This window comes from Zosterops lateralis, assembly GCF_965231275.1.
Source record: "Zosterops lateralis genome assembly, chromosome: W".
Classification (NCBI taxonomy): domain Eukaryota; kingdom Metazoa; phylum Chordata; class Aves; order Passeriformes; family Zosteropidae; genus Zosterops; species Zosterops lateralis.
The window spans coordinates 18,003,063-18,135,926 of NC_139801.1; the positions used below are offsets into that span (position 1 = coordinate 18,003,063).

A 132,864-nucleotide genomic window follows, 5' to 3' on the forward strand; every position below is an offset into this window, starting at 1 on the left:
TTATAAATGTATATTATAAAGTTGGCTTTTCACAAGATGTCTGCTATATGATTAATAATGTTGTGGTAAGGGTATAAGTTTTTTATTTCTGCTTTTAGTAAAGAAAATTAGGCATAGGGGTAGTAACTGATGTAGTATGCTTAAACTGTCTGTTTGGTTGGGATAACATCCAGTGAACATGTAAAGAAGACCCTGCTATTGATATACCAACTATCAGCATCTACCACCTGAAGAAAGTATGTGTTAAAAATGGGCAGAGATAATATTTTTCTCCTTAAAATGCCTTTATTAATCAGCTCTTACAAGGGTGGCTCGAGGGAGGTTTCAGCCCTTCCGGGTTCACCTTGAGGAGGAGGGTCTTGTTCGGCTTTGCAGTCTTAGGTTGCTGCAGAGTTGGGAGCTCAGCCCTCATTGAGGGTTGTAGGAGTTAATCTTTCATTGGATTGGTCTGGGGTCTGCTTCTTCTTGGGTACTTTTTAGGTTACAGCGAGTTACAAAAAATTGTTTATTAATACTGTAGGGTATACACGGTTTAGTACTGTCTTTTGTGGGTTCAAATTTTACATTGGTTTGTTTTGGTAGGGGGTTTTTGGTTTTAAAAACATCCTAGGGTACACCGGGGTTCTTAATTTGCATGTTGGTGGCCGGGGTCGCCTGGGGGGGTTGTGTAAGTGCCGCAGCGGCAGCCTCATGGCAGTGGCCGGGAGTTGGAGCGGCCTGCTCTGGAAGCCGCGAGGCGGGCTTTTGATGGCGCAGGCACCAGCGGAGTTTCATGGCGGGACATGAGGCCGGGCCATGCCACGGCGGCCGTGCAGGCTTACTCCGGCACACCGCGACTTCAGGAGCGGCGGCGGGTGGCCGCGGCGATGGTGGCGCTGCGGCGGCCGGGGTTTTGCCGTGCCGCGCCGTCTCGGCAGCTCCACGGCGGTGGCGGCGGAGGCGGGGTGGCCGCGGCGGCGGGACTTGCAGGCGGCTGCTTTCGCTTTCGGTTCTTCTGGTGGCTTGAGGGAGGGTCCGGCACGCTGGCAGCCGCGAGGGCTCCCCCTCTCTTCCGGCTGGGGGGGTGTGGCACACTGGCAGCCGCGGGGGCTCTTTCATGGCCCCGGTGGTGGGGCGCAGGCTCCCCCCCAGCCCCGATGGCGGGCGGGCCCGCTCCGGCGTTGGTGGCGGGGGGCTGTCGGCCTCCAGCGACCAAATAGGCCCCCCTGCTTTTTCAGGGGGACTATGGAGGTGGCTCTCTACTGCTACATTACAATTTAAAACATTTAAAACATTAATACACTTATTATACAATAACCAAGGGTTTTAACACTAAATTTTCAACATATACTTAGGAGTTTTCTAATTTTTATTTCTCTCAGTATGGACCAAGGGCCAAGCTAGAGGTGATAATGAAGACACAGCCACAAAACATGCATGCTCTAAAAAGGCGGACCCAAGGAGGGACCATGCAAAACAGTTCCTGGAATATGGAAACTAGTTTATGGAAAAATATGAATATTTATCAAACTGATGCAATAGAACGGGTATTTAACGAATGTCTCTGATATAGCAGGGAGTGGACTTGGCTGAATGCCAAGTCACCTGGCCAGCCGTACTTTGCTTTTTATCACCTAATTGTCTTAATTTTTTATTAAATCTATCTCTTAAAATTTACTGAGAAAGTGAACCTCGTTTTTCACAGAGTGTGTACCAGGAAAGTTTGTCCTTCAGGAAATAAAAATCAGATGAGAAAATGGAGGAGCAAAGTCACAGGTAGCTAATGTTGACAGAGAATTTATGCTTTAAATATATAATTGTTCAGGCTGGATTACTTTATTTTTGTTGTGGTAGGAGTGTATGAACATGGAGCTTTTACAGCAATTAAGTGACAGGAGATGAAGGGACAACATTGCAGGCTGTTGGTGCACACAGCCATGAAGCATTGATTTAGAAGAATTAAAGACTTTAGTTAAAATAGATATTGCTGAGTTAAGGTAGCTAAGCTTCCCTTTCGTTAACAGAAGCCGAATTGAAGGAACTGATAAATCATGGGAGCTGTCAAACTAGGCTTTTACATCCTGAATAATCAATAGACTCCATGAATACAATACAATCATAAATCAAACAGTCCTGGAAAAACAGGATTCAGCTGTCACATAACACTAAAGGTTAAAAAGTCAAAGAGAGGAAGACCCATCTTACTTCATCATTTTGGGACCCCACCCCATAAAAAAGACCACAGACCCATTTCAAAGAACAAACTACGCATGCTTAATGGCTTTTTGGGCTAATTACCATACAAAGCGGGGAATGGGATGTACCAGAGTTATGAATATGCATTTGTGTTTTAGGTATTCAATACTCCTGTACATAAAAAGACCCTGTGATCATCTGTAAATTGCGCGTGTGTATTTGGGAGTGATCCCGCACGCTGCCCAGCGTAGTAATAAACATACACTTTCTAACTTTAAACTGTTAGAGAGTCTTTGTCCGTCATAGTTGGATATTTGTATTAGATCAATATCCATAGTTTTTTAATAATTCAGCCATATCCCAGTGCCTCTACTGGTGACACTGGCGTGGCCAGATTTTCTGTGAGATTAAATCTGTACATACTTCATCATTGCCATCATACGCTTAATTTAAATATAAAGGAAATCAAGTGAGAAGTGATTTTTGAAAGTTCTTGAAGCGCTCAACAAGAACTTGTGTCTAAAACTCCTGTGGCAGATGCTGTTTTCCTGCATCTGACTTCTCCCATTGCTCCAAACAATAACAGGCTGCAAACAAGTGTTCTGCATCCCCAGGGATTTGAGAAATTCAGAGGAAAGCAAAAATTAAAGGAGTTAGGATTGTTATTTGTGTCAAAGGCTAGAAAAGGGAAATTATTATGTATGTAGCTATAAGAAAAAGGAAATTCAGAATTTCTGTTACTTTAGGTCTCACAACCAAACAAGCAAAAGGTATTCAATAAAAAGGCAACAATATGTCGCTGAAGTGTAAAAATTAGCAAGATCCCCTTTGTTATAAATGAGACAGCTGGATTTGAAAAATAAAAAATAGAATTTATTTTTTGCGTAACATCGAACACGTAAAGCCACAACAAAAGGACAGCCCTGATCCCGAGATCGACACTGGGTGAACGCTTGAACAGGCCTCTATCGCACCAGTCCTCCCCCGTTCACAAATCCCGCCACCAAGGGTCCAGTTTTTATACAGTTAATTTTCCCCGAGGCAGGGTTCCTTTGTCCACCTTTGCTCAGATTGTATATTCATGTGTCCTCTTTTGAGACTCCAGTCCTCCTAAATAAGTTTCCAGGTGGAAGAATTGATGAGATTTCTGAGAAGGCAATATTGGTTCAATCAGTCTTGACTAGCGGATGCGCCCAGTCATTAAGGCATATCTGATTTGGCAAATCCTTGATTAATCACCATTGATGGCCCATCTCCTTGGTTGGACTCCCCTTTCTGTTGCTGATTTCTTTTCTCTCTGCTGGAGCCGCCATCCCCTCACAGATGCAAATCAACTTTCCCGGAATCGGCTTCTGTATTCTCATTTTTATATTACTTTATTTTTAGCACGAATTATTTTACACAGACATCCCCATAACACCCCTCCCCCTTTTACATGGACACATTAATTCGTACTTTTGGTCAATATATCATTTGGATTTCCTCTGAGCAAGATGTTTCAAGTGGACTACTTATCTTTATTTTTCAGATGCCCTGACCTCATCCCATCTCACACCAATAGTGCTCCCCACATCCCATAGTGAAAGAACCTTGAACTGAACATAAAACAATAAATTTAGACTTGTTAATTCCCTTAATCATCCTCCCACCTATCTGAATTGTCCCAATCTTCTTGGGAAGTTTCACAATACTCCTTGTAGGTTATTTTTTTATCCTTTACTTTTTCTTCAAATTTTGCATAAGCCTCAGCTGCTTTGTTATTTTCCCCTTTTTCTCCCAGAGCTAAAATCTTTGAGGCTTTAGACTAACCACCCTTTTCTAATGCCAATTCTGGGTCCGTGGGCAAGGTAGCAATTTGCATTCCCTGTACTACAGAGTGGATTAATCGGATGAAACAGGATATCAAACAAGGTAAAAATACAATTCCTGCAATGGAACTTAAGATGAAGAATATCACTTTTTTTCCACCAAGCCCCTTCTCCTAATAGCTGATCCCACCATGAAGCTTTTAGTATGGAATTCCATTTCTGCACCAGTACATGAGCTACCTTTTTTATCTCGGCTGCCAAATCCCTAATTGTTTCTCCATAGTCATCAATCTCTATACTGCATTCTGATTCATTGAATTTTCCACATACACCCCCTTCCTCAGCCAATAGATAACCTAAAGCAATGCGATTTTGATATACATAAGCTTGCATTTGAGAGTGCTGTCTAGCCAGTAATTCTAGGGCATCCAAAGTGTGATTAGATACTATCTCTACCACAGCTTGAAGTCTTATTAACCTATTCAGTAAGTAGATGGGGGTTCTGTATCCCCAACTCCCATCATGGGCCCAAGTATCTGGTCCATAATATTCTATTATCCTCTCCACTGGCCATTCTTTCTCTCCCCATTTCTGGCTTCCCCCTGCTATAGGGAGCTCTTTTTTCAAACTCCTTTTCCTTCTACTCAATGTCTCATAGAGAGGGGCCCCCAGCAAACCACTTTCTGATCTGGGTAATGTGAAAAAGAAAGGCCTGATCATTCCCAAAGTGCATGAACCTTTCCACCTCCATGGTAACTCGCTATAAGCCTTTTTACCACATATCCAATATAACCCATCACGAGCCTTCCATCTTACATTCACATTCCCAGGGTCCTTCCAGTAACCTTTCAGATTTTCCAAAGATTGGTAAGAGTTGGCTCCAGAGCTTTTGTGCCAGCATAATTCAATTGTGTCCATCCACTCGCACCCTTCCATTTTTATTTTACTCCAATACCCCGTCGGGGGTTCAGGTTGCCAGATTTTAGTTTTATTATTTGAATTCACTGCCAGAGTGGATATGCAGGGAGTATACCTGACTACTTCCATATACTCTCTCCCTTTTCTGCTTATACAAATCATACCAATTATTTGTTGGTCAAGGATCCACCCCTCAGGCCTCTGCATTATTTTAGAAATCTGATTACTATCCCATTTTAACAGCTGCTCTGGAGACAAACTCTCACCTTTCCAAGGCCATTTCTCAGCTGACTTCAGACCACTGCATATCCAGCAATTGGATAAACCTAATTCGGTTGCTATTTCCTGCATCAAATCTATAAATAGGTTTTGATTTGAGGATGGCAGGCCTCAATCCCCATATTGTTTCTCTAACTGTTCATAATGCTCGCTGAGTGTTCTCAATCTCTCCTGTTCCATCCTCTTTTTCCTGGCTTCAGATTCCTTTTTTTTCAATTCCTGAGATACCTGTTTTATTTTATTTTCAGGGTCCAACCCTTCTTTATCTCTTGAAAAACAAAATGTTTTATCATATAGCCAACAAATTCAATCATCATTACTTTCGAGGAGGTTGAGCATTATAGGTTCATTACTAATTGTGGATTCACCATTATGTCTTAAATTCTTTCCTACCCAATAGGTCCTTCCACCCATTCTGCACATTTCTAATTGGTTGTTATCATAACATAAATTATTCACCTGAAAGTACCCTACAAAAGTGGATTTGGTCTTTCCCTTTATCCATACTGTTCAATTGCACTGCTGACAAATGGGGATAGTAGTTATCTCTTCCACATTCTTTTTATTCAACAGAGAAGCAAGCTTCTAATTTCTTGGGTTTAGATTCTGCTTTTAGACTTTGGCAAATTATTTCCCCTCTCAATTTGCAAGTTCGGTTTTGAGTGCTGTTGTAGGTGCAGTATCCTTTTGCCATATCATCCTGGCAGTCAAACTGGGCTCCTCTAGGGGCTCCCTGCCCCTTCCAGATAGCTTGCAGGCACTGTCGACATTTGTCCTCCTGCCTTTCAGTGTTGAGCGGATCTTTGGTGTGCCCTTCAGTTACTTTGCACACAACTAGGCTCAGGACTAGCAGGACTCTTCACAGGCATATCCCTCTGCCTCTGCCTTTGCCCGTTAGGGTGCCACCAACAGCGAGGTAAACCATCTTCGTGGCAGCAAGGATACTCTTCAGGGGTACCACAGCTAGTCCAAACCTCAAACCTCCTTTTGAAAATGTTCCACCTAGAAAGTTTGACTGGGTCTGCCCTACAAGGTACCTTATTGGTCCTCTGACACTCAACCTCAAGGACATTTGCCTTTTCATCCAATCTACCCCTCACTCCCTTTTGGAATAGAAAATACCACTCCAGGGAGTCTAGTTCTAATATAGCTGAATTTGTAGTGAGCACTAAAATCTGATCAGTCAGTCTCAGCTCCTCCTCAAGACACAAACCTCTTGGCCAATCCCCACCCTGGCAGTGAGCAACCCAAATCTCCTTACAGCATACACACTTAAAATGTACAAAAGGAAAGCATTCACATCCAGGCACTCGACAACTTATCTGATCCCAGTTGCTCATTTACTATTGTGCTGCAGTTTTATCTTCAAGTCCCCTGGGGAGGAGGTCACCTTCCACTCGAGAGACTCTGTTCAGTGTTCTACCTTCTTTACCCGGGATGCGTGAGTCCACCCTTTTTCGGCGGTCCGAATAGCTGTATCTGTGGTGAGAAGGACAAGAAAGGGACCTTCCCAGTGAGGTGCCAGTGGAATTTCTTTCCAGGTTTTGATCAACACTTCGTCACCAGGCCGGATCTTGTGGATCGGAAACCCCAAGGAGGTACTTTGAGTCACCATTCTTTGCTTTTGCAGTTCCTGCAAATGCTGGTTTATAGCTACTAAATATGGTTGGACTTGACCATCTTCCATGAGGGGGTGCCCCACAGGCATCCCATGTTCATATGGCATTCCATATAACATCTCAAACAGTGAAATTCCAGTCTCAGAGTGAGGCATAGTTCTTATGCTTAAAAGTGCCAATGGGAGACATTTTACCCAGGACATTTTAGTTTCTAGAATTAATTTAGATAATTAGGCCTTCAAAGTTTGATTCATTCTTTCCACTTGTCTTGAGCTCTGGGGATGCCAAGGAGTGTGGAATTTCCACCGGATCCCCGGGGCATCTACTAATTGTTTAATGATCTTTGAGGTAAAGTGTGCCCCCTGGTCAGAGTCTATATGGTTTATTACCCAATATCGAGGTATAATTTCTTCCAACAGAACTTTTGACACAGTCTGGGCTGTGGCCCGGGCACTTGGGAAGGCTTCTACCCAATGAGTCAATTTATCCACCAAAACCAACAAATATTTTTATCTCCCTACTTTAGGCAATTCAGTGAAATCTATCTGAACTCTTTTGAACGGACGATATGCCAATGGTCATCCCCCCAAAAGTGCTTGTCTTGATCTGGCTCGGTTCACCTTTTGGCAAGTCATACATCCCTGTACTTCTTGTTTGGCTAGTTCATAAATTCCTTTACACCCAAAAAATCTTAAAAATTGTTCCACGAGAGCCTGTGCACCCCAATGAGTCTGCTGATGGAGTCTCTTCAGAATTTTCCTAGTGTATTCTTTAGACAACAACTGTCTCCCATCTGGAAGTTTCAATCTGCCTTCCTCTAATTTTCCACCTATTTTCTCGTACCCTTCTATTTCTTTGGGGGAGGGTCGAGGAGGATATTCCTGAACCTCACCCCCCTCTATTTCCTGAGTACTTATCACCAATAAAGCAGTATTTTTGGCTTCTTGGTCTGCCAGATTATTTCCCCGAGTTCTGAACTGCGTCCCAACCTGATGACTCCTGACATGCACAATTGAAATGGCCTCTGGTTCCCTGATAGCTTCCAAAATCTGTTTTATGATTTCTCCATGTACCAATCCTCTCCCACGGGTACTAACCAAGCCCCTCTCTTCCCAAATTTTCCCAAAAGTGTGAACCACACCAAAAGCATACTTAGCATTTGTAAAAATTGTTCCTTTCTTTTCTTTCAGCTCCTTGAGTGCCTGCAGAACTGCATACAACTCACACATCTGAGCAGACTAGCTAGCACTAAGAGGTCCAGATTCCACTACCTTTTTTGTTTTACCATTCACTATTGCATATCTAGATTTTCTTTTCCCTTCCACCACCCTTGCTGTGCTATCCACAAACCATTTTTCTCTTTCCTCTCGCTCTTCTTCCTCCAAATCAGGCCTTATTTTTGTTTGCAATTCCACCACTTCTGCACAATTATGAGTAATTCCTTCCAGTGCTTCACCAAATAAAAACTGGGCCGAATTCTGAGCTGAAGTTGTCCGTAATTCCAACTCCTGCGAGTGTATCAATATAGCCTCATATTTAAGAAGTCTAGCATCTGTAAGCCACTTATCTGCCTTCTGTTGCAAGATACCCCTCACATTGTGAGGAGTATATACTATCAATGGAGCTTCGAAGGTCGCCTTCTTTGCCTCCTCCACCAACAAAGCAACTGCCACAACCGCTTGCAAGCAAGTCGGCCACCCTCTGCTTACCGGATCCAAAGGCTTTGATACATATCCCACAGGCTTCCTAGTCCCTGCCCAGTCCTGGCTTAGGACTCCATGAGCAGTATGATTACTGACATCCACAAACAACTGGAATTGCCTTTTCGCATCTGGGAGACTTAGCACTGGTGCTGCTATTAAAGTCTCTTTAAGTTCCTTGAATCATTCTTCATTCTGCTCAGTCCATTTCAACCTATCTATAGTAGGTTTTTCATAAAGAAATTTTACCTTTTCACTATATCCTTGAATCCATATTCTGCAATATCCCAAAAGCCCCAATAATTGTCTGATTTCCCTTTTTGTCCGTGGGGATGGCAATGCAATAATACCCGCCACCCTTTCAGGGTCCAATTTCTTTTTACCTTTTGTTATCCAATGTCCCAGATATCTTACCTCTGGCTCTGTGAACTGTAGTTTAGATTTTGAGACTTTTAGTCCTTTATTTCCCAAGAAATTTAGTAAAGCAGTTGTACTTGTCCTCACATCTTCTTCCTTTGGACTTGTCACTAGCAAATCATCCACATATTATAACAATTTAGTTCCTTCTACAGGCACAAATTGACTTAACATTTGTTCCAAGGCTTGCCCAAACAGATTCGGTGTGTCCACAAAACCCTGAGGTAGAGACGTCCACCTAAATTGTTGGTTTTTGTTTATCTCAGGGTCTTCCAATTGGAAAGCAAAATAATCTCGGCTTTCCTCAGCTCAGGGGCAGGTCCAAAAGGCATCTTTTAAATCTATCACACTATACCAGGTGTCCTTGGGGGAAACTCGATTTAGGAGGGTATAGGGGTTCACCACGACAGGAAATTTGGTCCTAGTCCTTTCGTTCACAGTGTGAAGGTCCTGCACCAAACTGTAGTTCCTGTCTGTCTTTCTTATGGCTAGGATAAGGGTGTTATGTCTAGACATACAAGGTTCCAAAGTCCCTCTTTTCACCAAATCGTCTATCACAGGCTTCAAACCCCTCCTCCCTTCCATCGAGATAGGATATTGCTTAATTCTATTTGGTTCCTCCGTTTTTTTCTATTTCAATGTGTATAGGCTCTATTTCCAACCTTCCTGCTTCCCCTGGGGCATATCATACCATAGAATCTATCTTACCTTCGTCTTCGGTGGTTAACTTATATAAGCTCATCACCAACTGGGATTCTTTTACTATCAAGTTTATCCCAAAAGCCACACTCAGATCCCTTCCCAAGAAGTTATAGTCTGCTTCTTCTACCAGCAACATGTCTCCCAAACAAATTTTAGTCTCTGACTCAATTTCCACATCTTTTATCACTGGCACTTTAAATGGCTCACCTTTTGCGCCGATTACTAGCATAGTTTCCTTACTTTTAATGCATTCAGGTGGTAACCTCTGCAACGTGGATTTCTCTGCACCGGTATCAACCAAAAATGAAACTTGTTTCTTTTGGGGACCTATCTTTAATGTTATCAAGGGCTCCTTAGGTGTCTTGATCACCAAAATGAAGAGCTCCCGACACCCCTAATCATCCTGAAAGATCTGCTCATCTTTCATCCTTTTCCTACAATCCCTTTTGAGATGTCCCTTCTTTTTACAATAGTAGTATTCTGGAACCTCCCTCTTATTTTCTGAATCCTTCCCTGAGGGTGCTGATTGCTTCCCCTGAGCCCCGTGGTTTTGGGTTGGTTTTACCGGATCCCGGACCCATTCTTGTTTCTGGACTTCTCTGACTGCTGCCACCAACACTTTTGCCTGTGTTTTCTGCTTCTCCTCATCTCTCCTCATGTAAACCTTTTGAGCTTCCCTTACCAATTCTTGCAAGCCTTTCTCTTGCCAATTTTCCAATTTCTCAAGCTTCCTCCGAATGTCTTCCCACAATTTTGCCACAAACCGGGTTTTTAGTAACATCTCCTCAATTGAGGAGTTCGGATCTCTGCCGGAATACACCTGTAAACTTTTCCACAAACGATCCAGCCATTCACTCGGGGTTTCATCCCTCCCTTGACATTCCCCAAACACTTTGATGATGTTTTGACCCCTAGGCATGGTCTCCCGTATGCCCTGGATCACAATATTCCTTAAATCCACCATGTTACGCCTACCTTCTTCAGACTGAGCATTTCATCTTGGGTCCTGGCTTGGCCATTTCTGTTCCCCAGTTACCCCTTGGGGGTTCCAACGCTCCCAATCCCAAATCCCTGCTTGTCTGATCATTTCCCTTTCTTCAGTGTTAAACAATGACCTTAGTATCGAGCTTATATCCTCAAAGCTGTAAATACTAGTGCCTAAAAATTCATCCAATCTCTCAGCAACCCCAAAAGGATCATCCATCAGTCTCCCCATTTCCTTCTTTAATGCCCTTACATCCCCCATATTGATAAGTACGTTTATGTAGCCTATGATCCCTGGTGCCGTTGGTACTTCTCTCAATGGAAGAAGGTGGTGGCCTTCTTCCTCACTCTCACTCTCCTCCTCATTGAGCTTTTAGCACTACGCCGTGTTCTCGGGGGAGAATAAGTTACTCCGGTGCTTGCTTTTTAGTTCTAGTTGGAGGGGGAGCAGGAGTGGACTGGGGCTGTGCTCCGGACGGTGTGGGCTGGGGTGCTGGGGTTGGTGCCAGCAGGGGCGGGGTTTCGATGGGCTGGGAGGGTAACAGGAGCGGGGGCTGGAAACGTACCTGGCGGTAAGGAGGTCCTAGAACCTGTGGCGTCTGTGGGGCAGACACTGCAAGGGGCTGGAGGTCTATGAGAGGTGGTGATGGGGGAGATGGCAACAATGGGACCTCTGACATAGCCAACGGTGGAAGTGCTGCAGCCACTTGTGCTGGCAAAGGTGCCAAAGCCTCCAAGGGAGGGGCCTGGGCCTGCACAGGCTGCAACATAAGGTCTGGGGGAGCGGGTGGGGGAGCCTGGGCTTGGGCAGGCACAGATACCAAGTATGGGAGTGGGAGGTTGTCTAGGGGTTCCCATTTTTCACTCTGGACATTGACTCCCTTTTTGGTTTTCACCGGGAATAACCCCATCCGAGGTTCTTCCCAGATTCTTACATACTGCCTTTCCTCCCAATCCTCAGGCCTTTTATTATCCACAAATTTATTCAGTGCTCGACAGGCCCACATTTCGAATGTTCTGAACGTGGGCCAAATCAGATGTTCCCTTATTTCCTTACCTCCCCACACTTCCACACAATAATATATCATCTTTTCCTTAGACAGCTTCCTTTTCCTGGGACAGTCATCCCAATTTTCCAACAGCCAACCTAACGAGTTCTCCCTTGGGATTTCGAGAGCACCATTCTCTTTTTCTGATTTTTGTTTCTCCGGGGTCTTTTTCTGAGTCTTACTATTTTTCTGTCCCATTTCTCTCAAACTATAATTCTTATCTACCAACGATCCTTCCGAACGGTCCAAAGTCAATTTCACACACAAAAACCTTTTTATTTCTTTATTCAACACCAAAAAACACTTACCTGTTGATCAGTTTCCCCAAACTACACACCCTGCAGTGAACTGCTCTGCAGGCTTTCGATTGGAGAGGTACCCCTGATTGCCTGGCCTGTGTTCCTTGGGCTTACCAAGCCCTGAACTAAAAGATTTACCAATTCTCTAACTCAGAGGACGTGTCCTTCCCTTTTAGTTTTCTCATGACCAATCCCCAAGAACCTTCCCTAGTTTTGGGGTTAACACATGAAAGGAGTATTTTATCCGTTATGTTCACTTCCCTTTTGGCTGACCACTTCCCTCACAGGAGAGTGGAACTGCGACCGCGAAGACCGCTCTCACTTTGTGATAATATCACATCTCAGACACACACTCAGTCACACTCACTCAACCATGCAATACTTACAGTTCCTTTTCTTGCGTGGGCTCTTTGTGCACGTAGAATTTTACAAGTGGAAAAAATTACCGCGGCTCAGGGAGACCCTTCTCCTGGGTTCCCTTCGAGTTCTCAAACCAACTTCTGAACTCAAGTCACTTTTTTCGTGGCTGTGGCCTAAATTTGTTTGCAATCAATTGGTTCCACAGGGTTTCCCACACTGTCAGGCTGCTGGAAATCAGCGAGGTGCCTCCTGAGCAAAGCGGGGTGCCCGTGAACCCCAAAATTGTATTCAGAGACGACAATGTTGGGGTCACCAATCTGTTATAAATGAGACAGTTGGATTTGAAAAATAAAAAATAGAATTTAGTTTTCGCGTAACATCGAACATGTAAAGCCACGACAAAAGGACAGTCCTGATCCTGGGATCGACACTGGGTGAACGCTTGGACAGGCCTCTATCGCACCAGTCCTCCCCCATTCACAAATCCCACCACCATGTGTCCAGTTTTTATACTGTTTATTTTCCCCGAGGTAGAGTTCTTTTGTCCACCTTTGCTCAGATTGTATATTCATGTGTCCTCTTTTGAGACTCCAGTCCTCCTGAATAAGTTTCCGGGCAGAGCTGAAGAATTGATGAGATTTCTGAGAAGGCAATATTGGTTCAATCAGTCTTGACTAGCAGATGCGCCCAGTCGTTAAGGCATATCTGATTTGGTGAATCCTTGATTAATCACCGTTGATGGCCCATCTCCGTGGTTGCGACTCCCCTTTCTGTTGCTGATTTTTCTGTCTGCTGGAGCCGCCTGTCCCCTCACGGATGCAAAACAGCTTTTCTCGGAATCGGCTTCTGTTTTCTTATTTTTATATTACTTTATATTTTTTTATTTTACACAGGCATCCCCATAACACCCCTCAAATGCTCTTTTACGGAGAAATAAACCATCAAAAATACACTAGCAAATCACTGATTTAGGAGGACCAGGGCCTCGTGTCTTGGGTTTCAAATGAATATTTAGATATTATACACCTGGATATTATATGCCCCTATTTCTAGAGCATCTAATCTTCCTGTAGGGGTATCAGATCTCATTTGGTGCCCAGATTTCAGTTGGGGGTATCACATCCCTGCTGTGCAATTTGCAGCTGAATATTTCTGACATTTCAGCACCTTCATCTCTTCAGCAGGTTCTGCTCATTCCACCCCTCAGCAGGTCCTTGTAGTGTCCTGGGTTGTAGTATAGGATGTGCACAAAGTATTCTATCACCATCTTCATTAACTGTTGAATCCAGTTGTTGGAGCAGTGTTTTCCCAGGCCCCCTCCCTCTGGGCTATCTTCTGTTAATGGCCTATCAAATGCCTTGCCCATGACTCATAGATAACTCCCTCCGGGAGCTATCTTACTTTAATAGGCCATCAAGGACCTACTTCATGACTCATCATCCCATTGTGACATGCTCTGCCCAGGGGGAGGAGCCAAGCATTCTCACCTGGATAAAAGCTGGGATTTGGGACAGTACAAGCAGCCCTTACCTACTGGATTCCCAGAGGACCAGAGCTACCAGACCTTTCAATGGGATCACTGCTTCAGGAAAGCCACCTCATCTGGACTGCTTCCATCACCCTGCTCAGGTTGTATTCTGACTCTGTCAGTGGTCTTTTATATTATTGCATTTATTTTATTTTATTTTATTTTATTTTATTTTACTATTTTACTTTTTTCCTTTCTTCTTATTAAATTGTATTTCTGACTTGGAGCCCCTCACTTGTTTTGCTTTCAAACCACGACATGTAGGAGCAGGATGAGAACCTCTGAGGGACTTTGATTAGATGAAGGGTTCAAAATAATTAGTCTCTTAATATAGATTCACTCCAAAATTAATTCTACAGCATGATAAAGTTGCTGAGAGTAGTATTTTACTGAGCCTAATAGGAAAGGAATAAAAATAATAAAAATAAAAGTAATAATAATACAGTAATAAATGGGATCTGCAGCCAAAATTCAGCTTGTTAAGTATCAGTAACATGAAATCCAAGCACTCAGTTGTCCCTTTTATGCACCTGCAGCCACCTGACAGCATCCTTACTTACTTTTGTTAAAAATGACCCAGGAACAGCCCAGCGCTGGACATTGTCCTTTTTTATTCCCTTATTAAACTTTTGGAAATATTCTAAGAGTGAACTTCCATTTTTTCACAATTTACTTATTCAATTTCCCTGAAAATCACCAAGCACATGCTTGAACATAGGAACAACAGCTTATTTATGAATTTAAAAAATTCCTGCACATTTCCAGCAGGACATTTCTCAGAGAGGCCAATTACAGACTGGTGTTCCCTCTCCAGTTTTCTGGTAATTCATAGCTACCCTAAACAAGATTATTTCAGAAGAATCCTGAAAACTTTGTGTTCATTCAACCAGCAAGGTTTCCAGGAAATGAAAAAATAAGAATATCATCATCAGGCTAGTGTCTTTTGTTCTCCTCCTTTCCCAGCTTAGTGACACTGAACCTGAACCACGGCAAGGACAGCAGAGCTTTCCCCTGGAAAGCCAAGCAGTGGGAATAGAGGAATATGTGGAGAGTGACTTGTTTAGCAAGAGCTCAGGAAAGAAACTGCAAAAAGCAAAGTATGAGTAAGCTGCCCTTGCTTGTTTCATTCTGCTTTTATGACTTCTAATGCCCCTGGAAGAGAACAGGTACAAATTTGGCTTTGGGAATTCAGTTCAAGGCAAGCTGAACTCTAGGATTGATTGTGAAGCTGGTTTGGGGAGATACAGTTAATTCCTCAGGGCGAGTTTATTCAAGTTCATCATCATTTCAACTTTAATCTGTTGTACAATATGATTTCAGCACATTTTCAGAGTCAGAGCAGCACAACCCTTTCCCTGTTGTGTAGATGAATGCTGGTGGATATAAAGCATGTCCTGTTCGTGCCACTTGCTCTCCTAGGAGGAGGAGAAACAACTGTCCTGATGCAACAAAAATGTGTCCTTGTATCCTTGAGTCCCTGCCAAAACTGCTCCAGAGGAGGGACTGCTTCACACAGAGCCAGAGGAGCTCCCATGTGGGCTCAGCAGGACAGCTGTTGATGAAAATTAGAAATGTTGAAGATTTGAAGAGTTGAAACCCTTGATTGTCATCGAATAAGTGTATTAATATTTTAAATGTAATAATTTTAATGTAACAGTAAAGAACCACCTCCGTGGTCCCCCTGGAGGGGGCAGTGAGGGAGGGCTGCTTGGTCGCTGGAGGCCGCCCGCAGGCCCCCCCCCCCCCCCCGGGAAAGCCTGCACAGACACTGAAGCGGGCTGTCCTGGCCCCAACTGCCACCGTGGCACCACCGATGAGGGCAGCCCGCCGCCGCCGCCACTGCTGCCCGTCCCGGCGTGGCCTGCCGACAGGGCAGCCCGCAGCTCCTAGCCCGCGCAGTCGCTGCCGCCGCTGCCGGCATGGCTCTGCCAAGGGGCGGCCCCCGTCCCGGCCCGGCCCGCACGGATCCCACACCACTCCCGCCACGGAGCGGCCAAAAGCATACACACGCGCCCCCCCCATCGAAACCGCGGGACCTCCGAGACGCCCGCTCCCCGTGTAGCGCGGCCATCTCGCTGATGCTAGTTGCGAAATGCCATGAGGCTGCTCCAGCCCCTGCCCCCCGGGGCAGCCCCGTAAAACATGTAAATTAGAAATCCCAATACATTCTGGGACCCTTTTTAACACCAAAAACTCCCTATAAAGATAAATCTAAGTAAGATTTAAACCCACAAAAACCACTACTAAGCTGTATATACCCTAAAGTATCAATAGAGCTAATTAATACAATTTTTGTAACTCGCTGTAACCTAAAAATACCAAAAAAAAGGTGAGACCCCGAGGCAAACAAACAGAAATCAGAACTCCTTGGAGACTCCCGGCGAGGGAAGAGTTCTCCAGCTCTGCAGGAACGTCCGGGTGCAAAGCTGACCAGCACCCTCCTCCTCAAGGGCGAACCCGGATGCTGGCCCCTCGAGACACCCTTGTAAGAGCTGATTAATAAAGGCATTTTAAGGAGAAAAATATTATCTCCGCCCATTTTTAACAACTTGAGGAGCTCGTCCGGGATTGGCCATGCCCAGAAGAGGACCAAGACGGGAAGGCACTGCCCACCTTGGACCTCCTGGACAGTTGGCCTCCTGGACCAAAGAGGACAACGCACGTCAGCCTCGAGGGACACACGGCAGCCTCAAGGGGCGCCATTGAGGAGCACCGGGTAAATATAAACTCGGTGGTGGGAGCAGGAGACGTGCGGATGTATGTGTGAGTGAGACGGGGGCCGGCAGCTTGGACCCCAGAAGCGAGTGAGGACTCCTCAGTACTGCATTTCCACATCTTTGCGAGAAGCGTGGTCAGGAACAGGAGGAAGTGAAAGGAAATAGAGTGAGAGAGGCGTCTCCAGGGGTGTAGAGGACCCCCCTCCAGACGTGCGGAGGCTGAATAGAGTGTGAGTGGCACGTCATAGAGTAAGTGGTACTGTAGGTTTCCCCTAGACCTGTAGGGGCAAACCACCCAGGTCACCTCAAGTGTGCGGGGACGCCAGGGACGAGTGTGTGAGGCACGCACCACACCGACGCAGGAGAGGGGTGGCTAGGAGGCTGCTCCCAGGGACCTGCAGGGGTGTGGGGAGAGCAAGAGGTACTGGCCGAGGTTACCAGGGGCTGCTCCCAGGGGAGGGGTGGCCAGGCTGAGGTAACTGACGGGGTACAGGACGGTCACACTGGACGGGGGTGCCCAAAGGGGTGCACGCTACCGGGTGTGAAGAGTGCATTGGGCGGGGGTCGATTTAGATACGCTACCGGGCTTGAGTGTGTCATGCTGGGCGGGGGTAGCCAGGAGCGCTATGCAACCAGGCACGGAGAGTTAAAACTGGGCGGGGGTATTTAAAACCGATGCTACCGGGTGCAGTGAGTGAAAGTTAGGGAAGTTCCAACGTGCGAGGAACTTGACGATAGGGCGAGTGAGTGAGTCGCATGCTGTGTGTGTGTATCCTGGCAGAAGTAGTGACTGGAACCCTGGGCCCAGGTTGACCGGCTGCTTACGGGGATACACCGGACGCGCAGGAGTGAAAGAGGGTACCGGCTGGGGTGGCGGCTGAAGCACCAGGAGTGCTCAGGCCATTGACGGGTACCAGGGGCTGTCTGTAGCAGGGGTCAGGACCCTAAGGGTGGGTCATACGAACTGCTTCCAGAGCCCACGAGTGAGTGTGAATTGAGTGAGTTTGAGTGAAAGTGCTTTAAAGAAATTTTAATAAAGTTACCAAGTAAAAAAGGGTGCTTGGATAAGTAAGCCAGGAGAGGCTGAAAAGCAGAAAGAAAGAATACCACATATTCCTCCAGGGAGCCCACTAGGAAAGATGTTAGAACAGTGGGACAAGGAGGAGAGTACTAGAAATTTGAATAAAATCAAGATGATTCATTATTGTGTAGAGGTATGGCCTACTCTGAGTTTACCTGGAGAATGGCCATGGCATGGAACAACAGACCCTTGGATGTGTTCTCAGTTAAATCAGCATCTGAGAGCCCAAGGTGACATAAAAGCAGAACAAGTACAGTATGCTACTTGTTGGGAAGAACAGAGCAGAAACAGAGAGAATATAAAAATTTGTAAATTACAGGGGAAAAAAGAAAAGAGTGATAAATATAAAGAAGAGAATGGCCCTACTTGGGATCCACTTAGTTACTTACCTCCCCCTCCAGCATATCCAGATATGCCCCAGGTTCCCCCTGGAAACCCCTTTCGACTTCCCCAAACTGTAACCCCTGTTTCTCCCATACCTTCAGCCCCAAGCCTCCCTCAACTCCCTCAAACTAATTCCCCTATTCCTCCCTCTAATCCTCAAACCGTACCTACCAATACCCTTGCCCCCTCCCTAACCAGCCCTCCAGTGAGTCTCCCTCTATCAAGTACTAACCCCTTCTATCTAACAGAAATACCCCCAGTTTCCCCTAACAGTAGCTATATTGTTTTCTCCCTTGCCATCCATGGTTCCAGCCCCACATGCCAATTGGGAACCGAATTTGCCCACCCCAAGCATAGAGCCTCCCTCTGAAAATAATCCAGAGGGACATTCCTATAACACCAGATCTAAAGCTAAGCTTTTTCCTTTGAGGGAAGTTCCCATGGGCGGAGTTGCCGGAGGGGTGGGATTTGTAAATGCCCCCCTGACAGCCTCAAAGGTCAGGAACTTCAAGAAGGAATTAAGAAACTTAGTAGAAGATCCAGTGGGGGTGGCTGAACAAGTAGATCAGTTCCTGGGTCCCAATATTTTCACGTGGATGGAAATAAATTCTATATTTAGAATTTTATTTAGCCCCGAGGAGATAAGGATGATTCGAACAGCGGGGATACGGATTTGGGAAAGGGAGAATAGAATGGGGCCCCCAGGTGAACATAAACTGCCAGTGAGTGACCCAAAGTGGAACCCAAATAGGGAAGAGGACAGGAGGAATATGGATGATTATCGAAATTTGATAATCAAAGGAATTAAAGAGTCAGTCCCCCGAAGCAATAACTCAAAACTTGCATTTGATAGTATGCAAAGAAAGGATGAGACCCCAACCACTTGGCTGAGCAGAATAAAGCAAAATTTCCGAGTATATTCTAATATTGTCCCAGAAAGCTCTGAAGGCCAAGTGTTACTTAAAACACAGTTTGTTACCAAATCCTGGCCAGATATTAGAAGAAAATTAGAAAAGATAGAAGACTGGCAAGATAGAAAAATAAATGACTTGTTAAGAGAAGCCTTAAAAGTCTATTTAAGAAGGGAAGAAGAAAAAACCATAACAAAGGGAAAAATCATGGTAGCTGTGGCTAGGGAAAGTGTACCCAACCAGAGTTCACCCCACCGAGAGAATGGGAAGCCAGTAAGAGGGCAAAGAAATAATCTACTACCCTGGGTGACCCCTAAAAGACAAGGAGAAACTCGAAAGTGTTTCGACTGTGAAGGAATAGGGCACCTAAAAAGGGATTGCCAAAAGATATCTTTTGATGAGGCAATCAAGAGAGAAAAAGATGCATTAGAAAGTATATTAAAGGGGGAAGATGATGAAAATTAAAAAGTCATAAACTCTATGACTTTCAAAATTATGTTAACCAAATTAATAGAGGAAACACAGCTAAATTGGCTCAGCTGTTTGCCTCTTGCTCTTTTGTGAATCAGAACCTGGCCCCAATCTAACATAAGAGCTTCCCCTTATGAAATAATATTCAAAATTCCATTCTTGTTAACCCCCTATAGCACTGGAGGTTACCAAGAAAGAAAAACCAGAACCCAAAAATCCCCAAAACTTCTCCCCTTAATTCAAATATTGACCAAATTAACCCTGAAAGTTGAGTATTAATCATATCCTGGAGTAGTACTCCATTGACCCCAAAATATACAAGTCCTTTCCAGGTGCTGCTAAAGAAAGTTGGACCCATGTTACTGGAGTAAAAGGACCAGTACTACCTCCAAACAACCTGTCCAGCCCAGACCTTCCAAAACATCATCCCCATTAGACTGTTGTTTCACATTCAAACTCTTTAAAAATAACCTTCAAGAAGAAACCAAAAACTCAGTGACAAAGAACTACATAAGCTAAGTATTACATACAAGAAGTTTTTTTTACTGTTTGTATTAATAGTTGTAATATTATTGTTAAGAGTTTATTGTTGTTATTGTTGAAAATGTGATGTTGTTACTGAGAGCGCATATCAATCAGAAGTTGTGGGATTGTTTGTTGTATTAAATTAGTATAAATTATTAGAAAAATTACTACAAAAATTTAGAAATCTCTCATAGAGCACACCCCAAGAAAGCTACCTAAAGCTAACAGCCAAGTGTGATGGTGCAAGAGAAAAACTCTGGAAGCTGAACCTAGAAAGCTCCTAAACCCAAGGGACAAGGCCAGGTGAGACCTAAAGATGGGAAAGGTTCATACTGGACTCTTGGGAGGACTAATCATAGTCTGGGTGATGAGTAGACCCATAAAAGGAGCTGGTTCAAAAGGACATTCCCCCATCAATGATGGGAAGAACTCACAGTCCTCAATGAGAGTTTATACCAACGCAAACCCCACTTGCTTTGCTGACCTCCAACTCTCAACCTGTCAGGAAGAGAGAAAACAATTAGTCACAAGAAATACTGCCACCCTTGAGCAAGGCCCAATTGGAGAGTGCTCTAAAAGAAAATGGTTTTGGCTAAAAGAAATAAGTATTTTAAGAAAAGTTATAAACCTCATAAAAGGAAAACCACAAACAATAACTGAAATAGGCAAACCCCTCAGTAAAAACTTGTTTATTAGTTTGATAAAAAGAATTTGCTACAGAAAGTCCCTAGTAGTCAAAAATGTGGCCCAAATTTGGACTCCTTTCAACACCAAAAGCACCTCAGAGAAAGCCCCAAAAATTGGGCAAGAAATGACAAAACAAAACCAAGCTGTGATTGATATGAGCAAGCTCCAAACTTGGACAGGTAAAGTTTGGATCCCAGAAAGAATCAGAAAAACATGTAAGTCAACCACCTGGGCACAAGATGAGTCTTGGAAGTACAAAACCCTCATGTATATGTTAAACCAGACTATTCAATCGCAGGCGATATTCAAAATAACAGTAAATAAAACAGTCTTAGCCCTAAATCATATGAGCCATCAAATAGCCCAAACAAAAGCAGAAATAGACCAAATAAAATTAGTCGTAGACTATTTGCTAGTTAATGAAGGTAACCTCTGTGAAAAGTTTAATACATCAAAATGCTGCTCTAAAACAAAAACCAAAAAGGTTTCCAAAAGAAAAAGAGTCAATACCAATTGGTGGAACAATTTTAAACCCCTGAAAGAAGCCTGGTGGAAAAAGACTGAATTTATAATCTTGAGTGTAGTTATAATTTTCTTCTTTATTCGAATCATAACCTCCACCGTACAGGCAAGTCTTCAAATTTTAAAACTCAGCCCCAAAAAGCCTGCAAGTGTACTAGAACTAACCTCTAGTACAAAAACACTTGATAAGGCAGAACAAATTTATAATCAGCATCAAAGGTCACAAGAAATATATTACCAAAAATAAAGTGATGCAGGTTAAAAACCTGATCAAAAGATGAGAGGAGGGATTGATAAAAATGAAAATTAGAAATGTTGAAGATTTGAAGAGTTGAAACCCTTGATTGTAATGGAATAAGTGTATCAATATTTTAAATGTAATAATTTTAATGTAACAGTAAAGAACCACCTCCGTGGTCCCCCTGGAGGGGGCAGTGAGGGAGGGCTGCTTGGTCGCTGGAGGCCGCCCGCAGGCCTCCCCCCCCCCCCTCCCCCCGGGAAAGCCTGCACAGACACCGAAGCGGGCCGTCTTGGCCCCAACCCCCGCTGTGGCACCGCCGATGAGGGCAGCCCGCCGCAGCCGCCACCACTGCTGCCCGTCCCGGCGTGGCCTGCTGACGGGGCGGCCCCCGGCCCGGCCCGGCCCGCACGGATCCCACACCGCTCCTGCCGCGGAGCGGCCAAAAGCATACACACGCGCCCCCCCCATCGAAACCGCGGGACCTTCGAGACGCCCGCTCCCCGTGTAGCGCGGCCATCTCGCTGATGCTAGTTGTGAAATGCCATGAGGCTGCTCCAGCCCCTGCCTCCCCGGGGCAGCCCCGTAAAACATGTAAATTAGAAATCCCAATGTATTCTGGGACCCTTTTTAACACCAAAAACTCCCTATAAAGATAAATCTAAGTAAGATTTAAACCCACAAAAACCACTACTAAGCTGTATATACCCTAAAGTATCAATAGAGCTAATTAATACAATTTTTGTAACTCGCTGTAACCTAAAAATACCAAAAAAAAGGTGAGACCCCGAGGCAAACAAACAGAAATCAGAACTCCTTGGAGACCCCCGGCGAGGGAAGAGTTCTCCAGCTTTGCAGGAACATCCAGCTGCAAAGCTGACCAAGACCCTCCTCCTCAAGGGCGAACCCGGATGCTGGCCCCTCGAGACACCCTTGTAAGAGCTGATTAATAAAGGCATTTTAAGGAGAAAAATATTATTTAACAGCTGTGGCCATTAAATTGTGGAAATCTACACACAGAGGAAATTGCTCAGGTCCTAAGGTGGTAAATACAGCAAAATTTTCACAATTTTAGACACTGGTATCCCAATACCAAACATCTGTATACAGATTAAGTTATGGAACAGCATCATGACAAAATCTTCAGTCAATGGTATGTTAGTGTTGTTAAAAATGAAACAGCCAGATTTGAAAATACAATAAAAAAACAAAGTTTATTTTCACATAGCAATAAATTTGGAAAGCCACGATAAAAGGACAGCCCGACCCCGGGATCGGGACTGGGTGAACGTATGGACAGGCCTCTATCGCACCAGTCCTCCCCCATTCACAAATCCCACCACCATGAGTCCAATTTTTATACAGTTTATTTCCCCCAAGGCTAGATCCTTTGTCCACTATTCTGGGATGATGTATTCTTGAGATTTTCTTTTGAAGCTGTCCCCCTCCTGAACAGGTCTCTGTGCAGAGTCGGTGAGTCGACTATTTTTCTGGGAAGGCTGCATTTGGGAGGGTTGAGTCGTTGGGTCTTATCTGATTCCACTCCTCCTTGAATAATTGCCGTCAATGGCCCATCTCCAGGGCGAGGGGGGGGGGTCTCTTTCAGGTGCTGATTTCTATTATTCTCTTGCTGGAGACACCTGAAATGCAAGCCTAGTTTTCCCAGAACGGGTGCTTATTCATTTATTTATTAACATTTTATTTCAGCACGAATTATTAAATGCAGTATACTCCCTATAACATTGTGAATTTGAAACAGAAATTTGAGAATCCATATCCCACCCTGGATATTCTGATATTTAAAATGTGCACCGAAGCCAAGATCATTTATGTGTATTCACAGAGATGTGGTATCAAATACAAACAGAGTGAACTAGTTAAACAATTTATTGTGTGCTTTGCCCCACACTGTGAAGGCAAGAGGAGTCATTCACACGAGGGAACAGCCAGAACCACTCTTCCACTCTGTTGTGGTTATGTCAGAGTACGAGGTGCGAAGAAAGAGGCCTGTGGTGAATCCCTGCCTCAGCTTCATTATATCATTATATTTCCCCATCTCATCCTTGTGCTTCCGGAGCAAGGTTTTAAAAGCTCACTTAGGGATAAAAAAAGGAAGTCAATTGGGAGATGATACTCCCAGATCAACACCTTAAGAAAGATCTACTGTTTCGTTCTCACTGTCAAAGCAAACATATTTTGGGTGATATTTTGGAACCACAGGACAGACTTGGCAGCAAATTTTGCCACATTTGTCCAGAATGAGCTCAAGAAATATCTCAGTCATATGGAAAATACAATTAATTTAGCTCTGCTGATCACAGTGCTTTGGCAGTAAGGGATGAAAACTATAGATAGGCACAGTGAATGAAGATACTACTAGATTTTTTTTTTTTCTTGCATATACTTGTTTTCACTTAAAACCTTTTCGTTTTCCTTAATTTTGAAATCCATTTTGAAATCCATTTTGAAATCAAATGTCCGGTAGTTTATATTTTTCCCACAAAACTGAGTGAATGCTACAAACCAGCCAACTGACACATCTCAGTTCTTCTCTATCCTCAAAGAAATTAAAGATGCGGTATCCTGTCTCCACACTGGCCAGGAAAGCAGATGCCAGACAGAACCTACAAACAGGGTAAGCAATAGCTAAAAATACAGCTCCAGATTTGTGTTCAGGCTCAAGCAATTCGAGTTTCATAAACCAAAGGTGAGATCCTGCACAGAACAGTCTTGTGGCATATTTCTTCCATCACTTTGCCCAAGTTTTCTGAACTATCTACATTTACAGTGATCGTAACACCACTCTAATTCCACCCTTATCACCAAAGGCTCACTCTGAGCCTGCTGCTTGGTTGGATCTGGTGTTCCCTGGCTTTATATTGCAAGGGAGAGGGATTAATCCCCCTCTGCACATCTGGGATTTCACACAGGTGTATATCCCACCTCCACCATCCCACCGGGCACTGCTCCCTTCCCCAGGCTGGGGATTCCTGGGCTGGTCATTCACTCAGAGCTGAAGAGTGGGAAAATTCCCATTTCTCTGCACGCATTTTCACTGCTGATTTGGAATAAACATAAAACAGTTGTTGTTGTGGTTTGAAAGCAAAACGAATGAGAGGCTCCAAGTCAGAGATATAATTTAATAAGAAGAAAGGTAAAAAGGTAAAAGTAAAATAAAATAAATGCAATAACACGAAGGATCACTGACAGAGTCAGAATACAACCTGAGCAGGATGGTGGAAGCAGTCCAGGTGAGGTGCTCTTCCTGAAGCAGTGATCCTGTAGAAAGGTCTGGGAGCTCTGCTCCTCTGGGAATCCAGTGGATAAGTGCCCTTGCACTGTCCCACATACCAGCTTATATCCAGGTGAGAATGCTTGGCTCCTACCCCTGGGCAGAGCATCTCACAATAGCATGAGAAGTGTGAAATGGGTCCTTGATGGCCCATTAACAGAGATAACCCCTGGAGGGAGTTACCTGTGACTCATGGGCCATTAGCAGAAGACACCCCCAAAAGTCATTAGCAGAAGACACCTCAAATGCGTTAATGGGCCATTAGCAGAAGACACCCCAAAGGCCATTAGCAGAAGAGCCAGGGGGCTTGGGAAAACACTAGCCCACCTGGTTTCAACAGTTCATGAAGATGGTGATAGAATAAATACTTTGTGTACATCCTACACTGCAACCCAGGACAGTTGTCAATAATGTGCACAAATTACAAAGAGAAGGAAAGTAATGAGCAGTCATCAGCTCCCCGAGTCCTGTTGGAAATTCCAAGGGACTCAGAGCACATCACAGGCCCACCACGAGGGCACAGCAGGGATGGAGTAAGGAGGGGGGTGGCTTTACACCTATGAGTGACACTGCAGGGATGGATACTCGGGCTTTGTGGGCACTTTTGGAGAGTGAGCTTAGGAAAGCCCAGCAGATACCACAGGAATCCTGCAGCCTCCACATAATAACTCAGTGAAAACCCCAAGGCCCAGCTTTGTCCAAGCTCCTCCTAAGGACTCATCGACAATAATTTCTTTAGTAATTCATCTCTTTCCAAAAGCTACTGACAAAAACATGACCAACTGTATTTGTGATAGAAACTCCCAAGGTTAGCTGAGCCAAGTGCAGGCAGAAGACATAATTAAATACTGAAATAAGTCACTGCAGCAGTGTGCACACACCAACAGATGGCAAATCTACCACAAGCAATTGATCATTAAAAAAAAAAAAACAACTGAATCTCACCTACTTTTTTCTTTTTCCAGAACTTGCTTCATTACAGTTCTTCAAACCTGATTTATCCTTGAAGCTGAAACCAAGCCTGAAAAATCCAACTGGAATTCAGAGCGAACTTTGCCTCAGAGTGCAGAATAAACCACCATGATGTTCCAATATGCAAATGTATCAACAATGATGAATACTTAAGAGATTGATTGCATCCAAAATCATTGTGATCTCCATCTTCAGGGTAGTTCTTGTGACAGCAGAAGGTGTTACTTCTGCAGTGAGAGAGAGCCAAAGATGTTGCCAGTTCCTAACTTTAGCTAGGAGCCCACATACCATGCTTCAAACCAGTATCTTAATCATCCCAGGTGAAAATTCTTCCCATTTTGGAAGATTATAATTAACTTCCTACTGAGCCATGCTTAGAAAAATGCCTCAATCTCAAAGATTAAATAGGAACTTAGTATCTGTCAGAAATAATTCAGCAGTAGCTGATTGTCTTGCAATATAAAGATACTGATTTAAAATTATATATTTAGAAGTTGTTTTCTCCTTATTGTGTAACAAAAGGACTAGACCGGATGAGTAAGCTGCATTACTGGAACAGAGAGGAGGTTGTGAATGGCACTTCAGGGATATCAGTGTGGCTCTTCAGATAATTGCTGCAGCAGCAGTGAGGGCTGAAAGGGTCTCCACTGCTTGAGGAACAGAGATCCACATTCTTCCAGTCCCCTGCTGCTCTGGGGCTCCTGAGGGTCACCACAACTCCATTGCTATTTCTCCTCCACCACAATCAAGGTTATTTTCCAGCCACCTTGACTTGGCTCCTGTTCCAGTTGGGGCACAATTTGACTCATCAGTTCTTTATTTGGAACACACATCACATTTCTGCACTTAATCAGTTCTTCTCCCAGCAAGGTCACTCATTTGTGGCCATTCAATACTTCCTGCAAGTGCCCAGCTCTCAGTTTCACCTTTTCCCACTGCCCTGAGTCTGGAGCCAATCTTCAGCCAAGGATGCTCTTTGTAGACATGTAACTTTGGGTTTCAGCAGGACATAAGGTGAGCACATTCTGGAATACGTTTCAGAATCAGTCTCTTAAGCCCAACTTCTTTTCCCATTAACTCTGGTGACAACATTCATAATAATTTCAATGGGAGGATGATAATTCTGTAAGTAATTGCTATCAGGAATTTAATTTAAACCTCATTTGACTGACATTTCTTGTTTGCAAGATATCTATTTTAGGAACATCTTGCTAGTATATCTCTCTTCATCTTAGTCATGACTGATAACAGAATAATCATCTCAACCACTTCTTTTCCTGCATAATGGCTTTACTGCATTTTTACATACCAAACACAAGAATAGAAACAATTAGACAAATAACAGTATTATATGGAGATGAGCAGGTAAGTGACTAGAACTAACTTGAAACTCTTTACTAGGCTGAGAAGCCTCTTGAGCCACAACGGGGTTGTTGAAAAGACTAAGGAACTATGCAAGTTGCCTCTAATTCCTGTTTCCCTCAGCTGGGCTTACACAGGTGTGTTGGAGTCCAAGGCATCCCTCTGGGTGCCCTGGGAAGTCACAGACCTTGGTAGAGAGGCCTGGGACCTGAGATAGAGGGTCTGGGGTCTGTGCAGGGGGGTTTTGCCTGGCACAGAGCCCAGGAAGACACAGTTTTTGATTTTGGTCCATGTGAAAAACATCCAACACAGAGAAGAATTGCAAGTCACAAATGTGTAACAGATAGTAGTGTAGTTTACCACTGTGTGGAAGATTTTGTAGTTTTGGATTTTTTGAATGTAGATGCAAGGGGACAAGATGGTGGAATTAGGGTGGATCCCTGGGTTCTTCTTCTTCTCCCTTGGCATCCATCTTCTGCAGTGACGTGGACACAAGGTAGTTTCAGTGGATTGGGTCAAAGTAGAAATGACCCTTCTAGTATAGTTGATAGACATTGGCACAAAATGGTAAATAATAACCACGTAGTTATCTGAATAAAAGCAGAGTGACCTCCCATCATGGAGGGAGTCACCTCGTGTCTGAGCTGCTGTGAACATCTTGGCTGGACACAGAGAATTCTAAGATAAGAATTAATAAACAACGTGAGAAACCAAGAAAACCAAGACCTTGAGACTCCACATCATTCTTGTGCCAAGCCCCGTGTCAGATTTAAATCCTTCAGAGGTCGGAGAGGGAAAAACACTCCCTCAGACCCAGACGAACCACCAGCCTTGAAATCTCGGACAGAAAGAACCATAAACCCAAGACAGGTGTATTAAATACAGAATGTCAATATACCAGAACTCCAACCTGTTCCTGATTTCACTTCCAGAAAGACATTGAGGGGCTGGAGCAAGTCCAGGAAAGGGAATGGAGCTGGGGAAGGGGCTGGAGCACCAGGAGCAACTGAGGGAGCTGGGAAAAGGGCTCAGCCTGGAGAAAAGGAGGCTCAGGGGGAACCTTCTGGCTCTCCCTGACAGGAGGGGGCAGCCAGGGAGGGCTCGGGCTCTGCTCCCAGGGAGCAGGGACAGGATGAGAGGGAAAAACCTCAAGCTGCACCAGGATGAGTTCAGGTTGGACAGAAACAGGAATTTCTCCATGGAAAGGGTGGTCAGGCCTTGGAAGGGGCTGCCCAGGGAGGTTTGGAGTCCCCATCCCTGGAGGTGTCTAAGGAATGCCTGGATGTGGCACTCAGTGTTCCAGGCTGGGTGACAAGGTGGGGACCAGTCCCAGGTTGGACTCGATGACCCCAGAGGTCTTTCCCAGCCTCAGGGATTCTGGGATCCCGTGTTGCTCTGCAGGAGTTCACTGCCCATCCTCCAGCACTATCCAATAGCATGGCACCACCAGCAAAGTCATTCCAGTCACATGGTGCTTTTCCACGACAAATCTGAAGCAGCAATTTCCAGGCAACGAATCTTTAATCAGTGTCTTTCCTACAGGGAAATGCCACCAACCATTTTGCAGGTCATTACCTTGTTCTTAAAAAACAACAGCAGCCACGGGGCAGCCAAGTTCTGAGTATGGAAGGACAAGGCTCACCACCACTCCCAGTTCTTTGCCATATTTCCTCCTTTGCTGTAAATCTACAGGGACAAACGATTATGAAGAGTCTTCAACAAGTTGACTTTGACACTGAAGGAGCTGCTTCTCCTGTCACTGAGGAGCTGTCACAGGCATTGATGGAGCTGTGGCAGAACAGCTGAAAGTGGTAAAAAATTGACAGACAAGCAGACTTCCTGGAAAAAAGGAAAAAATCCAGTCCACGCCATGTGAGAGGCAGATTCTCACCGCCCTTAAGGGGAGGGTTTTTCAGTAGATGTTGTGAATTGGCTTCAGTGAGAAACAGGAGCACTCAGTGGAGGAAACATCTCACAGGATGAGGTCAGACTTGTAAAGAATGGCTCTCACCCACAGCCCAGCAGCAGAGCCACGGTGTGAGCAATAAATCACCTGTAAACAACAAGAATATATCTGGTGGGGTACCTCAACCTCCCTAATGAAGCTACAAAACCTCAGCTCAAGCCTAGTTTCAGTTTACATTTTGCCAGTTTGTGGTGTTCTGAAGCAAGTTTAAAGAATGTAATTCTGAGCATCAATATTTATCTTGTAAAAGGAGGATGAACAACCTTTGATTTTTCTTCCTGCAACAACCACAGTGTGGTACCACCTCTGGAAGGCCAGCAAAAAGCACCAGGGCAGGACTCTTCAAAAGAGGAGGATCTGCTTTTTGTAATACAAAAAAATTAATAAGCCTCACTTTTAAAATCTGCTAACAGTAAACTACAGGAAAAAAGAAATAATGCTGGATTTGTGTAGGAAGGAAGCAGATTTAATTCTCAAATGAATGATGTACCTTGTAACTCCAGGAACCATTGAAAGAGATAGTCAGAATTAAAATACTTCCAATATTCACTGCGAAATATTAATTTGAAAATTTTCAAGGATGGATAACTGAACATAAACAGAAGCAGATGATCAAGGGCTGAAGTTCAAATTAACTTAAAGAAAGAAGTCACCCTTGTTAAATGATATCTAAAATAGTCCCTGAGCTCAGCAGCGAGGGCTTGAGGCAGTGTGTGGCTGGGAGAGCAACTTGGATTTACTGTGAAATTGTGCCTTTGTGAGAGCCAAAACTGCCTTCCAACAATGCCTTTCAGAAGCACATGAACTCTGAGAGTGGTTCAAAATTTAAATTAAAACACCTTTCCAAATTTTCAGTCACCAAACAATGGGTGATTAAGCACAATCATTAAACTTGCAGCAACAGAATAGTTGCTGTTATAAAGTATTTTATGTTGCACCTTGCTATTAATATTGGTTATTTAGCACTCTAGGTGGAAGATGTTTTCACTCAGAGATGATTCCATCTGTATTAACACTACAAATAAAAATATGAACCCATTTTATATCAATTAATGGCATTTTTTTTGCACTCAATGGACTCAATCAATGGCATTTTTGAGTGAGGGAGATGATTACCTGAGCACAGAACCAGCAGGAGACCCTCAGACTCCTTAGATAAGATTTTAATGGGATAAACACATGGTATCAGTTTCCTGTACAGAACATTTTGCCATAAATATTTTCTCCACAAAGGATTTTTCCTCCATAAAATGCCACACTGATTGCTCAGCATTTCCGTCTGACTCCCTTTGTGTCACTCTGATGGATCTGCTGAACCCACTGAGAGCCGCGTAAAGCTCAGGGGAGCCCAAAATTGTCACTCCCTATTTGTCTGCTTGTTTGTTTAACTCCAACCCTGCGGTTCTGGCTTCCTCCAAATTCGATTGGAGACTCTGGGAGTGCTTTTTCAGAGCTGTTGGCTTGTCACAGTGACACCTCTGTTTCATTCTGCTCCGTACAGCTGGAGAACAGGGAGAGCTCCCCTGCAGACACCTTGGCTGCTGCTCCCATTCCTGGCACGGCCATGGAACGGGTGAGGAATTCATACAGGCTGGGGCCTCGTTGGGAAAAGCACCTGCCGGGAAAAGCACCTGCCAGGAAAACTGTGATGGCATTTGCAGCTCAACAGGACTGAAATATTACAGAGGAGGCACCAGGATGATCAGAGGGATGGAGCAGCTCTGCTGCAACAAAAGGCTGGGAGAGCTGGGATTGTTCAGCCTGGAGAAGAGACCTCATTGTGGCCTTCCAGTGTCTGAAGGAGGCCCACAGGGAAGATGGAGAGAGACTATTTCCAAGGGCCTGGAGTGCCAGGACAGGGAGGAATGGCTTCAAGATGCCAGAGAGTAGGGTTAGATGGGATATTAGCAAAAAATTCTTCCCTGTGAGGGTGGGGAGGCCCTGGTACAGGGGGGCCAGAGAAGCTGTGGCTGCCCCTGGATCCCTGGCAGTGTCCAAGGCCAGGCTGGATGGGGCTTGGAGCAACCTGGGATAGTGGATGGTGTCCCTGCCCATGGCAGGGGATGGGACTGGATGGGGTTTAAGGTCTCTCCCATCTCAACCCATTCTGTGTCCTATTGACACCTCCCAAGGACTTCTTCCCTCAGGATGTTTTTGAGCTGGAAATCATGGTCTGAACTTTTACAGGTGTCCTTAACCCCTCAAAGACCTGCAGGCTGATCAGCCCTAAACACATTTATAAGCCTCAATGGTTATATTTTAAATGAAAAAGCAGTTCAAGGAGTCACCCAAAAAGCATAAATTAAAGTTATCAAAGGTCAGATTGTGGCATGAGAAAACTGGAATGACTCAGTTTATCCAGAGCATGAGTGGGATCTGTTCAAGCTCTCATACATTGAACTAAGAAATTCTTCCAGCAAAAATACTCATCACTGCAAAAACTTTAGGATATGAAAAAAATAAATAACTCAACATTATTAGTAGATAATGGTAAAAACAGCTTTTAAAACCTCTTAAGCAGGGGATTTTCTAATGGATTGTATTTTAATTTTTGCTTATTACTACACTGCTTTTAATACAAACCATCCTTTTGCGCATGGATTTTCCTTTCCTTGCATGTCTTCCAGTCCTAAAACATCTCAGTGAAAAGTCCACAATATGAAGCTCATAGTGAGGCTTGAAGCAAACAAAAAAAGGTTGGTTGTTTTTTTTTTCCTTATTGAGCTAAAAACCACCCATCATCCCAGCTCATAGCTACTCCCACGGGCAGGGCCGTCAGCGCTCTCACATCCCGCCCCACGGCACTTCCCGGGAGCTGTTCCCACTGAGCCTGGGCCAAGCCCCGCCGGAGCAGCCCTGGGTGACACCGGGTGACACTGTCCTCTTCAGGTGACTGCTCTGAGCCATCTGAAGGGTCAGCCAGAGCCAGACCCTCACACCCCAGCACGTTGTTGTGTTCTGCTCCCATTCCCAGCTGCTCTTCCTCTTTCCCCCAGGACCTAGATGTCCATGGCTGGCACTCTGAACATTCCCAGCTTTTCTCCTTGTTTTACCAGTTTCCCTTTCTCCATGGTGCACAGACACTTTGTGTCTTAGTTTAACCTTTGTTACCGGTAGTTCCAAGCTGGACTGGTCCTGTTCCCTTCCTGCTGTGACGTCCTGAGGCTACACACACCCAAGGGATGGATGTAAGGAAGATTTCACAGAATCCTCTAGGCTGGAAAAGAGCTCTGAGGTCATCAAGTCCAGCCTTTGGCTGATGTGTGATCCTGGATCTTGGATCCCTCCTTTAAGTCCAAATCATGATGGTGGCAAAGGTGGTAGGCCACAAATCCAAGCCTTTGCTTTATCTCCATTCTTAGTGTATTTTACAGCTAGTTTTCAGCTAAAATTAGGAAAGCTCTGCATTGAGCCCAAGCTGGGCTCATGCCAGGCCTTGGGATTTGGGTGAGTGTTCCTCTTGCTGGAGAAGCCCAAAGCAGGAGTTTGGGAACTCTGCCTCTACAGGCACTTCCTGTCATTCCTGCTCAGAACTGCACCTGCAGAGCCACTCCAGGATGGGGTGACCTGCGTGTCCTGTCCCCATCCACCTCCCAGGCTATCTCTGCCTCTCCTGCCTGCTTCAGAGCTGTCCCCTCTTCTACGTACATGAGTTTTCTTTCCTAGCATTGAAACCCTGAGATCACAAGATGTGTGTGCAGCTCCAGGTCTCAGAAAACTCAACCAATTTAGCCAATATTTCCACTTTTTTTTTTTTTTTTTTTTTTTTTTTTTTTTTTTTTTTTTTTTTTTTTTTCTGGACCTCCAGAGTGAGATCACCGCAGCTTCCTCTCTTTTCTTTGGAAATTTCCTTTATCCAGGAAGCCAACATTCACTGCTGGAAAGGAGTGATCCCTGTGTGAGCCATGCCAGTGGTATGGAGGTGAGGAGGTGACAGTGAGGAATGACAGGAACAGCAAACGAAATGTCCCTCACCTGGCTGGACCAGTCACTGCCCCTGGGTGGGAAATCTGGAATCACTGTTGTGAGGGAAAATCTGAAATCAGTCTCTAATCACTGTTCATGGCCTGGCTGCTAATTGGAGCTGCACTGAACCCCAGCATGGTGGAGCCAACAGAACCTCTGATGCATTGACCCATGGTGAGATATTGATTTTGGGGTGATTCAGAGGGGCCTCCAGGCCCCTCAGAATTCCAGCCACACACACTTCCCTGCCCAGCCATTCCCAGAGCCCATCTGAGCGTAGCTATAAATACGCACCCGGATCATCCATCGACATTTAAATATAATACACTGTCAGGGAGAGGGGTTTTAAATATCTGAAGGATGTGGTATCTTGGAAACCGATTGCCTCAAGTTGCCCAAATCAATTACAGAGTGAATCAACACATGGCTCCAGCATGGGACCAGCAAGCAGCTAGCGCTGTCACTCGTCCCTGTCCCCATCCCTGTCCCCAGGCTGGGACCATGGCAGGGAATGGCTCCAGGAGCCCCAGCTGCTCCTGCTCCCCCAGGACAGGGCACATCAGGGCACAGAGCAGGGAGGGCACTGAATGGTTTCATATCTTATCTCAGCTTCTCCAGCTGAATTAAAGAGGGGAAAATCAATTGAAAATAATCCACAAAGGTGATAGGAGTCTTTCTCTGGGAATGTTTGCACAAATTAAGGGGGTTTTACTGCTAATTGCTGACATTATTTTGTTAATATTTTCTATCTGTCTTCAGGCCATCAGCAACACTTACTCTGAAAATTGTTAGTCCTGGTTCTTGCTGAGGACACAGATCATAGCAGCGTCAAGGCAGCTCACAGCCCCCCATGGCAGCAAGAAATGGCATGTTCAGCCCCACACTCTGGGGTTTTGTATTGAAAGAAAAATAGATTAATAAATATTTTAAAGAACAGAAACTCATAAAATCACATATTTCTGAAGTGTGGTTGTAGAACATGCAAAAATGTGTTCATCCTGTTCCCATGGCCCAGATTAGGCAAAAGACACATTCCAGTGGGATTTTTCCCCAAAAAAAGAGGGCTAAACCAGAGAGCCTGTGCCAGCATTACTGGGCTGGGCTCACACCCTGCTGCTTGATGTGCAGGTGTCTCATGAGGAGCCCACGACCTGATCCCCACACTGGAGCTGAACACCTTCAGCTGTTTCATTCCTCCCTGATCAGTACTGATTCCTTGGCCAGGCTCTGTAAAAAGCCTGAAATTTTAAATAATGATCCAAAAATGGGATGATGTAGCTGGGAGTGTGGGTTGCTGAGAGAAGGCTGAGCTAAATATTTAGCAGAATTAAGCAAACCAGGAAAGACATGTGGGCATAAAGAAATAATTCAATATTCAGTTTCTGGCAGAATTCATTAAATCTATTTATAGTTTGGATCACAGTGAACCATTTATTACCATCATGGGAATGAAGGCCTGAGGAGATTTGGTTGTAATGGGTTTGCAACTGTTAAATGATTGAGAGAACATTATATTGAGGTTAATTAACCCATGGTCTTTGACCTGATGGGGTGTCTCTTCCAAGGTGCCATTCCAAGGATTTGGCCTTCCCAAAATGGGCTCTCCTGGTGTGGCTGCTGCTCTCCTGCTCTGTCTATCCTTGAGGTGGTGGGACTTGCTGGGTGACTCCTTCAGATTCACTTCAAATTCCCCTGAATTCTGAATGAGCCCAAAACCATCAGAAGAAAGAGGTAAAGTGCTTTTAATTGAAAATTTCACATTTAACAGAAAAGAGGAGACTGCCAGGGAAGATTGAGGCTGGGGAGAATTTTCCTTCAAAAAAAGTCAAATGAGCTTTCTCTAATGAAAAAAATCTACACAGTCCAAGATTATTCCAGATTTCCAGCAAGAAATGACCAAAAAGCAAGATCAAATAGTAAAGTCTGAAAATTTTCATATTTCTTGCCCTTTCCTCCCCCTTCCCCACTAAAATAACAACTGCAAGTAAATAACCAGAAAATACCTTTTTTTCCTGTTTCTTTCTCCTCCCATGGTCTTTTCCCTTACTCCTACAGCAGGGACATGGAGTTGGAGTGGCCACTCTAGATGTCCCTGCTGGTCACAATACCTCATCCTATGGAGCATCTTTGATGTCCCCAAACCTAAATCCATGTGGGGAAATTAAACTGGAATATGTTCCTGGTTTATGGCTGCACCTTCAGTCTGATCTCAGTCTCCTCTTTACTAAATTCCAGATTTATTTTAATATTTGATTTTTCATTGAGACAAAAATAGTTGTTCATTCTGAAATATGAAGTATGCGAACAGTTCAAGGCATTTTTCTCCAATTCCTGGGGTTTTTGCCACCAGGTGGCAATGGAGCTGCAGCACCACCCGGCTCGGGTGGACTTTTCCCAAAACACCCGAGTTCAGGGTCTCGGGAACATTTGTTAATAGATCTTTCGGGTCAGAGAGACTTAACTCCTCTCCATCCATGTTCCCTCTTGTTTTACCCTCCCTCTCTGCAGCCATAATTCTAAAGCTGGCCGGAGGCTGAGCTCTGAGTTTGAGCGACTTTGGAGCGTCAAGAGTTTAATTCATCAGGATGATGCAAATCTGCAGTGCAGGAGGAGCCAGGTGAGCGAGCCCATAGCATCCGCAGGACGCGGCCACACTGCCACTGCCAGCCTCTGCCACCAAAGGCAGCTGGGAATTGCGGAACCGGGAATTGCGGCAATTTCGGGAATTGCGGGATGCGGCTGCACCTCGCTCCCGTATCCCAGCCCGACACCAGCCCGGGATGCACCCCGCACCAAAGCCCTTTTACGTGCGGTCTCTCCCGGCTCTCTTTCACCATTCCTGGGTTTGAATTAAATTGAAACCCTGTCCCTCGGCCGTGGGACCGCACTGGGAGCTCCCCGGCACACCCAGGATGTTCCTTTCAGCACCAGAATTGCTCCTAAAGCCAACAAGCATCAGCTCCAACAACTTTCCCTTGTTTCCATCCAGGTGGATTGGGGCGGTCAGAGGCCACGGGATTTAGCTCTGGAGATTTTTAACTTAGGAAATGCCAAGGTATGAGATGAAAACAGTACAAAGAGCTCACATTTAGTTTAAAAATAGCTTTTAAAAAGCCCCACGGCTCAACCCCACTCAGGTGAACTGAGCTGGGTAAGTGCTGGGTGTGCAGTGCCTCCATTGGACACAAATCCCGTTTTGGGAACGGACATTTCACTGTTCCTGGGACAGAGGGCTCCAAGTTCTGTATAAAATTCTAATTCTGAAAAGCCACTCCATAAATAATAAATTAATTTATATGGTGGGAACTGAAGAATTAGGGCTGAGCCCTAGCGTGGATTTAATTCTTGTTGCTCTGAACAGGACTGAACATTTACAAGGCCATAATAAAGACAGAAACGGAGAAGTTCATATAGGAAAAGGAGTTAGTTCACCTTTATTTCATTTCTCCATAGTCCCAAACTTGACAGATGTAGAAAAATATCCTTGAGTCAGTAGACAAATTTACCAATGTTAAATAGCCCTTTTCTCTGACCATCTGGGCCACCCTAAATACATTTGTACAAGCATCACTTCAAGGAGTTTCAATAAAAGGTTCTAAACTATAAACAATAAACTACAGAGGAAAAACTTGAGCTACCAAAGCATGCAGATGAAGGGATCTTCCAAAACTTAAAAAAAAAAAAAAAAAAAAAAAAAAAAAAAAGAAAGCAAACCAGCCTTGAGATGCATTTGGAGGAGAAAACAAATTAGGACAATTTGAGGAAAAAATAATTAATCAAGAGAAGTCAAAGCAAACTCTGTAAAGGATCGGTGGATAAGTTAAAATATCTATGGTGCAACTTTTCACCAAAAAAAATTAAGGCGAAGACCAACGTTTTATATAAAAATAGCTGAGCAGGCTTCTAGAGCAGGAAATCAGCATTTCCAATGATGACTGTTAATACAAGATTATAAATACCATTTATATACACAGAAAACCAACTCAATTGAAATGTCTGGACTGTTTCTCCAGGCATCTGGAACTCAAAATGCCCAGATCAGGTGTCCTGGACCATAATGGAGGTACTTCAGTTGAAGGTTTGTAGTAGTTTCTTTGCTACACGTACTGATACAAATCATAAAAATGCAATATAAATAGTGATTTTCACACAGAAACTCAGGAATATGCTCAGGTTACAAAGCTTAAGGAATTGGCCCAGAAGGAAATGATAAAATATTTAAAATCATCAATTATCCTGTTTTGTAGGTGAAGGAAAACATCCAAGTTATACAATAATATTTAAACTTTCAGGTTTTTTAAAAAAAATGAAACTGATTCCTACAGTGAAAATAAAGCAGGAATTATCATGGCAGAAGATTAATTATCTCTTCAGAAATACAGCAGTTTGTTTATTTGCCAAGATCACTTAGAAATATCATTATTATGGGCATTTTCATAAATTTCCAAGCCTAAAAGTTACCAGTAGCAAGGACATAAACAATAAACCATATTTGTATGGATGTATTTGACTAATTTTCAGAACTATGCAATTGATATGCAGCAAGACACAAAAATAAGAGCAAATGAAATATATTTGAGAAGAATTCCATTAACATTTCAAGTTAAAATACCTTTGTAGAGCTACTGTGATCAAGTTCAGTGTATCTGCACATTGTAAATCTGCATCTGTGTGTTCGCGCACACTCAGTAATTCCAGAAATAACTCCAGAAATGATAAAATTCCTACTGGAGAAGACAATTTTCCCACAGCACAACTCAGTGGATTTGCCAATGACTTTTCGAAGTGTATTTCACAAAATCTGCAGATAAAGCAGAAGCTCTTGTTTTCCACAGCACAGAAACCTTTTAGTTTATTGAAATTTCCTTGACTAAAACCCAGAACCTTCATTTCTGCCTCCTTGTGCCTCATTCCTTCAATCCCCCTCATGCATCCCACCACCCTTCCCCTGTACTCCAGGGAGAGAAATGCAGAGGAGGAAATTCAAGGAACTCTTTTCTGATGAAACTTGAATACAAATGTGGTCTAAATCTACATTTGACCACAGTTTGTTATTGACCCATTTTCATTTAACACTTCAAAATTCTTTCCACAAGGTCTCTATAAAGTTATGACAAAAAATAGGGAAACAACTAAAACAAAAATCTCCAGAGGTATTTCTGAACAGTGATGTCTCAGAAAGTGTAAAATCCTTTTCCTTGCAGTGCTGACATCACTGACTGCTCTCTCAGATTAAGTCATCTGATGCACTGAACAATGTTATAACAATCATTAATACTAGAATTAAGGATAATACCCATTTCTCACAGTAACTGCACCAAAAGCAGCACAGCCACCCCACCATCCTTCAGCTTTAACAGAAACATTTTCTCCCATTAACATATCCTAAGCTTTTCTCCCTAATATCCCATTATTTCCTTCTCCACGGATGGTGATGAAGACAAATACAGAAAAATAGCACTAAAATAAAAACAAAGTGATGGCTCACACTCAGCAAAAACCAAGCACAAACTGAAGGATGCGTGTTGGGAATGATTTATTGCCTATAAAAGGTTAAAAAAAATTCCTAAATTCACATTTTCTGTGTGGGTTTAAGGGGTATCACGTTTCAGAGGTAGTGTTGTGTAAAATGTAAAACAGAGCTGGAAAAGAGTTATTGACTTAGTTCAATAACATGGGAAACTGTTCCCAGAGCCAAACCACTGACCTGAACTGTTTTCCTTCCAGGAAGATCCTTGAACACCTCCTTCAGCCAAGAGGATTTGCTCCTTTGTGGGAAAAGAACCTCCACAAGGCCAAGTCTCTGCCCTGTTTCTATTGCCTTCTGACCAAAGCAGCTGCTGTTTTTCAGAGCAATAAATACTCAGACTAAACTCCTGTTCTTCCATGGAAAACACCCATTCTGTAGTGCTGCTTTGACTATTTTTTTTCCCCCAAAACTTTTCAGATTTCACATTTGGTCAATGTGGTAAAATGTTCTTGATTAAAGAAATCAACCACCCCAATCCAGCTTGAGTTCTCTGGCAGCCAGGTGGAGTTTCCTCACTGACCACCCCTAACTTTGCTCAGGCACCTCATTTGGGGCAGAAAAGGCAGTCTGGCCAAGTTCCAGCCCTTCAGCCCCTGGTCTGGGGGAGCTGGGCAGGGGTTGGAGGTTGGACATCAAGCTTTGGGCTGGAACAAGTTATTAATTGTTCCTGTGTCAGGAATTCTGTTCTATTCCCTTCATGCCCATTCCTGTCCCTCCTCACACCAGCAGCACCCTGAGACCAGAGACCAGCAGTGGGTCTGTCTGGAATGAGGAGGGGAAGGTCAGTGCTGTGCAGGAGTTTGTGTTCAGTGTCAGGGATACAGCAGTACGAGATAACCCAAAGGGGAGGGCAGACCCATTTGAAGCAGGGATTCCCATTCCCAAGCCAGGATATCCATGATGCTGCTGGTTTGTTCCATCACTTCACCTGTCTGAGCCCAGCAGCAGACAGAGCTTCTCCCCTTGGAGAACAGACTCTCTAAAGCTGCTGCCCAGTTCAAGGTGAGGACAGAACCAGGACATTCCTTTCCTCACTCACAGGGCTGCAAGGTCCCCAACTCCTCATTTCACACTTTTTATTGCCTAGGTGAAAAGAAATACTTGGAGAGATTAAAGTGGAGAGCTGCCTCCAGAGCCAGGCACTCCAGAAAACTCGTAAGGTTCACCTGCTCAGGTACCTGTAAACCTGCCCCAAATTCACCTCCTGGAGTATTTATTGTTTTATTGGAGTATTTCCTGTTACTGTTACTCCTGTCAGACCTGTGGATGTGACTGAAGCATCACCTGCAGGGAGAGGAAAGGAGGCAGAGCTCCAGGAAACAGGGTTTTAACCATGAGCAAACCTTCCAGCACCAAAAACAGCTCCCCAGGGAGAGCCCATCCTGCCTCTGGATAAAGTTTGTTCTGGGCTACTTTCCCACCTGGGTTTCTTCAGAAAGACATCACTGATGTTCCCATGGATGCTTTAGGAAAGAACAATGCCAGGGAAGTCAGCATTCATGGACAAAGTAAATGAGAGACTTTATAGAATGGTCAAATATTGATACATGGCCACAGAAAGGTGATAAAACCACCAACTCGTGGCCCTCCTGCTGCAGTGATAATTCACATTAGAGTCACTCACTGGAACAGAAAGAGGGCTGATTTCTGTCACCCTGAAAAGCACCGGATGAGCTTTATCTCCTATACAAGGTTATGAAATGATGAACCGTAACGCAGGTATTTGTTACCATCCTACAGACAAGGGAAACATCCTGAACCCAAACCCACCCCAGAGCCACCTCCACTGCTCTCCACCAACATTTAACCACCACCAATGATAACAGTCATTAGATTTTTGTTGGAAATACACACTGATACTGAAAAAAGCCCAGCCAAGGAGCTGTGGAGCATCTTCCTCCCCAGATTTTGTTATTCAGGGACAGAATTTATACTCTTTTTTCCTGACTATCCTGTAGTGTTGCCAAGTGTCCCAGGCTGTTTTGTCTCCCCATAGGAGAAAGGACCACAGAACATTCCCCAGGGATGGGGTGAGCCTTGACTGCAGCTCATCTCAGCTGCACATCCAAGAGGATTTCAGCTTCCTGGAGAACAGGGACTGACATAATTGCTTGTATCTAGCAAACAGTTCATTCAAAATTCACTCATTCAATTTGTTTGGATATGAAATATCAGCAAGACAGCAAAATAGGAATCATCAATGGAAGTTTTTCTTGCAGGAAAGCAGATGATTTAATTGACCATGAAATTGAGAACTCCTGTTAAGAGTATCTTGTCCTCTGTCATGGGAATTCAAGTGGAAGAAGTGAGAAAACAGGGTCCAAATAGTGGCAAATCCCAGCACTACTTTTTTTAATTTCACAGAAAACAAGAGCTTTCATTGTCAGTGGCACAAATTTCCTGTCTAAAGGGAATAGCAATAGAAACCATTGTTGGCCTGGCATAGAAAACTCTTTATAAATGAGTTTTTCAGAGCGAGCAGAATTCCAACTCAGCTCTATCCTCCCTGTGAAGGACAGTATTGTGAGCTCTGCTCACAAACCTCCATTTCCACTCCAAGTTTTAATGCCTCAACTCACACACAGGCCCAGCAGCTTGGATCTCTGGGCTTTGTCTGTGGAAGGATAGCTCTGTTGGGAACTTACAGAATTGTACAGGAGGAAAACTGTGAGGCTTTTGGTTTTTCAGAACACCTTTTTAAAACTGTTCCTGCCCTTTCTGCAGCTGGTATTTAACAGTATTGCTAAAAGCTCCTTGTGCCCAAGGAGAGGAGAGACTAAAATCCTGAAAGAACAGAGCTCACTACTGATACTAAACAAAAAGAACTGTACAAGTGATTAGGGAGGGACTGATCAGACTGAGAAAACCCTAAAACATGAGTTTAATCTCAGTATTAAAGAAAAAATAGGTGTTATTTCCCCAATGCTCTGGATTTTCTGAGCTACACCTTGGACCTCCCACTGAAATTAAGGGAATTACTGCATGAACCAGGATTCCCCAGAGCCAATTATTATTTGGCATAAAATGGGAAGGCTTTTTACCAGACTGAAGTATCTGTGTGAAAAATGTTTGCTGAGGGATATCTAGGTTGGAATTGGAGCATCAATGCCATGGGCAGGCACCTGCAGCATCCCACAGAGCCATCCTGGAGGAAAAGAGCTCCAGGACTGAGATCTGCCTTGGACTGGTCACCACCCTGTCAACTCAATCACGGCACCACTGCCAAGGCCAGGCATTCCCTGGACACAAACACACCCCACTGAATCCATCTGAACATCTCTGCACATCCATTTCACCACAGGAGTGGAGGGATTCGGTACCAACAGGTCTAGGAAAGAAGAAATTCAGTTCAGCCCCTGCCTGCAATTGAGATTGCAGTTTAGAAATGGCACTTGCCAAAAAATGCACCAGGCAGGGCTTCAAACCAGATCTGCAAAACTCACTTCCCAACACTGGAAAATCTTTCAGGATGCAATGACAGCTGTGGAATTCTGACTAGCTTGGTAAACTGGAGCAAGGTTTGTAGAAAAATATATAACCAAGACTTAAAATAATAAGCAGAACTTTAGCATTCAGGCTTTGACAAATAAAAACTGTGACTACAATCATTAAACTCTAAAGAGTGTAAACATCCAATCTCATTGCTACTGTATTAGGAAGTTGTGTCCTGCAGCTATCAGGGTTCCCATTTCCACCTCATTTCTTCCAACACTTATCACTGCTTCCTTGCATTAATAATTTATTGAGGATAATTCAATTTTTTCATTTAGCCTTTCAAGGCTTTTTCAGCTATTTTGGTGAGAAAAATGGAAGATCTAACAATCTCAAGTCAGAAAATGAAAAACATTTCAGTTTAATTTCAGGTTATCAAGCACAACTCAGAGAAAGCCAATTATTCTATTTGGATCCCCAATTTTTAGTCCACCTACCTGAGTAAAAATGGGGAAAAATATAATAAACAGGCTTGAGGAGCACGTGGAGCTGGAGAATTCATTGTGTGTCACACAACATTTGTTTCTGACTCTTGCATCCCTGCTCAGAAAGACTGCTACAGAGCCAGAGTTGTTCTGGAGAGTCAAAGTTAATCCTACCCAAGGCCAAGCTGCTACCAGTGAACCCTTCTCTCACCCAGTCCTTTGATTTTCCAAACCAAACATTCCCAGTTCCTGGGCAGTGCAAGGCTGTGAGGAGCCACAGCCACCCTCCAGCACAGGCTCCTCCTCCTCGGGCTGGCTCCCTTGGACTGAGAACACTGCAGAGTAAAAGCCTCTCTCTCTCCTGAACCCTGCACGTCCTGTGGGGTTTCTGTTCTGTCTCTTCCAAAAAAAAAGAAATCACAAACTGTCTGAGGCGTTTTTCTCTGACAGGGACGAGAGGCTGAATGAGGTATCATCGGGTTCTGGGGATGTGTGGTTGAAATCCATTTCTTCAAGTTCAGGAGGTAAGTCTGAAAGCAGAGCCTACAAGGGAAAAACATATCTAATATATAGTATATACACTATTAGGTATGTTTTTTATGTCAGCAGTGCTTTAAACAAAGAGTGAAAAAATTAATTGGGTTTTTCAATCATAATTTGAGCTTCTGGAATAAACCCAAGGGAGGGACACAACACAAAACAACAAACATCTTCTGATATTAAACACAGATATTAAACCTGCTCCAGGATTTACCTGCTGCTGTTCCTTATCATCTGATTTAACTGCAAGTATCAAACTCCGGGTAAATGTCTGCAGTTCGAAATATTTCTGTTTGTGGTTCTCCAGCTGACTCTCGATGAACCTGACTTCTTCATTCTGTGGGGAAACCAGAGAGTTCCGGAAATAATCTCAGAACCATGGAATCCTTTAGGTTGGAAAAGCCCTCTAAAATTGAGCCCAACCATTCCCCAACACTGCTAAGCCCACCACTGACCACATCCTCAAAGGTCACATCCACGTCTGTTAAATCCCTACAGGGATGGGGACAGGACAAAGCATTGGAATAAGCACACCCAAACACTCCTGGGTTAAAACTAAATTGTCACTAAAAACTATTTTTAGTGACAGTGACAACCAAAGCCCAGATCTCTTCCTAGAAGTGATCAGGGGGCTGTGAGAAGAGACAGCAAATAAATTCCATTATTGTAGCAGAAGGCTTGACACAAAAAAACGGAAAATGACTTGAAAATTCCTCCAAGCTACCACAAATTAAAAGATAACATCCTCCAGTGCAGCTGGGTTTGATGTGGATCAAGTGTCAGCTCACCAAGTGTAGAAATGCATTTCCCACACCGAGCAGGTGTTTCTATATAAGGGAAAATGTTTCAGCTAACCTAAACATATAAGGAAACCAAACTAGAAAGTTCTGTGCCCTTTTCATTTGTAGTGGCTCAGTGCCAGCACAGAGGCATTGATCGGGCTTTGGAAGTGTACTTCAAAGCCGGTTGCCAATTTCATTTGGCAGAGTGCCAAACAGCCCACCTAAACTATCGAGGACTAAAGAAACAGCACAAAGGAACTCAGACTTTTTAGGGTACCTTAGCAAGGTGTCAGAGGCTTCTCAGACACCTGTGCTCGGCTTTTTCTTTTGTTTCTGTAACGTTTATTATTTTTCATTTATTAAACCTTTTACTTTACAAAGCACATCTGAAGAGCAGTCTTGCTAATTATTTTAAGCCATTCTGAAAGTGCAGGACACCCTCAGAGATTTTATACATTTACACGGGGTTCATAACACTCTGGCCACATGTTAAACTGTATCAACCAAGCTCCTCAGGATCCCTCGGGTTACAGAATAAACAGGAATATCAGAGAGTAACAGAACAGTTTGGAAGGGACCTTAAAGATCATTTAGTTCCAACCTCCACAGAGTGGTTTATGGGGCTGGAATTGGATGCAATATATTACAAAATGAGGAAATATCAATAATTTGCATGCTTTGGCTAAAAAAGCATTTTCCCAATCTATACTTGCAAATCTCTTAATTAAAAATTCAGATTTGATAAGTATTTCCATTTATTCCAAGTATCTCTTCTCTTTCAAACTTATTGGATCAAAATGCTGAACCTGCTGATCAGTGCAGAGCTAAAATTCATTTTCTCTGGTTATTCACCTTTGGAAAAATCATGAAAATCAAACTGTTTATTTAGGTTACAAGATCAAAGGCATTGCTCATTTTTGCAGAAGGGCTCTGCTTAATAGCATCAACTCATGAGAGAATAATGAAAAAAAATGATATTCATGCTCATACTGGCTGGAATTCAGCTTTAGTTGACATGAAAAGCTGTGACTACATGATGTTCTAAAGGTTGGCAACAAACCTTTAAAAATGGTTGTATTTTTGTTGGGTTTTTTCCCAGAAAATCCACCTTTTTTCAGTGAAAGCACTGCTCACCACGCTGTTCCAGGTGATAACAGCTCTGGGAATGAGAGAGGAATATTTGGATTGCAATTCTGAGGCTTTCATTAAAAATCAGCTGAGTTCTTCCTGATGGATACTTAGCAGTTGCCTGTTTAGCTCTGGACTTTTCCCAGCCCAGGAAGAATTCAGATTTAGACAGAAAACTCAGGGAGTAATCAGTGCTGTCAAACAACAACCCTGGCTCTGATGGGCACTGTCACAACAAGCCTCTCACTGTGCTGACAGGTGACATTAAGAGGTCATTCCTTCTCCTGGTTCATTCTCCACTGCCCTTCCCAGGCAAACACTGCTGGAAGGAGGGTTTTTTCTGTTCTGAAGAGATGATCTGTTTATTATTTTGATAACTGATTATTGTCAGGAGAACAGACCTGGTTTCTAAGGGAAAAAATCAGCAATAGAGGTAAAAACTCAAGGAAACATGGAATTGTGGCAACTCCTGGGAGAGCAGCACACACAGCCCTCAGACTTCAGAGGAGACAGGAGCTGGATCCAACTGCTTCTCCTCCCTCCCACAACCACCACTTCCAGGCATGTCCTGGGAATGACTTCTCCTCAGATCCCCCCATTCCAGCAGAGGATTCCAGCTGTTCAGTCCCTTCCAGAGCTGGCAGCACCATGCTGCAGGAAAAGCACTGCAGCACTCCAAGGAACAATTCTGGTGGAGAAAAATCCCTTTATTGGGACACATGGCAGAAGCTGCAGCTCTGTAGAAATGGGGTTTTCCCGCCTCCATTTGAATTGAAACATGGATAAAGTGACTGGAGGTGGGATGAGGGCATGATGTGCACACCAGGAAAACAGCAGAGGAAACTCAGGATCCCAGAAGCCTTTGCTGAATTCCTGACAGATCCACCCCCTGAACTCCCTGGGGATTATCTCACTGTCCCTGACATGGCCCAATCACTCACCTTGTAATCCAAAAGAGAACTCATCTGATCCACTTCGGAATTGCTGATCAGATCACTCTCTTCATCATCTAAAATTTCTATTTTCTGAAATGGAAGCAAACAGTTCATTCCAACGCACAAAGGAGACAAACAAACGAGGATCTGCATCCCAAAGGGGCAGGAAGGGTGCAGGATGAAGGATAAAGAATGAAGGTAAGAGAGCTCTGTGCTGGCTCCTGAGGAGTTCTGAGCTGTGCAGCCCCCATTAGATGGCAATCATGCACCTCAGCCAGGAGATCCAGCAGGAATCCAGTGGAAGCTGCTGCCATGGAGACTCAGGCTGTTTACAGAGGAGAAGCTCCCTGGCCCAGCTTTTTGACTTTAAATTTATCCCCTCATAGCCCCTGCTCTGCTCTGTTGTTGCAAAGGAGGGTCTGGAAATTTGTCCCTCTGGATAAACCACCCATCACAGCAAGTCCTGAGTTACTCCTTGCCCAAAGAAATCAAGGAGTTCTCCTCTGACCTCCCCTGGCTACAGTGCAAGGGAAATGCCCTTAGCTGTAGGGGATGCTGATCCAAAGGACACTTCCAAATGCATAAATATGGTCATTTTCACTTAAATCACAAAAATTTGGGGAGCTTTTTATACTGGGTTTCTAAAGATACCTAAAGCACAGTGTTAAGGCCAAGCCTAACACTGACTAAGACTCAGAAATATGTCCCAAGTTTTTTTATTGTTTTTAATTGTTTTGACAGTTGTGAACATTTATGAACTTGTCCATAATAGGTTAAAGCAATTTTCTATTTTTTAGGATGGTGTTTAACCCAGTGTAGGGAAAGGCCCCCACTGACCCAATCCATGTCCATGGGTCATTCTTGAGGTGTTAATTCAGCTTTTTCCTGCAGCGTGTGGTCACTCCTGCCTGCACACCAGGAATTTCCCTGAAATCAAGGAGGAGAAATCCTTCCAGGGGCATTCCCAGCTCTCCCTGGCAGGACCCACCAAGCTCCCAAGCCTGTGCTGAAGGCAGGGAGGATAAAGCACATTTTGTGTGCTCCAGTGTCTGCCATCCTAGCTGAAGTGACAACAGCTCAGAAATGTCCTAGAGTTCTGCTGCTCCATCAGACCCTCAGTAAAGCTGGGACTCAAATATTATTGATTTCAGACTCAGCTTGAGGAAAGAGTCTCTAAATAACTGCCAAACATTCACATTCCCTTTCTTAGACACACTTTTTAAGATAGAAGGGGAAGGAACAGATTAGAATTTCAAATAGGAAAACCGTATCTCTTATACAAATACAAAGTATTTTAGTCCAATCTTAAGTGCATTTTTAAAAAATTTTGTTACAGTGTTTTCAGAACAAAGTATGAAGAAACTCTTCCCTGGTTTTGTTCTGTTGTTGCATCAAATGACAAAATCTGGGGTTCAGGCAGGTTGGGGAGCTGAGTCTCTTGGACACCATCTCTGAAAACCATTTCTACTGAAGGTTTTAGGGTTTTTTCCTGCCGCGTTTTAGTATTTTTAGCACAGTTTTAAAGTTCAAATAGGAAGGACTTTTAACACACACAACTGAAGTTGTCATCTAGTGAAAAAGACAGGTGCTGGACAACAACCTCAACATTAATTAAGGAGTTATTAATTGGTGGTAAAGGAAAGGTAAACATACCACATTATCAGTGGAAACTGGATTCTGGTCATCATCTTTGTGGCCAATTTCTTCATTTTGAAGAGCTTCATTTGTCTCTTCTGAAGAAATAAATTTGTTTTGTCAGATTTCATTCCAATTTTATGCTGAAGGTCCACTAATGGTGCCTACCACTAAATGTCACAGCTGCTAAATCCAACAGCAAAGTCATGGAATCAATGTCTAATCATAAACAGAATATCTGCCTTATTAAAAAGACATCTTGTCACAAGCATTTCAGGCCAACTTCAAACCAATTGCAACCTGAAACAACAACACAACTCTCAGTTATTCTCTGTATCAAAATCTTTCCATTTTTAGGTTCAGGCTGGAATATTCAAAGGTAATGAAGAGTTTCACAACAGAGGTGTGCAGAAGTTGGGGGTTTTTTAAATTAAAATAAATTCCTGCATGAAAAATCCTGCATTCCCTGAAATTTTGGGGTACATATCTAAATTCCACTTCCCCCTTGCAGACACTGATGGGGTTTGAACCAAAAACTGATCAGATTATGGCAAATGCTTATCCCCAGTGAACCTGAAGTGCTTTTTTATGTATCAACACTTGAAAACAGAGCAGATTTTACCCTGGTATTTCAACCACAAAGGATGAGATGATTCCATTGACCTTAAAGGCCAAGGAGAACACAAAATCCAAAGAAAGGTAAGTCTATTTACCCCTCAAATTGAAGTTTGTTTCTCATATTTACTTGATTTCTGCATATAAAAACATAAATCTATTATACATATTAAATATCAAGAGGAAAAGAGGGAAGGGGCACCAAGGTTCAGGTGATTCCAGGGTCTGTCACCTCCATACAGACACAGGGATAACAGGATTTCCCTGGGATTACCAAAGACAGGGTAATGTTCAGGTCAGACCATACAGAGCCAGCTAATGGTTTTAAACAACTTTTAAGTTAAATATTTCTAAACTGAGCAAATCTGATTGGAAATTGTTTCAAATAGACTTAATCTGCCACCAGACACAGCTCCATAGGACAATTTGTGCCAGGAGCACATGGGATCAAATGGGAGCGCTGGGGAGCAGGGAGCAAGGAAGGGTGAAGGGCACTGGGTGAAGATGCTCCTCAGGGACATTCCAAGGCACCAGGAACTCTGTAACCCTGACAGTCACCCCTTGGATTCAACAGCTGAAGGAAGCACCTCCCTACAGTATTCCCAACTCCTTAAATATTCATCCTCAGCTCATGGAACCCAGCACAGCCCTAATGGCCTCCACTGACACAGTGTGGATTCAATTAACACACAATTTAAAAAGGTGAGGCAATATGAGAGCTTTTATGATCTGTGGAATCTTCCCATTTTGAAGTAGCTGAAATCTGACCTTGCTCTCCTTAGGTTATCTCCTCCCTTGACCCAAACCCTAGACTCCTCCCCTGCAATACCCGATAAAACTCCACCACCCTGCGGCCTCTTTTCATCTTCTCCCTTCCCGGCTCGAGGAGGGGGAGGAATAAAATAGACTCTCGTGCTTAACAAAACAGAGACTTGTTTTGTCTGTTTCCCTGCCGGCAGCTGTACCTCCCTGGACATGATGATCACTGTAGCCATGCAGTGCTACAATGATCCATTTTGCATCACAGCACAGCTATTTTTTTTTTATAATGACACACTGCATTTTTAAAAGCAGAAGCCATCAACTGTCACTCTAATTAGGTGACCAAAAATTGCTTTTGTCTGTCTTTCAGAGTGTTTTTTTCCTGTTGTGGTTTTGGTTTTTTAATAAATTAGGACCAAAACTTACAGTTCTCAAACATTAGAACAATTCCCTATTTGTGATTGAACATTAATCACTAGTATTGGGGGAAATATTTTCCAGGAAGTTCAAAACTGGCTGAGCTGCAGCAGTGAAACCTCCTCCTTTGAACTGGAGAAATGAACATGAATAATTGTTGTGGGAGAACAAAGGAATGAAAAGTGGAATTCCTGGATGCTTTGGAAATCCTGTCCTTTCCTTGCACTTCCTTAGGCTTTGACACTAATAATGCACCCAAGTGTTCAGCCTCACCTTGCCTAATGAAAGCCTTGCTCAACAAACATGGAGTTATTCCTCACTTGAACTACAGACACTTCAGGCTCTTCCCTGTCACCATTTTCTCTCAAGCACATCTGACTTAAATCAGCTCCTTCCACACTTCAGGCAAATCAAGGACTCAGATCCCTCATCTCACTTGGCTTTCAGTCACTTGACCCATTTCTTTATCATCTTATTCCCTCTACAGTTGAAAATGACAAAGCTCTCCCAAACTCATTCCCAGCCGCTCTCCATTCTTCTGGCTCTTCCCTTTAAATTGTTCTGAGGAAATGACAGGATCAAGCCTGGCACACTGAGCTGCAGCAGCAGCAGGCCTGAGGTCAGACTTTTTTAGCTTGGAGAGCAAAGGCTCCATTGATCTCCTCTAAGCAGAAGCACTGGGAGCAATTAGTGAGTGGAGGATGTGCCAGGATCATGGACAGGAGGGGCAGGGAGACATTGATCCCATGTGCTCCTGGGAGGGAAAAGGGAATTAAGTTGAAGGCACTTCTCACTCCAGATGCTGCAGTTTACTGAAGACACCCCCCTGTGTGTGCAGTTCCGAGGCTTCTGAGCATGTCCCCTGCTCCTGGCTTTGATCTGCTGGTTGTGTTTGCCTGTCAGACAGAACAGCAGGAGGCCTGGGCAGCTCCTTGTTCCAGCCTGAGCTGAGGGGTTCCCTGCCAGGAGAACTGGGAATGCACAGTTCCAGCAGCTCTGCTCAGTCCCAGCAGCAGCTCCAGCCCCACCAGTGTCTGGCTGGTGGCTCAGGATCACAGGGATGGAACCACAGAATCACAGCATGGCTTGGGATGGGAGGGACCTTAAAGTTCATCCTGTTCCATCCCCTGCCATGGCAGGGACACCTTCCACTATCCCAGAGTGCTCCAAGCCCTGTCCAACCTGGCCTTGGACACTTCCAGGGATAGGGTGTCAAATGGAATGGCCATTCCAGCTGGCTGGGAAGAACTGAGCAGTTGGCAGAGAGCATTTTTAAAATCTGGCTTCCTTGGGAAGTGAGGCTTCCCCACCTGTACTGGCTGCCCAGCTCTCACTTGCACCAGAAAAACTGATTTCATTTCAGATGAATCTGGCAGAAACAGGGTTCTTGTGATCAAAGGTTTCTCCAATCTTTGTGTAACAAACCCAACAAAACTCAGAGACACAGAGGTAGAAGAAAGAGACCAAACAGTACCTTCAGCCCAGGCCGGGTGGAGCAGTTGTGACTGTCAGACATTTTTGAATGTGTACAATAGAATCCAAAGCATGCACACTGCACAAAATTGAAAATATAGGCACAGTAGTAACTGCATTCCAAATACCTTGTGAGCTTCCTTCAGATAAGCAGATCGATACTTCATCATTCCTATCATTATCATCCCCCACTTCAGTAGCAGTTTCCTCTCCTGGATTAAGTGCTGATTTAGAAATAAATTCAGATTGATCAGAGAAATCAGCAGGACCTCCTCTAGGGGGTGGGACCTCAATCCCCATTAAACGATATTTCCGTCTTCGATTCCCAATCCAAGTCTTGTAAGAGAAATAAACATGAATGATATCAGAAACTATAACAAAAGCAACAGGCCTCCAACTAAGTGACATCAGCACATCTGGGCTACAGGAGCAAGGGTGCAGCCAGCAGTTCAGGGAGCTGATTATTCCCCAGTATTTGACCCTCCTCAGGCTGTTTCCCAAAATCCTGTGTCCAGGTTCAGCCTTCCAAGGGAAACAGGAAGGTGCACAGCAAAAGAAAAAGAAGCAATAGGCACAAGTGGCAGCAAGAGAAGCTCTGATTAGAAGTGAGAATATAAAAGGAAAAATAATGCTTTACAGTGAGGCAGAGGGACAGTTTGTCCAGAGGAGCCTTGGTACCTCCAGCCTTGGAGGTACTCAACCTTTTACTAGACAACATCCTGAGAAACCTGACTTGATTCCAAAGTCAATCCTGCTCCAGATAAAGAGCAGGACTAGGTGACTTTGTAAGGTCTCTGCCCACCTAAATTATTCAACAAATTTAACATGAGATCTTTGATCCAGGTTCTCCTACTCTGCAACTTCTATAAGGGGACTGAAGCATCCAATGACCCAAACATTCCTCCTGTTTTAGGATTTCCTACAGCACAGAGGGAACTGGCCAAGGTGACAGATCTACAGCACTCCCCTTGGAGGACAGAAAGGAACTTGGAAGAATAAAGCTCAGAGCAGTTCATCCTTCAGTCCCCTTTGGCTGTAAGACAGAGCTTTAGGAAAAGTTGTTTGCAGTGAGTGCAGAGGAGCACACTGGGAACAGTCTGGGAGATGAAACCAGTCCAGGGAACCTGGAAACCCTGCCATGGTGGGATGGAGATGGATCCTTTAAGTTCATCTTACATCAATAAAATTGAATTTCAAAGGAGAAAAAAAAAAAAAAAAAAAGACCCACATTCTAAATTCCCCAAGTGGATCTGTACACCTGGTCATTAATTTGCCTTCTCTGATGAAGAAACATCTACACCAAAAATTATTAAAGATTCAGAGTTTAACATGATGTAACAAGAATTGTCTGCAACTCTTCACCTCCTAAGGCTCTCCCTTCCCTTGTGTCACTCAGGCTTTCAACTTCTCATCTCATCTCAACTCTGCTCAACAGTCCCTGTACCCTAGACTCTTCATTCCATCAAATCAGTTCTCCACTGGCAACCAAAAATCCTTCCCAGAGCCAGGAATCTTTCTTTACCAACTGCTATTCCCACTTTTTTTGGGCTGGCTCTTGTCCCCCTTCCACACCACCTACACCCCCAGAAATAGGAGCAGCAGTTCCTGGGTTTGAAAACATGATCAGACCATGGCAGAATGCGCATTCTTTCCATGAGGCCTCTGTTTCAAATGAGTTTCCTAAGACATTAAAATATTTTAGGATTTTCTTTAAAGACACACTAAACATCACTCTGGCCTTACTTCAGAAATGCCTGCCCTGTTCCTCTTCCTAGGGTTCTGAAAAAGTTGAGTAAAAAACTTTTTGCTTATAATACCTTGATTACCAAAGAGAAAAAAATAAAGGAATATTAACAGCAGTCCCAACTACTAAACATAGTTTCATGCTGTGCCAGCCTTGGAGAAAAAACCCTTTTAAAGCTGCATCTCTAACAAGCTAAAAGATAACATGCTGACAACTATTTTTAGCAAATCATTTTTGTTGGCTGGTATTTGCTTTCCCAGCTTGCTGATTTTCCTCTTTGAAGAATCCACAACAGGTATGCAGAGAACTACCTAGATCATTTTTTCTATTACCTACAGTTTTGGGAGAAAAGAAATTAAAGAAAAACCCCCACACAAGCAGCACTCTGAGATCTGAGTCTCTTTTTTTCCAAGCAGTGTATTGCCATTCTTTTAAATTTTCCCATCATCTTGTGATTTTAACAAACAACACTAACAAAATTTAAAATTGAATCTACCTATTTTTGAGTAAAAAAGGCACTTGGGAAAGGCAGATCTTTTTACAGACGCTTCAAAGCAGAAAATCTTTCATTCAGCATACTGAGAATGTCAGAGAAGATGAACATGTTTTGATAGTGTCTCAAATTAAATGGGAAAGAGAAGGTTCCACATCCTGTGTGCTCTGCTGAACAGAGAACATTCTGGAACAGCAAAATGGTGAGGGCAAGAGCAGACTGGGATTGCCATGTGGGAAATCAGCTTGAGAGCTCTATCTCTATCCCTAAAATACATTCTCCTTAAACACTTCCAGCAAGGTCTGTGAAGTGCATGGGATCATTTGTGAGTCTGTTCTGGTGCAGGTGATGCCAGAGCCTTCCCAGCCATCCCTGTCTCTGCCCTGAGAACAGAAACATTCCAGCAGGGGGAAAGGTTTGCACAGAACTCCACAGTGTCACCCCTTGTGTGCCAACGAGGATGTTCCCAAGGGAACAAGTCAAGGGAGCCTGGGTGTCACTGTGCTGTCCAGGAGGTGTGTCATGGCCAGGAGGTGCTGCCAGGGGGAACAGCTTCACCTTTCAGAGAGCAAAGTGAAGCCCTTGGAAAACAAGGAGCAGCTTTGCTCCCTACAGAGAAAAGAGTGATTCTCTTCAGCCTCCAAAAGTACAACTGTATTTTTTAGAATTCCTGTGTGCCCACAAAAACAAATAACCAGATTGCTGTTCAACCCTAAAAGCAGCTTTGGAACCATTTGGATTCACCAAGCCAGACGTCTCCACAACAGGAGAGTTTCACTAGGGGCTCTCAGCCCTGCTCCTGCAGCAGTGTCAGGAATTTAGGAAACAGCTGGAAAAAGAGGATGAAGCCTGAAAGGAATAATCCCAATTGTCATGCCTGTCATAAAGGAAAGGAAGGCTCCTATCTTTGACTGCAAACAGTGGGGCCATTTCCTGAGGCTGGGATGAGCAAAGGAGACCCCAGAGCTGCAGGGTGCTGTTGTATGTCTGCTCATCCAGGACACAGCAGCAACAACTTCCCAGCCTCTGAAAGAGATGATGTGCAGAGATTCTTGGGAACCAGGTTATCTCCAGCACACCTGTGCCACCTATAGGGACCATCAAACTGAACTGACCCAGAATTCCTTCATCACACCTCAACCTGTCCTCAAGACAGTCTTGTAAAAATTTTTTTTTTCCTATTTTGGAGGAATTTTCTTTCACACAATTTTCACTATAAGCATGAATAAGAAGTATTTTCCCTGTATCTTTAGAAAAGCCATATTTTGGTATCTTACTAGCAATAGAAATAGTACCTTTCAGCCTTCTAGGATCTCCTTCAAAAATGCAACACTTTTACTTAAAATCCTACTCAAGAGAATGTCAAACAGCTCGTAGTGCAGTTTCTGCTGCTGATCAATAAGACTCTTACCTGAGGGCTTTTACTAAATATAGACTGCAGAAAGAGCAGGAGAGCACTTCCCAACATGGTCATTCATTATGTAATACATGAAATCTATTTCAAGTTTCCTCATGAAATTTTTAAAGCCTTTCATCTGTCCTATTTATGCTCCTGCAACAAGATAAGGGAAGACTCTGGATTTCTTACCCGAACTATTTCACAGTCAACATTTAATTCTGCAGCCACAGCTTCAATTTTCTCTCTGCAGACTGAGCCCAGGCTGGTCATGCCATTGTCCCAGTATTTCTTTAGGGTAGCTAAGTCTTGGTCACTAAATTGTGTGCGGTCCTGTAACTGCAAGATAAAAAAATACTGTTAGATTGAAAAAAAATCTGCTTATCCTGAGCATTCATGTCCAGAGGTCTCCCACACAGTAACACACATTCTTCTGTCTCCATGGCTCTTTTCTTTTAAGTCTCCCTTAAGAATTTGGGGGGTTTTTTATTTCTTTTTTTTTTTTTTTTTTTTTTTTTTATCCAGGGCACTTCAGAGTTCCCTGGGATTCGCTGTAAAGGCAGTGTCAGCATTAACATAAGTTAAAGGCACTTCAGCTTTGTTTCAACTCCACCTGATTTTTTTGGTAATCTGTTTTATTTCATTCTATAAGGCCTTACTGAAAATAATCTTTTTCCCCCTTGTGCTGTTTTGTCGTCCCTGAATTTCTTGCCTTCAAGTGTTTGAGTCTTTGCAGCAGCTTTCTCACGCTGCTTCATGTAAACAATAAGTATTCTTAGAAATTATCTGTATGTTTTGCATTCTTGTTCTCTGAGAGAGAACTTGACTGATGGTCATATTGACCAATGGAGTCAGGAGGTTGTAACCTCTTTGGGCCAATCTTGGCCCTCTGTACAAAATGTATATAAGCCTATTGGAGTCAGATAATAAAGAGCTTTCCATGATTCACCAAGCTGCTGCCTGCCGTCCTCTGTGAGGCTCCACTCCCACGTCACAACGTGTTGCCCCTCTAAAGGGCAGGGGTAACATCTGGTGACCCCGGACGTGTGAGAAGAGGGTCTCCAGTGCATCTGGTGACCCCGAACGTGTGGGAAGAGGGTCTCCTGTCGCATCTGGTGACCCCTCCGTGTCTGGACTGCAGCTGGGTCACATCTGCTGACCCTTTGTGTCTAAACGGCACATCTGGACACTGTCCGTGTCTGAACGGACTCCTGACGTGGGAGAACAGGTCACACCGGTGACCTCCGACTGTGAGAGAACTGCACGTCGGTGGACCTGTCTGCCCAGTGAGCGACTGTACCTGCTCTGCCTGAGGTATCGTGGTAAGAGATAATGATCTCTAAACCCTCCTCAGATGAGGAAACCCTCATGGTGGACCTTTGCCTTGAGGTCCTGTGGAGAGAAGAAGTCTCCTTTCCTGGAGATGCTCTCCAGAAATTGTTCTATTATGCTAGAACTCATGGGTTTTTTTGCAGCCTTGAAGAAGTTTTTTCTACAGCAGAGTGGAAGTCTTTGGGCGACTATCTGCTCCAGGTTTTCTTTGCAGATCGCAGTGTGAAGCTTTTGAAACTGATAGCCACCTGGAGCAGGCTGGAGAAAGTGCTGCCTAAATTGCAGCCTTCCAGCTCTGAGGACAGCTCCAGCCCCATCAGGCTGAGTTCCAGGGAAGACGGTGGAGTCATTCCTCCTGTCCTTGCTCCGCGGAGGCGGGCGGGACAGCCGACCCCCCTTCCTCGGAAAGGTAGCAGCTTGGCGGGAAGCCTGCCTGCACTCAGTGCACCAGCTGAGGCGGGCATGGGGTCTTCTGTAGAGCAGAACCCGTCCCTACCCACGTCTCATCGGCGCTGGAGTGTGGAAAAACTCGGGGCTTCTGAAAGCCCCTTGGGATCGGCCCCCCCTCCCAGTCCCGAGCCGCAGCTGAAAAAGCGGCGGCAGAAGCGAAAAATCGCCTCCCCCACTTCCCTCCCCCACCGTGCTTTCCTGGCCTTGGAAGCGCCGGGAGCACTCTTAGATTGGGGGGGAGGGGTGGTTTTTGTGGATTGTCCGCACTGTGGAGCATCGGTGGAATGTTCTGTGCGGCGGGGCGGCGCGGGATCGCGCCGTCCCGGGGCGCCGGGCAGGGCGGCCGTTGTCCCCCGCGGCGGGGACTTGCACAGGGCACACAGGTCCATGCAATTTGGCGACAGGCCAAGTGCCCCGCCGGAGCGAGGGTGGGGCCTTGCCCAGCCTATGAGGGGCGGGGCGGCCCCGAAAAGCGGCGGGGCCAGCCCGGGGCGGGCAATGCAGCCTGCCCAGCCCCCGCGGGAGGGGGCGGCCCCAAGGAGTGAAGGGGCCAGCCCAGGGCCACCCCGCACGGCCCCGGGGCAGGAGAAAACCCCCCCGCACAGGCCGGTGCCGCCGGTCAGAAAGGGCGGGCCAGCCCCGCGCTGCGCGGGGCGGGCAGCAGCCGCCGGTCCGAAAGCAGCACCGAGGGACACGCCCCTCCCAGCGCTGCGATCTTCCCCCGCGCCGAGCAGGAGCAGCGCGGCGGAGGCAGCTGCAGCCGATCTGTCAATTTTAAAGGGACAGCGCAATCACAAGCGGGTGTTTTCCCGCTGCAGAGGATCCCGGGGTGCGGGATCCCCCCCAGTCTCGGGTGATGTCCCAGCGGAGGCTGATGCTGTGGGCGGCCGTGGGTAAGCACGTCGCCCCCTGCAGGGCAGGGATGGATTCCCCAGCTCTGTGGGTGCGGTGAGAAAAGCTCTCACCCCTGTCTCTGTGAAACACACGGGACAGGAATCAGAGGTGCATGATGCCTCATCTAATGCTCAGGCCGGCAAGACTAATGCTAAGGCCAACAAGAAACAAAGAAAGAGAGTGCAAAAAAGAGGAATCACTCCCTTGTTTCTTTGTGGAAGGTGTGGACGGCCAAATCACATGGCAGATGTTTGCAAGGCAAGCCATGTGAAAGGCCAGCCTCTGTCAAAAGGGCAGTGGGGTGCAAAGAGGAAGCGTGCTCGGACAGAAGAGTCTTCCCAGTCCCCACAGCCAATGGAGGTTTGTTGGGAAGGTTTAATCCCACACACACCTCTCTCTGTCAGTGTCCCTGAAGGGACCAGAGTTGTTTAATTTGTGTTTGAGTTTTCTGTTCACAGGACAAAGAGTCGGTGGTGAGAAGGCAGTTGCTCTGAAGTACTGAGCTGCCTGGATTTCACTGGACTGTTGCTCTGATCAGAGACTGTCCTGGAACAATTTGGAACGGACATTGCGATTTTTTCCTTTGCTGTTTGGCAGCTGGAATGGACTGTCTTTCAAGATCCATTCATCGCCCTTCGTGACTTGTTTGGGAGCTGATGGACCAGGATCATCTGGAAATTTCAACCAGTCCTGGGATGTTCCTGTGTTCTGCATCGAAACAGAACTCTGGGGACTGGAGGTTTTTTATAAGTCCTCCAAAAAAGCCAATCCTCGATTCTGAATCTGAATGATTGTTTTCTGTGATTCATTTGTACCCTGCAGGTATCACTGGCTGATGAATGTCCAATTCCTTGCATGTTCTGGAATGGGTCATTTTTGCCCCATCTGCCACAAGGCGGCAAAATATTGTTTGAAAAAACAAACAATGAAAATATTTTTTTTTTGTTTCAGCTAATTATTGCTCGATTTCAGCCACAAAAATGGCAATCAATCATTTTTGTATGAGCTCATTGCTCGATTGATAATGCAGGCAACAATGCTTGTGAATTTGATGGGTGCAGATTTTTGTAAAATTCATACTCTCAGTATTATGGGAGGAATTTGAATGGAGCTTTGCAAGCAGTGTTTTTCTGCCAAATGCTCTGGAGCCATGAGCTGTTGCGAGTGGCAAGAATCCTTTGGATTTCTTTTTGCAGCCCAAAAATATTCAGAAATTTAGTGCAAGGGCCCACTGTCTTTACAGACGATTTGGGAGGATGAAGTAGGCCAGTGTTCCCTGGAAGGATGATTTTGAGGGCAAGTTTTGGAAGCCCCTGAGGATGGGCAGCCCATTTGGTTGTTTGGGGCTGCTGTCATGGCATTTCCACAGTTTTCCCAGAAACTTTTTCATTTAGTCACGGATTTAACTTCTGTGGTCGACATGGCACACAGATGGGTTGTTCAATTTAAAGGGAGTCAGCAATGTTGTTTGTTCCATTTGCTGAAGAACCTTTTGTTGTGCCACAGAGGCCTGGTTCTTCAAAAACAAAAACGGGGAACGCAGGGTGAAACCCCGCAAATTCAATTGGCAAAGGCTTTGCATGCCATGGAGCACCTTACAGGTGCCACAGAATTTCACTAACCCTGCAATGTGAAAAGCAAGAAACCGTGACCGAATGAAGGTCAACAGAGGAGGAATCACTGGTCCTCCCATGGGAACAGAAATGGAACTGTAGTTAATTTTATTTTTTCCTTTTTTCTTTTTTAAAGGTAAAAAGGGTGAGATGTCGTCCCTGAATTTCTTGCCTTCAAGTGTTTGAGTCTTTGCAGCAGCTTTCTCACACTGCTTCATGTAAACAATAAGTATTCTTAGAAATTATCTGTATGTTTTGCATTCTTGTTCTCTGAGAGAGAACTTGACTGATGGTCATATTGACCAATGGAGTCAGGAGGTTGTAACCTCTTTGGGCCAATCTTGGCCCTCTGTACAAAATGTATATAAGCCTATTGGAGTCAGATAATAAAGAGCTTTCCATGATTCACCAAGCTGCTGCCTGCCGTCCTCTGTGAGGCTCCACTCCCACGTCACAACGTGTTGCCCCTCTAAAGGGCAGGGGTAACATTGTTTACTCTCTCCACCCAATTTATGCAAATTACTCGTTAAAGGCTTTTCAAGTTTCTCACCCTCCCCCCTTAAAGTTCTTTTATCTTACTGCAAACTACAACACATGCATAATTCAAAGGATTCTGACTTCCTAAAGGGAATACTTTAATGTTTATGTGGTGAGCTCGAGTTTAAATTGGTTCCACTGTTTATCTGTGAGTTCCCAAACTTTTTCTCTACATTTATCAAAACGTGAGAGTGGATCAGTGATAAAAGGAGTAACACTGAAAAAGAATTCCTGAACATCTTACCACTGTTTGAACTGGCGTGAGCACAGTGTATTTCTCTAGTAGAGCTTCCAAGCTTTATCAAAAGCTTTTCACACAGAATTTTATCTAAAATCGACAGTTTTGTTACATCAACCCATGTTTTTCACTTCTGCTATTCAGAGGATAGAAAATCAACCACAAAGTCTGCACAGGTAACTTGTAGCCCATGTGCCACATGTGTCACTATTTCAGTAGCTGAACTGTGTTCATGATTTCAATAGCTGAATTCTGTGTTTGCTCATTTAAAAACTGTAAAAGTTAAAAAGGAATAATTTTAAGTGGAATAAAAAGTAACTTTGCAGAACTAGGATAATTTGACAATCTTGTACAGTTCCCAGTTCTAGCTTTTGTTAATCTTCAGAATATTGTAATTGTTACAATTTTCTTCTCTTAAAAATTACTATTTCTTAAAATGTTAGAAGCACTTGAGTCTCCTCAATGTATGAACACAAAATGGGAGCATCAAACCTTTGTCTTCCTAAAGTAATCCCAGTAAAAAGATGCACCAGATAAATTCAAATATGGTCCAGTTGCACTTGATAACCTTAGAGGTATTTTCCAACTTAAATGAATCCACAATTAATTGAGTGCCTACCAGGCACTCTGAGTTTTTGCTGGCATTATTCCTGAGTTCCGTCATCCCAGTCTGGAATTAGGGGGGCTGTCCCCATCCTGCCCATTCCACAGCTGATGTTCTGGGTCAGAGTGGTGATGGTGAGGAGCACCCTGGACACCCCTGAGCTGCTGCGCTCTGCACAGCCCAGGGCAGCTCAGCACAGGAGATGCTCCCAGGCAGAATGCCCCAGGCCATGTTCATCCAAAAGGAATCCACTTGGCTAATTGAAGGTTGCTCTAGGCTGAGCAAAGTGCAGCTCCAGACCCGAGCAAAGCCAAATCCCTGGTGCCCGTTTGCCCGCAGCTGTCGCCGCTCATGCTGATAAAAATGAAAATTAGAAATGTTAAAGATTTGAAAAGTTGAAACCCTTGATTGTCATAGAATAAGTGTATTAATATTTTAAATGTAATAATCTTAAATTATAATATAACAGTAAAAAGCCACCTCCGTGGTCTCCCCCTCCCCTGGGAGGGGGCAGTGAAGGGGGGGCTGCCTGGTCGCTTGGAAGCCGCCCGCAGGCCCCCTCCCTCCGACCCCAGAGTGGACTGCCTGCTGCCTTGAGAGAGAGTCTGCACCCCCCCCAGACCCCGGACCACCTTAAGAAAAACCTGCACAGACCCCGGGAGCAGGCTCGCCCGTCGCTTCAGAGAGGCCCGGCCGCACGGCCCCGCGTCTCCTCCGCGCCCGGCCTGCCGTGCTCCGTCCCCACCTCACAGCCTCGTCCCGCAGCCGCGCCGATGGGACAGTGTCCCCGGGCTCCCGTGGGGAAAGCCGCGTCCCCCGGCAGCCCTGGGCTGCAGCGTTCCCGCCGCAGGGCCGGGCGCTCCCACCGCGCCACCGAACCACCACGTGGCGCGAGCGGCCAAACCGCTCCCGGGCGGCCGCCGGGCAGCCAGCCGCCGCCGCAGACCGACGGGCCAGCCGGCCCCGTCCCACCTGGGCCCGAGCCTGGCGCAGAAAACCCCAGAGCCCTCAAAACCACCACGTGGCGTGAGTGGCCAAACCAACCCGGGCGGCTGCCGGGCCGTCGGACCGCCGCCGCTGCCAGCATATCTCTACCCCGCCCCGTTCCAAAAAGAACCCGCTCCCACACCGCTCCCGCTGCGGAGCCGCCAGAAGCATACACACCCCCCCCGCCACCATCGAGCCCGCAAAAAACTCCTAGACGCCTGCTCCCTGAGCGCAGCCATGCCATGAGGCTGCTGGAGCCCCTGCAACCCCTGCGCCCCCGGAGCGACCCCGTACATGTAGATTAAAAATCCCAAGTGCATCTTGGGACCCTTTTTAACACCAAAAACCCCCTATAAAAATAAACCTAAGTAAGATTTATACCCACAAGAACCAATACTGGGCTGGGTATACCCTAGAGCATCAGTGGAACTGATTGGTCCAGTTTTTGTAACTCACTGTAACCTAAAAGTACCAAACCAGGAGTGAGACCCCGAGGCAAACAAACAGAATTCAGAACTCCGGGGAGACTCCCAGCGAGGGAAGAGTTCTCCAGCCCTGCTGAACTTCCTGCTGCAGAGCTGACCAGGACCCTCCTCCTCAAGGGCGAACCGGGCTGCAAAACCCCTCGAGCCACCATTGTAAGAGCTGATTAATAAAGGCATTTTAAGGAGAAAAATATTATCTCCGCCCATTTTTAACAACGCTGCACACCTAACCTGAGCTCCTCCTGACTCCAAGCCATGTTCAAGGAACAAAAGTGCAGCCATCTCCTGGATCACTGCAGCAATAACTCCTTTTATAGCTGCTGGCAAAAGAGATGGGTACTTGGGAAGACCTCTTCTCTGTGGCAGCCCAGCACTGAGGAGAGGGAAGGCAGAGAGCAATGCTCAGACTACACAGAGATACAAGGCACCCCGGCCAATCCACATTCCTGACTGCTCAGGGCAACCTCACCTCCTAAAGGACAGTGGGTGTTTTTAAAACATAAATAACTAACCTTGTCTGCTGGTTCTGCAGAGTTCACACTGCTGCAGGCCCTCACAGTGAACTCACAGAGCGTCCTGTGATCGGTGCTCAGCAGGGACAGAACACGCAGCAATCCCTCACATTTAAAATCCACAGCCTAAAACCCCCCTGGAACACCCAAATTTGCCCTCCCACTGCCTCATTTCAGCCCATTCACTTAAGTGATCCTTGTGGGGTCCCTTCCAGCTCAGAATTTTCTGTGAAATTCTGTGTAGCACCAGGAAATGTGCCTGGTGTTACAGCACAGGTAAGGGAGAAACCTTGCCCAGGCTGTCTTCTCCCACCCTGGTGGTTGTGTTGGCCAAATTAGAACAAAATCCAAAGAAAGTCCAGCTGCTGCTGGAGGAAGCTCAGGTTTCGTCTTGCCATGTGGTTTCCCAGTTATTCAGAAATGCTTCCTCTCCTCAAAGAATCCAGGGCAAGGACTCGGTAGCAGGGAAAGTGATCTGCAAGAGGATCCTGCCTTGGACAAAAGACACCTAGTGCCTGCCTCGAGTTCCCCAAGAGATGGTGCCCAGGAAGGTGCAGACCCTGCTCAGCTTTTACTTACTCAAAACAAGGAGTTTACATGGAAAAAGCAAAATTTAGCAAAAGCACCTGGCCTTCAAAATTTTTCCTTAAAAACCAGAGTCAGATCTTTTCCATTTTAGTGGATAGATGTTAATTCTGATGACTTACTACAGCTGTTTCAATAAAAATCTTATTAGATACATCACTACTCAATGGTTTTCACTTCACAACTGCTGTATAATTATGTTAATGTAACTTATCTTTTCTACTTTGGAGTCTGTCTCATTTTAGCCATTTTCTTCTGCCAAGACCAGCACTGAGGAGCCCCTGTGCTCTGCCAAGTCAGCAGCACTGTGGGATCTCAGAGATCTTGAAGGATCATCATTTACACACCCTGCTCTTAGTTGCTGCACCAGCATCATGGGATCAGTGTCACCCCTTAAGCTCAGTAGACCTAAATGACACTTGAGCATGTCCAAATCTCAGCTCCAGATTAACTGCCTTCATGTAACACACTGTGCCGTGGGCCTTATCAGCAATTTCTTAGGGAAATCACCAACTACCTTCAATTACAGGATCATCCCCTTGACAAAATCATATCCAAGTTTGACTCCTGCATTATAAACTGCTTAAAAATTACATAATGACTTTTGTCAGAAAATAAAGGTTAGAATTTCTACATTGTACATGTAACTAAGCTTCCATCAATTTAGTTAATAACCTTCTCATGCTTAATATCATCAGAGGAAATGAGGGACCAAGAGGAAAATCTCAGAGCCCTACAAATATCATAATATTCATTATAGGAAAAATATCAAAATATAATATTGTAAATCTTCATATTCATGACAATACTTATAGGTGAAGGCAAGTCAGTAATTCAGTTCTTATTTTTTATGTCATTAACTCAGCTCTGAATACAATTCTCATTTCCTCTCTCCAGATACCTGGCTTGCTGATTCAAGGCTTGACTTTACCCTCGGCAGTGCTGGCTCTTGGCTGAATCCTTTACATTTGTCACTTCTGTTGGCCACAGTTTAAAAAGCAGGAGAGGCTTTGTCGAGCAGAATCCAGCCTATCCATTCCCAAGGAAAAGCAAATTGAATCAGCAGTTGTGCCGTGCGCAGGGTTAAACCCGGCTTATCCCCGACCTCCCAAGTGTAACAACAACATCCTTGGAAGAGATGACCCAGTTTATTAGAGACATTCCTGGCTCTTTGCCCAGCCCCTCGTCCCCTCACTGTGCAGCAATAACTGGTGCAAATCTGGTGCCTATAATTGGGATGAATAATTGCATGGAGTGGAGTGTCCTTATCCTGCCTTTTCTAAGAGTCTGCATTTTTAGATACGGTTTTATGCATCAGTTGAAAATGTTTCAGGCCATGTGCACAAAAGCTATACACAATTTTCAGATTATTAATCAAAGACATGCTAAAAAATGGAACAACTAGAGGTTTTATACATAACTGTTACCCCTGCCCTTAGAGGGGTAACAAGTTGCGACGTGGGTGTGGACCCTCACAGAGGACAGCAGGCAGCAGCAGGGTCAAACATGGAAGGCTCTTTATTATCTAACTCCAATTCTACTTATATACACTTTTTACAAAGGGCTCAGATTGGCCCAAGAAGGTTACAACCTCCTGACTCCATTGGTCATTATGACCATCAGTCAAATTCTCTCTCAGAGAACAACTATGCAAAACATACAGATAAGTTCTAAGAATACATATTGTTTACATGAAGCAGCGTGAGAATCAGGCTGCAAAGGTTCAAACACTTGAAAGCAAGAAAGTCAGGGGCGACACATAACTTGCCTTTATGCTGCAGCTGAGCACTGTGTGTGGTGTTCATTTCAATTGCAGTGAAATCATATTAAATCAACATTCAGTTCTGATACTTGGTGATGAAATGAGCTGAGGTAATGGTTATTTTTAGCAAACAAACCTCTCACAAACAAATTTTCCATGCCTTTGATCCCTGTCTCTGCTTCTCTGTTATATTTTGGGAGGAATGGGAAGATCAGAAGCACTCAATGTATTCAAGGTATGAACAAATCCCAGATTCTTCTGTACAAGCACAGTGTCATTTTGCCTTATTCACCTTTCCCAGTGACACCAGCATGGAGCTCTCTGAACCCTGACACTAATTAATATCTGTTTTTTTCAGAGGATTATCAATTGCCACCTCAAGATCTTATTTGTATGTATTAACAGTGATTTCTGAATCATTCCACTACGTTTCTCCTTTCCCATCTGCACCATTTCATATCATTCTTGCTTTTCAGTTTATTATTTCTTGATTTCCCACATACAAATTCTGAAAGTCTGCATTTTCCCCTAACATACCAAGATATTTAACCTCATTAAAGCTGTCACAGATTACACATTCCTTCAGCCTGAGGTTTCAGCTTCAGGTTTCAGCAGTGCCACAAAGCTGCTCCCTGTCAGTAACACCCATCCTGAGTTTAGGCTGGACACTGCTGCTCACACACAGCTGCACAAACTCAGGCACAAAGATGTCTGAAGGCACCCTTCAACTTTTCCTGTTCACACACTGCTAGGTTTCTGCAGCAGAGACTTTTTGCATCTTTCCCAACTGGTTGGGTAAACTTGAAGTTTGCTCCGATAGAAGCAGAATTGATAAAAATTTCATAGCACTCCATTGTGAGAAGAGCTGTAACTGCTTCAGCACTCAGCCAAAATTACAGATATTCTGTTAATATCTGTTTCTAAATCAAACTCAACTACAAAGGTGAAAAAAAAAAGAGATATCAATGCAATGAACAGTCTAGCAAAGAAATTACACTCTGAGCCCATCATCTCACTCTAATTTCCAAACCGACCCTCAAACCACACAAACTGACAACTCATCCTTCTGGAGACTTTGAGCTGATTTCTGAAACAGTGAATGTTCAGCCTCAAAGTAAACTGATTTTTAGATAGTAATTATTATGATTCTTACTTGAGTTATTAATGTCTTCCTCACACTGGACCAGAAAGTTTTGCAGTTCCTGTTCAGACAGGATGCACTCCTTGCTTGCAGGTTCACAGCAGATAATAAGCCAAGGTGATTTGTGGCCCTGAGGTGCAGCACATCACATAAAAAGATGACCAGACTTGTCCCCCTTTGCATTCTTTCAGCATTGCTGTGGGACAAGGAGGTGCTGTTCCCAGCCAGAAGGCCATGCCATGCTATGGATGGCATTACCAATGGAGAAGTATCTTGAGATACATAGTAAAATATCTCACAGAAGGAGGAAACACTTTAGTCAGTATCCCAAATGCCACAAAATAGGAACAAGCACAGTGTTCCCAACCAGAGACCTTCAGCTTGACTCACCTCTCCCTGCAGACCCCAACTGTCTCACTCAGACATGCTCCCACTGACTTGACTAAACCACAGTCTTCTCTCCTCCTGGGAGAGCAGAGGAAGGTGGAGAGAACTCCCCAAGTTCCTCCTGGGATAGTTTTAAAACAAAAGGCAGAGCTGAGGTGCCCTCTGACTACAGGCAGCTTTAATCCCTGCCAGGGTTTCTCTGTGAAGAGACATTGGTTTTCCTGAGCCTTGCAGACCCCAGACCAAGGAGGAGCATTCTTTAGAGTTGTGCTGATGTGTCTCCTCCACAAAATTCAGCTATGTTCCCATGCTCAGAACAGCTAGGGGCAGGTGTCACACCTCAGCCCCTCCACCTGCCCAAAATGTGCCTGCACTCCTGTGACAGTTTTATTCAAATAGCCAATGCGCAAACAGTGATACAAAAATCAAAATCTAGCATTCTCCACACATTTCAGGTCTTTCCTGTCCCCAAATACATCATTCTGAGGGCCCAAACACCCCAAAATGAAGCTCAGGGCAGACAAGCCCCTTCTCTCTCCCGAAATAAAACTTCACCACTAAGGCACAGCTTACCCAGTTACCACCTGTGTGACAAATGTTCTCCAGAGCACACCAGCACTTTTAAATCTACCACAAACATAAATCATTCTGCTCAGACCACAGATTACACAGAACTGAAGCACAGTCAGTACACTCAAGACTTAAGAGCAGAAGTGAAGATATTTTCTCCCTTTTAACTCTCCTTAACCAGTATCTTCACTGCTATTTTTGAATCCTTGTTATCCTTCCACCACCCCGTGAAAAGCCAAAAATCAATGCATTCATAAAGGCCACTGCACATGCACCAGGACAGAACACAGAACTCTGTCATTTCCAAAGACACTCATGAGTTACTGAGAGGGTGATATTTCTAGACTAATATTCATTAACAATCAGGATTACATCATCCTACAGCAGAGCTGAGCAGACAAGAGAGAGTTTCTGCAGAATTGCACAGCTTTTATTTCTCTCCTAATACAGTTGAAGGACAGGGCAAAGGAAACAAAACATCACGGCAGAAAATTAAAAATTCAGAGCATCTAAAAGACAATCTTCTCCATTTTAACCAAAATACAGATTAGCCTTTTTCCTGTTTGAATGGCAGTAATTGCCATCATGGCACTTCTACAACTCTATCCATTCTATTTCTGTTCCCTCACACTCTTTATTCAAAAGAATTTCACAGTTGAAATCAAAGTTTCTAGGAAGCAGGAGCTTTTTCTCCTTTGCTTGTCTTACACCTGTATGTACACAGCAGTTTTAGAGTGCCAAGTCCTCAATTTGTCTCCTGAAGGAGGCTGATTCTGCACTCAGACTGGGAAAGTGCATCCACAAATCTGGACACAGATGTTGGCAAACAGATTGTATTAACCAATGGGTTTTATGCATTTTATTGATTAAAAAGACAAATGAGTAAAGGTCTAAGGAAAAAGTATTCCCTAATAACCATCCTTAATAGTCTCTCACTACAGGAAAGACATTGAGAGGCTAGAGACAGGGAAGGGAATGGAGCTGGGGAAGGGGCTGGAGCACCAGGAGCAACTGAGGGAGCTGGGAAAGGGGCTCAGCCTGCAGAAAAGGAGGCTCAGGGGGAACCTTCTGGCTCTGCACAACTCCCTGATGGGAGGGGGCAGCCAGGGGGGTTGGGCTCTGCTCCCAGGGAACAGAGACAGGATGAGAAGGAACAGCCTCAGGCTGTGCCAGGGGAGGCTCAGGTTGGATATCAGGAAATATTTTATCACTGAAAGGGTTATAAAACATTGGAACAGGTTGCCCAGGGCAGGGGTGGAATCATCATCCCTGGAAGTGTTCAAAAAACATGTGGATGTGGCCCTTGGGGACATGGTTTAGTGGTGACCATGCTGATGCTGGGCTGTATGGAGGTGGATGAGCCTACCAGGCCCTTGCCCTGGAGGGATGTCCCTAGAATGGAATGTGATAAGCTCATCTCAACCACTCCCTGGGAGAGAGAACTCTTAGATGAGGCAGTTCTCTCTCAGGTCAGAGCAAAGCACCCACAATGCTTTGATATACCTTTCCAACCCATTGGTTCTTGGTACCACCCCTGTTTTCCCCCATAAATACCCCAGAGTTTACCCTGTTTGGCAGGGAACTGCTGTCCCTGGCCATCCCTTTGTAGGACACTGAATAATAAAAGCTACCCTGTGGAATTGCTACACAGCACTTCTGTCTCTCTGTCCCTGAGTCAGCCTGGGATTACCTCGCAAGGCAGAGCTGAAATCACTACTAAGAGCTGAAACCACTGCTAAGAGCTGATCGCTTGCAGCCACAGGCTGCGCCTTGCTGAGGCTGCCTGGTGGCCAGAGACTGCCCAAGACCCCCGGAAGGCTGTCTCTAGCAAGACCTCTCTCTGGGAAGATTGCAGCATCCTGGGTTGGACCACAGACTCCACAGATGTTCACAGGGCTGACAGTTGTACTCAATGATCTTAAAGGTATTTTTAAACCTTAAGGACTCTAAGATTAATAAACAGGCACCTCCACATCCTTGAAAGTTTAAAATTCACTCCAGAAATGTCTTCTACAGCTGGGGTCAGGTATCCAGTATGACCACAATGCCCAACAACCCCCCCAGCGCTGCAGGCAGGGGCCAACATCACCCCATTCCCAGCCCAGTGCTCCCACTGCCAAATGTGAGTTGGCTCTGGCACTCACCTGACCCCCAGAACAGCACTGAACACTAAAAACAACCTCAGCAGCTGAATTTGTACCTGACAGGTCACACATTCGACCTGGATTACCTTACAACTGGATATTGGCTATGGATGGGGTGGCAGAGTACTGGGAGGGAGGGGGAAAACCTCCCCATTTAGCTGTGAAACTATCCAATGACACTTCCCAGCTCCTTGGTGAGATGCTCTAAAAGGTCTAAGTGATGCTCTAAGTGATAGAGGGGATGAGCCTTCCAGAAAAGAGCTGCATTTTAAAAAGCCTCCTCAAGAGAATTAGCACTTAGGAAAGAAAAAAGATGGATTGAGCACAACAGGGTTTGTATAAAAGTACCAGTTCCTCTGGGAGATGCTCTTATAAAGTGCTCTCTGTATAAAAAGAAGTGATTGTACCAAACTCGGCAGAAAGTGGAAGTGCTTCAGCTGAGACCTAGAAAAGGTCTGAGAGAAAACACCATTAATGTGATGGGCCTTAGATTCCTACTTATACAGGAAACACTGCCACACTCACACCTTTTGAAGACTAAAGAACAGAAAATAATCAAGAAAGGAAAACGTTGTGGTTACAGCAGGAGAAAGCAAGAAAAAGCTCTTCCATTGCCTAGACCTCGTTGCCAACACAGCAGCCACTGCCAGGGCACTGCCAGCTCCACAGACTGGGGAGTTTGGTTACCATGACAGACATTTCCCCAGTTGCTTCTGACAGAGCTGGAGTGATAGAGCAGCCCGTGGAGAGCCTGGCTGGATTTCTTGGTAAGGAGACAGAACTGACACCTCTTGAAAGACAAGCTGGAAATGCTGAGCAGGAACTAAACAAAAGAGTTGGGCAGAGGTTTTTTTCCCTGACAAAAGCTGTTTCATACCTTGTGTTATTGGTTTGGAGTTGTCTGTGAATTGAGAACACCAAACTGGATGATTCTGCTACTGTGAAATGACATTTATGTGGATAAAATTAGACTTGATCAAGTTCCTACAGCCAGCACTGACTAATTCTGTGCATGTGCAGAGAAGCTGCAGAGGGAGTTACTCTCTTAAGCATTCAGTTACCTCAATTAACAACCACTTCACTTTCAATATAAAAAACATATTCTGAGCTCCAAAGTCTCAGTCTTTATCAATTCAGATGTTGTATTTGAGCTAAGAGCACGATTCCTGCCTGGGCATCCCCTCACACTGGATTATGACCTGGACCTGCTTTTAAAGATAGACATCAACTTCACCTCAACTGAAACACTGCACCTGCAGATAATGTTTGTATGAAAGGAAAACAGGAAAAAAAACACCCAAGGTAAATAGAACTGACATTTTCAAAAATGCATTTTTATCAACTTTTCATTGCTTCACTTGATGCATCAGATACTTAAATGAAAATGTACTTACTGCTCTTTTTCTGGAACAACCTGTAATCCAAGGCACAGTAAGGTTTCCTGAAATCTGCAGAGGGGAAGGAGAAAACAGATCAGAAAACAAGAGCAGCTTAGGTTGCTGTGAGAGTCAATACTGAAACTTCAGCACTGTGCATTCAATTCTGACACCAATGTCTGTAAACAGGTTAAGATTTGAAACCAAAGCCACACTCACCTTTACTGCCAATAATAAAACACTGTTTCTTTGGGTGAGGGCAAGATAACAGTGACAACTTGGGTATTTCTGTACTTTTGGTACCCCAAAACTGTATTTCACAACAGCACTTTGCCTTTCCATCTGTCCCAAACTGGCAGGATGAGCAGATTGGAGTCAGACAAGGGCTGAGGACTGAGCTGCCCTCACATCTTTTTCAATTACATCACTTCAACTTCCAAAAAAAATGCTCTCATGTTTGTCACTGAGCTGTTCAATGTCTGATGTTAGATTTGAGTATCAGCAGAAAAATCAGGGATATCAGGATGGAGAAGGAAGGGGAAGAGGTGCGAAGGCAAAGGAGAGCTCTTTCCATTCTTATTGCTTCTCCATCATTCCCAGAGGTCAGACTTTATAAAACAAAAATCTCAGAGTGTTTTCCCTGACCATCTGAGGTATGTCATAGCCTGGAATATTTTAGGCTTATCTAAGATTCCATGTTCATCTTCTGCTGCAGACAAGCAATGCCTGAGAGACTAAACAGCTCTGGAGAGATCAATCACCCCAAGTCATTACACACACGTATGTGAGGAAAAAACCTGTGCACTTCTGCTGACTGAACCAAACTGCACTGAGAGTTTTTGCATTTACAAAGTGCTTCACTGATGGCTCTTGCAGGATAGCACAACAAGCACAGCAGCCCTGGTACAGATGTCTGGTGCACAAGCACGTAAAACACTTTTATTCTTCAAGCTTTTAGCTGGAAGCACTTGGAGTTCACCCAAGGTCAGACACTTTCTCACTACAGCACAAAGAGGGTTGAGGGGGGCTGGAAAGGAGCACCTCCCCTCCCAAGGGCCAGCCTGCATCAGGTTTTGAGCCTAAAATATTGATTTCTTCACTGCACACACACATTTTGGAAATTCTGTATAGAAAAGTTACATCTATTACAACCCTATATCCCACACAACAGCTTCACACCACAGAATCCACTGTAAAGGCACCCTGAGGAACCACCCAGGTGGCTCCTCTTCACTAATTTAAAGGGGGCTACAAAAAAAAAAGTGCTTTGTTGGAGAGGATGAAAGTTTAACAGGAGAGTTTTACAGAAATGAATGCTTAGCAGAAGGCTCTTTAGAAATGAAAGCAAGTTTTGATATAGAAGAATAAAAGAAGCTTCAAGCTAGAAACTGCTGAAGTAACAGTTACTGGATAACCTAAGGAAGCAAAGGTTAAGTCGAGCTGAAAGGAGGTTTTTTGACTAGAGCAAAGGTATGTTTGACCACAAAGAAAGAAAGATGTTTTTACCAAGTAAAGACAATTCTCAAGAAAAGCAGGGGATACCATAGGTAAACAGACATGCCGATGTAGCAAGTAGAGAAAAGATTTAGGAATTTTCCACTGCAAGAAAACAGAAAAACAACTTTAAGCTTAAACTGTAACATACTAACTTTTGTGATTGGGTAGTACTAACTATTGTATTGTAATGATAATAGCTAGCATAGGTTAGAAGGTATCGTGAAGGTATCGTAAAGGTATTGCGTATGATGCTGATTGGTTGTATGCATTAAGATGCTCTGTAAAGAAAAATATATAATGCATTGTAACGAGAACTAAGGTGGCTTCAGGTGTCACCTATAAGCTGATGCTGACAGCTATAGGCTTGGCTCTGGCACCCACGACTGCTGTTACACCATCTATGCAATAAACAGCATTTGAAAGAGCTGTCTGTTGTCCCAACATCCTTCTGAGACCACGTCGTCTTCTACAGTGCTTTTTTTATGGGAATAAAGCAAAATCTACCTGGCAGAGCATTAAGGGTTGCTGGGAAGACAAATGCACACAGTTCTGAAAGGGATGAGGCCAAAACCAGCCTAGCTCATCTCAAGAGAAGTCCCTGAAAGACAACATGTATGGCACTGTTCTGAGCTGCCTTTGTCAAACAGGCACAAGGGCTGGGCTTGGAAACAAAGTAAATAAAAATACACACATTCTCAACAGTGTTCTTGTCCCTTAGGGTCGGGGAAAGGAACCAAGACTAAATCCCAATTCAGTCTGGAGGACAGCACAGATAACCTCTCTACTTCAACATACTCAAAGTCAAACTAAGACAAGCAAGTAGGCTGAAGAATTTGTTTACTGAAACTGCTCAGGCATTAAAATTGATCACTTAAATAAATTTAGTCTTAAGTTACACTAACATGAATTTGATTAACTGAACCAGTAAGGAAGCTAAAACTAATTGCTAATTAGATACCCCACCAACATATGATAGTAATTACTTCATCAAAACATGAATCACACAGTCCTGACTTTGAAGAAGCATCTACTTGAATGTTCAACTACTCCAATAATCATTTAGCTCAGGTTTAATCTATTTTTAAATTCAAGAAGATTTCCCCAAGTTTAAGGATTTTCATCTCTGTGCTGATGGATAAATTAGCTAAACATAGGCAATAAAATTAACATAAACTGACTACAAAACAATGAAGTGTCATCCTGTACAAGCCTAAAAGGATTCAAGACAGCACCTTAGAAAGTCTCCAATACCCAGAAGTGTCACCTCAGGGGTTCACAGGGTGCATGCTCACAGCAATAAGGGAATTAACAGCATCCTGTTTAGCTTTTCCAAAGTTTTAAACTCTGGAATGTCAAAGGATATGACAGGAAACAGAAGCTCCCTCCATTCACATTCCAAATCCAAAGAACAGGGTGTCTGAGACAGGCATGGAGGTCAGCTGCGATACAGATGAATTCCTCACTTATCAAAAAAACAGGTACGTTGTTACAATAGGGGGAAGTAAAAAAAAAAAAAAAAAACCACCCAAAAAACCCCAAAAAAACAAACAAAAAAAACCAACCCAACAACAACAACAAAACCGAAAACAAAGTTCCAGAGATCTTATTGTGATCCATAAAACACCACATGGAGAGATAAAATATCATCTACCATGAACTGTTCTAGCTCTTCAAAGACTCAATTCCTACCCCATCTAACCCCAAAACAAAGTTATTCTGAATTTCATTTTAAAAAAATTAAAAATAGAAGAAATCAATCTCTCTGATGCTTTTTCAAGAGTGAAATAAAGCACCATGAGCACACAGCTGATGGAGGCATCAGTAATGGATTTCCCTTCATGAAACTTAAAAAAAAGTCCTTAACTCAATAGTAAGCACTTTTACCAACCCTTTATTGGACTGATCTGCACATTTACAGCTTTTCTTCTCCCGTGAAACTGGGATGACAAAAGTAAACAGCATTTCAGGAATTCTATAACCAAGTAAGAAAAGTAACAGCAAACACTGAGAGACTGTGTGAGAATAAAGGAGAGAACAGCTCATCTGATGTGCCATCTACTCCTCAGAATTTACTCTCCGTTCATCAAACCTCTGGTTTACCCAGAAAAGTAATAATTCAGGTGAAAAGTGGCTCTGACTTGGACTCTGAAGCTTTCTTTCAAATGGCCACATGAGATAGGAACAAGTCAGGAAAAAAAGAAGAGAAAAACTAAAAAAAACTACAAAAACATGACTCACCAAGTCTTTTTCTCTATCCTGGTGAGCAAAGCACAGGAAAAGCCGATACGCTGTCAACATGGTTTATTTTCAGGATAAAATAAAAAGGCAATAACAGGCAAATGCATGCAGGTGACACACAGAAAATCACATCCTGACAGCCTTAAAAGACTTTTACCTCAGTGTCTCCAGGCTATGTCATACCAGATGGTGTAAAAATCCATGAAAAATACCAGTTTGGATGTTTCCTGCACAAGTATCTCTCCCCTTGTAATACCAAAAACTAAAAAAATGTGTCAAGTGTTGCAGTTTCTCCTAAACATCTTTTAGTTCTTCAATGATCTGCATTTAATTTCCCCTCAGTATCACTAAAGAGATTTTAGTACAGGAAGAGGAATAAAGGGATTGAATGTAAAACTGATTATTTGAATTAGATGTGGTGGGAAAGTAAGCTAACTCCCTGACAGGGGATCCTAATCCCTGAGAGAACACAGGTCCAGAGACTGCCACCTGCACAGGGGGTACAGGATTCCAAGCTAACATCAATGGGGTGAGCAAATGCACAAATGTCAGCATGAAACCATGTCTTGTGCCACGTGTGATGTGTGTCTGCAGGGGAACACTCAGGGAATGGCTATGGCATGTGATGGAAAGCCAGGGCAGGACAACACAGGCTTGAGCAACCACCAGCTTGTAAGTATGACCCTCCTGCAGCCAAAATTTAGCCAATCCTCATGGATCTTCAATATATGGCTATCAGGGGCTCAGTTGCACAGGTAGAAGTGTTACCACACTGCAGTGCTGCCTGCACTGAGTTTGAGAAGGAATTGTCTCCACTGAAAGGCATAAAAGGAGCATAGTCTGCAGAAAGGTGAACCTATTGCTTAATAACTACCAACTTTGAAAGGAAACAGCATTTAGCTACAACCTTGGCTTTGAGGTTTGAAGACAGAGATAAACTGATGGATTACCTGGTAATTATTTTGGTTTTGTGACAGCCTCACTTGACTTGAAGATGTGAAATGAGGAGAAAAGGTACTTCTGGCTGCGCTCGCAGTGTTATAAATCGTGCTGGATGTGGTGTGCAATGAGGTCTGTGCAGGCAGGTGGAACTCTCTGCTGTGGTAGAGGAGATTGTCAGGCACATCCCTGGCACTGCCCAGCTGTACCCCACAGCCCCCACTGTGGCCCGGCCCGGCCACGGCCGCGCTTTGGTTGTACCCGTGGCTGGAGCTGCTGCTCTCACAGTATCTGGAGTAGCTCTGGATCTGTGCTCCCATGGAGGCCAGCTCCTCCTCCCGGGCGTACTCGTCATCCACGTTACCCGTCTCCATTGCGATGGACAGGCAGCCGCCCTCCAGGGAGGGATGTTTCTGCGTTGTGCTCCCCGCCACGAGCCGCTGGGGCTGGTCTGTGACAGCCAGCGAGAACACCTCGCGTATCTCCAGGTTCTGGGTGCCGCAGGTGGGGTCCCTGGGGTAAGCCCTGGGCCCGGGGGGCACATGTGACACCAGGGCTGTGTGCTCAGGTTTCTGCAAGCGCTGGCACCCCAAGGGCTCGGCCTTGCAGGGCCTGTGGCAAATCATGGGTTTCTGAGGTAACACCAGCTCTGCTGTCTGCACCGAGGAGCTGCCGTAGCTTTTCTTCGTGTGACTGTAGATGGAGTTTGCGGAATTGAGCATGCTCGTTTGCCTGGACAGAATAATGGTCTTTTCCCCCACTAAGAGGGAAGCGTTTTTACAGTGGGGTACTTGCTGTCCCAGAGGGATGTGCTGCTGCTGGAAGTCTGCATCACTCTTGCCCGGGAGCCGTGAGATGGAGGTTTTGCGTAGCTCTGCCACGGAGGCGTTCGTGTGCTTGGTGGCTCCAGGCCGGCCCGACGAGCTGGCAGGGCTGTAGATACCAGTCACTATCACGTCATTGTTAGAAGAGGTCCAAGAGGATTGCTGGCTTTGGGTTCGAGCAATATTTACCACATTTCTCACTGCTGCTTCTGGGGGCATGGAGGTAGTGGCAGGGGCAGTCCCTGGGGGGATGCCCCCAGATTCCATGGCACTCTTGCTGCTCATCTTCCGCCGCTTGTTGCCAACCCACGTCTGCAAACAATGGCAGCAACAACAGCAAATACAAAATGAGGCGTCAAAGAGGCAGAAAAAAATTAGCAATTCCATTTTTAAGCAGATATGATGACATGTTAAGTGTTTGAGTTGAGATCTAAGTTTACAAATATGTAAATCATGTACTGATTATGCTGTGAACATGACAGGGTGAAATACAGACCTGAACAATACAGGGTAGAAATCCAGGCCTCTCCTCCTTGGGATCCACAACTCATACACAGGACAACCCCAGCCTTAATTCTGAAGCCCCAGCTTCTCAAAAATTCTGAGACTCTCATGCCTCCTGTCTTGAACTTACCCTCAAGATTTATTTAATTAATATCACCATGACTGATTTCCTACAGGAAAACAAACATCCCTGCCATACACAATTCCACTCTACTAATTTTTTTGTCAGATTTTACAAAATGTCTAATTTGAGGCACAATTTGTAACATGCAGTAAAATGTCAGTTACTGGTCAGCTTTGTCTCTGATGAGAGTCCCATTCTCCTGACCAATTGTATTTAGGGAATTCATGTGCCTATTATAATCCTATCCACAAGTGCCAGCTTCAACTCAAGTATCATTTTGCAGAGAACTAATCACCAACCAAGAGTTTTATAGGAAAAAAAGAAAAAAAGGAAAAAAGGGGGCATTAGGAGAAGCAGAAATGAGGGGTGTAAGGAAGAGAAAGTTAAGATCATGCCAAAATATGACAAATGCAGGACAAACACTGGTTCTGTTTCCATTGCACTTCCTAAGTAAGAAAAAGTTTAAGTGCTGCAAATCAGGGCTCAGAAAGGGAACACAAGGAATGATACTTGATTGCAGGAAGGAAAATGAAGAGGGAAAGGAAACATGAAGATGGAGAGAACTGCAAGGAGAGGGGAGCTGGGCTGCCTCCTCTAGGACATTCAATCAGCACAAAAATAGCAAACCAGCCCTGGCTCCACCATCAGCATCCAGATTCCTGTTACAACTGCCTGCCTGCCCCAGGAGCCTGAATCCCTGGCTGACTTTCACAGCTTCTATCACCTCGAGCTGAGAAAGTAACTTCTAATGTTTCCAGAGTGTTCTGAGGGAAGGGAATACAGGTAAGAATTTGGGAGCAGGGTTGTTATTGTCAATGTGTCACTGTTAAACCAATTAAAAACCAACCTAGACTGGTCCCACTTGCTCCTCCTCAGTGTCCAGTGTCACAGCAGCTCCTGGGAGCTCCACTACCCTTTGTTATTTTTCCATCTAATGCCTCAGGATTTCTATTTCTGCCCTCAGACAACAGCCATTTTTTGCCTAGTGTTTCACAAAGGGATTATTATTTCCCCTCCCATGGAATTCATAGACTCTGGAAGAGCTCCTGTTAGCACTGGGACATTCTTGTTTTACAGGAAAATAATGTCCTCACTGTAAATAAACACAAGGGATCACAATATTTATGATTGTGATGTGGAATACAAGTGTGACAGAGTGCATCAAAAGAAATAGTTTCACAATTGTTTCCCCCAAATATATTAATTTATAGAAACTTATTTAGCTTAAAAATAGTTTTTGATAACATGACCTTGCTTTGATACAATACATCATACAAAGTTTCTATAGGGGAAACCAACTTATAATTTTATGAATAATAATTTTAAAAATCCCAACAAAAGACAAAGAACAAAAATTACTTCTTGTGCAACCCAAGCCCCTGCTAAGTTCAACAGTCATGTAAAGATATTTCAGTGAAAACAAACTCTAAATAGGCTCACTGGGTAAAAATGAATGTCACACACACACACTGAAGTCTGATTTAAGACAAGGATAAGGTTAGAGACTCCAGACCTCTCTATATTTTATGTAAAGCAATGAATGTGTATGCTTAATGAATTTGGAAGGCTCCAGTACTTACCCTGACCACACTGAAATCCAGTTTAGTTTCTTGTGCACACTGTAAAATGAGCTGAAAGCAATTTTTACTTTGATTTGTCATTCCATTTTCATAGTAACGCTGTAATATCCTTTGTTGCTCTACAGTAAATACAGAACGCAGATTCATCTGAAAGGAAAAGGAGATACTATGAAAGCTGGAATGGAAACTGTAACACTTTCAGGATGCACAGGCTCTCATTTGTGCCTGTGATAATGCAGAGGATTGACATGCTTTCTCTACAGAATCTTTTACCAACATGCTTCCTGACTTTCCAAGGAACCCTCTTGCAATCAGCATTGTGACAGACTCAGGCTGAACAGGTGAAATGGACATTTGGAACAACAGTGACTGCTTTTTATAAATAAATAAATATTCCATGATATTGCTAAGTCCAGGAGGCTCTACTTTGAAAGAAAAAGTTTCTCCTCTAAAAATATAAATGAATTAAAGGCATTAGGTGAAACAGAGAAACATCAGCAGCTCCAATATTGGCAGGTCTGTTTCCCATCTCTAAGAACAAAATAGACGCAATCTGGTATAAAATCAAGGTAACTATTTGACATGAGTAAAGTTTCCACTGTCTCCAACTTCAGCAATTCCTGCACTCCACAAGAGCCGGTCCTTTTGCTGTGTCAGTGTTAGCGTTGAAACACATAATCACAGAATGATTATATGCAAGTGCTTTTATTGAAGAGCTCTGGGAATCAGGGGTACACCCCAAATCTGACTCCAACATGGATTCAAGATGGACATGTTTTTATACCCTTTCGTTATATAACTATATATTAATTATTAAACCCATATTGTTCTATTGTATACATTGATCTTATCCAAGCATGAATTCTTGTAGTTTTCATCAGGCTCCCCAAACATCATTTCTCATGATTCTTATTACGATTAAACAATAATCATATTCAATTACCAAACAATCATTACATTTAACAATCATATCATTTATCATATGATGATTATGCAGGTGCAGTTTCACATGATCTAGTAAAGACAAAGCCTAACCTTTGTTCCCAGGGCCTACCCAGCCCTTGTTCCCTTTCCCAGGCCTACCCAGGCCCAATCTTTCTTTCCACACCCCCTTGAATCTATTGTATACAATTCCCATGATTTTAGAAATATTTTAACCCTATGCTATCATTTCCCCCCTTTGAAAGTATTTTCACTTCACTATAATAAGTGTAAATGCTTTGACTTGATACAGTCCTTTTGGCTTCTGAGTCTATATTTGATGTTCGTCTTCAAATCCATGGTTGTTATAACCGTTGTCGTGGGTGTTGTCACGAACCGGGGAACCTGAAAATGATGGGTGTGCATTCCTGTCCCATGTCAGTGCTTTCATTATCTTCTGTTTCCAGGATGTCTTTTTCTGTATTTCTCTTTTTAGGATGCTGTAGACTAACCAAATCACTAAGAACATGATTAGCAAGATTATCAAACTCTTAATGATAGACTTAATCCATGAACTCACATTCCATCCTAACCCTTTGAAGATTTTGTCCAACCAGCTGGTAGTCAAGTCTTTTCGTTCTTCTTGTGCCTCATGCTCTATTTGTTTCAACTGATTGATATCATATTCTACATCTGCAGTTATGTTTGGGATGTGGATGCAGCAATGATCAATTTGTCCTTTTAAAAATCCACACACTCCATGGCCTTTCAGGAGTATCATATATAAGGCCAGTCGATTTTGTAAAGTAATTTTCGTGGTGGCTTGTAATTGCACGTCTAGTTCCTAAATCCTTCTTGGGTGACTCTTGCTAGTCTATCTACTTGACCTGTAAGTTTATACAACATTTCTTTATTTCAGTAGTTTGCTATAGGACCGAATAAAGACTCTAGGGCCCACCCAAACTCCACTTCACTAGAAAGTTCTCGCCAAGTTTCATCTTGATTTCCATTGTCTGGAACTTCTTGTCTTGTTCTTATCTGCAGAAGTTCGTGTTTTCCATTAAATGGGGACTTTTTCCAAATTGGACATAAAGTAGGGAGGCCCAGAGTAATTTCTTTTACTTTCCCGTCTACAGGCAGATGTGTCGTCCAGGTACCATCACTTGTTGCCCATACAAATTGTCCTGGACTTTGGATTGTACTCTTACCACATCCCACTATTATCTTATAATCTACTTTACCTTATTTGTGTTTGATCCCTCAGCAGGCACAACCAATTTGCAAGGCTACTGCCAATGGTGGCATTTGTTTTATCTCTATGTCGTCAGAAGCGCGATCATAAGTTTTATTACATGCCCACCAACTTACTTTATCTGCCTTCATTCTACTACTAGTGGCAGTGTTCATTACTGCTGGATCTGTTTTATTCTCAGGGCCTTCCCATTTAATGCACCAAGGGGTGTTTGCCATATATTGAAATTTCTGAAGTATACTCATGGACCACGTACTGTCCCAGGGTTACATTTGACCTTTCCAATCTTTTTCCTCACACTTCCATACAAGAGTGGTCTCTGTGATATTCTCTTTAATCTTTTCATAGTGTGGCAAGAAGCATTACCAGTTTGCAAGGTTTTGGTCTTTAACCCACCACTCTATGATTTGTCCTACCTTTCCATGACTTAAAATACAGTCCTGTTTCCTCAGAGGCCTTATCCATTCCCCTATTACTTTCCAGGTCTCTTTGACTACTTGCCTCGATTCTGATACTTGTTTACATGCAATTGTTTTGTGTTTTTTGTATTTCAGGTAATTTTGACATTATGATTCCTCAGCTAATTGGGTCTCCCGCTGCCTTCGGTATTGTCAGACAGGCTGTTATTCTCCTGGTGTTTTGCATTTTGGCAAAGTCTTTGACTAATCCAATCATTACATTCTCAGCCCGAATTGCATTGGAAACCTTTATCACCTGCCTGTACCTCCCTCTTCATTCTAGAATGAAGAGTGGTCAGTTGATCTTTTTGCATTCCATATCCCAAGGCAACATCAATTCCAGCTGGTGACATTAATAACCATAAAATGAGCATTGGCACAATTACTGATATCATTTGAAACAATTAAACACATCTTATCTGCAGCTTTGTTGGTCCTACAGTTTGTGCAGTCCACAGTCCAGGACAGACTTTCTTCACTCGGGTGTAGTGTATCCAGGGATCTACTCCAGCCACCTTGACTGCTGTAAAAGTGGTCAACAGCACCTGATAGGGTCCACTCCACCTCTCTTTTAATGGTTCTTCATTCCAAGTCTTAATGTATACATCATCTCCTGGACATATGTCGTGGACTGGATTCTCGAGAGTCAGCGGCCTATTCCACACGAGGGTGCTCCGAAGCCGAGCTAAAGTTTTCCCAAGAGACAGAACATAATTATACACTTCCTGCTTCCCTGTGACATGTACATTTGGATTAGGTTCAGGAGATTCATGTGGTTTCCCATACAGTATCTCATAAGGACTGACTGACATCCCACTCCTAGGCTTTATTTGAATTCTCAACAGTGCTATGGGTAAAGCTTGTGGCCACTGCAGTTTGGCTTCTTGGCATATTTTATTGATTTACCTCTTTAGTATCTGATTCATCCTCTCTACCTGTCCACTTGACTGGGGTCTCCATGGTGTGTGGAGGTCCCAAGTTATTCTTAGCAACCTACTTACTTCTTTTACCACTGTGGCTATAAAATGTGGGCTCCTATCTGATGATATCTCTATAGGCACCCTAAATCTGGGAATGATATCTTGTAGTAACCATTTAACTGTTTCTTTTGCTTGATTTGAGCGACAGGGAAGGGCTTCTGGCCATCCAGAAAATGTGTCAACCCCCACTAACAGATATTTGTATCCTCAAGTTCTTGGTAACTCTACAAAATCTACCTGCCAATAGTCTCCTGGTTCTATCCCTACCCGAATTCTTCCTAGCTGTGCCTGTTGTCTAGCCACTGGGTTGTTTCTCAAGCAAATCTCACATTTTGTCATTACTGATTTTGCCACTGTCAACATTCGTACCGAGATTAAATTTTATTTTAGCAATTTCACCAATGCTTCTGCACCCCAATGACATTCATTATGTTTAATTTGTAGAACTTCTCTCATTATTGGGGGAGTACCACTATTTGCCCTTGTGTAGTTACATACCACCCTTCTGAATTCTTTTGTGCATTCAGCAAACGTCCCAATCTCTTGTCTTCTGCTGAATATTTTGGTTTTGGAGGCAAATTGAATTTAGATACATTAAGTTTTAAAGGTATCAATGCCATTGCTGTTTGCACCTTTCGAGCAACCTGTCGGGCTGTCCAGTCTGCCTTTCGATTTCTCTCACAAATTTTGGAACTTCCTGATTGGTGTGCTTTACAGTGTATAATTGCCACTTGCTCAGGTTTTTGTACTGCTTTTATCAATTGCAAGATTGCATCTTGATAGTTAATGTGCATACCCTGAGAAGACAATGGTCCTCTTTCTTTCCACAGTGCTCCATGCACGTGCACCACTCCAAAAGCATATTTTGAGTCAGTCCATATGTTTACCTTTTTCCCTTCACTCAATTCTAGTGCTCTGGTTAAGGCAACTAGTTCTGCCCTTTGGGCAGATGTATTTGATGGTAATGCTTTTGTTTCCACTACTGTACTGATTGTTGTTACCGCATATCCAGCATATCTGGTTCTGTTCTCTACAAAGCTGCTTCTGTCTGTGAATAACTCTCACTCTGGTTGCTCTAATGGGTCATCTTTCAGGTCTTCTCTTGCCGAATAGGTGTACTCTATTACTTCTACACAGTCATGCTCTAATAGGCCTTCTTCAGTTGTGGCACCTAGAAACAAGGCTGGATTCAAAAGGTTAGTTGTCTTTAATGTAACATCATCCTGCTCGGTCAGGATTACCTGGAATTTTATCATCCTGCTTGGAGATAGCCAATGGCCCCCCTTTTGCTCTAAAACGGTGGTTACCATGTGTGGCACATAGACATCTATGTGTTTTCCCATTGTGAGCTTCCTGGCTTCTTGTATCAACATTACAGTGGCTGTAACTGCCCGCAGACATGAAGGCCATCCGGCACTTAGATTATCAAGTTGTTTGAAGAAATAGCCCACCGGCCTTTTCCAGCTTCTCAAACCTTGGGTCAGGACTCCCAGTGCCAGGTGCAGCCTTTCATGTACAAACAGCTGAAAGTCTTTAGACAGATCAGGTAACCCTAACGCTGGGGCAGTCGCCAGTGCTTCTTTTAATTTTAGGAAGGCCTCTTTCTGTGGTTTGCCCTAGGTGAACGGCTGCGTCTTCTGAGCTTCATACAGGGGTTTCGCAATTAGCCCATAGTCCATGATCCACAGACGACACCATCCTGCCATCCCAAGGAAGACTCGCAGCTTGTGGAGATTCTGGGGCTCTGGAATGGCACAAATAGCTTGGATACGGTTAGTACCCAGTTTTCTCTGTCCTTGTGAGATTTCACATCCCAGGTAAATTACAGTCTGTTGGGAAATTTGTACCTTTTCTCTAGACACTTTGTATCCTCCCATTCCCAGTGAATTTAAAATCTCAATTGTTATCTTTATGCAGGTTGCCTTTTCTTCTGTCGCTATCAGTATATCATCAACATACTGCAACAAAAGGTATTGATCTCTCAGTACTTGCCCCTCTTTGGTCCAGATCTCCAGTTCCTTTGCCAGTTGGTTTCTGAATAGGGTGGGACTGTTCCTAAATCCTTGGGGTATTCGCATCCAGGTGAGCTGGGTCTTTCTTCCATTTCCTGGATTTTCCCACTCAAAGGCAGTTTCCTACTTTCTTTGTCAAGGGGTATGCAGAAAAAGGCATCTTTTAGATCAATTATGGTAAACCATTTATATATCTCTTTTACGGATGTTAACAATGTGTAGGGATTGGCAACCACTGGATAAATGTCTTTGGTTATTTTATTTATTGCCCTTAGATCCTGTACTAGCCTATAATCCCCATTGGGTTTCTTTACTGGGAATACTGGTGTATTATATTCTGATTCATATTCTTCTAGAATTTGATATTTTAAGAATTTATCAATAGTCTTTGCTATTCCTTGCCGTGCTTCTGTTTTTATAGGATACTGTTTGACCTGTACAGCTTTTGCCCCCTCTCTTAATTCCACATGAACTGGTTGTGCTGGTTTAGATTTTCCAGGTATATCTGTTTCCCATACAGAGGGGATTACTGCATCTTCTACTTCCCTAGGGATTGTACAAACCAGTTTCTCTTTTATCATTAATTTTTTTCCTATCTTTGACTCAGGCACCTTCATTAATAGTTCCCCATTTTGAAAGGTTATTACTGCATCAAGCTTTGCCAATAAATCTCGACCTAAGAGTGGAATAGGGCATTCAGGCACATACAAGAACTCATGGCTTAATACTTTGTTCCCAAAACACAAATCTAAGGGTTGTAAAAATGGCCAATTTTCCTCCTTCCCTGTGGCTCCAACTGTTGTGGTTGATTTGTTCCCGATTCGGCCTTCTAAATCATTTAAGACTGAGTGGGTGGCCTCTGTATCAATCAAAAATTTTACTTCTTTATCCCCCAACTAGAGGTTCCTGGGACATGGATTCTTTCCACCCAGCATATAACACCATAATCTTGGCAACGTCTCCCTGCTGGAACTGATCGCCCTGGTAAAACCGGTTTGGGCACTCTCACTTCCAGTGCCCTTCCTGCTTACAATATGTGCAGTGGTTCAAGCCCACTCCCTGCATAACTGGCCCTCCGTGGCCCTTGCCAAATCCGACTGCCTCTAGCACTTCCCCTTGAATTTCCTTGTACTACTGCCAAGAGATTCCGCCCTTGCTTGTTAACCTCTTTTTCTCTATTATTATAAACCTTCCAAGCCACCTCAAGTAGTTTGTCCAAATTTCTTAACTCCCTCCCTCCAGTTTCTGTAACTTTTTCCTAATGTCATACTGAGATTGGCCAAGAAAGATAAGAGCAAGCTGAACTTTCGCTTGTTCTGTATCTATTTGGAGGTCAGTATATTTCCTGGCTGCTTCTTTGAGTCTTTCTAAAAAGGCAGTTGGAGATTTTTTCCTCTCCTGCCTGATCTCATGTAATTTGGACCAATTCATAGTTTTAGGTATAGCATTTTGAACCCCTATTTGGGTCCACTCTAAATATTTCTTTAGCCGTATCATATCCACTCCAGATGGGTCATTAGGATCCCACAATGGGTCCTCGGTGGGAAAGTTATAATCCAAAGTCCCTGTTACTGGTCCATTGCGAATATCTTCTCTCGCCCTTTCCCTGGCTGCTCTAAGTACCATCTCCTTTTTGGTAGAGTCCATTACAGTATCTAATATCACTTGGATGTCATCCCAGTCCTGATTTTGAGTTTTCATAATAATTTTCACTACTCTGGCCACTTTATCAGGGTTTTCTGTATAGGTCCCAGCTGACTGCTTCCAAATTACCAAATCTCCTGGGGAAAAGGGTACCTTCACAAAAACCGGTCTGTCCACTCCCACTCCTTGTCTCAAAGGGGCAATTACAGTTCTCTTTTGTTTGCCTGGTCTTAATAAACCCTTTCCTGCCTTAGGCCAGGCCGGGACCAATCTTGATCGGGTCTGATGAGATACCAAGGTTAGTGGTTTATCTTCATCACTTCCACTACTATCTGCTCCTTCTGCACCCTCCCCCTGTCTCTGTATCATAGTTAAATCTTGGTCATTTCTTGAGGAAGAAGGGGCGGGTGAAGACGGCAGAGGAGGGTACAGGGAGACAGGAGCAGGTGAAGGAGGCGTAAGTGGGAGAGAAGGGTATCTTTTGGCAGGGGGGGTAAGTGGATCAGGTGAATTAGGGCCAGGTGAAGTAGGGTCAGATTCCCCTGATGCCGTGGGGGCTACTAGCAATTCACCATCCATATCATCTTTCCGATATAAACTTTCATTCAATGCCAGGTGTTCTAAGCAACGCTTCCCTTGGACACAAGCCATGCACTTATTGTTTTCAGGTACTTTAACAATCATTAACCCACACTCAGCCAGCCACTCTGGCTTTTCCCGTAAATAGAAAAACAAATCAACATATGGAACTTCATCCCATCTCCCCTCTCGTTTACAAAACATCAATAATTGTGAAATCATGTCAGATTGCAAAGACCCATTTTCTGGCCACATTTTCCTATTCTGCAAGACATATTTTGGCCATCAAGTTTTACAATAATCAATCAACTTAGCCTTATGTAACTCTTGCCCAAAATTACCCTGCTTCCAATGTGCTAATAAGCACCCCAAAGAAGAAGTGTGCAGTATGGGGGCATTGCCACCCAAGATCCCTTTAAGTTTCTCCATGTTACAACTACAATAGACCACTGATGCCGAACCTGCAATGCTTTTGTGATTGTCTAACGGACAGCGCTTAGGCAAACCAGGAATTCCTTAGCCCAACCATGCGTAGCTTTTGCTGCATCTTATTGACAGGCAACCAGAGTAAAAGCATCTTACCTCTCCAGGGGACGTTGTGAGCGGCGAGGGTCCCGGCGCTGATGGGCTCCCCGAGAATCCCTCGGTGCCGGCTGGAGTGTGATCAGGTTGCAGGGTCCTCAGCAGCACTCAGTGTCCCACGTGGGTCACCAAAATGTTAGCGTTGAAACACATAATCACAGAATGATTATATGCAAGTGCTTTTATTGAAGAGCTCTGGGAATCAGGGGTACAGACCCAAATCTGACTCCAACATGGATTCAAGATGGACATGTTTTTATACCCTTTCATTACATAACTATATATTAATTATTAAACCCATATTGTTCTATTGTATACATTGATCTTATCCAAGCATGAATTCTTGTATTCATCAGGCCCCCAAACATCGTTTCTCATGATTCTCATTACGATTAAACAATAATCATATTCAATTACCAAACAATCATTACATTTAACAATCATATTGTTTATCATATGATGATTATGCAGGTGCAGTTTCACATGATCTAGTAAAGACAAAGCCTAACCTTCATTCCCAGGGCCTACCCAGCCCTGGTTCCCTTTCCCAGGCCTACCCAGGCCCAATCTTTCTTTCCACACCCCCTTGAATCTATTGTATACAATTCCCATGATTTTAGAAACATTTTAACCCTATGCTATCATCAGGATTGGCACTTTCAGCTGCAAAGTCACAAGGATCAAGGACCAAAGACCAATTTGGGGGAAAACCCCCAAGGAAGGGCTTTGGGCAACCCTGGTGCTGCCCACTCAGTTTAACAAATGCTCCAGTTTAACAGAGGAGGGACATCCATGTCCCAGGCTGAGAAAGGTTCTGTTGCTGTGACACCCCCTGAAGTCTGGAAATCTGTATTTTTAAGAACATGTAAGAGTTGTTTTCCTGGGATATAATCAATGCTGGCTTCAGGACCTTGTGATGTGTTCCTGCTCCTTGGCTTTGTCCAAAGTGACACTCAGGATGTGGATGCTGACAGTCAGGTCAGAGAGAGATATTTTCAAGTATCAGGAAACAGCAGAGTCTGTGGGAAAGCAAGTCACATAACTTTCCCACACTGGCCTGAGAAACTGTGAGAAGGAATTAAAACAATCTTTGCAGCTGGTGTTTGGAACTTGCTGTTTACTTGCAAGGTGTTTATGAAGAGGTGTTATTTCTGGTTAGCCAATGGTGGTGAGGTGTTGGTTTGAGGACCAATCATGTCCTGCTCTCTCGGAACCACCTATAAAAGGATGTGCTGTCTAATAAAGGAGGCTCTCGCCTTCTGAGAAGACCTGAGTTGTGTGTCATTATTCAGCCATCCCTAATACAATAGCTGTTGCAGTCTGTTCAAGTTGTAGTGTTACAGGGATGGTTCTGTACCCCATGTTTAGTTGGAGTCTGGGGTTTTGTCCCAAAAGTCATCTGCTCGTCAGAGCTGTCAGTTCTGTCAGACCCCAACCTTTTTCCTGAAGTTTCTACCAATCTCTGTCATATTTGTCCGTATAATTTGTTTTCCTTTTACTGGTTTTCTATTTGTTTGAGACTCTCCTGAGTTCTTCGCCTCCCCTCCCCTGATTGGTCAGAAGTTGCTACTTGCCCCTTAATCCTGTCTGTTTAAAACCTGCTGCACCCAGTGCTCGAGGTGGGTCTGTCTCAGGCTATCCAGAAGAATAAACTCTTCTGGATCACACCCAGACTGTCTCTCTCTCACTCCTTGGTTCTAACCTGTGCCTAGCAAAGACATTCTAGCTGTAGAGCCAAAGAACCTCTGAGACACGTTGCCCGGAGCTCGGCTCGGGGGATGTGTCCCACACAAAATCGTCCGTAGTGGAAAACTGAGCTAGCACAAAGGTTCTGGCTTCAGCGATAAATAGTGACACAGGAACTCAACCAGGATGAGGCCCAGGTTCCTCCCAGGCCCAGCAATAACTCCTCAGGTCAGATTCCAGCACTGGGTCCCTCTGAGTTTCACTGTGGGGACACAGGAGGTGGCCTGGACAGGGCAGCGCTTTGATGAACACATTAAACCAGACACTGATTTGTTATGTGTGAAAATTCATGCCCTGGCTTGGGAAAGGCAAACATTATTGCCAATATTATCAATATTACCAAACGCACAACAGCATTCTAACAGCAAAATGGAGCTTGATGCTCTTGTTACACAATCTACACAGGAAAAGAATGTAATCCTCTGGGTAGGTATCAGAAAAGAAGAGCCCCATCATGACAGATTTCCAAGACAGGGCCTTTTTTTGTCCCAGACAGGAGGCCACCAGCTGAGACAGTGCAAGTGCTGGCCAGGAACAACCTGCATTCAACTTGGTGCCTTGGGAAGCAAAAATGTCAGCAGTCACAAGTTATTTTAATGCAGTACGCGCATCACAATAATACAGAATGAACCAAAGGACAAGAAACCTGCCATAATCCAGTAGGAAAATAAAGGGAATAAGGGAACCCTTTGTAGCCAAGCATTTTTGAAAATTCTGAATGGAAAGGAGGACAGGGGTGATCTACCTAATCTTTGCACAAGAGCTGCTTCTAATATAAAGCAAATAAAATTATTAAAGGCTTGAAAGCATAAGCAGACATTCAACTGCTTTCCCTTTAACCTCCAAGATGATTATACTACGTAACGGTAATGTGTCGGAGTCCAGGGCATTCCTTTGGTTGCCCTGAAAGGCCACAGACCTCAGCAGAGGGGTCTGGGACCCAAACAAGAGGGTTTGAGATCTGTACAGGGGGGTTTGGAATCTGTACAGAAGGGTTGCAGACTCTGGCACAGAGCCCAGGAAGACACAGTTTTTGATTTCAGTCCATGGGAAAAAAACTTCCAACACTGGGAGAAGAATTACAAGTCACAAAGGTGTGACAGAGAATAGTGTCGTTTATCACCGGGTGGAAAAATTTGTAGTTTTGGGTTTTTAGAATGGAGGTGAATGGGGGACAAGATGGAGGATTTAGGGCAGTACTCTGGGTTCTTCTCCTTCTCCCTTGGCCTCCATCTTCTGATGTGATGATGGCACAAAGTAGTTCAAGGGGATTGGGTCAAAGTAGAAATTACCCTTTTAGTATAGGTAATAGGCATTGGCACAGAATTGTAAATAATAGACACGTAAACGTAATTATCTGTATAAAAGGGTAGTGACCTCCCATCGAGGGGGGAGTCGTCCTGTGTCTGAGCAGCAGAACAGACCTCGGCCAGGCACAGAGAAAACTGTAAGATAAGAAACAATAAACACGCGAGAAACCTTGAAAAACAAGACCTTGAAGACTCTGTTTCATTCTCGCATCTGGCTCAGGCCTCTCAGAGGGCAAAAGACTATACCACCTGAATCTCGGGTGAAAAACCAAACCCGAGAGTAATAGATGTTAAGAGTTCAACAGGCCTGTATAAAGAAAGAGATCGCTATCTAGAATTTGGAGTAAAATGCTTGTAGGCCAGAGCTTTAACTTCAGAGTTTACTTTCCTCTCTGTGTCAACAGGCAATAGAAAAATCAGTAATTACCAATTTGTAAAAATTACTGTTTCTTTTAATTAACAGATAAAATAGAAGATGATTTTTCAATCATATTTTTTACCTCTGTTCTCAACTCTTATTCACCCTCTCAATCCAGTGCATTACTAAATGCAGCACCAGCTGCATTACAAGTCAGGTTTGCCCAAGTTCTGCCTCCCCCAGAACATTTATTCAGTCACAGCCAGAGCTGGGCAAAGGAGGCTCTTGCTCTGAATAATCTACTCCTTAAACAAATTTATAGCAAGCAACAGAGGAGACAATTATTAGTCCATTAACAAATCAATAAAGTTCATAATAATCTACTTTGTCATGTTGAGAACTGCCTTCAGATCTCCCATGTGGATACACAATGATGAGGCCACCAACTGATTTACGTCACTTTGAAAGAACATAGAAGAGTTAATTTTGTGATTCTTTTTCCTCCTGCATGATTGGCAGGACCCAGTTTCCACTCTTGTCTCCTCCTCTTTCAGTACCAGTGCTCCTGTTTTATCTAGTGGAGCTCAGTTCCCACAAATGACCTCATCGGAAATAGTTCTGAAACTTCCATCTTTCAAGATCCAGCTGAAGTCATCCCAAAGCTCCAGTGTTTCCATACACAGGCTCATCACATCATGCTCTCCAAACAGTTCATCAACTGCAGTGAAGACTTTTCCAACTGCAGGATAAATTTTTAAAGCCAGACCTGATGACCTGCGAGGGAAGACCTGTGTCAGGTCTTTGACACATTTTTTAATTATGTGGATTTCTGTATCCAAGGTCACTTCCGTGTTAAAATACTTTCATTGTTGCATTTGACATCTGTAATTTAGATAAAGACAGGATGGAGCGTTTTGATTAAATCACTTGAACTTCAGATAAACTCTTGAGCATTGCATGACAGGCTTGGCCCAGTGTCCTAGGGTTACTATGATGCTTGTATCCCCAATCGTCTGTTCTGTGTGTTCTGTACCTTTAAGACTGGTTCTGGAAGCGAGCAGAGAAAGAAGAAGCGCACAGTTTGTTTTGAAAAACTATTCACTCCTCTGCACTTTTTCTTCGTCCTTGGACTGTGTGTTCATTGGATGCATGGACAGCGGCCAGAGAGGTTTTTTTTTTCCTTCAAGTTAGTCTAGCTAGCTGGGGCAAAAAAGCTTCCTAGACTGTTTTGTGTTTTTTCCTTTTTCTTGTGACTGTTTAAATCTGCTCTGGACTGAAAAAACCCAGAGGAGCACCAGGAGCTGCACCTGTGGCCCACCGGGCCTGGACCTCGGCATTTTCCAGCACCAAAGGGACTGAGACTGCTAAGAGACTGAGAGAGCTGAGCTAACTTCCAGCAAAAATTCTCAGTTTTGCCATCTCTCTTCAGAGCAGCGAGAGGTTTTATTGTTTCATATTATTCATTCCTTATGCTTGTGGGCAGGTTGTTTGTTAAATAAATAGTTTTTTCCACTTTTCTCCGAGGAAGTTCTTTTCCTGGACCGGCTGGGGGGGGAGGGGCCATTTGGGTTTGCCCTCCTGAGGAACCCCATTCGGAGGTTTCCTCCCAAATTTGCCCTAAACCAGGACACCCAGCTAAACTCAGGAGAGGTCATGCTCTGCTTTAATAACTAATTTTTGCAGTGGATTTTAATCACTCATGAACTACACCTGCCAATCAAAGTCATGGTAAGATTCCTTGGTAGCCTCTGCCTTGAATCCAGTAAAGCAGAGCTCAAAGAATCCTTGAAGAGACAATTAGAAACTGATTTAAATAAACAGATTACAGGATCCCCCAGCCACAGTTATGAACTGAGTCATAACTGCAGTTTACATTCCAACATCTAAACCTCCAAATATAAACAGGTGAGATTTATTAAAGCTTTTTGTGTCTTGGATATACCAAATCCTCAGTCAACAGACAGTTCTGTACCATTTTCCACTGATTTCACACCAGTGTGAAGGACATCTGGCAATATTCTGTTTTTGGCAGGTTCAAAGCTCTCTGATATTAAGTCACCTGTAAAGTGCAGATGGAAATCAGTTTGCTATCAGCAGTTCTTAAATGCTGATTCTGAATATCCAAAGCAGTACCCTGTGTTGAATAAACCAATTGGTAGATGTTTGGGAGCTCCCCTAGAAAACCACAGAGTCCAGAGCCATCCCATTAATCCAGGAAGAGCTGCCTCTGCATACCCCACCTGCACAGGCAACAAGTTGTGCTCACTTCCCATGCCTGTCATACCTGGGAATTTACCTACATGGAGTATTCAAACAGCTGTAAGAACATAATGCTACTGACTCTGAGACAAATTAATCCAGGATACGTTCACCAAAACATTATGCTGATTATTTTTTTGGGAAGTATTACAAGTTCAGCATCAGTTTTCCTAATTAGAACAAGATATGAACTCTTACATTTTTTTAACACAGGAACTAACTTGCAAACTGCTAAAATTACTGAACATTGAGGCAGCCACATTAGTGTGAAGGGAATCAGCAGGTCACGCACCTTCATCACAGACTATTATTCAAAACAACCTCAGTAACTTCCAAGGAAATAAACTCCTTTTCCCAGTCTGTCCACCTACAGAGCACTCCAGTTTCTTCAGAACTTCTCACCTTTGTCTTGAACCTCAGACTCCAAGTTAGAAATCCACATGGATTTTTATCATAATTTCATTTTGATCTCAACTTGCCAAGCTTAGCAAACATGCATGTGAGCTTTTGGGAAGCTGGGTGTCCAGCTGGTTGACAACACATTGGCACTGAAAAGAGAGTTTGTTACAGAAAAGAACTCTATGAAATTTAATAAAAATAAGGTAAAGCATTATGCAAACAAATTCCATGAATGTAAATTGAATTTTAACTTTGTCCTGGGTTGCAGTGTAGGATGTGCCCAAAGTATGTATTCTATCACCATCTTCATGAGCTGTTGAAACCAGATGGGGCAGTGTTTCCCTTGCCCCTTCCCTCTGGGCTATCTTCTGTTAATGGTCCCATCAATGTCTTGCCACATGACTCATAGGTAACTCCCTCCAGGAGCTATCTCTCTTTAATGGGCCATCAAGGATCCACATCATGACTCATAGAATATCAGCCCATTGTGAGATGCTCCGCCCAGGGGGAGAAGCCAAGCATTCCCACCTGGATATAATCTGGAATTTGGGACAGCACGTGGGGCTCTTACTCACTGGATTCCCAAAGGACAAGAGCTACCAGACCTTTCTATGGAATCACTGCTTTGACAAGACCACTTCATCTGGACTGCTACCACCATCCTGCTCAGGTTGTATTCTGACTCTGTCAGTGGTCTTTTGTACTATTGCTTTTTATTTATTTTATTTTATTTTACCTTTTTTTCTCCCTCTTATTAAATTGTATTTCTGACTTGGAGTCTCTCACTGGTTTTGCTTTCAAACCAGTACACACTTTAATAAAAGACAGAGGTGGCAAAGCTGTATTTAAGGATTCAACATCTGCCTGTTCTAATAAAATAAAGCAGCCTTGGCCAAGAATGTTGGTGTCTCTGGCAGTGCAGAGAATAACCTATGACAGCTGAAAAAGCAGGTTTTCCAAGGGTTCTCTTACTCCTGCTACTTGTCCTAGGCAAACCAACACTGGTAACTCTCCACTCCTATTGTCTCTCACCCCTCAGCCTGATGTGAACCCAACAATATAAAGATGTTTTCACTGCCTTTCTGAACTGAATGCTAATTAAAAACTCTGCACATTGTAAGATCCCTCTGCTGTGTCATGTTTTGGGAGGTATAAATGGAGTCCAAGTGCTGTCAGACACTGGGAGATCCCAGGGTAGTGACTGATAAGGACAAAGATGGGAACTCCATGGCCTTCACTTTGTCCCAAGGACAATTCCATGGACACCCTGTGACCGTCACTGGCTTCTCAGCAGATGACATTGTGGTTGTTCTTACAGCTGAACTTTTTTAGGCTTCTTTAGTGGTTTGAGCAACTTCTCCCCAGTCCATCCCTTCTCCGGGATGAGCGAGAATGAGGGGAGAGGGGAGAGCACGCAGATGTCCAGCAGAGTTTGCTCCTGAAGCTGTGGTTTGCCTCATGGAACAGTGCATGATCCCACAGTGTCTGCTGCAAATCCAGCCCTTCCACCCCAGTTACTTCATCCAACATTCCAAAATCAGGAATCTCTCCAGGGAGACCTGGTGAAGCCAGGTCATTCCTTTTTAGCAACTAATGGAAACAACTCGATGTCAAGAAGTGCCACAAAAGAAAGAACAACTATAAGGAAATGGCAAAAATAATGTAATCAAATAATTCAGGAGTTACTGAGCTGTTCTGCAATTACTTGAGAGATCTGGCAGGAAACATAAAGAAAATAAAAAGGAGCAGCATAAGAAGGAAAAATAATTTCTGCCTACAATGTGTAGCAGTATGATCTTAGTCTCCAAAAATCCTTAAATGTATGGATTGCTGAATCAAGTAAACATTTACAAGGTAAATCTTTATACTTATACTAATTAATTTGAAAAATAGGAAACAAACCCATAATTATACTCGCTTTAAACAGCGATAGAAACTAGTCTTGGATGTCAAATAAATAATAAATAAATTAATTAACTCAAGAGTACAAGTCACCAGGAAGTAACTAAGTATAAAAATATTTATGGTATAACACATTCTAAAACTGTTGTGGATTAACACAGAGTGATAAAAGGGAACAATCAGTTTCTGAGAGTTTTCTTTTTTAACTTCAGCTCCAAAAAGGCATTTGCCTAGAAAAAAAGTCATCTTACAAAGACTATTTCTGTTTTGGTCTCTCCATCTGTAAGAGGTACAACAAGAAAATCAGCACACTCCCAATTTATCTTTTTTTTTTGCTCCCTCCACAGATCTCTAGTGGTAAAAAATAACAAGTCTTAGTGCCAATATAAATCTGGGACAAAACTAGAACTATGGCAAGAAAGCTACTGTAGACATAAATAAAACAAGACTGCAGTAGTGACACTATTCCTCCAGCTTTAGAAACTTGAACTGAAATCATCTAATTAACTTTCCACAGCTGCCAAAAACTCGCCATTTTTTCCACATCCCAAATGGAAAGAAAACAATCAACCAACCAATCCCCCAACTTACACGCTATGTGGAGATACTGGACGCACATCAAGCAACAACCTTTAATAATCTGAATTTGTAGGTTGGTGCCTCTTTCCTACACAGGCCAAACCAGTTACAACCACTCACTCCAAGTGCACTAGATGAGGCTGATCCTTGGGTGAGTGTAATGTACAGGCCAGCTTGTAAAACTACTTTTAAATATCTGTGACTTGCAGCATAATTGCTTCCCTCTCCACTAAGTACAGCATCTGTAGGATTGTATTACAGCCCTACCTATAAAATGCAGCCCTTTATTAGGGACAAATTAGACAGCCCTCAGTAACTTAATAACATAATAACCCATAACCACAACACTGCAGGTTTATGCATCCCATCCTGCTTTACTGATGCAAATGAAACTCCTGACTGCAGCTGGATTACTCATGAGTTTTAAATAAAGCATGAACGTGTTTTGTAAGACCTATGTCAGAAAAAAGGGAAGAAGCATTAAAATGCAGTGTTACTCTGAACATGTGAGCTGCTTCAGGACTCCAGTTGGGGGGACACAGCACTACTTTAGGTGAGTTATGTGTGATCTTATCCATAGAATGAGAAACTCCACGCTAAGAGGGCAGGGGACAGAGTTGGGGACTGCTTGGGGCAGGCGAGTGCCACACAGGCACTTCCAGGGGTGAGACCTCCAGAACAGCACAGCCAAGGAAGGACATGTCCTCCTCCTCATCCTCAAACACCTGAGGGATAAAAGTATGGCAGCACAAGGCCCCCCGTCTAACCACCATGACTAGCTGTGCCTGGCACCACAGCAGGTCAATACCATGGAATCACAGAAGGGTTTGGGTTGGAAGGGACCTTAAAGTTCATCTTGTTCCACACCCCTGCCAACACAAGCACACTGAGGATACCGGGGCACTAAGAACTGAGGCAACCCGTGATACAAAAGGACAGAGTCTTAAGCTTTGCCAAGGTAGGTTTAGGCTGGACATTAGGATGAAATTCTTCATGGAACGGGTGATAAGACATTGGAAGGGGCTGCCCAGGGAAGTAGTGGAGTCTCCATCCCTGGTGTCCAAGGAAGGCCTGGAGGTGGCACTCAGTGCTCTGGGCTGGGTGACAAGGTGGGCATCGGACACAGGTTGGACTCGGTGATCTCAGAGGTCTTTCCCAACCTCAGTGATTCTGGGATTCTGTGACTGAGGCACTGGGGAATGAGGAAATTAGCGATGACAGGACCTGTGCCAGGGGAGTTTTAGGATCGACATTATAAACAATTTCTCCACGGAAAGGGTGGTCAGACATTGGAAGGGTCTGCCCAGGGAGGTGGTAGAGTCCCCGCCCCTGAAGTGTTTAAGGCAAGGGTGGACGTGGCACAGAGTGCGGGCAGTGTTCGATGACAGCCTGTGCTGGGGATCCCGGGGTGTTTCCCAGGCTCTGTGTCCGCGGTGTTTCTGTGTCCGTGAAGTTTCTGTGACTGTGATTGAGGCATCCTCGGCTGAGGGGGCCGCTGCCGGGCTCGGCGCGCACGCGCAGAGCGGCCCCGGCCGGCGCAGGCGCGCGGGTGCCTCCCTGGCGCGCGCGGAGCGGCTGCGCGCGCACGCTCAGTTCCCCCGGCGGCTCCCGGCACGCGCTCGGTGCAGCCCCCCCCCCCCCCCCCTCCCCCGCTCGGGGCCGCGCCGGGGGGGGTGGGAGGCGCAGCAGCGCCTGCACTCGCCGGGCGGGTCCGCGCGCGCGAGCCCGCGCGGGCCTCCCCCCACCCCCACCGCCGGGCCCGGGCGTGGGGGGGGGGCATCGCCTGCATCATCATCACCATCATAATCATCTTCTTCCTCCTCCCCTCCCGCCGCACCCCTCCCGCCCGGGGGCCCCGCCGCGCTCCCTGCCCCTGGAGGGACTCCCCCGCGCTTACCGTGTAGCGCGGGGCCGGCGCGGGGGCTCCGGGCTCGGCTGGGTCGGTCCCGGCGTCACACAATGAAATCAGCGGCCCCGATCATTAATTCTCATCATGATCGTGACGTGCGCGCAGACAGCGACCAATGGCGCGCTGCGATCAGCGCGGCCCGGACGGCGCCCGCCCCTGGCGCCCGCCGGGGGGGGGCGCGCACGGGAGCGCCGGCGCCGGGAGGGGACGGGGCGCCCACAGCGCCGGCCCCCAGCGGCCTCGCAACCCCGCACCGTCCCCGGGCCTCGGCCCCAGCCGGCATCACCCCCTGGGAGTGCTCCTGGAAAGCGTTCCCTGAGATTCCGGGTAGAGAGATAAAGAGGGAAAGAGTCAGTAATCTGTGTAAATGTCTCCAAGGGAGTGGTGCCAGGCTCTGTCCAGGGACAGGACAAGGAGCAGTGCCCATAAACTGCAATAAAAGAAGTTCCACCTCAACTCGAGGAAGAACTTCTTTCCATGAGGGTGGCAGAGCCCTGGGAGGGTGTGGAGTCTCTGTCTGGAGACATCCCAAACCCACCTGGACAGCTTCCTGTGTCACCTGCTCCAGGTGACCCTGCCATGGACTGGGTGATCTCCAGAGGCTCCTTCCAACCCCAGCCATCCAGTGATTCTGTGAATGGCCATCCCTGTGACCAGATTGTGCAGCCTGGACTCACAAGGAGGTTGTGCCCAGTGAAACCCAAAAAGCTCCATGAAGGACCAGGGCTTCATTTACATCAGTATTATGGCACTCAAGAAGTAAACCTTTTATTTCCCAGGATGGATATGTTTGGTCTGGGAAGGGAGGAAATGCCAGTGTTTCCAGGCGGGCAGCACAGGGCAGGTACCCCATGGGGTCAGACACCTCCTTGGGGCCAAGGCCGGAGCTAGTTACAACACAAACCACATTCACTCACTCTCTGTGTCCTTACAGGGATCCAGGTACAGCCAGGTGCATCAGTGCCAGCCCTCCTTCGGGCTCCATTTCCCTTCCAAAAGGAAACCTCCTCAACAAAGGAGCAGGAAGGACACTGCTGACCCATTCTGGTGGATTGTGTGGTAGAAATCATGTAAAATCGCTATTTATTGGCTCGGCTGTAGGAGCACTGAGAAGTCAGAATCAGATTTGAGACCTGTGTTCATTACAAAGTCTCTAGACAGGCCATATCCCTACTCCAAATAGTTTCCTCTGAAAGTCATGATGTTAAAATATTTAACAGACAATTAATTTTGTGTGATGCTTTAATCAGAAATACCAGTAAATATTTCTACAGGACTGAAATAAAAGAATCGCTGCTGGTTTTCTGTAGGAACAGAGGAGAAAAGCAGACAGTGTTTATGTTTATTTTAAAATTGCAAGTTGCTTACATTGTTCAAAAATTTTAACACTGACTTTGAACTAGTGGTGTGTGAAAAACGAGGTTCACTTTTTGGTAAATTTTTAAGAAATATGTTTAATAAAAAATTAAGACAATTAGGAGATAAAAAAAGCCAAGTACGGCTGGCCGGGTGACTTGGCATTTAGCCAAGTCCACACCTTGCTATCTTAGAGACATTATTTAAATACCCTTTCTATTGTATTAGTTTATGAATATTCATATTTTTCCATAAACTAGTTTCCATATTCCAGGAATGGCTTTGCATGGCTCCTCATTGGGTCTGCCTTTTTAGAGCATGCGTGTTTCGTGGCTGTGTCTTTATTACCGCCTCCAGCTTGGGCCTTGGTCCATGCTTTCTTCAGGTGGCAGATGCTGATAGTTGGTATATCAACAGCAGGGTCCTCTTTACATGTTCACTGGATGTTATCCCGACCAAACAGGCAGTTTAAGCATATTACATCCGTTACTACAACTATGCCTAATTTTCTAAAAGCAGAAATAAAAAAACCCCTTATATTCTATATCCTTACCACAACATTATTAACCATATAGCACACATCTTGCGAAAAGCCAACTCTATAATATATATATAACAATTCCTCCCTCTTTTTTTTTTTTTTATAATTCATTTGGCTTGAGCCATATTTTTTGTTTTCTAGCCTCCATTATTTGTTCATTTTTTTCATAGATCAATTTTGCTTCTTCAAGGGGGTCTTTTACATAATTTTGTTTCTTTAACACCATAATCCTTTGAGCTGTTCCGGATGTGGTCAATTTTGAGTCTGTAGGTACTGTTACCACTTGCATGCCTTGAACTACATTTGTAATCAGCCGAATAAAACAGGGGATTAAACAAGGAAGAAATATTAGGCCAGCAGTAGCACATAAGAGAAAAAGTCCTAGTTTTTTCCACCATTCTATTCTCAGTAAATTATCCCACCAGCTGCTTTTTAGCATTGATTCCCACTTTTGGACTGGTACATGAGCTACTTTTCTGATATCATTGACTATATCCAGAACAGCATCTCCATTGTCATCTATTTTCAAACAACAATCTGATGTATTAAATTTTCCACAAACACCCCCTTCTTCAGCTAGTAAATAATCTAAAGCTAACCTATTTTGATATACTGCAGCCCTTGTTTGGCGTTGTTGACTTGTTATTAATTCCAATGCCTGACCAGTTTTGTTTGTTATTATTTCTACAACAGCCTGGAGTCTTATGATGCGGTTCAGCATATAAATTGGGGTCCGATATCCCCAACTCCCATCCTGTGCCCAGGTGGCTGGCCCATATATTTCCAATATGCGTTCAGGGGGCCATTCATCATCCCCTCATTTCTGGAATCCTCTAATTATATCCTTTGTATTTCTTTTTTAGTCCTCATAAACTGGTATCCCTAATTGATCTCCCTTTGGTCCTGGTAAAAGAAAGAATCCTGGCTGTATGATTCCCAAAGTGCAACTCCCTTTCCACTTAGAGGGTAGTCTTGGGTATGCCCTCTTTCCGCATATCCAAAATAAGCCATCTGGTGCCTTCTAATAATCTTTTTCCTGTTGATTTATATTCTCCCAAAATTTGGATATTTCTGGAATCCCGAAATAGGGGGTTTTTTTGTGTGTCATTACATTGAAAAAGTCCATCTACTTTATTATATTCACAATTTCCCCTTTTTATTTTCTTTTGAGTCCAATACCAAGTTGGTTTCTCTGGTATCCACCAAGTAAAAGTTCCATTGCTGACCTTATATCTTTTACAGGGAGTGTTTCTCACTTCATTAAGAAAGTTTTTTCCAGTGTGCCAGAGACATTTTTCACCTATTACTGTTGAGCTTAAAATCCACCCTTCTGGTCAGTTTTCCCCTTTTGTATTTGTCTGGTTCCACTTAAGGAGTTCAACCGGGCCTAAGCTACTGCCTTTCTATGGCCACTCCTCTGACATCAAAGCTCCTCCACAGACCCAACAGTTGGTTATGTTAAGTTCCTTGCTTATTCTTTCCCCCAGTTCCACAAACAGATTTTTCCCCAGTCTCAAGTTATCTATTTCTTTTTCTAATTGCTGGTCCAGTTTTGTATACAAATTCTGGAGTGAGATTTGTACCGGGTTTGATTGCTGTGCTGGCTTTGTCTTTTTGTTTACCAGTTGCTCTTTTACTAAATCTTGGGCTTTACTCCCAACAGCATATGTAAAACAAATCCATCTTTCTCCTTTTGGACATTTATTTCCCAACCTGTCACCACTTGTTCTCAAGTTTTCCACAATCTAATATTTTTTCCCATTATGAGTACAACTATCTAATTTGGATGGGTTATAGCAGTGACTGTCGATATGGGTATGTGTAATAAGGAAGGAACTTCGGTGTCTTTCTATGTATAACTTTCGATAGCATCTGTGGCATGACTTTGCCGATATCCCATAAGGGAAAAGACAAAGAATGAGTGACAGAAGAAGGAATGACAGAGGTCTGGTATGGCTTATACCTTCACCTTCCATGCCTATGGGGTTGCAACCCACAGCAGGAGTATATGATCTTCTTGGTGGCAAGTACAGTGGCCAACCCAGTCTTGCCCTCTATTTTTTTGTCACTTCCTTTTTGCTAATTCCCAGGCAAATTGTCTTTGACACTTCTTAACTGTAATTTCCCACTGTTCTTCAGGTATTTTCCCACTCAACAGTCACTAGTAATTCCCATACACAAAGCAAAGTTACTATTTCAGCTCTTCTTGGTTCTACCAGGATGGGGAATAAATTTGTCCCTCAACACTTTATACAATGGGTGTGTTACTTTTGTGAATTTACAATACCGAATTTTACTTTTAACCCGGCTAACATGTTCAGTATTGGCATGAATCAGGCAGGTTATATAGTATAGTTTTGATGAGAGTAGTAACTCCTCTTCTTCTGTGTATAAGTCCTAAGGCGAGAATATGAGAATCCTCTGACCAAAAAAGTCCTAATCCTTCTGTTTGAGGTGGAAATGTTTCCCCTACAGGGAGTATAATGGAAGTATTTCAGAGTTCTTCCAGGCCGAACTTGAAACTACTGATATGTTTGCCCTTATTTCCCAATAAGGTATGATTCTTTGTATATTTCTTGGGTCATTTAGGTTCTCCTCAGTTCATTACCACTCAGTCCTCTTTTAAGAGTCAGTTTAGTATCACCCGGTTTAGATGTTACAGTCCATTCCTTCGGTTCTTCCACGGGTCCTTTGATCCTGCTGGCGTGGATCCACCCTCGTTCCCTGGTCCAGACCGCAGCCTCAGTTGTCAGTAGTACCTGAAAAGGACCTTCCCATTGTGGAGTTAAAGATTGTTCTTTCCAAGTTTTAACTAGTACCCACTCCCCTGGATGAATATTATGGATTTTAAAGTCTAAAGGTGCAGTTTGAGGGAGTATCCCTTTCAACCGCAGATTTTCAAGGGTTTTTGCAATTGTATTGACATATTTCTTAACACTCATCTCTCCTATATCATATGTGGCTGTTTCATGTTGGGTGGTCAGAAAGGGTAATCCAAACATCATCTCATAAGGTGACACTCCCAAGTCTGACCTGGGTTGTGTGCGAACTCTCAGTAAAGCCAAAGGTAGGCATTTTACCCATGACATTTGGGTTTCAATTACTAATTTTGTTAAGGTTCTCTTTAAAGTCTGGTTCATCCTCTCTACCCTACCTGAACTTTGTGGATGTCATGGGGTGTGTAATTCCCACTTTATTCCCAAGACTTGAACTATTTGCTGTAAGACTTTTGATGTGAAATGTGTTCCTCTGTCCGAGTCTATCCTATTAACCATTCCATACCTGGGAATAATTTGTTCCAGAAGGGTCTTACATACTACATTGGCTGTGGCTTTGACAGTGGGAATAGCCTCCACCTAATGAGTCAGGTGGTCTGTTATTACTAATAAAAACTTTCATCTTTGTACCTGAGGAAGTTCAGTAAAATCCACTTGGATACTTTGAAATGGCCGGAGAGCTAACTCTCGACCTCCTAATGTTGTTTTTCTCATTACCTTTTTATTTACCTTCTGGCAAATTATACATCTTTCAGTTACTTGTTTTGCCAATCCAAAAATCCCAATACACCCATAATTCCTTAGAAAGTGATCACACAAAGCTTGAGTACCCCAGTGTGTTTTTTGATGCATGTTTTCTAATATTTTTTTTAGTGAGTGGCTTATTAAGTAACTGTCTCCCATCAGGAAGTTTCCATCTCCTTGATTCATCTGACTTCCCCCCTATTTTTCTTAATTCTTCTTCTGCTTTACTGAATTTTGGAGTTTCCAACTCCTCCTCATTTGAAGTCAGAATTAGCTTAACCTTTTTGGTCCCATTCTCTGCTGCATCTTTTGCTTCTTGATCTGCCAGATTATTTCCCCTTATTTCAGGGGTCATTCCCTTTTGATGCCCTTTGATGTGTACCACAGCTATCTCCTCTGGCAATTTTAGTGCTTCTAGGACTTCCAAAATAAGGCTCTTATGTATCAACCCTCTTCCTTTTGAATTGAGTAATCCCCTTTCTTCCCAAATTTTTCCAAAAGTGTGTACTACTCCAAAGGCATATTTTGAATCAGTATATATAGTTCCTTTTTTATGTGCCAAATATTCTAGTGCTCTTTTTAGAGCATGTAATTCACAAGCTTGGGCTGACCAGTTTGAAGATAACTTTCTGTCCTGGGTTGTAGTGTAGGATGTACACAAAGTATTTATTCTATCACCATCTTCATGAGCTATTGAAACCAGGTGGGGCAATGTTCTTCCCAGGCCCCCTGCCTTTGGGGTGTCTTCTGCTAATGGCCCATCAGCACCTTGCCCATGACTCACAGGTAACTCCCTCCAGGGGGTATCTCTGTTTAATGGGCCATCAAGGACCCACTTCACAACTCATCATCCCATTGTGAGATGCTCTGCCCAGGGGGAGGAGCCAAGCATTCTCACCTGGATATAAGCTGGTATTTAGAACAGTGCAAGGAGCCCTTACTTACTGGATTCCCAGAGGACCAGAGCTACCAGACCTTTCTACAGGATCACTGCTTCAGGAAGAGCACCTCATCTGGACTGTTTCCACCATCCTGCTCAGGTTGTATTCTGACTGTGTCAGTGGTCCTTTGTGTTATTGCATTTATTTTATTTTTACCTTTTTACCTTTCTTCTTATTAAATTGTATCTCTGACTTGGAGCCTCTCACTCATTTTGCTTTCAAACCACAACAAGCAGTCTATATTACACATACATTCACTCATCCCACTTACACAATTTTATTTATAATTTTTTTCTTATCACTTTCCCCCCTTCACAACCAGACAGCACAAGCAGACCATACAAGAAAATGGTACCCTCTTTTAGTATTTAATATTTACCTATAGGTATTTAACTAACCCCCAGATTTTCTTGGATTATCACACTTTTTAAGCCTCTAGTTACACCTTTAGGCTTTCCTTTTTGTGTGTGTGTGTTTTTTCCTCAATCTGGCAAAAAAATACATATATTTGGCCAATTCCAAATGCTCTTGGGTCTTACATAACCTTCAACCTGGCAACATTTAGGGGATCCCCTTTTTTTTTTTTTTTTTTTACCCCCGTTTTCCCAGTGGTTTGTATGGGAAAGCTATCGACTCCCTCCCTGAGGGGTCCAACGCCTCCCTGGGACCGTCCCAGCCACCCCAGGTTTTTTACAACCCCTCTTTCCTCTGGGACCCTGTCCCAACCACCCAGGGGTCATTTTCACTCTTTTTCTCTTTGGCTTCGCTTCTGTACTGGCCATTTCTTTCACGAGATAACAAAACCACAGCATGAGAAGCCACACCACACTCGCTTCACCCGTCTGGGGTACCCAGCCAGTGTCTCATACACACACCACACAGATCCCCTTTAACCCGGTCCCTGGAAAAATACTTACAATCCTTTTTCTTTCTCAGGTTCTTCGTGCACGAGGTTTTTACGGAGCAAAAAAAATACTGCAGTTTTAGGGAGCCTTTTCCCTTTTCCTTACTTGCTTTTTCTCTCTCCTTGCTTGTCTCTTTGGATGCTTACCTGCAATCCCCATTTCTCACCAGGAAAACAAAGTTTTGGGCCGCCAAAAACCCAGGCTGGGTGCCTCCCTTGCTCTGGATTTCCTGGGGTTTCAGGGACGAGGTATATCTCCCGTACGAGCCCCGAAATTGTGAAAAACGAGGTTCACTTTTTGGTAAATTTTTAAGAAATATGTTTAATAAAAATTAAGACAATTAGGAGATAAAAAAAAGTCAAGTACGGCTGGCTGGGTGACTTGGCATTTAGCCAAGTCCACACCTTGCTATCTCAGAGACATTCTTTAAATACCCTTTCTATTGTATTAGTTTATGAATATTCATATTTTTCCATAAACTAGTTTCCATATTCCAGGAACTGCTTTGCATGGCTCCTCCTTGGGTCCGCCTTTTTAGAGCATGCGTGTTTCATGGCCATGTCTTTATTATCGCCTCCAGCTTGGGCCTTGATCCATGCTTTCTTCAGGTGGCAGATGCTGATAGTTGGTATATCAATAGCAGGGTCCTCTTTACATGTTCACTGGATGTTATCCCGACCAAACAGACAGTTTAAGCATACTACATCAGTTACTACCACTATGCCTAATTTTCTAAAAGCAGAAATAAAAAAACCCTTATATTCTATATCCTTACCACAACATTATTAACCATATAGCACACATCTTGCGAAAAGCCAACTTTATAATATATATATATATAAAACACGTGGCATCCCTTTGAGGAGCTGGGAACAGATGATCTTTAAGGTCCTTTCTATCTGAAACCATTCAATAATTCTATGGTGGAGTAAATATCCTGAATTTAGTAACAGGATTTTAGGGATAGCCCATATATTTAAACCCTAAATCTTCTGTTGTGGTGCTTTGCCTCCTGGATATGTTCCCTTCCTCTGTGTGCCATCAACACTCGCCCTGTAAAAATTAAATACAGCAACCACAAAACCTCTACACCACCACTTTTATAGAAAATAATTGGTTTGGAATTAGCTATGGAACGATTCCTGAAAAACTCAGTATGTTTTGTTCTCACGTTATCTGTGTCTTGGGAAACAAAAATGATGAGCCAGTCTCTCCAAAATACCTTGAAAAATAGTGGTGTTTGATAAAATGCAGCTTATTAAACTCCTTTAAAATTGTGAATAATGGAAAGTAATATTTCAAGGGCTCTAATTTGACTAACAATGGGCTCACAGGTGCTTTTTCTATAGTTTTCATCAAAAAAAACTCATAGAATTATTCTTGAAAGAAACATAAGATGTGTATTTAAGTTGTCAAAGAAACCAGTTTGCAGACTTCTGGCCCCAAAAAAAGATGTATTGATCACAGTAATGTTCTTTACAATATAGAAGAAGAGGCTGAACATACAGGTCAACAAAGCTGCTGCTGTTTGCAGCAGAGGAGTGACAAGCTCCAGAAAGAATCTCATGCTATGTATTTCCCTCCCTGGTAATGTGTCTCAAGGAGCCAAACCTTGAGAAAAAAAAAATGGCAGGATGAAATAAACCAAATATTCTTCTCCTGCCACCAGATCCAAATGCTTCCTCCTTTATTAATAACAGATTTAAATTAACAGGGCCTGGCAGATTGGTCTGGTGGTTTAAACAGTAATCTGGGACATGAAAGGAATCCTTCCATGAGGGAATTAGCATCAAAGTGAGACTGTGCTGCAGCTCCTCTGTATGAGCTCATTAAACTGGTTAGCTCAGCTCACTATTAGTGACTTAGTGTGGTTCTGCGGGCAGGGAAAGCATCTTGGCCAGGGCTGGGTGTGGGTATTTCCTGCCACAGCTGGGAACATCTGCATCGCTCCCTCATGCAGCAAGGAATAGATTCCACAGTCAGGAGCCCAGCTGTAGGATCACACAAATGTTCCAAGACTATTCCCTTTTCCAGCAGTTTGTAGGTTCTTTTGGCAATTCGTGTGGGTAAGAGAAGTCTCTGTAGGGATTGCTCCGAATTCCTAGACAAGGACTTGAGGGCTGGTATGTGACCAAAGCTTGAACAGCTTTGGTCATACAGTTTAGAGCAACGGCTGCTATTTCCATTTCTCTGGCTTTAACAGAGTCTAGAAAACACAGGGGCAAACACACCTCACTCCACAGAACCCTTTCTCAGGACAGTTTTACTCGATTCACGATGCCGCTATTTAGGTGATTTTTTAAAGGATGTAGCTCTAAGCCAGACCTTGGGGTCACCTATAAAGTCAGATGTCTTTCAAAAGGAGTGAAAAGAGTGTGGAAAATAGCACATTTTCACCTAGAATTTTTGTATTTGCGATTCCCCATCCCATCGACTAATTTGGCTCTGATGCTGCTCCAAGGCATGAAATCACGTGGCTGCACTGCATCAGCCAAAAAGGCACCTGAATTGAATCTGTCCTCTTGTCCCTGTGATAAATCTGGTATAAAAATTCGTAAATAACATAATAATCAAATGTATAATATAATGGTGTTAATAAACTGTAAAAACCTAGCAGGTAGAAATCTGTACCTAGCCGAGTCTCCGCGGCTCCAGCTGTGAAACAAAAAAGCAGGACAAGGACCATCAGACCAAACAAAGACGCTAGCCAGCCCCGATAAGAATCACATCCCGTCCGATGCAAGGAGAATTCCTTCTTGAACGGTGAAGCAGAATTCCCCGACGACGAAAAATTCCCCGGCACAATATGCACACCAGAATCAACATAAGACTGGCTGGCTCAATTCGCATAAGAAAAAGACCTTCCCGGAACGGATCCACGGGACTCGGCAAATCCGGGAAGGCCATCTAGAAGAAATTTGGACTATTTGGTCCATCCTGGATACCTGTACTGCCTCAGGACAAAAAAACCCTATAAAACAGAGAACTGAGAATCATTCGGGGTGGATTTGGGTGACCTGTACCTTGGTGTGCAGACCCCTCATCCACCCGGCGCTGCGCTGCAGATATCCTATTTTGTGGTTTTCTCTGTTTGTCGGTGATTGGGATTGTTTGATTAATAAACCGTTTCTTTATTAATCTGGATTTTGCCCTTGCGTTTATAACATCCCCAAAGAGTCCAACTTGTGCTTGGGAAAATGTATGGAGAATCCAATGGGGAAAAGCCTACAGCTGATCTAGTGCTTGACCATCCTCCCTTTGGGAACTACTTGCTATCATTCATCCTGAATCTTTGAGAAGTTTGTTATAAATGAGACAGCCAGATTTGAAAAATAAAATAAAAAATAATGTTTATTTTCGCATAACAGTAAATTTGGAAAACCATGATAAAAGGACAGCCCTGATCCCGGGATCAACACTGAGTGAACATTTGGACAGGCCTCTATGGCACCTATCCTTCCCCGTTCACAAATCCCGCCACCATGAGTCCAGTTTTTATACTGTTTATTTTCCCCAAGGCTGGGTTCCTTTGTCCACTTTTGCTCGGATTGTGAATTCATGAGTCCTCTTTTGAAACAGTTTTTCTTCTGAATAGTTTTTCCAGGCAGAGCCTGATGAATTTTCTGGGAAGGCAGCATGAGGGGGGGGGGGGGTGTGGGGGGGTGTGTGGTGTGCCCAATCGTTGAGGCTTATCTGATTTGGCATATTCTTGATTAATCACCGTTAATGGTCCATTTCCAGGGCTGGGACTTTCTTTTCGGGTGTTGATTTCTTTTCTTCCTTTGCTGGAGCCACGCATCCCTGAATGCAAACCTAGTTTTCCCGGGACCAGTATCTGCTTATTGCTTTTTATTTACACTTTATTTCAGCATGAATTATTTAATACAGTATGTTCCTCATAACAAGTTCAACCCTCCCCCTTTTTATATGGACACATTAATTTGTGCTCTTTTTGAGTGAGATGTTTTGAGTGGATCATTTATTCTTTTTTTTCCCCTAACCTTTATCCCATTTTACACCAACAGTACTCCCCATACCCGGCAGTGAAAGAAATCTTAACTAAACAAAAGATACTACAAGTGGGACTTGTTGATTCCCTTAGTCATCCTCTCACCTCTCTGAATCGTTCCAATCTTCCTGGGAAGATTCACAGTACTCTTTGTATGATATTCTTTTATGTTTTACTTTTTCTTCAAATTTTGTTAAAGCCATCACTGCTTGGTTCTTTTCCCCTTTTTTTCTCCCAGAGCAAATATTTTAGAGACTTTAGATTGTCCGCCCTTTTCTAATGCCAATTCTGGGTCTGTGGGTAAAGTAGCAATTTGCATTCCCTGCACTACAGAGTGAATTAATCAGATGAAACAGGGTATCAAACAAGGTAAAAATACAATTCCTGCAATAGAACAAAGGATGAAGAACATCACCTTTTTCTACCACGTCCCTTCTCCAGGTAACAGATAATCCAAAACAATGTCTTTAGTGAAAAAAATAGAAAAATTTAACCAAACATAAAACCCAAAAACTTCAATACAAACTTAATTAAAAAATCAAATTCTTACCTAGCTAGTAAGTCCTTCCACCCATTTTACACATCTCCAATTGACCATAGTCATAGCACAAATTATTCACTTGAAAATATCCTACAAAAGTGGATTTAGTTTCCCCCCTTATTAATACTGTTTGAAAGCACCCATTTAGCATCAAAAATTTTGTTTTACTAGGAATTAACTCTGACTACCCTCTCTTAGGTATCGCTACTGGGTTTTGGCAAACTGTTTCTCTTTCCAATTAATATATTTTAAATCGAGTGCCTTTATAGGTCCAGTACCCATTTTCCTTGCCCTCTGGGTAGTCATAGTGGGCTTAGTATGTCATAGCCTTAATTGCTGTTTGTCTCTTTAGGACAGTTTTAAAGTAATGCTTGCATCTATTCATTTGGCTCTGCCTCTTGGTGTGGAGCAACTTCTCTGAGGGCAGGCTAATCGTGTGGCACATGACTAGGCTCAGGACCATTAGGATTCCTCACAAATGTACTCCTCTGCCTTTGCCTGCACCCACTGGGGTGCAGCCTGTGGTGAGGAAAACCATCTTCTCGGCAGCAGGGGTATTCTTCAGGGGTCCCATAATTGGACTGAGATGCATACCTCCTCTTAACAGTGCCTCACCTTGATAACTTTACTGTATCAGCGAGACAGGGTACTTGATTTGACCTTCGGCACTCGACTGCTAGGACTAGTGTTTTTGATTCCAATTTTCCCCTTATCCCCTTTTGATATATGAGAAGCCATTCTGGAGAATCTGGCTCCAATAGACCCAAGCCTGTAACGATTAATAAGATACGGTCAGTCAGGGTTAGCTCATCCTCTACACACTTTTTACATAAACCCCTGGGCCTAAATCCCCTTACACAATGTACAACCCAAATTTCATTACATAAACCACATTTAAAGTGCACATATTGGTGACATGGGCATCCTGGTATTAAACAACTTATCGTGTTTTCCTCAATCATTTTAGTGCATCGATGGTATTTTACCCTCAGGTCCCCTGGGGAGGAGTTAACTTTCCACTCAGGTGTCTTCTTCAGACGTTCAGTCTTTTTTACTTGAAAGGTGTGTGTCTAGCCTTTCTTAGCTGTTGTTAATTGCTGTGTCAGTGATTAAAAGGACAAGGAAAGGACCTTCCCCGTGAGGAGTTAGAAGCATTTCTTTCTGGATTTTGATTAACACCCTGTCTCCCGGCTGGATTTTGTGTATAGCAAATCCCAAGAGAGTACTTTGTGTTATGAGTAAAATGTGTCCTTTGGTTCGAATTAATATAATTTATTATTCTATATCTAGGTACAATTTCTTCTAGTATTACTTTTTGAGACTGTCTGAGCTGTAGCTCGTGCACCAGGAAAAAGAAACAAAGCAAAACACAAAAAAACCAACCAAACAAAACTCTACTCCGTGTGTTAATTGATCTATTATTACCAGTGAAATACTTACATTTCTCTACTTTAGGCAGCTCTGCAAAGTCTACCTGGACTCTCCCAAACAGATGATAATTCAAGAGACAACCTTCTAAGAGTGCTTGCCATGCTCTGGTTTGATTTATTCTTTGACATACCATACATCCTTGTACTTTCAGCTTTGCTAATTCATAAAATCTCTTTATACCCAAAAAAACCTTCAGAAATTGTTCTGCAAGGGCTTGAGCCCCCCAGTGAGTCTGCTGATGTGGTCTTTTCAGAATTTTCCTAGTGTATTCTTTAGACAACAATTCTCTCCCATCTGGCAGTTTCCATCTGCCTTCCTCTAATTTTCCACCAATTTTCTTGTACCCTTCTATTTCCTCGGGGTGCTGCCCGTTCCCGAGAGAAAACACAAACCAACAGAGTGTCAGTTTATGCGGTGCTTTATTTGAGGCCCCAGGGACCTGAGGACTAGTGTCTCAAAGTCAGCGTCCCGAGTTGGTTACAAAAGATGCTCATCTTTTATACCTTTGTTACAAGTCTTACTTCATCAGCCTACGTGCAGTCTCCTACATACTTTACTATAAACATTCACATTCATCTTCCAGGTAACCTTTCTAAAGGCTATAAATTTTGCACGCTTGCTCTAGCTAAAATAAAGGTTAATTCTCTAAGCTTAACTCTCACCATAGAAAACATTTTATTGGTAACCATGTAATCATATTTCACAAGTAATTTGTATACCTATATGTACTACATGCTCTACTAAGTCCTTTAAACATTGTTTCTTGTATCTGCAGATTCTCAGGCCTCATTTCTCAGGTTTGGTTCCCATGGGCCTGCACAGGAACCAACTCCTTAGCCTAACTACTGCTAACGGAGGCCTTATGGCAACAACTCCCCCCTTTTGAGCATTCTTCAACCAGTTGCAAAGATGCTCAATTCTCTTCTTCATGCAGCAGTCTCTATATAAGATGGTGGTGGAGTAATTCTTGTCATGACTTCATTTCGGGTCATGGCCTTCATGACTCTTCTCGTATGCATCCTTTCCCTAAAGATCATTCCTAAGAAACAACGACATGCTACAAAAATAGTCACAACCAAGATTATAATCATTATTACATATTGAATAACAGAGGATATCCACCCAGAAACCTGGATCCCTAAAGAGCTAAATATTGCTCCAATCCAATTGTGTTCAGCATCTTCTTTGGTTTCCTGTATCTTAGACTCTATATCGTCCAATTGACTTATGTCTTTTTCTACTTCCTTTGTAACGTTTGGGATATGGATACAGCAATGATCTGTTCTATCATGTAAGTACCCGCAGACACCATGTTCCTTTAATAACAACATATCCAATGCCATTCGATTCTGTATAGCCATCCTACTAGTTGCTTGTAGCTGCAAATTCAAATCCTTAAACCTCTTTTTAGTGGCTGATGCTAATCTCTCAGTTTGTCCCAAAAGCCGGTAGAGCATTTCCCTATTTCTATAGGTCGATATGGGAGCAAATAATGATTCTAACATCCAACCCAATTTGACCCCTCCTGATGGTTCATGCCACTCATCTTCTGGATCTATTCCCTCCATGACCTCTCTTTTATTCCTCCTTCCTATGTCCAAATCTGTCAATCTTGATTGTTTCCAGAATGGGCATAATGTGGGCACTCCCAACGTTATTTGGGTTACCAATCCATCTATAAGTATATGTGTGGTCCACATTCCATGTCCCATGACCCATACTAAATTCCCTGGACTCCTTATGGTAGTAGTTTTGCAATTCACCTGCTTTTGCCCTTTTAATTCTCCTTTTATAGAGTGGTTGTATCCTCTACATTCACATCCCCATTTCAGCAAAATCTTCACTGGTACCAGCCCTACCTGCTCTCCTGGTGTATCACACGTAATTACCCTTGTGCAATTCCATGACTCTACTTTCTCTGTCATTTTCCTATGACTTGTTTCTGCTGTCAGAACATGGGCATGTGTCTGGTTCTTTCTACCAGTCCATTGTATACACCATCCAATTTTCCCTAGATAACTATATGTTTCCAGCAAGCTTGGCCCCCAGATTGCTTGCCATGTAGTCCACTCTTCCTTGCCATCCTGGCAAACCACTTCATAGTAATATTTTGTAGTGGGCATTTTATGCGATTGTACCTCATCATATTCACACCATCCTACATTTTTGAATCGTCCAATCGTGATAGATTTGGAATTGGGTAAGGCTTCACAATCCCCTCTGCTTCCAGGTGATGACCACTGTTTGCGGAGAGTTGTTGTTTTAACTGTCCACTCAGTACGGTTATGCAACTCTTTCCTACATTCCTTTGTCCCATTTCTGGTGATCGGAGGCATTTCAGTGATAGGAATAATTCCCCAGGGTATGGGATCCCCTGCTGCATGGGGTAAAGGTAGACAAGCAGTTATGGATGACACATTCTGAGTTTTTCCAAAGTCTCGTATCAGTCCTACTACCAGATTTTCCTGTTTAGAGTTTCTTGGTAACCCTACCTCATTATCTACCTGCCGAGTCACTCTCATCTCATCTAGGTACATCATCGTTCTTGCATGTGCCCACCAATCATCCTGTACTATCCAACACCAGTAAATGCCTTCATCTTTTCCTGGCTGCACATTCCTTACTATCAGGATAATTGATTCTCCTAATCTTCTTTCTATCTGATACTTTCCTCCAGATGTTAAATTTTTCCCAAACCACCATCCATACTCGGAAAAATGCTGGCCTTCTTTAACTTCACAAGTAAGAATCACATCCTTCCCTTTGGTCACTCGGTGTTCTCCATGTTGGGCCTTAATTTCAGAGCCTAAGTGGGCCCTTGCCTCGACCTTTTGTAACCCAAAATTCCCTTTCCCTCCACAGGACACTATGCACAGATATATACCTTCTGTCTCTCCTATTTTTGGATCAGTATAATTCAGCCACCCTTTCCCATAAGTTCCCAGAGTCCACCAACTTATATTCCCCAGCTGTCTTTCCCATTGCTGATGTTTATTCTGTTTCCACCACTTGACTTGGATATCCTGATAACATTTCTTTTCCAGTTTGAAGGTACAATTTATTCTCAAAGGAGGTCCGTCCCACATATCTACCTGAGTTGAGACTGGAGTTACATTTACAACTACAGTTTCTTCACTTATTTTCCCAGTATCCCATGGTAAAACCTTCAATTTGCAATTCCCATAATCAAAGCTTTCTCTTATCCAAACCACGCAACGATAAACGTCGCTGTCAGTTATCGTGACATTGGATAGTTGCAGGGTGGTATTTCCTTTTTGCTCATCCTTATCCCAAACCATAGTTATACCTGTATAAATTTGTTCTGCTCCCTGTCTCCTTCACCTTACATTGACTTCTTCGGATCCAACTTTCTGGTTGTCCGTGAACAGACAGGTCATAGACACATTCATTTCTTCCATCATCACTATTTTGGGTTCGAATTCTGTAATAACTAAAAATTCATTGGTCAAAGGTAATAAACGGATCAGCAAGAACCCAACTGTCAGAATCCGATCTTGGGCTGGAACACCATTCGAGTGGAGGTTAACGGTTGAACTTCCCAACGGGTCGGCACCTTCTTGACTCGGGTGTAATGTATCCAGTTGTCGATCCCCTCGACTTTTACTGTGGTGAAGGTGGTTATGATCACTTGTCGTGGGCCTTCCCATGTTTCTTTCAGGGGGTCTGTGTTCCAATTCTTCACATAGACCTGGTCTCCTGGCTGGATGTCATGGACAGGATTTTCCAGCGGCAGGGGTCTGTTCCATTGCAGGGCTCCTTTTAGGGCAGTAAGTACCTTGTTCAGAGACAACACATAATTAAAAAGCACATCATTCCCTACTACATGAGGGTCTCCCTTTAATACTGTAGCATGATATGGTCTGCCATACAGTATCTTGTATGGACTTACTCCTATCCTCTCCCGGGGTTTAATCCTAATTCTTAACAAGGCTAATGACAGGGCCTGAAACCACTGGATTTTGGCCTCCTGACAGATTTTCTTAATCTGTCCTTTCAGGGTTTGATTCATCCTCTCTACTTGCCCGCTGGATTGAGGCTGCCATGGGGTATGCAAATTCCAGGTAACATCTAACAGTCGGGCGACTGTCTGTACCACTCCTGCCACAAAATGAGGTCCCCTGTCAGAAAAGATTCCTAATGGAACCCCAAATCTCGGAATGATTTCTCTCATTAATGTTTTCACTACTTCTTTGGCCTGATTAGTTCTGCAAGGGAAAGCCTCTGGCCATCCCGAAAACGTGCAGACATACACCAGCAGATACTTGTATCCTTGTGATCGGGGCAATTTGGAAAAATCTATCTGCCAATAATCTCCTGGCTCTGCTCCTACCTGTAATTTCCCTAGTTGTATCTGCTTCCTCACTATTGGATTATTTTTAAGGCACACTGGGCACATGGCATTCACTCGTTTAGCCATTGTTAACATCTGGTTAGAGATAATTTCCCTCTTTAGAAATTTTACCAATACCTCTGCTCCCCAGTGTCATTTATTATGCTCAGTTTCTAAAATCACCTTCATCAATTTTGTAGGGACCACTACTTGGCCAGTCCCAGTCACATACCATCCCATTGCATTCTTCTGGGCCTGGACCAGCTGTGCCAATTTCTCATCCTCAGCGGAATAACTGGGTTTTTGTCCCATATAAGGTTGTACCGGTCCTACCTTCGTTGGAATCAGCGCCATTTCAGTCCAGACCTTTCTAGCAGCTTTTCATGCGATTAAATCAGCCAGCCGATTCCCTCGAAAAATCTTTCCCTCATCTTTCTGGTGTCCTTTCACATGCATCACAGCCACTTCCACTGGCTTATACACAGCTTCCAGTAGCAGCAGGATCTCATTCCGATGTCGAATGGATGCCCCCTGTGAACTTAACAGTCCTCTCTCTTTCCATAAAGCCCCATGTACGTGCAGAACTCCAAATGCATATTTTGAATCTGTCCATATATTTACCTTTTTCCCACTGTTCAGGACCAGGGCTCTGGTTAATGCTATAATTTCAGCCTTCTGTGCAGATGTTCCTGGAGTGAGGGCCCTAGCTTCCACCACCTGCGTGAGGGTCACCACTGCATACCCGGCATACCTGGTTCCATTCGCTACGAAGCTGGATCCATCGGTATACAGTTCCCAGTCTGGCACCTCCAGGGGCACATCTCTCAGGTCCGGTCGGCTAGCGTATACCTGTTCGATGGTTTCCATACAGTCATGTGTTAATTCGCCCTCATTCTGCTCACTGCGGAAGAACTCTGCTGGATTGATGCAATTAGTCACTTTGAGCTCAACATCATCCTGTTCTCTGAGCAATGCATGGTATTGTAACAATCTGCTAGAGGACATCCAATGCCCCCCTTTTTGTTCCAAAACTGCCAGTACCATATGGGGCACAAACACCTCCATCTTTCTCCCCAGAGTCAATTTTCGGGCCTCCTGGATCAGTATCACTGTGGCTGACACTGCCCGCAAGCATGCCGGCCATCCTGCGCTCACAGTGTCCAGTTGTTTAGAGAAATACCCAACAGGCCTCTTCCATGATCCGAGGGTTTGGGTTAGTACACCCAGGGCTAGTCGCTGCCTCTCATTGACGTATAGCTGAAAGTCTTTATTTAAGTCTGGTAGGCCGAGTGCAGGTGCCTCTTTCAAGGCCCGTTTCAGATCTAGGAAGGCCTTCTCCTGTGGTTTGTTCCACTGCAGTTGAGACTCCTTTAAAGCTTCATAAAGGGGTTTAGCCATTAGCCCAAAGTTTGGTATCCAGAGTCTACACCAACCCACCATTCCTAAAAAGGATCTTAGTTCTTGGTGGTTTTGGGGTGTGGGTATTGCCCAGATAGCTTCAACTCTATTGATTCCCAATTTCCTTACTCCCTTTGAGATTTCACAGCCTAGGTATATCACACTCTCTTGGATTAATTGGGCCTTTTCCTTAGAAACCCGATATCCTCCTTGTCCCAGCATATTCAACAGTTCTATGGTTAGGGTTAAACAGACCTCCCGTTGTTCTGTAGCCAGAAAGATGTCGTCCACATACTGGAGGAGAACGTAAGAGAAGGGTGATTCTCTTACCTGAGTCGTCTTCCATTCCTCCAGCTCTTTGGCTAATTGATTTCCAAAAATTGTAGGAGAATTCTTAAATCCTTGGGGAAGTCATGTCCAAGTGAGCTGCCTTTTTCGTCCGGTATCCGGATTTTCCCATTCGAAGGCAAAATATTTCCTACTTTCTAATGCCAGTGGGATGCAGAAGAAGGCATCTTTTAAATCGATAACTGTAAACCATTGGAATTTCTCTGACACAGATGTTAACAAAGTATACGGATTGGCCACCACCGGGTGAATGTCTTTGACAATGTTATTTATTGCCCTTAAATCCTGCACTAGTCTATACTTACCATTTGTATATTTCTTTCACTGATGCTAGCAATGTATAAGGATTAGCAACTACCAAATGAATATCTTTTTAGTTATCTCATTTATGCCCCTTAAATCTTGTACAAGTCTATACTCACCATTAAATTTCTTTACTGGGAATATTGCAGTATTGTATTTTAATTCACATTCTTCTAGAATTTGGTACTTTAGGAATTTATCAATGGTCTATGGTCTTTACTATTCCCTATCGTGCTTCTGCCTTGATAGGATATTGTTTAATTTGCATGGCACTTGCCCTGCCCCTTCCTTCAATTCTACCTGTAGTGGCTGTGCCAATTTAGATTTCCTTAGTATATCCGTTTTCCACACAGAGGGAATCACTACTTCTTCTACTTTTTTTAGTTGGTTTCTCTTTTACCGTTAAAATCTTTCCTGGTTTAGACTCGAGTATCCTCATTACAAGTTTACCATTCTCAAAAGTAATCACTGCCTCTAGAGCTGCCAGAAAATCACATCCTAAAAGCAGAGCTGAACACCCAGGCATATATAAAAATTATGTGTTAAAGTTTTATTTCCAAAGCTCAGATCTAGGGGTTGCAGGAATGGCCAGATCTCCTCCTTCCTTGTGGCTCCAATAATTACAGTCAATTTTTTTTTTTCCAATCTGCCCTTCTACATAATTTAATATGAAATATTTACAAGAAAAGTGACAACTTTCCCTTCTAAGCGCAGAGTGACCATCTGTTCCTTTGATCCTGGCTTCCCCTCACAGATCCATGACTCTGGCTATGCTATCCAACTGAGGCTGAACATACTGACTAAACCAGTTTGGGCACTCTCGCTTTCAATGTCCTTCTAATTTATTTATTCTTAATACTCCACAGCCTCTGCCAAAACCACCTCTATTACTGTCCCGACCGGTTCTGCCACTACGTCCTTGCCACCTCTAAAAGCTTGTCCAAACTTCTTAACTTTCCGCTTTCCAGTTCCTGTAACTTTTCCTAATGTCCTCCTGTGACTGGTCTAGAAAAATAAAGGCGAGCTGAATCTTTGCTTGCTCACTATCTATCTGAAGACCAGTATATTTCCTGGCTGCATTTGAGCTATCCTCTCCACTATCGCTGCTTTCCGTTCTGTCCCTTCTGCATCTCCCTCCCCTTCATCCCCGCCCCACAGTCAAATCCTGATCGTTGTCAAGGATAGAAGCAGTGCACAACTTGGGCAGAGGAGGATTGAGGATAGGGGACAGGAGCCGATGACATAGGCGTAGGTGGGAGAGGAGGGTCGGTAAAGGGATAAATCTTTGAGCAAGTGTCAGCAGAGAAGGGGGATAGCCAGGAGAAGCATTTTGGATAGGCGCAAGCAGGGGAAAGGAAACAGAATCAGGTGGGGTGAGAGTAAGTGGAATAAAACTTAATGCTGAGGGAGTGTTGGTAGGGGCAGTGGGTCCTACAAATAAATCAGCTTCCAAATCATCTCCTCCCTTTTTTCCCAAAACCAGGTGTTCTACACAACACTTATCTTGGACGCAAGCCAAACAATGATTATTTTCTAAGACCAGTGCTTGTATTCCACATTCCACTAACCATGCCGGTTTCTCTTTTAAATAAAAGAAAAGATCTATGTATGGCAATTCATCAAGTTTCGATTCTCGTTTACAATGTGGCATCAGTTGTGATATAAGTTCTGATTGTAAAGACCCATTTTCCGGCCATCTCTGGTTTGTTTTTGAGAGCATAAAACAAATCAAGATAAGGTATCTCATCCCATTTCTCATTATTCTGTAAAAAGCACATCAAAGGGATTATAACATCAGGGTTAACAGATCCATTCAAAGGCCACTCTGGGCCACCAGTTTCATATTGTGGCCACCGATGATTACAATAATCAATCATTTTACTTTTATGTAACTCTTGGTGGAATCCTTCCTTTTTCCACCTTCCCAGTAAACATCCCAAGGGGGAATTCCCTGGGACCTTATCATTAGATTGTACCAAAGCCTTAAAGGTTTTAAACGGCATCATTTTTTTTTTTTTCAGTTTTTTTTTTCTCTTTTTTTTCTTTTTTTTTTTTTACACCTTAAGTTGCTCACACACACACACACACACACACACCCCCCAATACTAATACCAATACCAATACCAATACCAATACCAATCTTGCCACTTCTCGTCGCCGCGAGGGGCAAGTGCCGATCCTGTGAGGCTTTCGCCTCGTCTGACGGTCGGCGCCTAGGCTTCCCAGACCATAGACGTCTTTAGCCCAACCCTGCGGGAATCGCCGTCCCGTCTTATTAGGCAGGCACCCAAACCTAAAGAATAAAGCACCTTTTGGGCTTACCTTCTCACAGTTGTCCGTCAGGCGCGGGGTCGGGCGCGGGTCAATGACTCCCCAGAAATCACCTGGTGCCGGCGTGGAGTTGATCAGCTTGCAAACCGCCCCAGCCACCTCTGGAGTCCTGCCATGGTCGCCAGAAAACTGCTGCCCGTTCCCGAGAGAAAACACAAACCAACAGAGTGTCAGTTTATGCGGTGCTTTATTTGAGGCCCCAGGGACCTGAGGACTAGTGTCTCAAAGTCAGCGTCCCGAGTTGGTTACAAAAGATGCTCATCTTTTATACCTTTGTTACAAGTCTTACTTCATCAGCCTACGTGCAGTCTCCTACGTACTTTACTATAAACATTCACATTCATCTTCCAGGTAACCTTTCTAAAGGCTATAAATTTTGCACGCTTGCTCTAGCTAAAATAAAGGTTAATTCTCTAAGCTTAACTCCCACCATAGAAAACATTTTATTGGTAACCATGTAATCATATTTCACAAGTAATTTGTATACCTATATGTACTACATGCTCTACTAAGTCCTTTAAACATTGTTTCTTGTATCTGCAGATTCTCAGGCCTCATTTCTCAGGTTTGGTTCCCATGGGCCTGCACAGGAACCAACTCCTTAGCCTAACTACTGCTAATGGAGGCGTTATGGCAACAAAAGGGCAGAAATTTCTGTTTTGAAAAATGTTAAAAATGACACTTTGTTTTCCTGGTTGAAACTGCTGGTTAGTCTGTTAGACAAAAGGACGGCTCCTTACTTTGTTATGCATATTAGGTCACATTCCAATCTCCCGGGCTATCTCACTGAAGGTAACGCCCAGGCAGACTTGTTAGCTTTACCAGTACAGCATGTTTTACCTAACAAAATAGAGCAAGTTAGGCTGAGTCACTCCTTCTTTCATCAAAATGCTGGAGCTCTGGTAAGACTTTTTGAATTGACTCCAGCTCAGGCCTCGAGTATTATAGCTACATGTCCCGACTGTCAGCGTTGCAGTCTTCCTAATGTGAACACAGGAGTTAACCCAAGAGGTTTGCAAAGCCTAAAGATTTGGCAAACAGATGTAACACACTTTTCTGAATTCGGCCGCCTAAAATTCGTGCATGCGTCCATTGACACATATTCAGGTGCTTTGTTTGCCTCAGCCCACACAGGAGAGTCAGCAAAAGACGTCTGCCTCCACTTCGCAGCTGCCTTTGCTACATTAGGGATCCCACAACAGATTAAAACAGATAACGGACCTGCATATATTTTCCGTAGAGTTGCAGATTTTTTCTCCTTATGGGGAATCACCCACAAAAGAGGCATACCACACTCGCCCACAGGGCAGTCCATTATAGAGCGTGCCCATGGCACCCTCAAACGCCTTTTAATACAACAAAAAAGGGGGAGCTGGAGACACCCCTGATGAACGACTGTGTAAAGCCTTATATGTTTTCAATTTTTTAAACTGTTCAATAACAAATTTAAATCCTCCCATGACTAGACATTTTGCTTCATCCAAATTGCTTTCCTGCAAGGAAAAACCACCAGTACTAATTCGTGACCCAGAATCTGGTAAAATCCTGGGCCCTTACCCCTTGATCACCTGGGGGAGGGGCTTTGCTTGTATCTCCTCAGAAAGCGGACCTCGCTGGATCCCAGCCAAGAATGTGAAGCCATTCCGGGAACCTTTGCCAGCAGCTGACACCTCCGCTGACACCTCGGACTCCACAGGAGAAGAGACAGAAGAGGAACCCCGCCCAGACTGCAGCTGATGATCTTTTGTCCTATCTGGGAAACTGTGAAGTTTTAACTTTGTCAGTACAAAGGGTATGAAAACTAGAGTTATTACAGACTTCTTTTGGTGTAATTCAGGTATACAGCTGTTATGAATAAAAATGGGCGGAGAAAATATTAATCTCCTTAAAACGCCTTTATTAATCAGCTCTTTCAATATTTGCTCGAGGGGTTTTTAGCTGCCCGTGTGCGCCGTGGAGGAGGAGAGTCTTTTCAGCTGTGCTGCAGGGAGTTGAGCAGAGCTGGAGAACCTGCCCTCGCTGGGACCATCCCCAGGGTTCTTAGTTTCCTTTGTTTTCTCTGGGGGTCTCACCTCTGGTTTGGTCTTTTTAACTTACAGCTAGTAAGCAAAACCGGAGAAATTAGCTCTTTTGATACTCCAGGGTCCACACGGCCTAGCATTAGTTCTTATGCGTTTCAATTTTGCTTGGTTTTTATTTTATAAGGGGTTTTTGGTGTTAAACGGTATCCCGAGATGCACCTGGAGGCCTTTATTTGCATGCGGGATTAGTTGGGGCGGGCAGCTGGAGACTCTTGCAACCGCATGGCAGTTTTGCCGCAGTTATGGCGTCTCGGGTGTCTCACGCTGCCTCACAGCGGCGGCAACGTTTGCGGGGGTTGGGTTGAGCCACGTGCGGGCTTTGGAGGGGGGGGCGGCTGGCCTCTCTTTCTCCCGCTCTGGCGGCGGCGGCTGCGGGCGGCCGGGGTCTCTTGTGCCGGACGGCCGACTGCTTGGCGGCTGGAGCCGCGTCGGGGCGGGTGGCTCCGCGGGCTCTGGGATCCCCCATGCCGGTTCTCGGGCCACGGACGGGGCTGGGAGGGGCGGCCGGTTCTTTTTTCTCTCTCGGCCCCGGGGGCGGCAACGGGTGGGGGCCGGGGCTGCTCTTCCCCTCTCTGGTATCGGCGGTGGCAATGCCGGCGGCGGCAGCACCGGCTGCTTTGCTGGTTTCTCGCTCCGTCGTTAGGGGTGGGGGGGGGGCGCGGTGCCGGGCTTCTTTGAATGGAGCTCTTTTTGTTTTTAAGGTGGTCTGGGGGGGAGGTGCCACGGAGGTGGCCTCTCACTGTTACATTATAGGATAAACATTTTAAATTTCATTTTTATCACAGCCATTGAAATTTTTAATTATAGCAGAACACAGCCACATTTGCAAACTAGAATGCAAACAAACAATTAAGTAAGTGCCTTATATTTAACTGATTTTTAAAAGGGGGATACGCTGAAAGAAATCTTTTTTTCTCTCCACAACATAAATCAAAACAAACAGGCAAAAATGGAATTGAATCAAATGTTATGCCTTTTAGCATTGCTTGCCCATAGTAGTACAGCATGGCCTGTTAACCAACCCAAAACAAATGTTTGGGTAACCCTGGCTAATGCAACCAATCAAGAAACCTTATGCCTGGCCACTGCATCCCCAGAAAATCCATTTTCAACCTGTTTAGTAGGCTTGCCATTAGATAGCTGGCCAATACCAGAAGCTACTAAAAGCATTGTACAGAGCTCAAATCCTGTTGATACATGGGATCAGTGGACTCCCTACCTTCCAATAACTCCCTTGGAGCCACAAGAATTAGAACTCCTGGGTTCCGTAAAAATGGATTTTTGTATCAATTTTGATTACACAGGAAAAAATCAGTCTAAAGCTTGGGATGTTTCTGCCTATCATCCCGTGTATAGGAACCAGACCTATTGGTGTAACTACACTTCTAGCAGCCCTTCTAAGTCCAGTAACGCTCCCCTGTGGCTCCCGCCGGGAATGTTCCTGGTATGTGGAGATCGGGCCTGGGCAGCAATCCCTTCACACATCAAGGGAGGTCCCTGTAGTTTGGGACGGCTGACTGTGCTAACACCTAATGCATCCGTGATTTTACAGCACAAGTATCCCCGCAGAATAAGACGCAGCTTACATGCATTTGACGAATATTGTGATGATGAATTGTCTTTGTGGTCTGTGACCCAGATGAACTGGGCCTCTTTGCTTTTGCCAGGACTGGCTGCAAAGAAGGCTCTGAGCCAATTAAATAAGGCAGCCTGCTGGCTGGCAAAACAGACGAATGCCACCAGCTCTGCCCTGTCAAATTTATTAACAGATGTTGATAGTGTAAGGCACGCTAGCTTGCAAAACCGTGCTGCTATTGACTTAATTCTCCTTGCTCAAGGCCATGGATGCGAAGATTTCGATGGCATGTGTTGTATGAACCTTTCTGACCATTCAGAATCTATCCACAAAAGCATTCAGTTGCTGAAGGATAGCGTGTTTAAATTAAAGGTAGAATCTGGATCATGGCTAGATAACTTGTTTAGTGGCTGGGGTTTGACACCTTGGCTAAAAGATTTTCTTAGAATAGGAATGTATGTTATGATTTTAATAATAATTATGTTAGTTATGGTACCTTGCTTGCTTCAATGTGTGCAGAAATTGATTGATAAGGCTGTTAAAAGAGTGTTTTTGGTTAATACAGAAGGGGAAATTGTGGGGATTCACCAGAGTAAGACAGACTTAATTAGCATATCTAGTCTGGTGACTAGGATGCCCTGGAAAGAACAAACAGAACTTTGAGCTCATGAGAAGATGGGATTAGAAATCTGCTCAAGAGAAGAAGATTCAATCAACCCCCTACATGGATATATTGAAAAATGTATGAGTTGTTTGTATGATCTTTTAACCTAATTATTGTAGTAGAAATTATTAACCTTAGTGAAACGGTATATAAGTTCTTGGAAAACCTGAGTAAAATTGGATTCTGATCATGGTCGGTCTCCCCGTCTCTCCTTCAATTGCCGATATATGAGCTCATTGCTTGATTGATAAATGCAGGCAACAATGCTTGCAAATTTGATGAGTGCAGATTTTTGTAAAATTCATACTCTCAGTATTACAGGAGGAATTTTTTTTGAGCTTTGCCAGCAGTGTTTTCCTGCCAAATGCTCTGGAGCCATGAGCTGTTGCAAGTGGAAAAATCCTTTTGATTTTTTTGCGGCCTAAAAATAGTCAGAAGTTAGTGCAAGACCCACTGTCTTTACAGACGATTTGGGGAGGACAAGATAGGCCATTATTGCTTGGAAGGATGGTTTTGCGGGGCAAAGTTTTGGAAGCCCCTGAGGATGGGCAGCCCATTTGGGTTGAAATGAGGGCTGCTGTCATGATATTTCCAAAGTTTTCCCAGGAATCTTTTCATTTAGTCATGGATTCCGTTTCTGTGGCCGACATGGCACACAGTTGGGTTGTTCAGTTTTGAAGGGAGTCAACAATGTTGCTTTGTTCCATTGGCTGAAGAACCTTTGTTGTGCCACAGAAGCCTGGTTCTTCAAAAACAAAAACGGGGAATGCAGAGTGAAACCCCGCAAATTTAATTGGCAAAGGCTTTGCATGCCATCGAGCACCTTACAGGTGCCACAGAATTTCATTAACCCTGCCATGTGAAAAGCAAGAAACCGTGACCAAATGAAGGTCAACAGTGAAGGAACAACTGAGAGATCACTCCAATGTCGATGACACGGATGATCACTCCAATGGTCCTCCCATGAGAACAGAAATTGAACAATGTTTATTTTCTTTTTTCATTTTTTCTTTTTTTTAATGGTAAAAGGGTGAGATGTTGCCCTGCATTTTCTTGCTTTCAAGTGTTTGAATCTTTGCAGCCTGATTCTCACACTGTTTCAGGTAAACTATATGTATTTTTAGAAATTATCCATGTGTTTTGCATAGTTCTTCTCTGAGAGGACAACTTGACTGATGGTCAGAGTGACCAATGAGGTCATGAGGTTGCAACCTTCTTTGGCCAATCCTGGCCTTCTGTAAAAAGTGTATATAAGTTAATGGAGTCAGAAAAATAAAATAGCTTTCCATGTCTCACCTGCTGCTGCCTGCTGTCCTCTGTGTGGGTCTGCACCCACGTCACAACTTGTGACCCCTCTGAGTGTGGGGACCACAATGCAATACTTACATTTCCTTTTCCTGTGTGGACTCTTCGTGCACATAGAATTTTACAAGTGAAAAAATTAGCCATGGCTCAGGGAAACCCTTTCCTGGGTTCCCTTCGAGTTCTCAACTTGAGTTCCGAACTCGAGTCCCTAAATTTGTGGCCTAAATTTGTTTGTAATACAATCAGTTCCACGGAGTTTCCCACACTGTCAGGCCGCTGAAAATCAGCGGGGCGCCTCCTGAGCAAAGCGGGGTGCCCGTGAACCCCAAAATTGTATCACGTCAGGGTCACCAATCTGTTATAAATGAGACAGCCAGATTTGAAAAATAAAATAAAAAATAAAGTTTATTTTTGCATAACAGCAAAATTGGAAAGCCACGATAAAAGGACAGCCCTGATCCCAGGATTGACACTGGGTGAACATTTGGACAGGCCTCTATCACACCTATCCTTCCCCATTCACAAATCTCGCCACCATGAGTCCAGTTTTTATACTGTTTATTTTCCCCAAGGCTGGGTTCCTTTGTCCACTTTTGCTCGGATTGTGTATTCATGAGTCCTTTTTTGAAACAGTTTTTCTTCTGAATGGTTTTTCCAAGCAGAGCCTGATGAATTGATGAATTTTCAGGGAAGGCAGCATCAGGTTCACCCAATCGTTGAGGCTTATCTGATTTGGCGTATCCTTGATTAATCACCGTTAATGGTCCATTTCCAGGGCTGGGACTTTCTTTTCAGGTGTTGATTTCTTTTCTTCCTTTGCCGGAGCCACCCATCCCTGAATGCAAACCTAGTTTTCCCTGGAACCAGTATCTGCTTATTAATTTTTATTTATACTTTATTTCAGCATGAATTATTTAACACAGTATGTTCCTCATAACAAGTTCAACCCTCATAAGATATTTATTAAACTTCAGGTTAAAGAGTGCTACAGTAAAATCCTGCTGGTCCTTTCATTTTGTTGGAAAAGTGTACTAGCAGTTTCCTGAGGTGCTCCTCAGGCAGTTCTGAGGCTTTGTCCCCTCAGTTTCACTCCAAGAATATATCTGACCATTCCAAAAACCCTGCTAAATCCAAGATATGTAACATTTGCTGCTTCGTGTCTCTACAAGGCTTCTTATTCCGCCACAAAGGAAAGTTTGACGTGATTTATTTTTGCAAAATCTGAGTTGTTTCCACCAAAATATGTATGCCTTCTTTTCCTACCGATGCCATTGGATTTGTGGGGGTGTTATGAGTAAAAATGGGCAGAGATAATATTAATCTCTTTAAAATGCCTTTGTTAATCAGCTCTTACAATAGTTGCTCGAGGGGTTTTTGGCTGCCCGTGCGTGCCGTGGAGGAGGAGGGTCTTTTCAGCTGTGCTGCAGGGAGTTGAGCAGAGCTGGAGAACCCGCCCCTCGCTGGGAGTAAACCCAGGGTTCTGAGTTTCTTTTGTTTTCTTCGGGGGTCTCACTTCTGGTTTAGCACTTTTAAGTCACAGCTAGTAAGAAAAACTGGGGAAATCAGTTCTCCGGATACTTTAGGGTCTACACGGCTTAGCATTGGTTCTTGTGTGTTTTAATTTTACTTAGTTTTATTTTTATAAGGGGTTTCTGGTGTTAAAAGGGGTCCCGAGATGCACTTCGGGGTCTTTGATTTACATGCGGGGTTGGTTTGGGCAGCAGGGGCTGCGGGCTCTCATGGCATTCAATATGGCGTCTTGGAGGTTTTGGGGGTGGGCAGCACCAGGGCTGTTAGATGGGGACGGAACGCGGCGGGCGTGGGTTCCCCTTTCTTGGAGCGGGGCGGCGGTCTGGGCGCGCTCGGGGACGTGGCTTTGTGGGCTTGTGGACGCGCCATCCAGCAGCGGCGGCTGGCCGCGGGCGGGCTGAGCCATGTGTGGGCTTTGGGGTTTTTCTGCGACTGGACTCGGGCCGGGCGGGCGGCTGCTTGGCGGCTGGAGCCACGCCGGGGGGGGCGGCTCCGCGGGCTCCGGGATTCCCCGTGCCGGGCTTGGGGGGGAGCAGCCGGTTCTTTCTCTCTCTCGGTCTCGGCGGCGGCTGGCTGCAGGCGGCCGGGGTCTTTGCAGTGGGCGGGCAGCTCGGCAGTCTCAGGGACATTGGGAGCTAGCTCCGCGGTGGCACAAGGGAACGGCCGGCTCCTCTCTCTTTCACTCCGGCGGCGGCAGGGGTGGGGGGGAGCCGCGGCTGCCGAGCTTCTTTGAAGTGAACCGGCTTTTCGCTTTTGAGGTTTGTTTTTAAGGTGGTCCAAGGGTCTGGGGGTGCAGACTCCCCCTCTTTCAGGGCGGCAGGCAGCCTACTTCTGGGGTCTGGGGGAGGGGCCTGCAGGCAGTTTTCAAGCGACCAGGCAACTCCCCCTTCACTGCCCCCTCCCCCCCCCTCTAGGGGGGGGCATGGAGGTGGCTTTTTACAAAATAAACATTTAAGATATTAATACACTTATTATATGACAATTAAAGGTTTCAGTTTTCTAAATTTCATTTTTTTCAGGGGTAAAAGTTGCTCTGAAAAGCAAATTCTTGGTTTAGGTGCCTGTTCTTTCCCAGGTTTTCTGCTCAATGAGCACCCAAAATGACAACAGCGATGCTCATTTTACAGAAATATTATAAAGATACACTAAACACTGGAAGCACAAGAGTGTAATTAAAGATCTACTAAATCAGGAGGTTCTGTGCAAAATGGTGATGGAAAAAGGATTAGGAAAAATGTTAATATGGAAATTTCCGTGCGGCACTTTTTCTGCATCTAAAAGCCCAGCCAGAATTAGTGGTCTTACAAAATTTAAAAATTTTCTGCCTTCTTTGAACTTAGTTTTGCCATATTAATTAAAATTATTTGTTAATCCTCACCCAGTGCATAAACAAAGCTCCCATAAGTTGAATCTGTAAATATGTCCTTTGTGCTGGTATGGAAAAAACAGCTGGTGCTTATGGGAAAAAAATGGAAAAGAGCCTGGCTGGGTAGATATTTTAAGGATTTGTTCCACTTTTTAATCTTATTGGAATATTTTTAAGAAATCAAGGATGCTGTTTCCTTGCATTTTTATTGCCTTTGATAATTTTCTATATACCAAGCAGGGAAAATTATGAACTTGAGGAGCATATAAAAATGCAATACATGAATTTTTTTTTTTAAATAGGGAGATTATTATATATTTATTTTTCACCCATTCATATTCCTAGCATAGAGAGTTTTATAGTACAAAGAAAAAATTAAAATGTTTTTTAAGTAAAAATGAAAACAAAACCAGTCATGAGGAAACAAAGAACCAGGGAGACAACCATCATTAAAAAAAAAAAAAATCTATACAGCCCTTCCTTTCATCATTTATCTTCCCCCTACAAGCCCCAATTCAATTGGTGAGATGATTCACCTAAAGGTGATACCCAAGCAAATCTTATTTCCCACGATTTTTTTTAGAAAAACAGCCAAGAAAATGTTGAGTTGGAATCTTCAAAGCATTTATTAGTTTAGGCAGCACTTTGTTTTTCTTTGACTTGTATTTTTCCAGAGGGTCAGATGGTTTTTCTGTTTGCTCAGGTCTACCAAAATCAAACATTCCTCTTCTCCTTTTCTTCTACCTGTGGGTCCCAGTGTTGGTGTCCTGAGCTACTTTACCAGCTAGCTTGCTCTCTGACCAACATATAAGGAAGGTTTGGTGGGTCTGAACCTTAGGCTGGAGCGTGATTGACGGTGTGGAAGAAAAGAGTGGACTCTTCACGTGGGTTTCTCCAGGATTTATTCCATCCAGGGAGCTGCCCACGTACAAGAGTGAGCTCTGACTCTCTGTTCTCACCTTAAGTACCCAGGGGGCTTACCCCGAGCAGGGGAGAACCCAGAACCAATCAAAGAGGAGGGGGGGTGTGACCCAGAACAGGGAAACTTAACAGAACAATGAAGAAAGGTGGTACCTGAGTACCTTGCCGAATCACAGGGCCTTTTCACTAGAATGCAAGGTGATTGACAAGGTCTATCACCAGGGAAAGACCACCGAGGGGTTTGGGGATGGGAGTGTCAGAACAAACCATTATACAAATAACAAAACATACAGAATTCTTGAAAACCCAAAATGCACACTGCAGCAGATCCCCACTTTATTCCATGTCCATCAAAGCTCGTGCCTATCCCCCCTGTTACCAAGTCCTTACTTTTCTCTTGTACCCCTGACCGGGCTGAAAGAGCCTGAAAAGTGGTTTTTTGTTTTTTTTTTTTTTTTTTTTTTTTTTTTCCCCTTTAAAAATAGTATAAACGTAGTGGTTTTCCCGAGTCCTTGGGAATAAAATTAACCATCACCCAGCAGTTCCTTCAAGTGTTTCTCCTTGCTTCTGTTACCTTGTTTGATTTAGTCAAGCTCATTTTTCTACCCAGTCACAGTAAGCCAAAGAAAGGGAAAGAAATTCTTCAATACAATATAATGTAGCTTTAGTTTGAAAGGGAACAGCACCATAAAAGCAGAGATGAAGACTAACACTTAGTAATCAATTTTACGAATAAAATTGCAGCACAAAGCTGATCCTCAGTAGCTCCACATTCCTGCTGAAGAAGAAAGGCAAATATCTGAATGATTCCAAGGAAATCCTTCCACCAGTGGTAAACCACAAGCACTTCCTGAAAGGAAAGCATGAAACTACTCAAACAATATTAACCCCACAGTGAGCCCTTTGGGTGTCTTGCTGAAAACCTGCTCCTCACATGAGCTCTCAAAAGTACAAGATAGCTAAAAATGCCAGTTTTGGCAGAGCCAGATTTCAGCAAGGAGGGAAATCCATGAGACAATTCCCATCCCTGCTTGATGGGATCCCTGCTTGATCCATCCATCAGTTTGCAGGTCGAGTTTCACGAGAAGGCTAAGAGTCGCTGGAGAATCCTGATCAGGGGAAGTGTCCTCCTTGGGAAGGAGCTTTTGTAGATAAAATATCCTACTTAGTTCAGTCCCATAGCACCCCTTTTATTCTGCAACAAGACTTTGTAAGTTTAAATCTTATCACAGACTGCTATCATTCATTACAAAATTATCCTGTTAAGAAATTTGTATAGAAAGTAATCTTCCATCTTTGTCTTTGAGATAACAATAAAATTGAAGTATCAATGGTTTGATGCCAAATGTTTTCCCCTTTATTGTAACCTTGTTTTCTTTCCTCTACAGAGGAATTTGTTTAAATGCAAATTATTTCTTTCATGAAAGAAGACAGCTTTTGTATGAATCACTATTTGTTTAAATAATTTCTTTAAATGAAATCTTACTCGTGGTAGCACTACATTATTGTTTCCAACCTGTTTTAGTTCCTCTCCATTTAATCTTGCTTAATCTCAGCCCAGATAAAATGGAATGATGTGACATTAAAGGAAAGCTTTTGTATGAAGAGGGGAAGGTTATTTCCCAATCCCTGGCGGTGGTAGTTTGTACTTTTGGATTCCTGATGGATGCTTCTTTGGGAACAACCATATCCAAGAAATGCCTTTAATCTCCTTTGAGGTGAGACTGAATGCCCAATCTGGTTCAGGTGCAGGTGTAACTACTGTCACCCAGCTGTCCCCATGAGGCCAAGCCCTGGAGTGTGGCACAGCATTTGGGGCACAAATAGAATTGTCTCCTTTTAAATGCAAGATAAGAGCACAGGAACTCAGGACAAATCTTTTGGATCATATCAAAAGCCTTTTTAGTCCTGGCTGACTTTTTGGTGGGTGTTTTGTGTTAGAGCACAGGAATAACTCCCACACAGAGTGATCCTCACAGCTGGAATTCCAGCAGTCAGTATTTGAGATGATAGAAATGCTGAATTTATCATGTTTTAGTGCACCAAGGACAGGCTGTTGGACTTGAGTTTCCTGACAGTATCAGTGTTGCTGACCAGGGAATTTCCAGTTAATTAACGTTACTCCTCAGCGTTCATCGCTATCAATAACTGACTTTGATCTCTGCATTTTTCAATGAAAAATATGCATTTCATATATTTCATTATAAAATAATAATAATATATTTTACACTCACATGGACTTTTGGCTTCATTTTGCCCCCAGACTGACATACTCTTACATTCTCTTCTGTTCTCTTGTCCTTCTGAGGTCTTTCTTCTCCCAACCCCATAGTCCCTTCCAGGACCCCCTTCCAGCCCCCTTGGGCCACCTCAGTCCTGGCTGTGACCCTGCTCTGTGGGGAGCACCCACTCCTGGCTCCCTGCAAGCAGCTGCTTCTACTGTGCCTTAACACATTCTATACAAAAAAAGTTTTTTATGTAATATGGGGGGAAAAAATAGCTGTTAGCAGTGTATTTCAGTAAAGCTCCCAGAGCAAAAGCAGCAGCGACATGTCATGCTATGGAGCTGATGGATTTGCTCAGTAGCCCTAAATCACTGTGTTTATCTCGGATTCCCAGCTAATGAAAGGGTGCAGGGTGCTGCAAGCCACGGAGCTTAAGCTCCTTTAACTAGTCAATTTCTGACTCTGGGAATTAAAATAACGGGGAGTGAAGCTGTGGTCACTTGTACAGTTTCAGAGGAGCGGTGCTCAAAGCAGCATTTCAACAGCAGCAGGAAAAATGGGTGACAAAGGAAATGCCAGATATCACTTTGTCTGCTGAGGGAAAAGAGGGCAGTGAAACAGGGCAATGAACGTCCAGGATGTGCTATGGAAGTGTGAAACATGGGAAGAAATAAATTAAAAATTCTCAGTCGGATGTGGGAGGTCCAGCCCAGCGAACAGTGCGTCTCTGATGCTTTGCAGCAGGAAAGGATCTCTGTCCTTTGTAGGGTTTCAAAAAGGGGCGAGAAAGTGCCTTTGTGCCATTCCCCAAAGCTGGATGTCTCCCTGAGTTGCTCGGAGCATCTACAGGCACACTGGGTGTTGCGCAGGTGTGTCAGGGAGGCTGCAAAAGCAGCAGCAGCCCCTTCCCAGGTTAATTAGCCGTGCCCTTCAGCGAGGATTAGGAAAGATTTGAAAGCATCTAAAGCCAGGGAGGACTGAAGAAAAGCAAATAGCCCAACTTCATGGCAGAGTCTATTGCCAGGGATTCGGGGATCTGTGTCAGCCGCCTTGATAAGCCCCCTGTAAGTCGTTTATGTTAGGTAAACATTTGCAAATGAACTTTTTGTATTCGTGGAGTCATTTGGGAGAGGGAAAAAAAAAAAAAAAAAAAAAAAAAAAAGGAATACCTTACCAGCAGTAAGCAGTACTGGTGTCTGAACTCTACAGAAACATTTACACCTTTGAAACTAAATGTCAAGTTGTTCCTATTGAGTCAAATTCTTGCAAATTTAAACTAATTAACATAACCACTTTCTAAGTCAGTGCAGGCCCTTATGCTGTGCTTAAGTGGTTTAATACATTAATTCTTTCTGATTGCCATAGCCCCACGTTTGTGTCTGTAGAAGGAGAAGGGAAAGTTCTGAGTTCGAAGAGTTTTTTATTCCAGGCAACAAAATTCTTAATGGATGTGAAAAACAAGGTCCACTTTCTCGGTAAATTTTAAGAAATAGGTTTAATAAAAAATAAGACAATTAGGAGGTAGAAAAAAGAGCAAAGTATGGCTGGCTGGGTGACTTGGCATTTAGCCAAGTCCACACTGCTATTTCAGAGGCCTTCTTTAAATACCCTTTCTATTGCATCAGTCTTGTTATATATTCAAACTTTTCCACAAACTAGTTTCCATATTCCAGGAACTGTTAAGCATGGCCCCTCCTTGGGTCCACCTTTTTAGAGCACGCCTGTTTCTTGGCTGTGTCTTCATTATCACCTCCAGCTTGGGCCTTGGTCCATACTTTCTTCAGATGGTAGATGCTGATAGTTGGTATATCAATAGCAGGGTCCTCTTTACATGTTCACTGGATGTTATCTCGGCCAAACAGTTTAAGCATACTATATCAACTACTACCACTATGCCTAATTTTCTTTACTAATAGCAGAAATAAAAACTTGTTTTTACCATAAAGTTATTAACCATATAGCACACATCTTGCGAAAAGCCAACTTTATAATACACACTTATAACAATGGACATAAATGTAACTTTTCTATGATCATTTTTAATACAGAATGATATTATTTTCCTGAGACAACTAAGAAATATGATCCAGCTGAAATTTCTGGGGTACAGAAGGGACACAGCTTACCGGAAAGGAATGTTCAAATAATCGTGATTGGCTTTTAATCACAAGAGTGACCTAACAGGCCCATAAAGGGAGATGCACTGACTTCCAAAAAAAGGGAATTTAATTCTGTATTGCTTTCTAATCTCAATCCTCTCCCTGTCACATCCATGTGAAACTCACCTTGATTTTGTATCACTTTCTAGGTGCTGCACTGGCAAAGTGGTGTTTGGAATTTGAGATTCAAATCAAGTCATTTTAGAGCTATTAACTTGATACAGCTAAAATTGTACAAAGGGAATGCTTATATTCAGCATAAAAAAAATTATTTGCCAGAGGGAGATTTTAGTGGCCAAGACATACATTTGTGATAAATAGTAGAATTTGAAAATGCTCTTTCAATATACAGGGTCACAGTCTGCAAGCAGCGACCTAAAACGGGAAAGATAGGAAAATGTGAGTCACAATTCCTGAAAAGTTTTGATTCTGGTGGCAATTTAACAGCAATATAATTAACTTTTGTATTCTAGTCTGAATATTAGAATTCCAACCAGGATGATGTTCTACCGGAAAAGTTCATCAGAGATTTATTAACAAACAGTGCAC

The 132,864-nt window shown here is 43.8% G+C and overlaps 1 protein-coding gene across 7 annotated transcripts; it reads right to left on the bottom strand.

The window, feature by feature from the left end:
- Positions 1-36,360: 36,360 nt before the first annotated feature.
- Positions 36,361-96,608, bottom strand: LOC310922120 (highly divergent homeobox-like). 7 transcript variants are annotated; one of them, XM_083882504.1, is made up of 12 exons: positions 96,501-96,586; positions 86,051-87,069; positions 80,694-80,938; positions 77,623-77,769; positions 74,602-75,726; positions 69,935-69,988; positions 54,492-54,638; positions 50,795-51,002; positions 47,418-47,497; positions 45,771-45,854; positions 43,134-43,256; positions 36,361-42,922 (listed from the first exon to the last, which is right to left on the bottom strand). In XM_083882504.1, exons 4-12 carry the CDS (start codon positions 77,767-77,769, stop codon positions 42,797-42,799), a joined length of 2,094 nt encoding a protein of 697 aa, XP_083738630.1. In that variant the 5' UTR covers positions 80,694-80,938; positions 86,051-87,069; positions 96,501-96,586; the 3' UTR covers positions 36,361-42,796. The 7 variants fall into 7 exon arrangements, with proteins under 7 accessions (XP_083738630.1, XP_083738627.1, XP_083738629.1 ...); XM_083882501.1 differs by having other exon boundaries at positions 86,051-92,271; positions 96,501-96,574; XM_083882503.1 differs by lacking the exon at positions 96,501-96,586 and adding an exon at positions 87,753-96,047.
- Between the last annotated feature and the right edge of the window lie 36,256 nt (positions 96,609-132,864).

Bases quoted from the DNA above. Each gene is read 5' to 3' on its own strand.
- LOC310922120 (XM_083882505.1), bottom strand. From the start codon at position 77,769: ATGAATCTGCGTTCTGTATTTACTGTAGAGCAACAAAGGATATTACAG. The intron at 47,498-50,794 runs GTATTTGGAATG...TTATTTCTTCAG, and splicing joins ATCTGAAGGAAGCTCACAAG to AAGAGACAAATGAAGCTCTT. The intron at 43,257-45,770 runs GTGAGTGATTGG...GTTTCCCCACAG, and splicing joins GTTCTCTTTTGGATTACAAG to AATGAAGAAGTCAGGTTCAT.